Consider the following 106,738-nt stretch of genomic DNA (forward strand, 5'->3'; position numbering starts at 1 on the left):
GACCAGATCTTCTCTCCCAAGGAATAAAGCCAGGAATATGCTGTGGGGTGTTTGGAGGCATTTCTTTCCTAAATACGCATGTGCAGTTTTTCTTTTAAATTTGTGCTGTCATATAAATATGAGGAAAAACTAATTATTTCACCATCCAAGCAGACACGTCAGCCTTTTTAATGCACGTGTCTGTAGACACTGGTATTCTTCTGAAACTCACAGCTATGATTTGGTCTCTCTAGTGACATCATTGGAAAAGCAGCGCACGCTGGACAAACTTGCAAATGTTTCATTTGTGTTTTTTGTTTTGTATAATTGTGTGAGCCATTCTGCCGGGTCCCAACATGAACATGTTGGGAGTTCTGGCGTTTTCGTTTGTTTGTGGTGTGATCAGTCGCTGTGGCCAAACTGCAAGGACCTCGAGACAGTCTGTGACCTAGATGGGTTTTGCTCCCCATGCCTGGGGCCATTGCCGGGAATTTTGGGCCCCATAGAAGGATTTGACAAAGGGCTGCTATGTAACACACTTTAGTATATTTTTCATATCTTTTTTTTTTCCACAGGGCCCAGTCATGGGACCCAGCAACCTTTCTAACTTACCCCTCCCATAGGTGAACCAACTATCAATATGTTTTAAAAGGAAATCTGCAACTTCAAGTGTTGCCGTGTATCATGGTGTTAAGTAAGTTTAACCACTCATCTTCCTCCTCCAGAGTTTTGTGATTCCAAACTTCACGCCAAGCAACTCAAAGCAGTGGCGTGTAGTCGAGGGTGTCTGAACATCTCCAGCCTTTCCTGGCTCCGTGGAAAGTGCTCTGTCTCTGCGGTTGCCCCGAGGCCACTTATTGCAGGGAGCCGCTCCTGCTCGAGCCTCCAGCGCTTCAGACTCCGGTCCGCGATGATCCAGTCCTTCTTATCCCAGACTCCTGCTCTGAGTGCGGCGCTGTGATTGGTCGCTGGCTGCTCGGCAGGAAGAAAGAGCTGCTGTGTTGAGGCCGAAACTCAGACATAACCGGAACGTGGACGACAGTGAAATAGCTTCGCAGTCGGGACTGCACTCTGCACCGGACACTCCGAGCGGCACGTTTTCAGCAGCAGAAGCTCGGAGGGGGCTCCCCGGTCCTCTGCGCTTGTCAGCAGAGGCCGCCTCGGTTCTGTCCGTCCCTTCGGACTGTGTGTCGCTGCCTGCTGGACACTCTAATCCCACACCTCCGAGGATAACAGTTGGGCTCCTTGTGTGGCGCCACAAATCTTCCACTGCTTTAAGTCTGCATTTTCAAATCCGTCCGGACCAGAACATCACCGAGCAGCCGCCGCTGTTGATAGCCGGGGCTGACATCTGAGCTCCTATCCCTCCAAACTCTTCAGCGGATGATCAAGATTCGAAGAGCACTGCCATGACCGACCCTTAAAACACTCCTCTTCTCCGTCAGATGGATTTAGTTGATCAGGAGCCACCGTCCTGGAGCCTCCCCGCATCAGGTGAGTTAAATCCGCAGTTCCATCCCGAACTAGCTCGGTGACCTTACCTCACCAGCATGCGATATTTTTGGCACCACTTCTCTGTTTTTCACTTGTTATTCCGACCACACACGGTCATTGCACTGAAATTCAACCCCAAACCCTTCTAAAAACTTGGAATAATCCTTGCGAGATCGCTCAATCCGAGGCAAGCGAAGACCTCTTAAAATCCCAAAACGACACTAAATAAAGCAGCGGATTAAAAGCACGAGCCTCCTGCTCCCGAGCTCCAGCTGTCACTCTATGAATCAAGACGCAGCATGACAATTCTTTTCTTTTTTTTAATGGCGACAAAATATCAACTTTCTTCGCTAAAATGCGAATTATTGCTACTGACGTATGCATAAGCAAGCTTACCAGCAACAGTTGCCAAAAATGAGACGTCAGACGGATCGACTTAGGTACCACCATGTTTTCATGTTGACGTTCCACATTAAATGTGTTTCATAACGACAGAAACGCTGGGGTTATAATTCCCTTTAATTTGCAATACTCCGTGATTAGCATAGGTAACCTGAATTGTGGGTAAACTTCACTGACCTATTTTCAGGATCAAGGAAGTCCAGTTCAGGATTCAATTTAGGAATGCCCCAAGAAGTAGTCAACTATATGAAACCGAAATGAGCCTGTAACTATTCATTCTCTTGTGTGCTCATTGAAGTGGAGATCCATCTCTTTAGTGTTATTCCTGATGTGAGTCAGGAATGTGTGTCCCTGACTTCAAATATACAAAGATATTTTAACATCACAAGAAGCATAGCGTTCATTGTATCATAATATGTATATGGTTTTTTTTTTTTTTAAATTAGATCGCAGCATTTCTTTAGTTCTGTAAGCGCAAAAGTGACAGGTGAACAGATCAATAAAAGTATAATTTGTCTTTATTTAGTAGTCAGCACAGTTGCCGAAATATATATTGGTGCATATCACGGCTCTAGATGGATATTCAATAACTGCATTCATGATGTTGTGTTACTGGATTATTGGAAAAACAACGGCTGCTATAATGTCACTGTGAAAGCATACGACACTTGTTCAGAATTGTCAAAAAATAAAACCCAGCTTCTCAGAGGTGTGTTTTCTAGATCTGTTGACTATTATGCCTCATATTGATTAGTTAAATGCAGTTTGTATGGAGGTCTTTACACCTGAATTTACTTAGATTTTTAAGGTTGCCCTGAACCGTCAGTGACTGTGATGGCATGTCAAAGACTGAACGAGCTGCGCCTACCATTATTTTAGAGAAATGCAGAAAAAAAAATCAGATGCACTTTGGGAATGAAAATTGTTTGCTGCATTGATGGCAGACGACAAAGGCATCGGTAGATGGATAAACAAGTGGAGAATAATTTGTTCTGTGTAGCTGTTGAAATTGAAGTGGTGTTCATACTGTGTGGTCGTCATTTTCCTTTGTTGGGAAACTGTCCAAGTTCAATTGAAGGCTTTGCATGCGGAGCATTTAAAGTGGGCAGATGAGGAGATGCCCACTCAACATGTAAAGTTTGTCTCAATATTAATCACAAGGCAGCATATTAAAGCTTTTACTAGATGGGAACTGTTAGTCAAAAAGTCAAAGATTTCTTCTTTGCTTTATAACTATGAAGTTTGCTTGGCGTGTTGGTGGTTCAACAATCTAGTTGAACAAGATATTTTTGGTATTTTTTATTACCATCTGTAATTTGCACACTTGTCCATGTGTTGTCCGTCTCTGTGATATGTGGTTTGAGTGGCGATGACACATGTGATTGATCCCATCGCTGGAAAAGCAGTATAGCCAAAACAAAATTGTACTTTCATGTACCTGTCAGTCTTGTAAATGCGGTTAATAAGCTGAATCTCCTCGGGGAGTGGAACGTTTCAATGTCGACACCTCTACCCAAATGGGTCAATTACCTTAAGATAATCGAAACCATCAATCCATCCTCATCCACCCTGGTCAGTTGACGTGGTCTGGCGCGAGCTCTAGTCAGCATTATGTCTGTTCGTCTTCATTAATGAGCAAGCATGCCTGCTCTCCAGGGGATGTATGGAGGAACAGCAAACAAGCCTGTCCTGTCCGCTGCTCCATTGATTTTTGTTGTTCGAGCCCAGCAGCATTTAAAACCGCCTCATTTCAGGTGTTTCACTCATCACCATGTAATCACTGTGGATATCTCAAGTTTTGATGCTCGCTGGAGACAACCTGATACTCCTGCCTTTAGAGCGATGAAGCTGATCCAGCAGTTTGACCTTGACTCAACCTGTGCTGGTAGTCTGTTTTGGCCCAGCCTGAAATGCAGAAACTTGGTTTTGCTTGTTACCAATTAAAGTGGTGCAATGACTAACAAGGGATGAGTGTGGTGTGGTGCAGGACGAACAACAAACGCAGGGAGTGTTTTTTCTCAATGGTAACTAAAATACACACAGCAAATGTACCTTTTCCTATAAAAAGAACAATTATTCAGTATTCCTATCAATACAGAATAAGATGGCACTACATCAAATACTGGAACAAATTAGAGCAACATATGTTGAAGTAAAAATGAACGGCAAATAAATTATGGTGAAACTCCAAGTGCTTCATTTGTAATACAGGTTATAAATATAAATTTAGATCAACTAACTAGTGAGCTAATCCCCATTGTGAAACCTTTCATCATAAGCAGGTAAGCACATGTGGCAGAACTCTTTCAAATATTGATATTACAAATAGCTGTTGCTCTCAAACAAGGGAAACTTCCCACAACTCATTTTTGTATTTCTTTGAGCGGTATCCAGCGACTGTCCTGTTCAATTATATTGATATAGAAAAAGCTGTTGCTCTACTAAGGAAAACTTCCCACTACTCATTTTTGTTGTTGAACTTTTAGATAGAGGGTCTTGGGACACCCTAAACAGAAGAAAATGAGAAATTGGACGCCCCGGTTTTCTCATCAGGATTCTGTAAATTTCCCATCATTAGTGCCTTGTTATGCCCTAATCATTGTGCCATCATACTGGTTTCCATGTAAGGGGTGTAATTTAGCTGAATTTGAAATTAGCCAATTCTGCCATCCCAGGCACCAAAGTTGTTTTGGGGCTAAATGTCACGGTTAAATTAATGAAACAATATATAGCAAAAGCATCAGCGCAATTGTGACTCAACAGTTGTTGAGAAATATTAGAGTGCAAACAACAAAGCAAATTTAATAAAAAATATAGTTGCATACATAAGAACAATCCCCTCTCAGCACATTGAGTCACAGAAGGTGACGTGTCAGAATGGGCGAGCTTGGCGGCTCATGCCACTAACAGACTGTGATCCTCAGAGAAAGTTGCAAAAAACTCCAACAAACATGCATTTGAAAAGATTAGTTGAATAAATGTACTCTCATACCATGCATATGCTGTACTTTGAGCGGGTAGGTTTTCCAGTCTTCGATGTCATTAAGGAGATTCAGAACATGGCGACCTGTGTTAAATTGAAAAATAAAGGCTGGCAGCCAATAATCAAGATTGAACCGAATCATTAATTGTGATTGTATAATTGCCCAGCCCTGGCTAATGTGTGATGTCTTCTAGTTCTTCAGTGGAGTTCTTCGGTGGAAACGTCAGTCAGCTACGATCTAGACATCCTACAATCCAGAGCAGAGTAACCCTCTCCTTCCATGTGATTCTCCCATGTGGTTGACTCCCACCTGAGATTGGGTGTAAAAACCCACAAAAGAGGGTTCTCTGGAGGCTTTCGGCTCACTCATTTTACTGAAAGAGAGATATATACTCCGGGTCAGTTACTGACTCGCAACTACTAACCAGTCGTGACAAGCTTGACCATGTATGAATAGAAACTTACCAGGTCTCTCAGGCTGAGACATTCAGACTTTCTCAGTCGTTCTCAGTCCAGCAGCAACCGAATGGTTCTTCTTTTCACACTCACTTCCTTGCAATGGGTGTGACTTATTTTTTCATCTTGAAAGTTTGCAGCCATTAACCCAAACTGAGTCGGGAAAGCGTTGATGACATTTTAGGTGCTGTGAATAATGTGATGTGACCTTTTTTGTCCCTGATCTTTTAAATTACAGGCTGCGAGAATGCAGGGGCCTAATCAGTAATACTCCTCCTAGTCTGCGGCTGTTGCCCTTCATCTTGGATGCATGTCCACTGCTCAATGGAGATCAAGATGATAAACAAGTCATTTACCAGAGTTAATTGGAACTGTTTGATAGCGTGTCCCTCGCTGGATTTATGGCTCCTACCAGATTCCTATCATGGCACTGAAGAATTTAATTTAAATATGTGGGTCCAGCCGGAGGCATCCCAAAATATAAGCATACCGTCCTTAATACTTTCAGCTGTTGTGATCATTGAGGCATTTTGCAATTCACGCATCATCCAAAACATATTTGTGCTTTTGCACAAGTACATGTTATTTATTAGCAGCACATTTGCTCAACACTCTATATCTCTCTCTGTTTGTAAGCACTGGGACAGACAAGCACTCACTGGGATGAGATAGCACATCTTGTTTCCCCACTGGAATCTGTAAGGGAACACTTAAAGATGCAAACCATATGGCTCCATTTGTATTCCACTTCATCTCCTTTAGTGTCACTGGGTGTGTTGTTGGTCTAAATAGGAGGTATTATGTAATTAATGCTCTCGTTCTGGGCTTTTCTGCTCTCGCTGGACATGTTAGCATCCAAGTGTGATTCTGCATGACTGAGAATCAGTGCCCCTGAAGGACATACTTGTGTGGATTTCTATGTGAATTATTACCTATTGTCGATATTTTATTAAACATACACAAGTACGCCGTGTGGAGCAAAGTCTTCCTTAGTGCACTAGAGAAAGTGGGAATCCCTTTGCTAGATGCTCATCCTTTTCCAAATAATGTACTTTAAAAATAACAAATGTGGCACAATGTTTCATAGATTCCTTATGCCTACAGATTTAATTTCTTTAGAAGTGACGTCACAAAAGCTTTGTCAGGTAGCCCGCAATGGATCATAGGATCGATGACACAACGCGCTGGATAAATAGCACCACTTGGTGTTTTTTTTTTTTTTTTTTTTTTTAATCAAGACAGAGTCTTTTAAGATGAGAGCGAGAAAGACGTGGATTTGCCTTTCCTAAAAACCCTACTACAAAGGCTCAGTGGATTACGTTTGTTTTTCAGTACAGGCAGCAGCCAAGTGGTCTTCTTTTGCGAGAACTTTTCACAGGCAGTTTTACCAACATCGAATCTTGCAATGTACGTTGCAGTTCTAGCAAGAAAAAAACAAAACAAAACAGGGCTTTAATGTGTAATTTATAGTTGTTTCCGTTTCTCTCCGGTTTTGCGTAATGATATTCTTGATTTGTCTTCACTCTCCCTACTTAGTTTAATAAAACCCATGATAAACATGATCATTTGTCAAGCTATTTCCTTGTGATTTTGGCTATTGAACTTAAAATATCATAACTGCCTCATGGCACAATTATTTCTCACCGCGCAGTCATGTCTGCCATATGTGACAGAGTTAGCGTGTGGAAGAAATGCTTTTTAGTTTTTCATTGAGCCATATCCAGTCATTGTCCTGTTAAATCTTATTAAAATGCGTAATTTGTGACATGCCAAACAATTTCTTTTTGTCACAACACCTGCTACTTACTTGAGTCATTGCACAGTTGCATAAATAATTTCATGGAAAATAATAAATGCTGGTCCAAGAATGACCTTATTAACTTTTGGGGCAGAGTTGGACGTATGCATTAATTCCTCAAGTAATATAGAGCATGCTTTTCATAGGAACTGCACTAGATTGCCCCTCTGGTGATTAATACTGTAACAAATACTACTGCATAATAAATATATTGTGCCCTAAAGGCTTTCCCCTTTTTATTTGTTGATTTATTAGGACTTGGTGCAATCACTTAATCACCAGTGCTGGGTGATGCATTTATGCAAAGCAGCTAAAATGTGGGCTGTTCTGTTTTTGTGGCGGAATGATAACATTTGTTTTTTTATTACGATGATGACAACATATAATGTATTTTGCTGAATAATTCATACATTCTAAAACAAGATGATACTCTTGAACCAAATAGCTCCACACAGGTCACACATGCGTGCTCTGTGTATTCTCGAAACATATGGAGGTTGTCTTGCTGGATACATTCGTAATGTCACTGGGGGCGATGTAGCTTCTGCAAAATGGTGATTGAGAGAGATGTTATTATAGCTTTTACACGCCCTCACTAGAGAGCGCAGGGAGAACTTTGTGTAGGGGAAACATCTGTGTATAGGAGAAGCACTTGCGTCTTCCATGTTTTGAATTAACCATTGCTATCTGGGATATGCGTTTAAGCCTGAATGCACCAGAGAATATGCTGGTAAATTAAGCATGTGTGACGTTAACTATTGTGATACTGATAATGTCCAAATATATGTCTCTGTTGAAGTGAAGTCATCTAGTGAGTCATCTAGAGTGTAAGAAGAGACACCTTTTGTTCACCTGATCTTTCACACCTCTTCTCTGACTGAAATATGTGCTTTGCAGATTTTCATTCTAAATTGTCTTAAATAACCATTTGAAATGTAATGTTCTCTTTTATGGGCTATTTGAGATGTGTTCACCTTCTCTGATAGAAGTTAATGCAAGAGGCATGAGCGTTCTCATCTAAGATAGGGTGGCTTTCATTACAAAATGCAATATTCTGTGTTGAGTTGGTGCTTTTTTTAAGAGCCTGGAGGTTTCTCGTGCCCCTTTAGCATACAGTATTTGCAGCATTTTTCATCCTCAGTTTGTGGCACAAAGGAATTGTGAGGTGAATAAGGAACTGTTAATCTTCTGGGATCATGAGATTAGAGGAAAGACAATAACTTAGGCTGCACAACTCAGTAGAAGCAATTTTCAATCTCTAATGTGACCACTTTTCACAAATGTAAATGCTTTGTAGATGAAGGAATTCAGGAGAAATGTAGGGCTTTGCCTTTATGTGCATGAACAGCGTGCATCAAGATAAATGTTGGAGGTCGAAATAACAGGGGCAAGGAGGACAACAACCAGTGAGGTTCTTGGAGGTAAATGAGGACATGAAGATAGGTGTGACTAAGGAGTGGGTTAAGTTACTGGATGAAAAAGACAAAGCAAAAACACCACACTTTTGCAAACTACTGATAACTATCAATGTAATACTGTATGAGAAGCTTGGCACTAGTTCATGTGATTAGCTAGCAAGTCATCCCATTCCACTGGCAAGGTTTTCTTATGGCTATGAGAGTGGATAGTTCCCCGCAGCTTGAAAGCAGCTTGCAACCCACCTCCTCATCAGCACGTCCAGAGCGCAGTTGCTGCACAATGCAATTTCACAAAACCATGAGGAAGCAGTGTGGTTCTGCAAGAATCAATTCACTCTAAGAATTTCACTATCATTTTCTGAATATTTGAGCAAATTGGTTGAATAAAACAAAAGTAAGCTCAAGTATGAGTTTAGCTCTTGGTGTAGGGATTTAACTAAGCACATATATATATATATATATATATATATATATATATATATATATATATATGTAATGATTAAATAAAGGTTTAATTAAAAGTTGGTTCAGTTACATAATATACACACGTGCCTTACAAGATTATATTTCGCCCAAAAAGATCTCTACGGCTCATTGAGTCGAGTGGTGAACATAGTTTATGTAAATGACTGTCTGTGTTAAACCAACAACACAATTATTTCAGCCTCGAATGACCATTACCATAAATTTACACATCTAAAACAGTCTGCTGGCCCTTAAATAAAGGCTTTCTCACAGAGATTGTTGTGTTTGTGTTGTACAACGTTTGTGATCAATGAAGACCTCATTTGATTTCAATTGTTTTGTAATGTTTTTGGTTCCAATTGATGAGTAAATAAACAACCTTTTTCCTAGGGTCAGCATTATGGAAGATTTGCATTACTCTTCTATTTGTTTGATTGTCCATCATTGATCATCAAGTGGCGGCCTTCTTGGAAATTAATATGCAAGAATAGCCTTGGTCTTGAGACCGGGTAGTGTACTTTAGATTCATGTGTTTATGTTGTTCCTACCTGTGCTTCAAAATCTACCAGCCCAACTCTAACTCAATTGTTCATGGGTCCTATATATCTCAATAAAAGCACGTGTATTGCCTTATAGAGGTTCTGAAGACTCAATGAGTGCTTGGAAGATCGAAGGTTAGATTTTGTATTGTGTGGTCTTTGACTTGAGGCAATCCTAAGAGAAAGCCGTTATCCTTGCTAGTTGGAGCATAATAGAGGGCATGGACAGTATGGCCCTTGCATGTTGTCATTTAGTTTTGCTTTGCTTGAAAACCAATTACATTAGCGGCATATTCTCCTTCTCATCTATTACCGACTGGGGTTGGCTGCAGTCCCTTCCATCCTAATAAGGTACAGGTAATGCATCTGTGCAACCGTAGAACAATGCAGCACATATGGCAAGATGAAAAACTGATACATCAATGTCTGTCATTTCAGTTCCTTGGAATGTATTGCATCAAGAACCCAAGTCTGGCAAAATGAAGATTGTTGGCTGTAGTTGTTCAGCAAATACAAATATAGTACTTGCTTCTCCTGTGTTCTTTGAATACGAAACATTTTATTGACATGTCGTGTGTAAAATCATCCATAGCTGCCAGTGAAACTCTGGAGAAAACAGTTATTTTGGATAAATTAGTCTGTGAGAGTGAATACATTTTGGCTTTTTAGAGCAGGAGAAGTACAAGTGTAGACTTCATCATTATTAACAATAGCCCCATTACATTAACTGTCCCAGTTTTTCATGTCAGTGAGTGAGAATGTACCTCAGCTTTGTGGTCGGCTCCTCGGAATTGAACTCAGCCATCAGTGGTGTTATTCACCCCTCAGTGCTTTTCCTGCTGTGTAGCAAAACTGTGTTGGCCATGAAAAAGGGGCAATGAATGTTCACTTAATCATGCAACGTATTTGAGGCTTGCTAATGACAAACTGGTAAAAGTGTTAGTTGTGATTTGCTCTCCACTGCTATCAGTCAAAGAGGATTCCTGCTGTGTTTTTCATTTGTTAACCAAATTGCTTAACATGATGCCAACTTGTGGTTGCAACAGATTAGCATTAAATGCTTCTTATTAGACTTACGCAGAAGGTAAGTGAATGTCTCTATTTTTAGAGTTGGTGTTGCTCAAACAGCTTGTTTGCATGTCAGCGTTTTAGCGTCAACCTCAAGAAGTCTGCAGCCATTAGCGGAAAGCCAGCGGGATGACTTCGTGGGAGTGTTTCTGCAGCGTTTGTGAGTTGCATGGAGGCAGCTGGGTGACTGTGCGCTGCCCTGACAAGAGGCTGCTAAAATAACCTCTGACATTCAGACTCAATGGAACAGCTACTCTCCTTCCATTGCTATGCTGCAGTGGGCGGGCATGTGGGAGTAATTCAGCAACTGGTTTCCAGACTGATTACATGACTGGTTGCCACCAACACTCCCTTGTCTCATGAGCTCAATGTCATGAAGATGTTATAGATGGAGCAGTGTTCTTCTCTGATGAATGGAACATATAAATAATTTGACTTTTAATTACCCTATACCGGAATGAAAGGCATTCACAAAATAAAAATAAATAAAATAAATAAATAAATCTGCTAAACACGTATGTTTCAACACCAAACCAGCATTAACCTCACTGCTCACTATGAGACAGCTGCAGGTTTGTGGACTGGATTGTCTAGGGCTACTCTGGTTTATGGTGAGAGTGTGAGTGAATGGTTGTCTTTATATGCCCTGCAATGGACTGACAACCTGTCCATAATGTCACACTTAGCTGAAGTAACATGGGTTGACTTCAGTCTCCCGCGGTGACACATGGGTGTTTCAATGGAGTATAAAATTTTTCTTTCCTTGTATGATATTGTAAGCACAGGGGTTAGGACGCGTTCGGAGGAGATGAATGGAGGCTGTCTTCACTACAGCACTTGTCACTTGGTATGTATGGCAGCTTAAGGCCCAAATTTTATCTGTCCAGGAAGGAAGGGGAGCGCCAAATATTCCTCCATTTGGAAAGCAATGATTGTTTAAAGTTTCGAACTTCATGCGCTTCCATTCCGCGAGTGTCGTGACTCACAAGATTACGGCGATAAACACAATTTAATGTAAACCAGTGAGATGACACTACGAGTTGGGCATTATACAGGCACTAATAATACATTGAGGGCGTCCTGCTGAGGAAACGGGGCGTCCAGTTTTGAGTCCTGAAGGGCGTCCATTTTTTCATGTTTCGCAAAGACGCCCTCTTGCTAAAAGCCAACCAGTGAGGCATTTTAATGTCATTAAATAAACAGCAAATGATACTCCCCTTCAGGTTATTCCCAGCATGACGATGGCATTGCATTTGTGTACGTTTTAAGACACAAATAGACAGATTCTAAAATCACCTCTTCAACAACAGCCGGTACATATGACTTAAATAAGGAATGACCCTCACCTAAAGACTCAGCATAAATATACACAACAACAGCGAATAAACTCTAGCATGCTAAATACATGTCAGAGATAATTTGGGGTCAGTAGCATTTCCCATGAACCGGAAAAGAAATTGACTGTGTTTTTGTGCGTATTCACAGTCTGAAATATCACCATGCTATTAGGCCTCATTGGACATCAAACACATTAATGAGCTGCGCTGCTGCACCCAGCGACATGTTCCTTCATCATGTGCTACACAAGTTTATTTATTTATTTATCCTTTGTTCTCATTAGAAACAACTCCCGCTGATAATTAGGTTTTTTCTAACACTAAAGTGATAGAATTGTCTTAATCAAAGTCGGGTCACTTTAAATCCAGAAGGAGAGAACATTTAATCGTACATACAAAACCTTTTGTAAAATTTGGTGATCACACTGTTGTTCTTTGTTAGGTTTTTGCTCTTGAAATCATGATGTCACACTCCGAGAAGAACATAAATGCTTCCATATGGGAAGTTAACTTATTAGCACTTGGTGGATGCACATAAAAAGCTTTGTTGCTGACGAGAACATGGAACTCTCATGCCAGTGATCCATGGACTCTATCGAACTGGGGGAGTCGATAATCAAAATTTGGATCAAAGCATGTAGTGCGAAGTTTCACAGATCTCATGAGGTAAAGCCACTCAAGTTAGCTGAGTTAGCCAAGGGGGATCAGCTTGCAGGTCATTTAAATCTGTTTCCCATTTTAGACGCTGAACCAGATCAATTTTGCCCATTTATTTAGTATTTAGAGCCTTTAATTTTTTTTATTTTTTGCTTTGTTTAGCAAGTTCCTAATGAGTCACCAACAGCCGGAGACAAATTCCTTGTATGCTGCCAACATACATGGCAAATGAAGGTGCTTTTGATTCTCATTCTTGGGAAATACTGGTCTCAGTGTGTTTCAGCAACTTCTTCTTTGGTTCATTTCATTTTTCTATCCGTCTCTCACCGCACAGTGTGGACACTTGCCTGGAAAAATGGCAACCACGTCCCATGTTCAATTGCAAAATGACATGCCCTTTCGTGTGCGATCAACAAAGGCGTCAGAGGCTCCTCTGAGACTAAACTTGCGGATTATGCAGACTGTGGGCTGTGCCTTACCTGTGTCTCACACACATATTGGCAAGGGAGTTTGCCCGGGAGGTTGTCAGGTATCAGTTGTTTAATCAAACTCAATTGTTTCATCATCTGCCCAATGATGTCATCTGGTTCTGTTTGTACCTGCACTGATAGTAAGGTTGTTATACTTGATGAGTGGGGGAGCCGGTCCCCGTACGGCTCTTGGTGTTTTATACAACGTGACGGATCAGGGTAACACCAAAGAGCCACTGTCCTCACACAATGGTTGCAGCAATAAAGGCATGGTCCTTTTCATTGACTCCACAGAATCAAAATACGAAGTGTAAAGGATAACCATCATATCCAAACGTCCACTGGGGAATGAGCCCTTTTGCTATGAAATATTTAGTTTGTCCTCATTAATAGCTTGCTTACTCCCGTTTCTCAAAGAGGACACACTGCATAATACACTGCATCCCGAATATATGTCGTTATGACAAATCACAAACTAGTGGTCTTTGGGTAATTACATTGCTTGAAACTGCAGCGTGCCGTGAGTAAAGATTCACAGTAGAGAACATTACCTGTAAGGAAAATAATTTGCTTCATTGCACTGGCAATTATGTCAGCAGAGTAATGTTTCATTTGACCTTTCTTTTGCAGTCAAGTTTAATAATAAACAAATTATTTTTGCTTGAATTATCTGTTTACTTCAGTCCTGTTTGTTTTCCTCTCGTGGAAGGCCACTGACCCGACATGTCATCTCAACAAATAAGAGGGGGATTCTCATTAAATTTAGTCATTTAATCCAAAAAGGAACGGAATAAAGCCTGAGGCGCACAGCATCTCTGAGGTTGCTCCTTGTGAACTGTCTATTGAATCGAAATGATGGGAAATAGACTGATTGCGATGAGTCACGAATGTGGTGACGCAACAAATGTTTTGTACCTTAGTGGAGCAGACCAAAGAAATCCTGCAATTCTTGTAGTCTATTCAGTGATACATATTTCTAGTCATCACTGCTGATGATAAGATTGTGAAATTTCTTCTGTGCTCAAAATGATGTAAACCAATGCAAGGATTTGTGTTTGATCCACGCAATAGACAAATGTTACCAGTAGTGCTGTGTTTAAAAAATCGATTTTCCGATTCTGAATCGATTCGTACATCAATTTCATAAAATCGATTCGTAGGTCCAAAGATCGGATTAATTAATTTACATTTTAACACATATTCTCCGGGTGAAGTCCAACCCGACACAAAGTCCTGACACAGGCGCGCACCTGGGACACCAAAGTCAAAACAACATGCCTCCTCACAGTGGCAACACCAGCAACGTGCCAGGTTTGAAAACGCCTGAAACGCTCAAAGCAAGGGTCTGGCACCATTTTGGGTTCAGACGCGACCAAACCAAAAATGCGCTCGACAAAAGCATAGCAATTAGCATGTTATGCCTAATGGAGGTATTGGAAGTGTTGCAGTATTGCGTTAATATGACCCACCTCAGGAATCATGTGACGCAACATCACCCAGAGCTCCTGTCCAAGCCATCCACCGGGCCACAATAAATGAAACTCGAGCGAACTTTACCACTACCGGGTAATTCTGCGCGCTCTGTCAAAATAACTGAAGCGATTGCGGGCTTCATTTGCAAAGATATGCGCCCGTCTTCCGTCCTTGAAAACGAGGGCTTCAGGCGGCTGATGAAAGTAACAGAGCCTCACTACGCTACGGTGTCTCGCAAACGTCTGTTATCCCAAACATGCACCAGTCAGTAAAAGAAAACGTGAAAAGTAAGCTTCAGTCAGCAGTCAGGGTGGGCATTACGTGATACCTGGACATCTTCGCAATCTTACACGAGTCTGACAACTCACTATATTGATGAGGAGTGGAACCTCTTCTCGTACGTACTACAGACCACAGAGAACTGTTCACATACTGACCAATGACGGTCAGGTTGCTGTGAAGTCAGTAACCAGCACTCTGTTTACATTTTCAGTGGCTGAGAATATCTTTTTTTCATTTTGATAATAACATAAAAATGCATTAGTATTAAACAGCAGCATCTTTTGGGTGAATTTTTTATGTCATATTTCTAATAATGCACCAGTCCCATGAGCAGTCACATGTGCCGTTCTGAGTCTGGATCTTTATTGTCATTTACTATTAATCCTTCATTAATTTCCTGTTGAATGTCAATATGATACTCGTATTAATACGTTGCATAACTTGTCATGTGATTATGGCAACAGCTCAGAAAATGGTTTAAATACTAACCTGAATCGAGATTGGATTGGATCGGATCGAATCGAATTGAATGGTGATAATCGATTCTAAGTCATGAGAATCAGATTCTTGTAATTAGAATCGATACCCGGCCCTGGTTACCAGCAAGCACAAGGGCTGATACCTTACAACTAAAGGTGGACCACCTTGACTAATGGATTTTCTCACTCCTAAAGCGTCAAATACTGACTACTGTGTCACGTGAAAGCAAGTGGTAGGAGTTGGGGTTGAGTCATCCGGTTACATTCGCTCTTTCAATATTTTATTTCAAGTGGCACTGTATATGCATAGCACGAGAATACCATTTGTACCATTATCCTAGGACTTTTCAACATCTTGAATAAAACAAAAAGAAAGCACAATATTCTCCATGGGTGAAGGCGAGGCCACTAGCTCAAACGCACGACCAAGCTGTGTGGGACGAGAGAGGAGGCAAACAAAAACGCATGCATGTTCATGGCAATTTGATCTAGAAAATGATCTAGTTCATTTTTATTATGGTCCTATTAGTTGACTCATCAATTAGCATGACAGGCCTACGATCATCACTCCCCTCCACGTCCTAACACCAGCCCCTCCTTTTGAACTTCAGATGTGAGGGGAAACATTTTACTCCATTGCAAAACTTGTGTCTCAACATGCAGGAGAAAACTTCTGCTTCAGCATTGGAAGCGAAAGAAAAGTGAAAAAAACTACAGCTTGATACTTAAATATGGTTTACGTCAGTCATGGTCAACATTACTTGATATTGCGTCTTGAATGGTGGAAATGTTTTGTCAATAAATTTTTTGCCATTTCTAACATTTTTTGCATTATGACCGCCTTTGTAGGCTCAGGTTGTGCTGAGGGATATCGAGACAATGCAGCTCCATTCATCCAAAATTCCAGTGCAGTACTTTGGCATGTGTCTTTGCTGTGTTCAGTGAGCAGTGCCTTGTGAGTTGTCTGGAACTATAATGAATGTAATTGGTTATTGGTTAATTGGTTATCGGTTATTTGATTCATTCCTGTTCTTTTCAAATTCAATCATAAGGATGTATTTGTCTTCAGCAATGCGGTATGAGAATTAATATCCCATTGAAAGGCTGTGGCTTTTATTCTATGATTTTTTTTCACTGATGACCAACTTCCATTGATACCCAATACATGTTGTGCAGTGTTCTTTGATTTAGAAAAAAGAGGGGTGAGGGTAGAACACAAAAATCACAGAGCTCAGGTGACAACCCGCTGGTCGCATTCAGAGCTCACATCGGCTTCTGTGTAAAACCAAGTCAAAATGTTGTGAAGCGCTGTGATTCTCTGGCATGCTAATCCTGATATCCTCTGGTGTTTGATGTGCTATTTTAAAAAAATGTATGAGATTAGAGAAAAGAACATCTGTCAAGTTTCTGCTAAAATGTGTTGTGTAGCTTACGCTTTAAACTTAGACGCTCTTTAACCTTTTTGCAGAAGATTAATTTTATTTATGGATGACTTGGTCATCAGTGATAATGATACTTGTAGTTGCTTCTTCAATTCTAAAATAAGCAGAAACTATCGCTCGAAGTCAACAACCATGGAGCAGTATTATATCCATTCTCGACTTAGTGGTTGGTCGTGATGGACCTGGTGACATATAGCAAGAGGATATGTTGACCTGTGCTCCTACTTGTGGGGTTCTGCTCCATTCATTAGATGGTTTATTTGTTGGCCACAAAATCGGGGGGTGGGAGGCCAGATGAGCCAAATGATTTAGGATTATCCCGTGCTAACTGTCACCACACTTCTACACACTTACTACAAATATAAAAATATAGTCAATCTCTGTTGTAGTTGCCCAACGGTCAAGCTCCTGCCAAAATTTAATGAGGACTGAAACGGCAACGATGCATTGGACAGTGCGTTTTATGAGTGTAAAATCTGCAGTATCCAGTCCATATGACCAACTCTCAACTTAAGAAGACCTGTGGTAGTCATCCTGAGGTAGGTAGCCACACACTCCTACATTCACTTCTACTTGGGACCCAGTGACAAGCTATGCAAAGATCTCAGTTTCATGGCTTGCTACTCCATGCATTCTTATGTGATTGATAACGGTTTGTGCCAAAAATGTGTGAAAGCACATCAAAGCTCAGTATTACTCTTAATTCACATTTCTCTGTAAGATTTCTTTGGTTGAAGTTTTGTGGGTCCACTTTTGTTTTCTATGAAAGCTGATGCAAAATTTAGAAGCAGATCAAATATTTAAAAAGCCTATCTGTTCCCTCTCTTTGTACAGCAATATCTCCTCATCAATATCAATTTTGAGCCTGCTTGTTCACAGAATCATATCATTCCAACCATCATGCCAGGGAATTGGAGGCAATCTCTGTTTTTATTTTTGAACCAAAACATGTGCGGTGCATCTCGTGAGACAGACGAGAGTGATGGTATAGATTTGTCTTGATAAAACGGGCGCAGAGGAGAGGCCCTTGTGTGTTTGAAAGAAGCCTCTGTAATGCTTGGCTTGTTACCCACTGAGATCAGTTGTTTTTGTGTTATTTAAGAATAATTTCCCTGGAAAGGACTTGTGTGTGTGTGTGATATAATTTAAACAAGGCAATATTAGTGTAGCATAAGGGAAAAATGCCAACAACCACCTCCACATCAATCATGCTAATAGATTGTTTTTCTCACTTTATTGTCCTGTTTTTCTCTAGAGATAGAGGATTCTGTTCACCCTCTCACGCCATAAACCACTGATAGCTTTGATAAACTTCCAAACTCCATATCACTAAGGTGCCCGCTAGCAAAGTCATCTTTTTCTCTTGTTGAAATAACAAAATGCTCCCACTTTAATGCTTGGAACTTCTATGAATGGACTTTAGATTTGAAGCTTTTAACTCACAGAGGTCATTGTTTGTTTATCATGAGAAAGTGAAACATTAAATCTGGTTAAAGTCTTGTTTTCTGCCTGGCTTTATGGGCCATGAAAGGACATTCCTGCCACTCACTACAAGAAAAGCTGCGCAGAACATGTTCTCTGGGTTTTTAGATCATTTTTCTGAATTATTGATAAACAAGTCACGACAGCAGGGAGAGGAAAACAAGGACATGTTCTGAACTAAAGTTGATTCAAAGCAGGAAATATACCTGTCTCTGGCAATATGTTGGAGGAAAGCAGAGGAGAAAAGCCAATAGAATCAGGTCATCTCGGCATCATTGTGTATCTCTGGGCGGAAATCGGAAAAACCAAATGTCAACCCTCATTTACAGACACCGGATATTGCCAAAGATGTTTTCATGACTTTATTCATGTTGACAGATATTTCATGTGATGGAGCATTATGTCTGTCCCGGCTTTTACTTCTGTCGTTGCCTCAAAGATTGTTACTCTGATTTTACCGCAAAGTAATCCTCAGAAAGTAGCTATCTATATTGAAAGTTTATCTTACCACTGAGATGGTAGCAAGGGATTCTTTCTAATATGTTTGCTGCAAATGTATTAATGAACATCCAAAAATGCATCAGGGAGAGTGTTTTGGTTCTCAAGCTGCATCGCCTCCAGGCCGCTCTGAGGATCGAGGCCAAGCACCAGTTTGGTATTGTCAGTCCCTTATGATGAAGATTTTCTCTCCTTAACAGTTGAGGGTAATATGCCTTTTAGATGAAAGAAAACTTTGTTTTTATGCTGCTGTGTAGCCTGTGCTTTGCAGTGTTTCCTACCACCTAAGTCATCCTCTTTATCATACATACATATATACATACATGCATCATCAGTTAACCGCTGCTTAAAATATTATTGTAATATTGCTCATATATGTCCTTTTAAGCCTTTTGAGTACTGGTATTATGACTCAGGACTATCTTTAAACTCTTTAAAATGCAATTGCTTCTTCTGCAATCTTTCTGAATCATTCACCAAGTGGTCTGCAACTTTTGTGTGAATGTTGGTCCTTGACCTTTCTTCGTTGTAGTCTCAAACTATCTTAATAAAAATAAATTCTTAAAATATACTGCACTGCATTTTAAATAGGAAGTTGTGATCTGTTTGACTGCTGCACTCCCAGACAAATTGTTCTTTATTCAGTTTGCCAGGACGTCCTTCAGCTTATAATGTTGTTTATTAGGCACATTGGGTACCAGGTGTGATATAGAGTTCTTTATTTCAGACACTAACTTGCAAAATGCATTCTTTGCTAGCACTTCATGCGGCTGCAAAACAACCTTCCATCACCTTGCTTTTCCTATTCAGTTTGCATTACTGTAGCGGTGGGAGTTGACAATTCTGCATTGGCTATAAATTGAGTCGAACGTGGAATGATGGTGTTGTATTAGTGCTTCATTTACGATCATTCCTTCCTTAGCTTATGGGGCAGAAAATGCCTTTGTTGTGCAAAGTGTGGAAGTGCTCGTCCTTGCAGGTTATCGTTTGCATCTTCTTGTTATCTTGCCTGTATACTTGTTAAATGTCCGGCGGAGTGCTGTGACATCTAAGACTGAGCTTTTACTTCTGCTCTATTTCTCGCCCTGCACAGACTGACTGTGTCAAAAAGGGTTCAATCGTTGTTCCGTTGAGGAAGTGCGGACAATTTCTTCACACCCCCTCATAGAGTAAAATTGAGCACAAGACAGGAGAACAGATGGTGCCCTTGTTGTGTTTCTTATACATGTTTAATGCTGGTCTCTGTTGCAAGAATGGTGTTATTGCTACTGCCTTGTGTAAAATAAAGTAATATGACACAGTTTTGTCACCAATAATGTTGCAGCAACTGCTATTGTAGCTGCAGTTAGTAGATTTCTAGGATAACCATCACTACTACATTTTACGCCAGTTCCATTTGTGTACCCAATGAGAATGCACCAGGACAATAAATTACGGTACTGTAATGTAAAATTTCCTTTGAACACAATAGTCAGTGAATTGCAACCTTCAGATGCAGCCTCGTTTCTAGTGATTCTCTTACAGGCAGGTAATACTGTGTGTGCTCTACTTACTGAATACCTTTTCTATTTAAAGCATCTTAATGCATGGTCTTTTATTATTCATAAATGTACCTGAAGAGATGTCAGCATCTCAGACATTGAAGCGTCACATTTTGTTCAGCTGAGGTTTGATAAGTTAAAGTCATGAGTGACATAATGTGACTTGAGTTTTTTTTTCCTCAAAAAGCAAAAGCACATGATAAGAAATCAGTCAATATAAATATAATTCTATTACTCTACTGTTTCTCATTTGTTTGGCTTCATCAAGGATGTCTTGGTTATGACACCACGCTGTATAATGTGGTGCACCTGGTGCACTGAAAAATGTTTGCAAATGAAAACACATAAGGAAAAAACATCCCTCAGTCAGAACCTTACACCAAAAACTTAAAAAATAATATTAAATATTACTCTACACGGCGCTAATGGCATTAACGCCTTAAATAGTGACCTCTCTGTCTTCATAGCAGCAGCAAGTTTTATGGAAGTATCGGCAGTAGAAGTGCTCCGCATCTTGACAACAACAAAGAACCCGCAAGCACAGAAAGGCATAAAAGGAGGGGGAAAAAACTGAAGATGGATGTTTTACTTGTATGTGTTTCCCCTTCTGCATAGCTCCCAGCTCCACTGAGACTGTGATTAATTGCTTCATCTGAGCCACTAAAGGTCTGTGTCCTTCCTGACTAAACACAGTTTCACGAAGCTTTTGTATGAATGTATAACAGCATGTTGTACCACAAGTGTGGCTGAAACGCATTGTCTTTTGCATTGTGAAATGGTTTATCTATATTTATTTGTTTTTTTCCAATGAAATAATGTGTTCATAATTTTCTATGGTTGTTTGAAGCTATAGCCATTGTAGTTTAATTTATTTGCATAACATGAAGAAAAATCATTATGTTCTTGGTTCCAGCCACCTTCATTTTTGTAGATTCTAAGGGGGGAAATCTCAGCACTGGGGATCAAAATCATCAGAGGTCTCCATGTTGCTGAAGCACTGGGGAGACCTTGGGTGGGTAGCTCACACTGAGTGACTGCATGCTGAGAGTAGTCCGACTAAGGCAATAGCTCAAGTAAGCCAACGAGTCCAATTGTTGTGGGTTCTCCCAGTATACACAGGGATTGTACTCACTTACTAACTAGCTTGACTAAAGAGGTCCAGAATCAGTGCATCAAAGCAATGGTTTACTGTTGTCACCATCATGGAGCTGCCCTCATAGTCAACATAGTGGAGCTTTCTTCAGCAGGTTTCTGGATTAAAGTAAACTCCCAAGGTTCTGAATACTATCAAACATTCTGAGAAGACATGATTGGCACTTTCTTGTCTGTTTTCTTTTTAATGCAAGAATGGCCCAATGTATATATGCTTCTTTGCCACAGACAGAATGAGCTAATGTTGTCAGTGTTGATGTTGAACAATGCTTGATGCACAGAACGACAGAAAGACTGTCAGACATGGGGTTCGGAAACAGAACCACAGTCCAATCTGGATTTACGTTTCATCTGTTGGAAAAGACCTCAGATTCAGAGATATTGGAATTTCTGTCCCATAGTCAGAATAAGTTGTTTATATGCGTTTTTAAAGCCTTTTTTAAAGCGTTTTTAAAGGACAAATTCAATAATTTTGTTTCCTAGGCTGCCATGTACCAATTGTCAATGGTGACGTAGTTTAAAAAAGAATTGTTTGTATGAATGCTGTCCATCGAGGCTTCCAAGCAACGATATTGCTCTGTATTAATTGCCTACTACACAAATTAATTTACATCGGTGTTCTGTCGACATGTCACTCTTTCTTCACTCACCACAGTTACAGAAAAGATGAGTCAATAGGGAATCACTTTTCCTGGCGCAAAAGTTTTAGCTACCTACACTTGCGCTGAAATGACTATCAGGAGAGATAAGCACTCAAGCACTACACAGCTCTGTTTGGTTCATACGCTCGAATCATTTGTGATTCATAGAATTATTTTATGAATTTCCTCCATCTATTTCACATCCACTTTCCTACTTGCTGACAATTGGTCATCTCATTTGTTAGTTTTCCTCACCAATAATACACCTCATTTTAATGTCACCTCACTTCCAGTTTCCTCTCTCCACTTTTGTCCTTGCTTTCCAATTTCAATCTTCAAACTTTGCTGTCATATTTTGCTCACCCTCCTATTTTACTCCAACTCTATACTCTGGTGATCACATTTCTATTTTTCTCAGGCTCTCCAAATCCACTCTCTAAATGTCCTTCCCAATATCCTACTACAACTTTGTCCTTCTACCTCATCGTCGTGTTTAAATTGTTCTTTTTTTCTGAGATCGATCTACAATTGGACATCACAAATTTGCTGTTACTCTTCTCTTTTACTTTCTCTGACTCTCCTTTTTACTTTGCCAAAACTGTTTTTGTCTTATGTCTTTTTTTAACTTGGCTCTCAATTGTGCTAGCCACTCTTCACTTTCTGCAATTTCAATGTGTTGACTTTAAATTTCACTCATTACAGCCTCAACTCCTCTCACTGTCACTGCCACGCTTACCCCCTACATTCACTCCCAGTTGTCCTCCTGTCCCGTTTTCATCTCCAATTTCAATCTCACCATATTTCGGTTGCCAGTATGAGTCACCCTAAAAGGAACACACCACTACTATTCCATAATAAAGTATGTTCTTCCCTGATCTTAGACAAGTTGTTGTGTAACTCTCTTTTCATTGTGCATGCACTCAATCACGCTATTTGGTCCTTTCCTAGCGCAAAAGTTTTAGTTACCTACTCCTGTGCTGAAATGACTATCAGGAGAGATAAGCAGCCAAACGTGACGTATTCCTCACTTTAGATTGAAGTTTGCAGCAGGAGGGCGACACACTACAGAGAGAGAATAGAGAGAGAGAATGTTTGCGCAAAGAAACATCTCTCACCGCTGTGAAGCTGTTTGAGTTAAAAATCCCAGCGGGGTTGTCCTTCACTAACAGACAAACCTCTACGCAATTAGTTTGTTTTTTTTTGGTTGGTTCACAATCGCTGACAATACGCTTTACTGGCAACTTCAAATGCCTTACATTGCTGCTCATCTCAAATGCTGATGGGCGTACGTGCTTGTTTTCATGTGTGTCTGTCTTCGTAAAAGTCTAATTTATTCTCACCATACATCCTCTTCTGTTGCAACGTTTTCAGTGCAACATTGAGGCTCTTTGTTTATGTAAGTGACAACCCAAATAAAACCATTTATGACTGATTGTAAACAAACAAGGAGCAATATTTGTGACATCCAGTAATATATGGATCTCACAAAAGCACACAGGATTAATTTAGAGTTTATTGTTCACTAAAGTATCCAAAACCACTTTTGGAGTTTATATTTTCACCTTTGACTTAGCTGTAGCCCTTGGACCTTCAGGTCTGGCTGGTTGATGACTGTCAAGCCGTCGCGGTCAGTGTTTGTCGTCTCTCACGCTCAGCACCAGTCTCACAATCACGACACATAATTAAGTCAATAGATTAATTGTCGTGCTTCAGGCATGCTGATACCCTTAATCAATCTCTATCTCAAATGGCTTTTGAGCAACAATTAAAGTGAGGCGATAACGGCGCTAAATTGTGCTCACTTCCGTTTGACACATCTTGAGTTTCTCAAAAGTGCTCAGATTCGCCTTCTGAGAACACTGTTATTAATGACACCGCTAATCGTCATGACTCAAGGTGTCTTTATCTGTTGGCTGTTGGCTGACGTGAAATCTAATGACTGCATCAGGAAAGCTCCCGGATCGCCCCACTCCACGCCCTAATCTGATTTGCATGGAGAGCAGCGCGTCTGCACCTTGCTGCCGAAGATTTGTGTGAATTTTCACCTCCAAATGCCTTTTATGTGCCTCTAAGCTGCAGTGACATACATACTGTAGAGAGTTGCCTGTGCACGACACAGCGCACGTCTGTGGCTGCTCTAACGGAATACTAATGAGCGCACAGGGGCTCAGGTAACTTAATGAAATGAGGACAACTCGCTCCGCATAATCAATATATTTTCCCTCCTTTGTCAGTGTGGCAGCAGCCATTTAGTCCGCGGAACGCCCTGCGCTCCTGTCAGGAGAGTGTGGAATTGTTCTGACCTCATGGCCTCCCTTGATTATCATGTTGAGAGAGACACTCTCCTCTCCACTGGACTGAACAGGACTGAGTCTGCGCTTCATCTCTGTCTGCCCGCCTGCCAGTCTGCATGGCGCTTTCCAAATATTCTCTCATACAGTCCTGTTCGCTGATGGACAGTCCATTCCACCTCCTCGTCACATTGACTGACATGTGCAAGCACAGTGCATCATGTACAAAAATAGCTTTTTAGCCAGACTTGTGTTCGAATTTGGTACTTATTTTCGAGTTTGTGATGAATAGTGATTCCCCCAATAACTCACGAAAGACAGTTCCGCACGTATTGCTGTTGTGAAGGCAGAATTCCTTCCACCTGATTACAGCTCTGTTTGGTTCATATGCTCAAATCAGTTGTGATTCATAGAGTTATTTTAGGAATTTCCTCCATCTATTTCACACCCACTTTCCTACTTGCTGACATTTGGTCATCTCATTTGTTAGTTTTCCTCACCAATAATACACCTCATTTTAATGTCACCTCACTTCCAATTTCCTCTCTCCACTTTTGTCCTTGCTTTCCAATTTCAATCTTCAAACTTTGCTGTCATATTTTGCTCACCCTCCTATTTTACTCCAACTCTGTACTCTGATGATCACATTTCTATTTTTCTCAGGCTCTCCAAATCCACTCTCTAAATGTGCTTCCCAATATCCTACTACAACTTTGTCCTCCTACCTCATCGTCGTGTTTAAACTGTTCTTTTTTCTCTACAATTGGACATCACAAATTTGCTGTTACTCTTCTCTTGTACTTTCTCTGGCTCTCCTTTTTACTTAGCCAACACAATTTTTGTCTTATTTTTTTACTTGGCTCTCAATTGCGCTGGCCACTCTTCACGTTCTGCAATTTCAATGTGTTCACTTTAAATTTCACTCTTAACAGCCTCAACCCCTCTCACTGTCACTGTCACGCTTACCCCCTACATTCACTCCCAGTTGTCCTCCTGTCCCGTTTTCATCTCCAATTTCAATCTCACCATATTTCGGTTGCCAGTATGAGTCACCCTAAAAGGAACACACCACCACTATTCCATAATAAAGTATGTTCTTCCCTGATCTTAGACAAGTTGTTGTGTAACTGTCTTTTCTTTGTCCATGCACTCAATCACGCTATTTGGTTAGCATCATTTCATTAGGATCCAAAGTACACCTAAATTTTATTTTAAACTTCACATTATACGTATTTAAATATGGTTCCACGTGTATTTGTATGACCCAAGTGTGGTTGGACAAAATAAGAGATTTTCAAAGTGGAATTAATCTTGGGAGCACCTCAACGTCAACAAAATATCATCAGTCGCCTTCCTTTTATAGAGTGAGCAAGACAGTGTACTTCTACCTGTGGTACTGTGCTTCAAAGTTATATATGAAAACATTCACTGAGATCGGAATCAGTCAAACATTTTATGGAGGAAGACTATTGCTACTTACCAAAAAGAATGCAGCCGAACTAACAATACTGAAATCAATAAGTCAACAAAGTGCTATAAGTGTGGTTTTGCATGTTATTTGATTTGCGTGGAATCAGTAATAATGTTGCCTGCACAACTCAATTGGCGTTCAACCTGGTCAGCATGACTAATGCACCCCTGAGACTGGCGATAAAAATGACTACTTTTCTTTTCATGACAAATGTAAAAAAATGACAAATGTCAAATGAAAAGTAAAAAAAATATATGCATAAGTATATGTACAGAGTTTGCTGATGCAATCTCTTGACGGAAGTGAGAGCAAGAGGGGGCAAATGATAATATTACTGCACCTATGTTGTGTGCTCCCAAGTGTATTTCTGCTATACATTATAGTACTCCCCTTTTTCCACCTCGGTTTTATGTTGTTCAACCATATTGGGGTCATATAACTACTCATGTAACCTTATTTAAATAGGGTATAGGTAAGTATAAGTGCTTGCTCGCTTCTAACTTAGTTGTGTTTTGGAACCTAATGAAACCACCAGTAATGCCAGATATGAATGAAATAGGGCTGTTTGCCAGAGCAATTGAGTTCATGCCCAACTTTTCTCTGTATCAACTTGTCTAAGATCATGGAAGAACATATCTCATTATGGAATCATGGTCATATGGTGTTCCTTTATTATTCCCTTGTCAGTTATGCTCTCCATCTGTGCTCGCTGTCCTCCTGTTTTCCTTCGCCTCCTAAACTCATCTTCAATTTCAAACATTCTACATTCTTATCTTTGTTTGGTCAAGACCACAAGTTCACGCTTACATTTAAAAGTATTCTTGAAAAGATTTTACATGTGGTTAAGATGGTCATCTCTTTTACCTCTGCAGAGCCATCTAATCAGTTCTTAGGAGAATGAGTAGATGATAGCATGTAGTTTGTCCATGAGAGTTGTGTTGGCAGTCGCAGGATGTGTTTCTGAGGCTTCTGCTCATGATGTATGTTTGACGTGTCTTCATCTGCAGTCTACTTCTTCTCCTGACAATCCTGTCACATCCATTTATATTTCTGCCAGTATATTAACTGCAGGACTCCACAAAGAAGGATTCAATCAGCCCCTGTCAGAAGGTTTCCCCATGGCATTATTTCACACCAATAAACCACTGCTCCCATAATCATCCCTCATCACCTTTTGAGTCAACACACAACAGTTTGCTATTGAGCTGTGTGTATAACATTCCATCTTGCATGAACTCAGCATTGAGCCATGGGAGGAGGATCGCCACCGACATGCTGAGCTAGGACTATAAATGAGCATGAATATCACATCACTCCTGGTACCAGGCAAGAATTGAATGACTGAATGAGATTCATCTCTCTTTTGTGTGGTTGAGGAGCTTTTAAAGTGAGAGAGGAATTTGACCGGCCAGTTGAATGAATGAGCTCTTTTCACCCATCTGGATTGTTCATTCAAAACCTCATTCTTCTGAATAGCGCTGTCTTGACAATGACTATTTTTCCCCCCCAACAAGTACAGTAGAATTCTTGCTGCCGCCCTTTTGAAACTGGGCAAACTCTGCTGTCCTCAACATGTAGGTTCAAACTCACATCAGTCAGCTTGGCGTTTGTTGCACTACCACCGCATTTTGTAGGAGTGACTTTTGTTGTGATGCCGTCATAAAATGTACTGTTTTGTGAAAACTGTCAGTTGGGTTTTTACTAATTTGCTTTTTTAAATGACTAATTTCAGCTTTGAACCATTGGTCACTGCTGTAACATTCAACAGCCGTCTGCAGCGGAGCATGAATTTAGATTTGACTTTAGTTTCTCTGTTTCAAAAAGTCCTGGCGGAAACCCTGAGGGCACAGGTTTACTTCTTACCTGGAATTAAACCTGTGTCAGTCCTGTGTGGAGTTAACTCTGTATATTCTTAATGAATTCTCAATGAAGTTCGATGAGTGCCGATTTTGAATTCTATGAATTATTTCTTGTGATGAACTAGTAACCTGTCCCCGGCTCATCACCCAATGTATCTTTGACAGGTTACATGTTGTTGCTGCTGGTGCTATTTGCTAACAGTAATCTATTATTAAAACGTAGCAACTGTCTCCTCCGCTTCTTCAGCAGACAAAAACAAATGTGACAGAAAGTAAAAAATGTGTTCTGACTCTACGGTTTGAAATTGGATCAAAATTAAAAACAATCTTGGGGTTTCCTTCTGATGCTCATCAGCCCTTCCTCTGCATGAGTGGTCACTCACTGTTGTCTAACTTAACACCGTAATATGTAAATCACTTGCTCAGTGTGGCATTTGCATTGTAAATCACAGCATCCAGCAGCGTGCTAATATCACAGTGAGGTCAAAGGCTAAAGAGCGAGTGAAACAGTTCACAGTCGGACTATCAAAGCAGCCCCTGTCATAACTGAGAGATGTGTTTAATCTCTTCCAGCCTCTTTTAACCTCAACTCACTTTGTGCGCTTTCATTGTCTAGACCAAAAGTAAGAAATAAAATTGTGAATTGGGGTGTGCCAGGCAGAGACTTTTTCATTTCTAAAATCCCCTGCTCTACTAAATAGCAGTTGACACTATGATAACTGGCACGCTGGCTTGTGCTTTTGCCAGCTCGTACGGTGCCAGGCAGGGGTATTATGCCTCATCCCTCGACTGACTCTGGATGGAGATTAAAAATTGACTGAGGTCACACGGGTAATTGGACAAATGTGTTTGCGGCAGAAAGCGGATTTCGACTAATATCATTTAATGAGACTTCCGTACTTAACGTGCCATCGACTGGGCGAAAATGGTGTTGGTCTTCAATGTCCCATTATGCTGTCACTGTTTGATTCATATGACTGTCCAGGTTAACGCTGTAGAGGTGACACGTCAAGCTCTGATGGGAATATGCTTTTCTTTTGCCCTCACAATTAGGGATGGACGATATGGACAAAAAAAGTTATCACGATAAATTTAGTTATTTCGGCGATAACGATAATTATCACGATAAATAATTTTTCATTGTATTCCATGTGTTGCACACACTACAGTCTCTCTTGAAACTGTTTTATGATGAAACTCATTAGTGGAGTTTACCTCCAGCATCATTATTTGTTGACGTTTAAATATAATAGTTAACTAAGTGTAGAGATGAGAAATTCAATGTTTCAAGCCGCTCGTGTCTGACAGACTGCTCTGCCAGTTTTATTTAGGGGTTAAATGGAGCTGTTGCTGTATCTGGTGTCTCTTGACGGTTGACTTGAACTATGGACCCATCTGGACACATTTCCTAAATGCTATTGAAGGAATATTTGAAAAAATGTGAATAAATCGTCATTTAGTCATATTCTATTCTGGAAATCATCATACAAACTTTCAGTCCTTGGTCTTGTGTGATGAAAAACCTTAACACAATTCTCTCTCCTAAAATGTTTGTTTTCCATTGCCTTATTGAATATTTCGCTAATACTTTGACCGCTTTAGAATTTTTCTTTAGAAAGGCGCCAGCGCAGAGGGAGACCTGCATGGTTGAATGGTTGATGGTTTGAACCAGGGCGTCAGAGAACCTATGAGGAGCACTCCAACTAATAAAATAAACGCGGATCCAGAGACTCAGAGTCAACCAATGTATTTATCAAAGGTTCTCTGTATTAAAAATAAGTTTGAAACTGCGATCGTAAACCAAAGTCCACTGCACTCTCCACAACTGTCACACGCTGGTGTCGGTGGTCAAAGAGAGCGCTGCACACCGTCACAGTCGCGTCATGTTAAAGGGTGCAGGTCCAATGCAGCGAGTGAGTCGCATGTTTATCGAATTTATCGTGAGATGCAGAATTGTCATCGTGGAGACTGCGTTTTTGTCTGCGATAAGTTATCGCCCATCCCTACTCACAATTAAAGCTTCATATGTGACTTCTTTATTAGAACAAGAATTGTCGTCCATCAGACTTGGTTGCTGATGTGATGTTGAAACAGCCACATCATCCAGCTAATTTTATCGTATGCAATAAGCCAAATGTAATAAGCAAGATTTGTTCAAACATTATTTAAATTGTCCGATTAATGAGAAGCCAACACTCGACTGAGCAAAATCTGTGAGCCTTTATTGCCATCACACAAGAGAACAGGATTAGTTGTGACTCTGAGTCATCTATTCTGCATTAAAGAAATATCACACAATGTAGACTTAGCGCTGAATTTTATAAATCAATTCATATGTGAATAAAGTGTGCTGCCGGCGTCTGGCTGCCTGCGTTCTAACAGCTTTCTAGCCTGTCTTGTGGCAGCAGATCTGAGAGATGACGAGCGGTCTTTAATGATACTATATGTGCCGATTATGTAGCAAGATCAAATTATGGTCTTCTAGCAGATGCAAGGCTTGCCAAGGATGTGAATGCATTTAAGAGATGAATGAAGGTCACCAGCGTTTCCACAAGGATTTTTTTGAAACTGTTGTGGAGCAGCAACCTCCCGATGAAAAAATAGAAAATAAAAAATAAATACTTGAAGCAGACCACAGCCAATAAAGATGAGATAGAGGGGAAAGTTTTGGTGCTTACTGACTTGGAGGCAATAGAAGCATTTTTATCATGAGAAGTTGATCTCTCTCCAATCAGCAGTAGTCTGTCTCTTCATATGTCCGGCCCGGATGTGCGGCTTGAGATCTGCGAGCAATAGACTTCTGTTGATAATGATGTGTCTTTCAGGATTTTTCTCTGAAAAATATGCAGGTCCACTTCGATAATGCGCTATGTTTCGATGTTTCCACTTCATTTGAATGTGTGATCACGTGACAGTACATCATTTTTGTGTTGGCATGGTGTCTCTCATATAAGCCATGCTAGTTAATGTGGCGGAAACGCTGGACACCTATAAACTGCCAATTTTATTGCAAAGTGGCTTTTCTAGTTATATATTTAGTTGTTTTCTTGACACCAAAACAAAGCAATTTTCTTTTATTGTTCTCTCCGCATGGTGATATACAAAATTTCTCATTCTTACTGTGTAGGGTCTCAAAAGGTGAAATGAACTTGCCATTTTGCCAGCATCGATGAATTGCCATGTATGTGCGTTTTTGCTTGTGTGATTTTCTCGTCTCCTACTGGTGTCCCACTGTAGCCTATCTTTGCCTCCTAATGTCTTCATGAGCCGACCACAAATAAGGCACCTCAACCGCACATTGCCACCGAGCAGTTTTATGAAGTGCAGGGTTTGTTATAAAGGCTGACAATACTATTTTCAATGATATACCAGTCATAAAAAATATGTGTTCCTAACAAATAAAAATACTGATAATAAATGGATTGGTGCATTCTTAGTCACTACTGTTGTGTGTTGTCCTTGATTACCAATGAAATTGCAAAACCTTCTGTGTTCCAAGCAGCAATCAAGCAAAAACAAGGTCACCGACCACAATTCGCTCATTAGGGTGCGTGTCGAGAAGTGCCATTAGGAAATGTCTCCTTGTAAACATGGAGACGTAACGTTCTCACAGTGCAAATACGTGGAGCTGGAAGCGTGGGGGAAGGTGTGGGGTGACGCTGCTTTCTAGTGTGAAATAAATGTTTCAGCAGGGTGGAGTCTTCGGGAGCTGTGAAGGTGAGGGGATGCTGTGGACAATGAAATGGAGCTATGTTAATGAGAAAGGCGGATCTGAAGTGTCGCCAGACTGAGAGCTGCTGGCAGATCCGACTGACTCAGGAGCTCATGAATGTGTTGACGCTCGCACAAATGTGTTCAATTAAACAACACTTCACTGCACGTTTTCCGGAGAAAGAGCCACTCTGAACATTGCATTATGATAACACTGCTGACGGAGTTTTATGTCCTGCAATTAATCATTTATTTCTGTTTTAATTCTGCTAATCAACCAAAATGGAATGCTCCCATCTGTTTGTCATTTAACAGAGATGTGAAACTTGCTGTATATTTTTTCCCCACCTTTTCAGCTCAGTTGCTGAATGTCAGCAGTAATTGTATCTGCTTGTGAAATGTCTAACCCACTTTTCTCTTCTCTCTCTCAGTGCCATGAATCAGCCTGGACAACAGCTGCTACCCACATAGAGGTTACTTTACCTCTTTTTCCCCTATTTGCTTCGGTCCAGAGGATGCTGGGAATGTGTCGCGGGCGTAGGAAGTTCTTGGCGGCCACCCTCGCCTTACTGTTTATCCCAGCTCTAACCTGGCTTTACCTGTCCGTCGGCAGCTTTCAAGGTAAGATTTGGAGCCATACCAGTCGAGTCTCTGTTAACAGACTATACAGGGCTATTTAGGTGACATTGTGAAGGTGGAGAGAAATGGCCAAGTCCTTGTCAATATATTTATTGCCTGTATATTCATTGAATATTACTACAGTCGAACACATTGAAACAGACATCAAAACTTTTTCATTCATACTCCCTTTGGTACTTGTTCCACAGCCGTTCCACTTAAAATCTAAATTCTCCCTGAAAAGGTCAAAGCATTTTCCGAAACCACTCAGACACTTACAGTCTTTCACTGGCCGAGCCTGCTACTAACAGTCATTCTCTGTTCAAATGGAACGTCGGCCGGGGTGTTGTTACTGTGTTAAAGCATGAAGCTGCCTCCACTTCCTGCCCGCCACATGGTGATTTGGACAATCAGAGGGGAAGAAAGTTATTTAAAATGGCTGCTGTTGTTGTTTGACCTTTAAGTTTGGAGCCGTTTTCTCCCCTTCTCTTCTTTAATGGCACTTGAATGTCATTATTTCTCTCACTCACTGAGGGAGTCATCTTTTTCAGCTGTTTTAGTAATGCAGATGCTTTTCTCTCAAGCAGAATATTCACAGACTAAGCATTTAAGAATCCCAAACATGGATAGTAATTGTACCGATACAAATGTCAGAAATTGAAAAAAACAAAAAAAGGCAGAATAAAAAGTATCAGTATGTACAACAGATGCAGCTGCTGTTAATGTAATGTACAATCAAACCGTGTCTCACTTCTATCATTAGTTGCAAACATTGCAATAGGTCAAGGTTTGTTTGCCATCAACAACATCAATCCACACCTGGTCCACTTGCCTTTGTGACAAGCCACTCATAGTTTGCTGCAGTTACAGGCATGCCATTAAAGCATCATTAAAACAGCACTGTGTTGGACTTTTTTCCATACTTTCTGTGATGATTGGTTTCATTGAACAGTCACAAATCAGAGTGACTCTCTTGCAAGTATTGTAATGAACCTCTTGACAACGTAATTTTCTCTGAGCGACCCACTGGGCCTGGGAGTGTTCCGACCAAACAGCAGCCTTCAGCAGAGTGGAGTTGTGTTCACCCCCTTAAGCAAACTGTGGACCGCTAAATATGTTAAGGAGTGCAGGCGATGTGGAACTGTCATTATGAATTACACAGGGCAGAATATGGGCAGAAATGGGCAGAAACCAGCCCTACTACACAAGAAACTGGTTTATGTAGTCCTACATCACCATATGAGATCAAAATGGTTTTAGTGCCCCCTTCATTGTTAAAGCATTACCAAATAATAGAGTTTTTTAGCAATTGGAATAAACTGGTTCAGTCAAGAGCTCGTGGTTTCTTCGACCATCTGGCTCTTGTTGCAACCACTAACCGAGGAATGTGTTCAAATTACATGGAACAAAGCCCAAGTAATAGGTGGCCATCATTATATTAGTCATTTCAGAGGATGATTGCTTTCTGCAAAGAATAATGGGATATGAATGGGGAGGCGCTTTATGATTTAAAAGTTCGGTGCTGACATTACTGATGTTTAATGATGCACTTTGGTATGAAGTACCTTTTCCTCTTTGTTTCCAACTTTCTGTCTGTCTTCTAACCTTATTACCCAACTACTTAATTTAAGCTGCAGTGAAATTAAATCTCCCGCGTAGAGGATTAATAGACTTTATCTGGATCTTATCTGGAAATTAGATTTTCACATTAATTCACTAAATTGATGCTATTTCTGGTGCTCCACAGTTGCCCTACTGTACAGAAATGCATCTTCAACAATATGTTTTGTGGTCAGTTGAATTTGGAAATGTTTTGGAGTGGGTTTTTCTATTAAATTCATGAACATATTTATATTTCAGCAGGAGTGTGTTCATGGTGTTGGGTTTTGAGGCATGTGATGGTTGCAGAAAAGGGTCAAATTAAATTTTTGAGGCCTTTTTCATTGAATATGAAAATAGAATGGCAACCTTGGATATCCATCTTGAAAGTCTTCAGAAGTGAATTTCCCGCGACAAAGTCACCCTTTCCCATCGCCACTTTTCTTCTTGTGGTGGCGTATTAATGAATTACTGAGGCCTGTCCAAAGTTGATTACTTCCTCCAGACAATGTAGTCCAGGAGTTCTCTGGGCCATTTAAATGACTTGGACTCACATGATTGAAATAGTGCAGAGCCAGTGCCATTATTAATTATGATTAAATTGACAATTTTGACTCCAGGTCACAGTCACTGGAGACTGTGTGTGTGAATACGTTGCTGTAATGCAATCGTCGCCGAGCTCTGAAAAGTAATTATTCGATTTGGCAGGAAGTTCCTGGTGGTGGGGGGTGCGAGTGTGATAAGTTGTGAAAGGACCTGGCTGCAGGGAGTGTCAGTTGTAGGTGAAGCCTGAATATGTGAGACAGCAACAATGTGCTTCCTCTGGCATGTACCCACCTCTTGATGCTCACCCCCCTCGTATCTCTCACCTCTTCTATCTTACTCTCGCTTTCTGTCGACTTTGTTTATCTGTCTGAGTTTGCAAGATAGCGGGTCCCTGGGGTGCCGGGCGCTGTGTGTGGATGGAGTGCCACATACAACATGTCTGATAAGCAGATGCTGCTAAAAGCGAGAATTGTCTCTCTCCATATAGTCTGGGGCTTGCCATGTTCTCCTAGGACTCTGCTTATATTCTCTGATAAACTGTAATGTTAGGATCCGCTGCTAGTGCACATACACCTATCATTCCCTCCACCCACCATCATTCCCCGTGTCTGCCGTCACTATGTTGTCAGCCATATAAATCGGTTTTTATAATGTAGGTCTTCCAAAACAGTTTCCCCTACAAAGCTCCAGAGAGGGCACTGGCCCCTGGATGACCGCATCAATTAAATTGTATACATTGTGCAATGTAGAAGAAAGTTACCATTCCTGTAGAACAGCTCTTTAACTTGTTCATTTGTTCAATTAGGTCAAAACTTTCTCATTAATTTCCCATTTACAAGTGTCATTTATCTCTCCTCTCTGTGAGCATTCATCCTCATCTCTGTTTGGTTCGCTCTCAACACAGTCTCGAGTCAATGCACGGGCACGGAGACATGGGCAGCTGCATTACACCAGGCTCTCAAGTCTCTTGCATTCAGCGTGTGACACACTCATTTTAACCACTGCACACACCCATTCACTATATCACCGTCCGTCGAGTGACACGGGCTATAAACACGATGGAAGGTGCAGAAAAGAGCCGGATATTTAAAGAATGAGAGCTGGATTTAATATTTATTGTTTACAATTGATGGATTTATTAAAGTCTCTTTGTGTACGAGTCCATCGTAATTGGTAAGAATGTGCACATGCATGTAGCAAATAAGTGATGGAGGCATAACACATCTACGCAGTGGAGATGCGCATGCACAGGAGAGAGACAAACAAGAGAGGTGGACATTGCCGGTGGATTGAGACTACAAGCTGGAGTGTAGGAATTGAGAAAGAGCATGGTCTGCGGACAAGGATTAGGGTCAGTGAAGGAAAAATGTCAGAACTTTAAAGTGAGAATTCTGAGATTAAAGTCAACACAATGTGCTTCGTGATGCCACCTTTGAGCGCGTCTCATTCAAGCATTAACTCGGGTCAGAGGGGATGTTTAAATCACACCGGAGTGAATAACAAACGTCCAAAGGGGTGAGACAAACAACTTAATGATGTGAATCACAGTCAGAAAATTCATTGTTGATGTTTCTCCTGGGCTGCTCTCGGAATTAAAGATGAGTCAGCGAGGGCAAAGGCAGAGAAATGGTGCTGTCATGTTCATAGATCTTGCTGAATATATGAGGGACTATGAATATTTATTTGTGGAAAAGACAATAATCCGTTGATGTCTGAAATATTCAGCTGCAATGCTCTGGGTAATCTAATAGCAGACCACAAATAAATGTGCTCAGGGAGATAAAATGAATTTGACAAACGATGCTGCTGCTAAAACCTTAAAACCATCGCTCTCCCCGGTGATAAATTAAAGCTGTGGTGTCGCTGAAATTCTAATTGAATCATTGGAATATGCCAAATGCAAAGCAAATAAGTCGGACTCAGTGTTGGACTATATTTGTCCTGCCAGCTGGATGTGTGAAGGTTTAATGCTAATGCTAGCAGTTAAATCTGATAGTGAGGATGAGGCTGGATCTCACATGTAAAATTGGATTTGGACTGAAATGCTTCTGACGGCTCAAACCTTCTGTGAAAATGTTATAATTTCCGAAGAGGTGACTTGTATATGAATTAAATTACTCAGATAGAGATATTATCAAGTTGTACTTACCTTGTTAAAATAATTATTTGAATTGATTTATGAATTGAATCATTACATTATTCTATTCTCTCATTCTAAATTAAAAAAGACTGAAATTTTTGGTTTCAGAAATGTGTTTGTTGTTTGTCATAAAATTGTTAAAAGCTGTTTCATTGAATTATTAATGTTTGGTAAAAAGTAAAGTGCTGCTCAAAATGATTAACAGTACACTGTTCCTCAGTGCTGACATTCAAATATTAACCCACTTCACTAAGTTTCAAAGTGCATTCAACGAGGCAGAAAAGTAGTTTTGTATTGAGAAATTAGATTTGCATTTGACGTACAGTATTTAGGCTGGTTTGGACTTTTCAGACGATGATAAATGAGCTGTATGTTCAGACAAGACAGAAATTTGCCATGCTGTTTTTAACATCAGAGATCCTCCATTGCTTTCAGGTCATGTACTTTTCCACCGAAAAAAATACCCCAATTTAATTTACTAAGTTTTGATCTGATCAAGTTTCCTCAAATCCAGTTGTGTTAAGCTTATTCAGCAGTCTGTTTGATGCCCAAATGAGACAGATCTTCTTCTGCCTCTCAGAAATCCACAGAACTTTGTTTTTAATGTCAAGCTTGTAGTGTTGTGGAAACCAAATTATTTCCGCCGCAGGGCTTGAATCAAAGAGTTGCCAGCAACCAAAGGTCCTCCTCAAGTTAGAGAAAATGTTTGACACTATCGAACGGACACATTTGTTTTCTGCTTTCCTGCCTAATTCAGTGTTGGGATTGTCATAATGAACTTCTAGGATTTACACCTCGAACCCATTAAGCAAAATATGTAGAAATGGTGAAAGAGAATTATCATACATAATAAAAATGAGGGAAGTGGTGAAATAAAAATTTGTGGCCAAAACCGAATAAAATGTATTACAGTAGGCTGAATGCCAAATAATTCAGTATCAATTGTGGGTGTGAGTATTGCATAAGCGGTTTTGATTGTTGAATATTTTTGACATTTTTAAAAATATATTTCAGCCCTTGTTTCTAAAAAAAGCACCACAAAGTTTAGTCCTTGAAATAAACATGCATTCCTAAAATACATGAAAGTAGTAAAACCCATATCATTTATTGTCCTTACAAGATAGTTTATCCACAGAGAGTAGGTTAATAATGTAAATAGAAGGTTCCAGATAGTTTGGATGCACACTTGTTGCAAACTGCAGTTCTATTCTCGCTCTCTAAACACATAAAAATTTTGGAAAGGTTCAACACACTATGCAGACTATAAATCACACTTTGCACAGATGTGTGACGCCTTGATACTTGACACCATGGCCAACAAAGAAATGATCAAATAAAGACGAAACATATCAGAAAGTCAAAGTAATTTCAACTTGTGTTAAACTGATTTTGCTTGACAGACAGTGAGGGAGGGCTAACATTGCCAGTCATACTTCACTACATGTTGACAAATGCAGCTAAAAACGACTGCTGCTGCTAAAGTGCTGGGGAGATCCCTGCCATGCATGTGTTGAAAATCTGGTAAAATTCATCACTGTTTTCATTTGCTGGAAAACGTAGACAGAGTCATGTTGCCAAGGTAAATAATGCTCATTCATATATCTGGTTCTGGATTTGTTCAAAGAAGAATGCTTTTTAAACTTTGTTTTCAACCAACTCCATGTGCCATTACACCAACTTCTTCTCAAAGATTTAGGGAAATTGGCTTTCGTTTTTTTTTGTGAACTATAAGGGGCAATTAAAACACAATCTCACTTGGCATTAATGAGAAAAGCACAAATGAGTGCTACTCTTGTGTGAGGATCCAGAAAATCAGATCAGCGAGTTGGCAGCAGGAGACGAACTGGCAGTAGAGCGATTTCATTTCAAAATTCTCTCTAAAAATCGCACACTCCACTCTTTTCGCTGTCCCGTATGCAAATATTGTCTCTCCTCCATTAATCACAATGCCTGTTACTTCATTACTTTAACCTTCCTTGCTGAATTAATTTGCAAGCAAGTTTCCCTTCAAGGCATCGTTGAACCTTGTGAGTCCGGCATTCATTAATGGATAACAGTCTTTCATATTCATAAGAAAAGATATGTCCACTCAAGGGATCCCGTTTTAAGAGAACGCTCCCTCTGGTAGCTCAGAAGTGGAAATTAATGTTCCTGTGTCCTCGGAATGACTCGAGCCTTTGTACTCGCTATGCTGAGCTGTCTGGACAAAGAGAAGTACATGCTGAAATAATCAAAGGGGAGGATTGTATTTTTTTCATATCCACTTACTCAACCTCGCTTCAGGCTTACGACAAAACGCTCCAAGACAAAGATAAACAACAGCCTTCAGCAGGTGCACGTCAGCAGACATTCTCAGATCTTCTAACAAAGTCTAATGTGAAGTGAGTTCTCTCCATATTTAGTTTTTTACAGGCCAGGTTTGTGTGCTTTGAGAGTGTTTTTGCATAAGATTTGTTTCACTGAAATGGTGGTGGCTGCCATCAAAAGAAGAGAAGTGGATTCTTTGAGTCTGGGAATGGAAACTATTACTTGTTAAGCAGAAGATTCTTACCAATTCAATTCATTCCACATTAAACGTTGTTGTCAATGAGACAGTTAATTCAGTCTCTTTGTAAAAATACTCATACTGGTTTACTTCTTTTTCTTGTTCACAGTGTATTGTGGTTCCAAAATAATGTTTGTTTTAGTCAGGTATTTACTAAATTTCACTGTCTGTCATACTGTATCTTATTTGCTTGTATTAAGCTTGTTTCATCGGCGTTCACTTCAAATTAAGGTCAGTAAGGTTCAGTAAGTGCAAAGGTATGGTTTTAAAGTACTTCCTCGCCTGACAGAGGTTCAGCATCCTGTCAATAATACTACCTTCTGCCTTGTTAAACCTGGTCAATTAATGGAGTAGGCTACTTTGTAATGATTGTTTCCCGATTAAACTGGAGTCATATGGACTCACTTTGGCATGTGAGTCTCAGATGCCTTCATGAGAGGCACTTCCTCTGAAGCCATCCGAGTTCACTGAGAAATTGAGAAATCGAAGTCAATAACTTTTCGAGTCCAACCAGCTTTAATTCAGCGACCCTCTATGGTGTCACCGAGTCAACCATGGTTGGACTCGAGGTTATTTCTGTTGAGTCAACAAGCAAGTCCAATATGGATGTCCAGAGCTAGGTTCAGTCTACGGGTGTCCTTCTCTTGCAGCCACCTAAAATCCCTCTGATTATTATCCAGACATACGAAGAGCTCTGAACTTGGTCTCCACTCCATCACCATTTCTTCCCAAGTCGCAGCTTCTAGAAAGGCACATTTGTTCGGGATGCCTGTGACATTTGAGAGCGGTAAGGAGCCAGAAATTAACAGGAATATTGTGCAGGTTTTTGTAAAATATTTAAACACTGAGAAGTGAGAACATTGCTAAGGTTTCATAGGTGTTTGAAAGCCAAGGTTACATCTACCATATTAAATAAAAAAAATGCTTGAGCTGAATCGATTCCTGCCTTTGGACATTGTTTTGATATGGCTTGAGATTGCAGCTACTTTCATCATGTGATTCTCTGTTTCGATAATATTCTGCTGAGGATACAGAAACAGAACAAAAATGCAAATGTATTTCGATGAAAGATCTGGTTTCTCTCCAATAGCCGGAAAAAAAATGACGCAAAAGCTAAACTCAGACCCATCTGTGAGTGATGAGAAAGAAAGACAATATATCGCCTTAATTCCTACAAACTTTGCTTGTGCTCTTTAGGATTTTTCTTCATTTTCCTATGTTAACTAGCGTCTAAAATGACGCTCAGTCATTGTGAATAAATGTCTTACCTGACCAATTTAAAGAAGCATATCTACTATATATGTCTCTTATTCTCTGGAATTTGTTGAATTTAATTTTTTTTGTGGATTCAATAACCAATTTTGAAGGTGTAGTCGTCCAACACAACATGACAGTCTCGGGTCTAACATGATTTAGACATAATTCTCTGGGCAGATCTGTGTTTCTTGGCTGATTGATGCCAGAGATGAGAAACTACTGTGGGTGAAGTGAGTCACATTATCGAATGAAAGGTGGAAACCTCAGTGGATCATCCTCTCCTTCAACCCCATCAGGCATCCAAATGTGTACATGAGAGTCATAGTCGGGCTCAAGGCAACATCTTCACACTCAAGTACATATCTGTCAAGGTTTTCTCCTATGAATTATTGTGACCTGGTGTGTGTTTGCAGAAGAAAACGATGACGCAAACTATCGAACTTACAGTATAAAGGTATCAAAAATGGTTCTTCAGGGAGAATTCAGACTGTTACCCAGCCCCGACATATTTTGAAGGCAGCTCTCCCTACCCTCGCTTCTGCTTCCATTGTTGAGTGTTGAATTAAGCTGACTATGTGCAATGATACACAGGGAAGCCTTGGAATGCAATAGACTTCTGTATTGCTCTTATCAATATATATCTGATTTAAAAAATAGCTAATGTAAGCAATGTGATATGAATTATCCACAACCAGGAGCACAAGCAATGCTGGAAATTAATGCCATTGTTGTAACGTACAGAAATAAAAATGCTTTGTTGCTGTACTTTAGTATTTATTTCCCATCTCTGTACTTTATTTATCACTATTTTGACTTACTCCATGACATGACCTCCATCAAAAAAGGGCTTTTACTTTGTTACATTTCCTTTAGCCAGTGTTACTGTGTGTTGCTATAAAATAAAATTGGAGTTGTTGATGCCACACCTGTCACATTATGATCAAACATGCGCTTCTTGCTGCCGGCGATGCTGCCAAAGCTGCTCGCAGCCAATTATAACGGCGACACATTTAATTACATCAATCTCACACCCGTGGCTGTATTTGAAGGTGATGTTTTCATAGGTTGGAGTTAAAGGATTCGCCATACCATATGACGTGCCTGTTATGCTCCCCAAAAACAATGGAGAATGTGGCATTCAAAAACGTTTCCTCCAATCTGAGGAAGCATATTGAGGTAGGTTAAATTAAACGTTGTTCAATAAACGCATCATGTCAGGGTTGTTAAACGTTCATTGGTTATCATAAGCTGTTACTTGACTATTGAGGTGTCAGTTAATGAAACCAATGATGGGAATTGAGCACGAAACTCATGAAGACCTCACCATAATATTGAATGAATTTTTTATAACACTGTCTGGTTAATCCAATTCTCCTGTGAGTTTGTATTACAGTTTTGACAAACTACGACTACTACCACTAAAGTATCAGCTATTTCAGACTTTTTAAGTCATTTTCTAAAAAAAAAATCACCTGCACTTTCTTTTATGTGTCGCAAGTATCGCATTAGTACTTTATATGATGTCTGTGAAGCATGGGATGGCACTGAAGTTGTAAGTCTGAGTGAATACAGCTATGTGCGTTTTTTTTAACTTCCACACTTTGTTTAGTGTGGGGAACTGAAGCACGTGAACATCTCTAAGGAGAGTTCTCCTGAGTATGTCCCTAATTTGTGCGGCCAATTGTATCGAGTCTATAAATATGCAAGATGCACCAGAGTTGTCCCCAGGGCCTTTTTTGGATCTTCAGTTCCGCTTGCACCTTCCATCAACCAGACAATGTGTTTTGTTTCTCCTGTGTATCACAATGAAAAAATAATAATGATCGTGTGGGGTATTTAGAATTCCCTTAAGTGTGTGCCATCTGCCCTCCAGCTTTTGCACTTTGGTGAATGTGTTTGCATTGTAAAATGTATAATGGTGTGTTTAGTTCAAATACATTCACTCTCATTGAGCCGATGGCGTTGGCTGTTTTTCAATTATGGCTGTACAATTACAGTGATATGTGGTTGATGGTGTAGAAGAACCTAACAAGTGAATGCTAGGATATATTACCTGCATGGCTCTCTGAAAAGTTTCATGGTGGCATTATTATCAAAGCAGTCACAAAATGGCATCTGGCTGGCACACACGTGGCGTCTCGAGCCGTCTGCCCAGTGAACAAATGCCACTGGATGATGGATGCAGTGCCATGGCATGGCATTTATGGCTGGTAGCAGAGGAGAGAATGTGTAGTGTTACGGCTGATGACTATTAAAACTGACATACATGAACACGACCAAGCCATCCATGAAGCCGTGAATCACTCAGCTAAGTGCCGGTGAAATATTGTGTGCCATTCATAAGAGAAGGCTTTTAATTGCTGAAAGATTTGTTGTTGGTATATGTAAACCATGCTGGCAAATAACTGGGTGAAAGTCGCATTATGACCTGAATTGAGTTCCTTCGTTGATGTCTGCATTCTCCCTGTGCTTTTTCTGTCTTCCCTACTATGTCCTGTGTGTTCAAAATGTACAATGAATATAATTTGAATTCCGCCAAGGCGGTTTTGTGGCCTGGTGTTTTCTCCCACTTTCTTTCCACTCTGTCCATGCAAATTACAGGAATCTTGCTGATGCTGCCTGATGGATCTTTCCAGCTAAGGCGCATCAATATTTGAATTATTAAAGACACTTAAGTGGAAAATCAAAACATTAGCTGTGGAGATATGAGTGCGGAGCAGAACCATGTGGCATGCATGTAGCTGAAGTTCATCCTGTGTCACGGTTACATAATGCAGTTCTCTCCTCCAAATTCACGCGATCGTACTGTTGACATGCATGTTTGACCAGTGTGAAACATAAGAGAGTATTTTTTTGTTAGGGTTTCCATTTACTGTCACATTTGTTGCTTTGTCACAAAAGTTGCTGCAGCGTTGTCGGGCTCTCTGATATAATGACAGAGGTATTAATTCAATACTTCCTGCATCACATCAGTGCATACATCGGGGCAGTGGAATGTGAAACTTAATTTTCAGAGTCGTGTTATTACCTTGTCAGTATAAGAATCCTCAAACCTTATGACTTCATTCTCATGCAAATATATGAAATGTTTGGATGGAAAGCGAAATGAGTGGAGAAAGCTGTCTTCAAAATGTATTTCCAAACTCCATAGTACAACTACCATGCAAAAAATTCAATAAGACTGCATTTCAAGGTGGATTAGGTTGTTCTTTTTTATTACTTATCAAGTTATTAGATTTAGATTAGATTTAAGTTTGATTTTTTTATTCTCGCATTTGCTAACATATTTTGTCTTCATTTTTTACTTTGTAGTTGTAATTGTGTACTCATTTATTTTATGTTAAAACCTTTTTTTTCCTTTTTCTTCAAGCTTGGTAATGTGAATTTTACATGTTTAAAAATCTTTAAAAAAATAATAATCATAATGTGTAACGCTTGTATGTAAATTATTATAATACTTAGATGTCCTTTATTAGTCACACAGTGGGGAAATTCAACAAATAAATAATAATAATGATCGTGATCGTTATCTGTTATTCTGAAGTTCTGAAATGAAAAGAATCTCTGAAATGAATCTCCAAATGGCTTTGATCCTATGTTGAGGTCCATCAACTGAAAATGTGACTCGTGTGTCGCCCAGGTTTTTGTTTGTATGCCAATAATGAGCTGAATGACAAATAAGCACAAAGCCAAATGAATTGACTTGGCTGCATGAAAGACCAGGTGCATCTGCTGCCCCAAAAATGCCATATGCAATCTCTGAACTGCACAAACAAACGACCATTGAGTCCAGTTCACTGGGATTAGGCTGAGCAAATCCACTCTGCAAATGAATTGCAGCCCTGATGAAATAGAGTCCAGACTCTCTTTTTGCTTCTCTGGGCGTGTGTTCTAATCCACCACTGGTGTGGATCCTGCCTGCATGATGGGCTTGAAAATAATACAGCAAGCATTAAATGCCTCTTTATTAACCTGTTCAGCTGGTAAAGAAGTCAGAGTGGGAAGAAAATATATCTGTTAGCCGAAGTTCAATGAAGAGCTTGTGAAAGTGGAAAAAGAGGTGTGAATTTAGTAAAATTATGGATATCACATTTATGCATGTTTATTTTTGTATCGGTCTCAGACTCACTTTTTTTATCGTGAAATAATAGTAGACAGTATTAAACAATGACGTGCACCTTCTCCGCTTCTCAACTCACTGCTCCTTCAACACCTTTTTTGGGTTGAGCAAAAGACATTGATAATGAAAAGAGAAAATACATACTGAGATAATGACAGCCTGAAAGATAACCAAAAGGAACAGTTTGATGTTGTGAGATTTTTTTTCGCAACCATCCAGCATTTACCTTCTTTTTGTGTCACTAGGTTTCCCGCAAGGGGTTGCCACTACAAGTCAGCCTCTTCCCTCTCAAACTCTCTCGATCATCCTCGCTACTCACGCCTTTCCTCTCCATGTCCTCATGTACCTCTTTCATGAACCTTAATGGTTTTCTTCCTCTACTCCTTTTGCTTCTATCTCCATCATTCTTCATTCAACCTGTCCTGTATGGACTACCTATCGCTGTCTCCAACCTTCTCTTAATATATTCACTGTACGATAAATGGCTAGCCAACATTGTAACATTACCAAAAATATCAATTTGCAAGTGTTATTTTACATAGAAAAATGCTGTATCTTTTGATTTTAAAAAGGTGTTGATCATACATGCATGAGTTCCAGGTGGGGAAGTTTTTATAAAGATAAAATCTATGGCTTCAACTCATGCAGTGCACAATGGGATTCGTAGTGACATTATGAGTGTTCACCTTTTCTAGTGCTTCTTCCCTCAATCGGGTCACCAGTATTTGAGGCTCTCAGCTACTGGTGGCAACGCAGTCAACTGACCTTAGTATGTGTGCTGAAAACTAGGTGCCTGAAGAACACTCACATGAGCAGAGTCAATACAAACAACGCACCGAGAGGATTTACGTCCCCTCCAAGCACAGAGTTGCCTCAAGCTGGAATCGACCCTGTGACCATCCTGCAGTGAGGCTACAGCTCCGGTATTACCGCATGTTGAATATGAAATAATGGCCCGCACAAGGAAGCGCTAATATTTTCTGAAGTACATCTGTTTTTAAATAAAACCCGTCTGCAGTTATTGTCAGCTACCCTTATATTGGAGATTGATCGAAGGCGGTGATGCAGAGTACACAGGTATCTTTTTGTCGATACCCTCATTGCGATTAGCAGGGTGGCCCGCACTGTGTGTATCTAATCCAAGTCAACAGCAATTTCCTCTCCTCTTCTCAGACGGCTTCAAACACGAACAAGCAGCTCTGAAAAACTCAAGCGAGACAGAGAGGAGGAATCATTTGAGAGTAGATGAAGCTCCTTCTCTCTTCAGTTTATCTTAGAGCGCTCAGCTCCCTGAGGAGAGCGAGAGGCCTCGGTTGAAGATCATTAAAGATTACAATGGGTTTTTCCATTCTGAATCCCGCTGAGGAAAACCGACAGCCCGGGAGAACTGGGCGTATTGCAGCGTGGCAAAGATCCAGAAGTAGAAGAGCTTGAATTGATCTTTGTTAGAAAATATGCTTTTCCAGTATGATGCCATCTGTCACTACTTTCAGCGAGCAGATGCTTCCACCCAACTAATGCTCTTTTCACACCAGGGGCAAGTCACATGGACGATGCTCCAGCAGCTTCATTATGATATTATTGTCCCACAAAGTTTTGCGCCTTTAATTGAAAAGTGCTGAAAGAATTGAGCTGGATAAAGCCCCAAGCAATAAAAAGTTAATGTATAGCTCAGTCAGCGTGAGAGCTGTTCACACTGTGGAACCATGGGGATTCTGGTAAGAAGTCCTTCTATAGCCAGTCATGCCAACAGTATTGCAGTTTGTTTGCAAAGGCAAAATTTGGTTTGTCAAATTTCTCTTCACAGTTGATGCCAAACCTAAATATTCTGCCCACTTGCCCAGTTTTTTATTTTATTTTTTTGTGTTTGTGTGTGCGCGTGTGCACGTGCGCTGTGGTCTTTGACTGCTAGACACATGCTCTTCTCTGGGGCTGTAGCTCCTTGAGGGCCGGTGTCAAAGTCCAAGCAGACCAAGACGTGTTGTGTGGCTCACAAGAAAGAGAATGTTTGATTTAAAATATGTTTTTCATTTTGCTCCCTTTTCGTGATTCATTTTGAATTTTGTTATAAAATGGTTGCATACCAGCGTTTTTCAGGTCCCAAACATAGCCACTAAAGCTGTTTCAGTCGACTTAAACCTTCCCGAAAATCTCCCCTGTTACACTTGCCCTTGAGGAAGCCTTAAGATAAGCAGCTGATTTTCTGTCGTCTGGAATAACATGATTATTAGCTAAATTCTCCTCACAAGTGTGACGCACCTACTCGGGTGACAAATTGGAGCGACAAGCCTGTGACTATCAATTTAATTGACAAACATGCAAAAGTAACTGAGTAAGTTTACGCTCATTTATGGCTTTCCACTAAATATTTTTAACTCAATCGAGTTCCACTGAAAAAAAAAAAGTCATTCATTTGGTAAATTAACTTCTTGATCGTGAGGCAGAAAATTGGCAAGAGTGGAAAGTAATCACAGATGAGTATGTCAATTACATGTTGCATCTTAAGAGACAAGCGTGTTGGAGGGCAGACTTATGTTTGATTTGGATTTTCCAGTGTTTCATTTGGAGAACAAAACAGGCTGCATAAGTTGTTTTCTTTTTCATTCAAAATAGGTGGTCAATTAAAATAACTATGGCACCATATTATGTTGTGGTACTGTTGCGTGGGTCAACGATGGCAAAAGACAGAAACCCAGATTTTCTCTAAATATAGAAAAAGATAAGAAAATGTAAGAAATAGACATTAAAAAAAGACATTTAAAACTAGTGTATTGCTTCATTTTCTATACGTGTTGTTTTAAGATTCTCACCATTATACGCTCTCTATATTAAGGCTGATATATTATATATTATATTATATACAGGCTCATTCATATGTGTTTTCATATGTAGCCGGTAATTAATCATTATAAACTACTGATTATTGTCTTGTTAAGCCTGACCACGTTTTACCCTTGAGTTATCACAGACAGTTCTCACTAAACAACAGACTGTCAACGGTAAATAAGCAAGTAATTAGTTTGTTGTGTCATGTGTCCCTCAGTCTGTTTACAGATTTTATAAATAAATTGTAAATATCTAAGGCACTTCTTTATGAAGTATTCACATACACAAGTTACTTTTGTAATATAAACTGCAATAACTAATGCCGCGGTGCTTTTTGTTAGCCATCATCACATGACATCAGCACAAATACAAAGGGCTGCTCTTTGCCCAGATCTGAAATAGGCACTGTATTTGAATTGAATACACCATGTATTTACCATGAATTTTCAATAAAACTTGTTCTTAAAGCTGAGTAAATGTTCTTCTTGCCTGACTTTTCACGCAGGAGTGGAACCCTGACTGTTTTTCTCGTGCACCAGTGCCCTCAGCCGCTGTGCATGACAACGCATACATTAGCAAAACCCATGAAAACAATGCTCAAAAAGGCAACGTGACGAAGCCAGTCAAAGCAAAACGAGAATGAACGGTACCAGCAGTCTCCATCACAACAAATAATCACTCCCAAAGACGCAGCATCAATAAAAACAGCAGCAGCAATGAAGCGGCTTGCATTAGCAAATACTAATTAACCAGAGTCCTATTAACTACGATGACAGGAAGATTGGTAGCAAAAGCAACTACAACAAATATTTCAGCTCAGATGAGAAAACAAATCGTACATCTATCACGAATACCAATGAAATACTTGACAGATGTCGGAGCTATTACATTGGTGTAGCATCGGCCGCTATGTGTGAGCGGCAGCTAGTGGACCAATGATCCTGGAACCGACTCTCAAGATGAAAAAATGGTTTTATTTTGTGACGCTTCAATTATGAGATCTCACCTGTGTTCAACGATAATAAATGATCATCTTTTCTGTTCCCACAGTGAAGCCGCTCCCTCTGTCCCCACTGGAAACCCAGTCATCCACACCAGGAGGAGGTGCTGGTGAGCGGCAGGCTTTGGAGCTGCGTGTGCGGGCAGTGGAAGAAGAAAACCGGGCACTGCGCCGGGAGCTGAGCCGGCCACCAAAGAGCCCCTCGGCACGCCTTCCGAGCGGCGGTCACCGTGGCAACCAAAGCCGAACCCATTCAGAGGAGGGCACGGGCGACAACGAGGGCCAGAAAGCTGCAGCGGTTGGAAACAGCTCAGATTGTGTACAGCAGCCGGTGGTAGACAAGTGCGAGGTGAGATGTGACGTGCCTCCTCTGAGTTATGAAATATGACCTTAAAAGGAATCACAGAGACATTAGCTCTTTAGGAGACTGTGTTAAAGTCTGGCTCTGGGCTTCTATTAGTCTAATCCTCCAGCAGTGAAAGTGTTGTTGAGAAACGACTCACTGTCAAAAGGTGAGACACAACCACGCTGTGATTTCCACGCTTGCAGAATCCTCTCAGCTCCGCATCACCTTTTAGCTCAGTGGGAGTTTGCGCGGATGACTGGAATAAAGCTTTTACCCACAGGTAGCCCAGAACATTGGCACCAAATTGACAAAGAGGATTATAAAATCCCACATGCATTTTCAAAGGTTGTATACTTTACTCTGCATGTATTGTCAGGTGTGTTGAGGCTACTGTTTATCCAAAGAGTGGAACAATGACCATAAATGTTCACAGCGGGGATGTTGTCTTTCCATTCACGCTCTTTCATGTAATCTGCGTGCTGGTGGACCTTCAGAGGATGATGTCTGACTGAAATACTGACAATCAGGCTTTTCCATCCATATTTTTTTATTTTATTTAAGTAGTTATAATAGTGTGCCATCTTCTGTTCACGTTTTCCTTTACAATCTTCAGTTAATGTGCCCGGTCTTATCGAGACTGGAGCAGTCAGAGATCTTAGTTCCTCTTCTCATCATCCTCTCCACAGACATTCTTGTTGGTAAGTTTTTTGGTGGGAAAGCGTAGATGTTATCTCAGGATACTCCTTCCATCAGCTGTCACTCACACTCAGTCCTCAGGGCAAGCAATGCTCACCAGCCAGTCGACTGCTCAAATCAGGGGAAAAGCAAGGAATCTAAAGATTGCTGCAGTATCTTTCCGGCGGGGCATGAGCGAGACCTTTGCTCTTTCTGAGGACAGCGCTGACCCCTGCCTTACAGTGGACGCTTTGAGACGGATAAAGCATTGCTCATGGAATTTTAAGCATGTCATGTTGTCTACAGTTGTAAGCTAAGATTGAAAACTTATGTCATTTTTTTTAGGAAAGCAAAATATTTGAAATGCAGCTCTAATGCTACTTACTGTGCTGATGCACATTTTTGTATTCATGAAGCCCCTTATATCATGAATGAGATATGTATTTAATCATGTCTTAAAGGGCCACGTGTAGCCCTGAGGCAGTACTCAAGCTGCTTAATTCAACTAAGCGGAGAGCCACGCAGGAACAAAAATGCTGACACGTGGTCACTGCAGAGGTTATTTTACTTTTGAATTATGTTTGTCATTGTCAAATGTCACTGTTTTTCTCTTCAACATACTCTTATAGAAGGGTCACATGATCCTTCCCCACTACATAACCAGCCAATGACAGTTCTCCTTTGCAGTCGCCAACTCAGTAGCACCTTGACTCATGTGACCCCCACGAGCTCATATCATGCCTGGTTAGGTCAACAAAGATGTTAAATCCCTCCACTTAATTAAAACCGAAGCCCCCTTCAGGAGTCTCAAGCATGTCTAGGCATCTCCACACACAGATACACATGATCTGCATGGCTGGAGTCCTTTATAGACGCACTCTTGAGCCGTGACATTAAAATCAACTGAGAATTTATCTTATCAGGGAGCTGGAAAAGACCATATGTGGGGCTGATTCTGCTGGGAGACTAGATGAGGGCCATTGACTCACGAAATTAGGTTAACTGACACTGACTTTCTGCATCTGTCATGTCGTCAGTGCAGAGATATTTTAAACTGTGTAAAGAAATATACTTGTGAAAATGTTTCATTCTTGATATTTGTTTTGCTTTTTCTTATATTAGAAGATTTTTTTTCCTTCTAATATAAGCCTGCATTAAAAAAAAAAAGTACATACAGTTTTTAAGTCAGTGTCATATTTTCACCTTGCAAGTAGAAACTGTGTGTAGCATGGACTATTTCCATCCATTAAGTTGGTTATGATTAGATGACATTTTTTTTTGTTGAACAAGGAATTTAATTTCCCAGTGGTGAAAATGTCTGAGCCAATATACTTTTTTGTTTTTCTTCACGCTGCACAATTAACTTCCTTGTCATGTCTCCCCACAGACCATACATGTCGCCATCGTATGTGCAGGTTACAACGCCAGTCGAGATGTGGTCACATTGGTCAAGTCCGTCCTTTTCCACAGGTAAAGCAACTTAATTTGTCTTTTGTATATTTACAACATCAGAATTGCAAACCTGCTAGGCAGGGATCCAATGTCACTAAAAGCCCTGGAAATGAGGGTTGTGACGATGCTAAAATTGCAGACTTGTTATCGATACCCAGCAGGGTATTCGATCCTGGATACCATTTCTGATATTGTGGCGATAATAAGGTGGTAATAACTTCAAAAAGGCATTACAAGAAGTATTTTTTACAATGAAAAACAAAATCTCAGATAAATATTTCAGTAAAATAATTAAATAATGTGAAAAAAATGTTTTCACTGACCAATAAAAGTAGATAAGCTTCAGGAGACCCTATTTTCAAACAGTGGTGGAGTTGGCGTGAATTTCTTATTTGCAAGTGAAATTGTTGCCGCTTCATAATGCATTTTTAGCAGATAACATGCTTGGGAAAACATGCTCATGTTGAGTCATGTTTGGAAGCTGAAGACTGACTAGGGCTTTACTAGCCTGTTGGAATTCAGCAGGTATGCCACGGTGCCTCTTCGATGAGTTTCAGAGTATCACTATTTTTGACCAGGAAATGAACAGGACTGCAGTATTGCAGAACCGACAAACACCTTTATTTGCAGAGGAGTACAAAGCCCTGTAACAACCCACAATTTACAGAATCCACAAGGGAACACTGCAGTAGATATCAGGTGCTGTCATGAGCAAGTACTTGACGAGTACGAATAGCGGAATACACCAGTATCGGAGCAAGTACCGAAACATCCGTAATGAAAACACCAAAATTCTTTCTTTCCCTTTTTTATCCACGTCAGTAAACTTATTATTATTATTACAATTATGAAACAATGAAACATACAATTCATTACTTGCCGATACAGAGTACAGATACGAGTACTTAATAATACCATAACAACATTTTAAATGGTGCTTTTTTCCAGCATGTCTTCCCTGAACAAACATGACACCACTGCCACAGATTTCACTTTGAACAGTTCAAGTTTAGCCAGGGCAATCTATGAACAGTATATGTTGATATATAATACAGTGTCTAAGATCCTGGTACTGCATACTGGTTTATGTATGCAGTGTCCCCGCGGGGGTTACATTCCGGGACCACACGTGATAGTTGAAGCACTATAATGGAAGGATCGAGCAGCTCCATCATGTAACCCCAGGTTAGCGTGGTGCTACCTTTATGTGTGGGAGCGTAGACAGCCCCATAAAAACCCACGATGCACTCAATCCAAAAGGGAACACTGTAGTAAGTATTGGGTGCTGTCACGAGTGAGTACTTGAGGAGTATGAATACTGTGAAATAGGCCAGTTAGAGTATAGACACTGGCATCAGTATTGGGACATTCCTTATGAAAATCCCAAAATTCTTCTTTCCCTTTGTTATTCACATCAGTAAATATATTATTATTATAATTATTAGAAGAAACAGTGAAACTTTATTCTGAACAAGATCCATCATCTGAATGAAGTCTGGAAACATTGTTTAAAATGAGTACTTGATAAAAATAAAGCCACAATACACAAATAAAAGTGAGTGGTTATTTGTGTTTAAGTATGACAGTGTAATAAAAATAAGTAATTAGATTTTTTTTGTGCTAAAGGCAAACTATCAAAGAAAATACTGTGGCTAGTTGAAAAGAAAGCAATGAATAAATGAATTTGTTTGAATGCCAAATGTGTTCTCTCCAGTTCACGTCCTGTCCATGTACAGACGGTGACGCCCTAAACAGGTCTCCAGTCCAATAGCATATACCACATATGAAGGACTATTTGTAAATATTCGTTCATCATTCACCAAACACTGAAACACAAACACAAGTCTGCAGCTTTGCTGGATTGTGTTTACAGAGGCAGAAAAGGGCTTGAGAAAGTGTGTGCCTCTTACACAACGTAATACATTTGCAACAGTAATTGGCTTGAGCTGTTTCAAAAGGAAAGTCATTATAGGTGCAGCAGCGGCAGACAAAAGAAAATATGTGTGAGCCGTTAAACAGAACGCAGCTGGGAAATAATTTGTGCTGTGGTCACAGACATATGAAAACCTTTCAAAATGCGCACAGACGCCGCAAAAGTGACCAGTGAAAAATACACGGGGAGTAAAGTTTTAATCAGCCTGGCAAAGACTTTAATCTGCAATGATGTCGTCACCTTGTAGTTTTCTTGTTTTCCCACTGATGACATTTTCAAATCATTGTAATTGATATCCAGTGGAGCAGTGTTGAGTACAATCGACTACAAATGTAGCAGCTGTTTGTCTGGCAGAAGTGGTGCTTGTGATTCAAGCAATTGGCTGTCTGTTGCGCTCATTACGTTCTTTAATACATCGATACTCAGCTGATTGAAATAGAGTGGAGCAGATGTCCAATGAGACATTTTATTACCCATATTGTATTCCAAAGTAAAAATTAATCATGACTAATAATAAGCTTGCTGTGAGATGCGCTAGATGCTGGGATAGAACAGTGAACTGAAGGAGTTCCTTTTTATTCATTTTTTCAACCTTTGTTTTTTGGGGGGGGGTTTGTGTGTGTGTATGTACGTATGTGGGAGGAAGATGTGAAATTACGCCAGTCTAAAATTAGGTTTATCAATTTTTTCAGACTGTAGTGCTGCTGCTTAAGGTAAAAATAAGGTAATGTTTTGTATTCCACTTAATAGAAAGATGGAAATTGATGTTAGAGTTAGGTGTAGGACAGCACTCCTTCACTCTGTATACCGCAATGTGTCACTTATATAAAGCGCCTCTAATGACCATACGTTTCAGTCTTGGTGGAGATGCTGCCGAAGAGTGCGTCCAATCATCTCTCCGCGCTCATTCCATCCTCCTCCACTTGGAACATTACATTAGAAATGAACATTTTTACTCCGTGTAGCACAGAAGGCTGATATTGATGTCAACTTAGGCCACAAAAGTCACTGCAAGATAGCTGCTATTTAAGAAGATTCATCTGTTTTTCTAACATAGTATGAAAATAAATACAGGTTGAAATATTTGTGATAATTCCATGATGTTCCAGTGAGTGAAGGTTTTTGCTTGAATTCGATAGCTGGTCAGATTGCAAATTCACCTCCAGGCTTTTCACTTTCAGAGTGAAATGACAAATGAATAGTCAGAGTTGGGTTTGATGGTCTGTCAGCTGATGAGACATTGATCTTCAAACACTGCTTGACCCTGCGGTGCCAAAACATGCACTTTTTTTTATCCAATCCTTCATCCTTATGGGCTTCTTCTCAATGCTATTGATTTGTGGTCAGATATGCCATAAAGTCTGAGTAAAATAAGAATTCTATGATCAGGTTTTATTGTAAGTTATGTGCTGCTGTCAGTAGAATCTTACTCCGTTGGAGCCGTGAAATAAAATGTCGCGGCGATGATGAAGAGCCACAAGGCTCTAGAGTGAGGTAGTCTCACCTGAAAGATGGCCATGTGAGCTGGATTCAGCCTGACAGCAGGGATTCTCATCATCCTGACGTGTCCAATATATCGCCTGCTCGATAGCCTGGAGCTGCTTTCACACGTTTGCCTCAACTCTGCCGATGAGTGTGAAGTCACCAGAAGTCCTTTTATAAGGGCAGTTGGCTTTGCATATTTCTGAGAGAAATTCTGTTGATCCAGCTTTTATTTCAAGGCGAATAAAATGTAGTTTTACTCTGTTTATTTTACTGTTGGGTGCAATAGGGATTTTAGAACTCTGAAAAATCTGATTCAAAATGGATATATTTAAAGCTGATTTAACAAAGAAGGGCTGAATCATATTTCAACTTGTGGTTTTTAATTTAAGTAAAAAGAATCCATGTTTCATCATCTTCTGTCCTATTCTTTGTCATTTGGGGTTCCACTGAGGACACAATTAGAAAATAATAACTTCAGAGTGCTGGAAGCGTCGCTGCTGCTGTGCTTACATCTTCATCCTCAGAATTGTGTTCTCTGTCAGCAAATGTGTGAATGTGGACTTCAGTAAAAAATGATGGGGAAAACCAAGAATGCAAATATGCAAATGCCAAATATTAAATTTCAATTTAATGGAAACAAGAATTAACTGACAAATACCTTGAGAGACTCAAATCAAGGATAGAATGAAATGGATTTAATGTAAAAATTATATCCATCTGCTCTTGCCTCTAAATCGATGTGAGGCAGCTGGAAATTTCAGCAGCCGTTTCCCCCATCCTACTGCTACAGTTAAGGGTTTGATCTCACTCTTTCTCAGCACCGAGTTTTCGGGGATTGAAGAGCTTAGGTTTATGCCCGCTGGTGGAAAACTCTGGAGGAAAAAAATCCAACATGGACACTCAGTTCACGCTGGGGGACAGTTATTTTACAGAACAAAGACATCCCACTGGGGCCTGGTCTTAACATCTCTCCATCATGACGTTGACATCCTTGTCTACACATTCCTCAGTCCTCCTGGGCTGCTGAGGCACGGTCCCCATCATCCCTCTGACCTGCCCGTCGCTGCTCCTCTCATTCAATCTATATTAAATAGCTCAGGGGGCCTTTGTTCTTTTCTGTGATTGGAATTGTTTCGCAGATGGCCAGACCAAGTATTTAGTTAGATAGATAAACTTATCAATGTATGGAACTTCAAAGACTTATATATATATATATATATAGGCTTATTTTTCCAGTTTGTGGAGCAGCAGATTTTTTACTTCTTGGTCAGGGTTTTGTAACAGGATTTGATGACGAAACCGCTTTATCAGACAGAATTCACATGACTCACGGTATTTTCCAACCGTGAAATTGCCTCATAGGATGCCTCAAATATGTACTGCCATCTCCAGGACACCATACAACATGGTGGATAACAAAGCTGGATATCCTCTGAAGGTTGATCATTTTAAGTAGATATGTGAATATGGACACAATATAAAAGACAACATTGACTGATGACAAAGTAAGGTTGGCCATATTGGCCATAGAAGTTAAATGCAGTTAAAAGCCAGAAAAAAATTGTCTAAAACTGAATTCCCGAAAAAAATGAGTAAGAATTTGACAGTAGAAAAAATTTGAATAAAATCAAATTAATGTGTAAAACATTTTTTTTAGAGACCCACAAAAAAGAATTGCATTAGACCAGTTGAAACCATGAAAACTATCAGAAACCAGTTGAAACCATGAAAACTATCAGACTCATAAATGTTATTAAGGTGGAGGTTCAGTGCTTGACACTGACTAGATAGATATGGTAGGGGTGAGGGTGGCGGATTGTGCTTGAACAGTTGAAGTCATTGTGACGTGTCACGTGACTTCTAATTTATTTGGCTAACTGAAAAAAAAAGTTGCTCTCCACGACCTGAAAGTGAGAAAAAAAGAAAGATCATCTGGCACGTCAAAAACGTGCAACAGAAAATACTGCACATGCACCACTTTGATGCCAAATGGGAGGGATTTGTGTACTTAGCAACGCTCAGGGTTGAAACTGTACAAAATAAAACACTAGCCCACGCGATGGAGTATATGCAGGTGGTGAGACTAAGGATGAGTTGTTCTGGCAGCGTCGTCGGCTGCGGAGCTCTAATGTAGCCAGTAATTATGACAACCTACTGCTGAGCTCTAAATCCAGGAAGACGGAACGACAGAAAAGGTATTCATGAAGAATTTAAGAGAGGCAAAAGACTTTCCACCATAGAAAAAGATGCTCTTTAAGAGAAAGAATCAAGTTTGATGTTGTGAAATCAAGAAAGTTTAGCATTTTCTTGGCCTGGCCCAATGGTATTCATAAAGTAGTCCTTAATTCTGTGGAACGTTTGATCAGTTTCAAGCCAGGTGGCAGTTTTGCACAATTCTGAAATAGTCCACATTTCATTCTCGTTGAATTTTTTTGTTCCTTTTCTCACTTTCTGGTCAGCATCCTTCTTGGCGAAGAGTGTCGCTTGGATCTGATGAAGAGTCCCGGCAGCATCATCCTCACAGGAAGCTTGAAGCTCTACTTGAGATGTGTGTTTGTCCTTCAGGATGTGAGGATCTTTTCAGTGTGTGCTGCTGTTGCTGACAACTTGTATGGCGCCCGAGTTTCATTTCATTTTTGACAGCTCACTGCCCTCGGCGCTTTATTGAGCAAGTGCAGCTGACACATTTATTCCCATTCTCATTCAGCAAAGGACACCTCATGTGGCGCTCACTTCCTCGCGTCTGCGTCACCTGATTTGGGAGACCTGAATACCTATTTTTGCACGCGCTGCTGCATACGTGAGCGCATGTAAGATCTCATTTGTCTTGCGTCAGAGTTCAGGGTCGAACATTTGCTGTGATGGATCGCTGGCCAGTCTTGTACTTCTCTTGGATTAAAGTCTCCCGCGCATATATTGTCCAAATTGACCAAACAATCACGCTAATGGTCTGTGGGTCGGGTTAAGACAATTCAATAATGGAAATATGATGGGACTGTAAAATTAATTTCCTCGGGGAACTTTAAGCACCTTCCCTCTGTTTCGTCCATTTATTGACATAAATGATGTAAAATGTTCCAAAGTCATTTTCTCCCAGCCACTCAATGTTAATGTATTTATCTCATTTTCAACTGCTCATCTCTCGTCTAGAAGCTTTCTCTGCCAACTGAAGCGTAGGACTCATCGTCTAATGCTGAGTCTCTTTGTGTTCCTCAGAAACTAGCGGGCTTATGCTACTGATAGTTTATGAAAGTAGAGTGCGTATCGGTGGTCATGTTGCAATAATCTTGACCTCTCCTATCATTTATATCATCGATTTTACGCTTGCCCTTTAAACATCTCGCCCTACTGATGGGACTTTGTTTTGGAGAATTGATTATTATGTACGAGAAAGAAGCCCTTGATGGGCACGAAGGGCAAACTTTTCAAAGTTCAAGAATTCCATCTATTAGACTGGTCTGGGTTTCAAAGTATTCCGCCCAATATTGTGATTGATCTTCAAGGGCTAAATGTCCTTCAGTAGTGAGGTTTGTGAGTCAACTGAATCCCAATGACTTGATGTAAAGGTGATGTAAAGTTAGTGACTGAATTACTCTACGTTTCCAAAGAAACTAACTCCTCCTCATTTTGTAGCAGCGTGTACCAATGCACCACAAGAATGGAGTCACTCACAACTGCCTTTCTTTTATGGAAAGTAGAATAAAGTAACGTCTATACCTGGATTTTGGAAACTAGTTTTTCCTCCAAACTCTTCATGACGGCGGCTCACCACGTGTGTGAGCTGGACACACCATATTTAGTGTTAATAATCAGCAATTTATGTTTTGAATAGGGAACTTTCAGAGGCTATTCCAAGTCAATAAATAGTCCGACCAGTACTTTACTATGACTCATTACGGGCTATTGTTCTATGTGAATAAGTAGTTTATTGATGGTAATATAAATTCCCTAATCTAAAGTGTGACCAAAATTATTTATGTAAACAACACTACTTCAAGTATTATTATAGTTTGGGATTTCTTTTTTTCTTTAGCTGACTTTTTTTCTTTGTTTGTTGCTGCAGTCTGGTCAGGAAAGAGATCTGATCTCAATCCAGACAGAGACATCCATTTTTTTAAATTGCATATCCAAGATCAGGAAGCAGAAAGCATCACCGAAAGTAAAGTGGCTGTCTCGCCAGAAAACTCCGAGAGATCTCCTTGGAGGACACCTAGTAGTTCTAAAGTCAATTGAGAGATATCATCTCTCTACCTTGCAATGGGTACGCAACCACTCACTGAGGGGGTCTTGCAGTGCAATGTAACAAATCAAGTTTGAAGATTAGTTATAACATCATGAGCAATTTTTATTCCAGTCATATTTTCAGGATAAGACTGTGGTGATATTTTGGGTCTAAATCCTAGCAATAGAGAAAGCGACAAGGTCCCAGGATTAATGAAAGATAACTAAGGTTCTGCCTTTTCTGACTTGTGGGCTGTGTTAAACGTCTAAATCGAATTTAAAGCAGCAAATGTCTGTGAAGTGCATAAATCTTATCGTTGTGCTGTGTCCACAGGCGGAACCCCCTACATTTCCATTTCATCACAGACTCCATTGCTCAGCAAATCCTCTCTTCACTTTTCCACACCTGGATGGTTCCTGCCGTTCGGGTCGACTTCTATGACGCAGACGAATTGAAGGTGAGGAAACAATGTTGTCTTCTAAGAAGTCTAAGAGACGATGTCATGAAGCGGCAATTTATGGTTCTGGTGATGAGTAAATTGAGACGTGTTGCTCTCTCCTTGATTCCAGTCTGAGGTGTCATGGATACCCAACAAACACTACTCGGGAATCTATGGCCTCATGAAACTCGTCCTCACCAAGACCTTGCCGTCCAACCTTCAAAGAGTCATCGTCCTGGACACGGACATCACATTCGCCACAGACATCGCAGAACTCTGGGCTGTTTTCCACAAGTTCAAAGGTGCAAATTTCATTCTGTTCTCCTGATGATTAGAGTAACAGTCACTGTGCCCCTCTCATCATGTAGTCAGATTCACCCAACACTTTTAGACCTTCCCTCCTGCAAACTGTTTTCACACCTTATTGACCACCCCATCACCAGAGAGAGGATTTAAAATGCACATTTCATTTTACCGTAACTCTTAGAAAGTTAATCCTATCCAGTAAAGGACCCGAGCTTTTTGCTCATATAACCGTCAGTATGGTGACCCTCAGTACATCTGCTGTGCATCAAGAGTTCAGTACTCAGTACAGTAACTCCTGACCGATAACCGAGATTACAAATCAAAAGTAAAAATTTAAACACAAATGGTTTCGACATGCGCATACATCCCCCAATGCATTCAGCTGCTGCAATTTCACCGACGTGGAACAAGACCTGAGAACTTTTGTTTTGTCAAAAATATGTTACGGTTTAAAGTTCATATTCAGCGTGTCACTTAACAGTTGTTACTTCATATGATGAACATGATTTTTTTTCCATTTAAACTCTAATTATACAGTCAAAATTGCACAGTAATGTAATTAATCTTGAGAAAGAAAAGGAACAAAAGCACTCAGTCAGCACATAAGCAAGACAGCAGCCGTAGAATCAAAATAAATCCAGGCAATCTGTATGTAATTGTTGTTGTAGAAGCATAAAAATGACCATGTTGTTGTGATGGTACCATCTTTTTAAGAACAGAATAAGAGTAAAACACAATTACCAAGAAGAACGAAACAGAAAACTGACTGTGACTCACAGAATCACTCAAACAAACCTCTGGTGGATTCCCTGTTGCCTGCCACTGATCCAAGTAGTAAGGTTAATACAGAAAAATGCTTTTATTGAGAATTTTATGAGAGTGTGTTGTTTTTTCATGCCAGGCGATCTACCTACCCGCTATATCATCCTTTGGAAACACACAAGCAGCTCTTATTATCGACCGAAAGCGTCTGTTGGCTAGTTTATGCCCTTGTTTAGTGTTTGGCCGACAAATATCATGCAACTCTAAGACTAATAAAGACAGGATGTGTGTGTCAAGGCCACAGACAATGTCCTGCAAGTTTATCTCTTGGAGCGGAAGGAGTAATGATTGAGGAAGGCATGAGGCGGAGAAGAGGTGGCTGTGAGTCACTTCAAAGATTTACTGGTGCTGTTGTCCTATGGTGCTGCGTGTCCTGTTGTGCTTCGGATCAATCTTAATTAACAGCTGGCTCCAATGCGGCTCCTCTACCACCCACTCACTGGACAAACAGCCTCTGAGTTTAAAGGCGCACAAAAGTCGGCTACAGCACATTCTATAAATGTTTCTCTTACCCCTCGATCAAATAGGCAGATGTGATTAGAAGATGACGGAGACCCTGCCAGTGCAGCTCTTACTCTATCTCACCATTAACTTTATCTGCCATGTATATGAGCGGGGGTGTATGTCGGATGATAAAATTGTAATTTATCTAAAGAATGTATGCGACTTTACATCACGCAAATGGATTACTGCGCTATAAAGTCAGTCAGTATATGTACCGGTGTGGGTGCAGATTACTGCTGTGCTGTAAGTGCACCAATTAAATTCTCAAGAGGAAAACAATCCGCTTTATTGATATTGTTGACGCTGCTCTCCACTCATTGATAAAACACACTTTCAAATGAGTATTTCATTCTTGAAAGGACGGGTTTTTGCTCTTATGCGAAGGCTATTTCTCATATACAGATTGAAGTCAATTTTATTTTAAGTCCACTTTTTCACATTTCAGAATGCATATCCATATTTATTTGTATGGCTGACAGCTGCCAGCAAGTTAACCACGCTTGCAAAAAATCCTGGCAGGAACCCTCTTATGTTTTAGCCTCTAATCTAAATGTGTGCACACATTAGGTCGGCAAAATGATCGGGACAAGCATAAAACAAGAAACTAATTATGGACATTTTTGTCATAAGTGTGGCTATTTCTTTAACTTGGAAACCCGGAGGCATTATATATTGAAGTATTGTACATTTAGGGCTGTCAATCGGTTAAAAACAAATTGAGCCTCAGGTGTTGAGGTAGGACATGTCATGCAGAACGATAGGATCCATCATATTCCCTTATCAAACGCAACGTTGTTCATAGGGATCATGAAGGCACTGCTGGAATTCAACCACTATTGCAAACTGAGTCCAAAGTCAGAATTTGCAACGGTAATGGCGGATTCCTGCCTGTATAAATACTCCACGAGACTTTAAAACTACACCCGGCTGTCTGACTTTCCTCTCCACTCAAGTCACAACCACTCAGACGGAGGGTGGTTGAAAACGTGGCGAAGCGGATGGTCAAACACGTCTGCACTATCACATGAAAAACATTAGTGCCATTACGATCATCTATAATTAACAAGCTTTTCGCTAAGGATTTTATATATGTTACCATTACAATGTTTTAGAGCCAGCTCACGTCTGGTCCTTTATCATCAAACCCATCATCCTGACAAGCAAGAGTCATCGCTGAACGATGTTGTTCAAACATATGCAGATCTTCATTAGCTCGCATTTCCTCGTCTTCCTCCAAAAAATATGGACAAATCGCCCAAATCTTCGCTGATATTTCCGATATACTGCTTCTTTGCACTCAGCTGTGCACTCAGAGTTCTCTGGCTATGTCATCAGCTTCTGCCAGTGTTTGACCCAGTAAAGATATTAGTTTTGGACCAAATGTGCTTTGAATATAGTGTGTTAAAGTACATTGTTCAATATGCTCCCTGATTTTGGTCTACTTGAATCATATTCCACATTGGACATTGGGATTGACCCAAAGCAATGCAGCAACAATCCATAACAGTTCTGTTGGAACACAATGCCAAGCTAAATTCAATAGAAATATTGCTGTTGAGTCAAACAACTTTCTTCACTGCGTGCAGCTGCATATAGAAACCACGCAGTTCGATTTCACGCCTACATCTCAGTCGTTGGAGAAAATATTGACAGACCAGCACCGTGAGTCATCGTTGCGAGTGGAGGAGTTTTTGTAGTGCGCAAAGACTGCATATGCTCTACTTGATACTCCGAAGGACCCTCAATATTAAACTGACAGCTCACCATAGCGCCTTTATCGCTCTCACCTTCACACCCACACATTCAGAGTCATGTCTCCACGTTTACATTTCGAGTTCCACAGCTCTGAATCATGAACTAGAATACCTTTAACATTTTTTTTTATTTCTATCGAAGATGTAAGGTATTTGATCTTTGTACTCTACATACTATCAAGCATCAGTTAACAAGCTAATCAGTGAAGCCATCTTGCCGACTGACTTTTGTCTGCAGAATATAACAATTCAGAAAGACCTTGTTGGTGGTGACCCCCAGCTTTTTGATGCTGACATGTTCCCGAATCACAATATATTTTTGTTAGGAAATTCATTTCAGAAATGATGAAATAATAAAGCACGGTATTCTGAACGTCGTGTCTCATCCATCACCCAAGGCCGTTCTGCGTACAAAATAGAAAATGACACCTACAGGCCACGGAATCCCATGATAGAATGACAATTTGTGATGTAGTGTTGCATACTCAACCTGTGAAAAACTGTGTGATCTGGGGATGGATTTGTAATGAGTTTCTGGTTGGATAGCAATGAGGTTCCATAAAATAGCTTTAGAAAATGCTTGCTATAAAAAGTACTTTTATTGTTACTGTTCGGCTTCATCTTCAAATAATCCTATTTCTTTGCAGTTGCATTGTGATGGACTTTTCGATTCACCAGTGTTTTTATCCTCTGTCCTGCTGAAGTCTTCTGAGTCTTGTTGAGTTCCTTGAGATGTTGATGGTGGATTTCCTCGGATCATGCTCCACATCTATTTCCAATGGCGTGCAATTGTTTAGAAGAATTGACGCCATATTTCAATGAGCCTTTGTCTTTTTCATGGATTTGCCCAAAGGCTTCCCCATGACACCGCTCCTGCTTTCCATGACTCTTGAGAAGGCGGAATGGCTTTCCGTTATTTTCCTCCTCAACTGCCGATCACATGCTCTGGCCAATTCCCTCTGAGGCTCTGTTTGTGTATCTGTTTTGGGGGGACCACAGCTATGAGGGTAATTCATCAGTTAACCCTCCAATTCTAATCAGCAGGTATTCTGGGGGTTCGCTGTGAAGCCCGAGGGAAATTAGAACACCACTCAAGACCACATGTTTCATTTTACCCTCATTCCCATATACTGCCCCCTCCTGGGAGAACAGTCCATGACCCCTGCCACTTTGACAAATCTGAGAGGCCGCTGAGGTTGTGTATCAAGGCGCCGAGGGCCGGCAGGTTGAGGTCAGGTGTTGTAATGGGGAGGCATGTATGAGACGAAGCGCTGTGTTGTAATGTATTTGAACTCATTATTCTCCCCGGATCTCCAGAGCCACGCAGACCGTTTCCCATTCACAAGCCATGTTTCTATTAAATCATGTGCCAGAGGATTCCACACTGAGACTCACCTTGTTCTGGTTGCTGAATTCATCATCATGACGTGTGTATTTCACCTATTCACACGTGCTAGGACATATGTGTGGTTCTAAATGGTCAGCTCAACGGATTTAAGTTGCATACATCACAAGGGTGATGTTGAAAGATGGATATTGCAGAGTGGACTGCATTAATACTGCATGCTTCTGTATTCATTTGACCCTTCCGCTTGCTACAAACTCACATCCCATCTCCTCCCAGCCTCCTCCTGCTCCTCTTTCCCCGTCTTACGTAGCCATTACATGTAAGACCAGGTGGCTGGAAACTAAACTTAATTCAAATGAATTCAAATTTTATTGTTAAGTATTTGTTAGTACTTTTCTCAATGCTTGAACTTTCATAAAGGTTGATGACCTTGCTTTACATTACAATCAGTTTAAAGTGCCAGACCACTTTGTCTGTGCTGTACAGTGACCAGCATTATCTCAAAGATTTTCACAGCATTTCAAGCAGCTGTTTCTTTCTTAATGAGAGAAGAAACCGTTTCGTATTGTTATCGAGAGACACAATGCCGGATAATTAGAGCGTAAACGAGCCAACACGTTTGTCTTCCATGCCGAAAAGCACAGCTTGCTTCAAAATATAAAAATAAAAGTGCATGTGTCATGGTTTTCACAGCGTTGCAATAATTGCTCAGGGAATTTGCTTTGCGGGGAGCTCAGTGCGATGATGATTTTTAGAAGCTTTAGGTGCGAACATATGCTGCTTTAGCTGAGCCAAAGTTTTCCAAGCAGGATGCCAACATTATTCAATATCACAGTGTGCCTCAGAATTCAAACATGGTGACCTGCCTTGTCTGTTTGAAAACACTTTTCTTTTATAAAGCATCTTTTATTACCTGACTAATGAGCCGAGCTGCAGGTTTTTGGCCCGTGTTCTTAACTGAACAAGTTCTCTTCCCACCTCCTCTTACACCCGGTTTCACCTTTCAGACTTTTTGAATGTGAAGCGTGTGGGCGATTCAGCCATGTGGCTTTTTTTCACACAGAAACCAGTGGAGTGATAGATGCTAGAATGGAACAAGGAGGTATTCAAAAGACATTGTGGGATTCGTTCGTGAAGCACTCATAAAAACACATGCAAGAATTTGTTGAATTTATGAGAATTGTTTTGTGTTTGCTTTTTGTTTTTTTTTTTGTTTTTTTGCTAAAAGGGTTCCCCAAAATAAACAATTCTGTCTTTGCTCTAGTTTGCCTGAATAGTTAATGTATGATTCACTGACAGAATACTAGGTGGATTTGGTAGACAAGGGAGTTTTGGCTTTGAAACTACTCTAAGCTCATAAGTCAAGCTCATGCAGCTGTGAGTTCATCTGCATTTACAAGCGAATCTTGGTTGTTACGCAGTGGTAGCTGTCCACGGTGCTGAACAGATTAAACTGCAAGATTGATGTTTACTGCAAGAATAATTTATGTTAAACCAAATTTGAATGGTCTTAAAACTTACTTTTGTCATGATGCTGACTTGATAGTTAGGTTAAAAAAACTTAGTATGATAGGTGCTTTCACTTTCTGTCTCCCTCAGTACAATGGACAATACTCTACAACGCTTGAGTGGGTGGTTGAGTATCAAATTTTGCCCCAGATTCATGCATTCATGCAACATACCAACACCTTTTCAATTACACTTCAAGTAAAGAATTATTCCACAATGACTTTGGATGTGTTAACAAGTAAATTATACAGCCACTTGAGAGCAAACTAAAGCAAGCAGTGGCTTCTATTCCCTCTGTCTTCTGTTAGTGATGAACCAGAAAAAGAGATCATTTTACTGGATGCTCCACCTGCTTCTGTCTTCTAAATAGAATTCTGTGAAATTTCTCACCGCTGTTGTGGATAATTGAAAATTATAGTCTGTGTGAGCATATGTTTCCTCAGTTCATTGCTCATCATTCCGACTGAAAATTAGAGGTGTGCGAACACTTTGTTTTCCAGATGTGTTACACTGACATTTCTCTCATTTCTAAAACTTTCAAACAGTCTTCATATGAGCTTTGATTGTCTCCTGCTAATCCATGTGGGTGTGAGAGACTGCAGGAGTAGGTCCGTGGGTGGGAAGGTAACCAAGTCTTGCATCATTTTGATTGACAGCTGCAGTTCGTAGCTAGCGGCAGTTAGGTGGAGCTTTTTTGGAACAGGGCTGCCATGCACAGAGCATGTCTGTTGCTATCCAACAGGCCTAAAATATCTTTCTAGTGGACTTTTAAAACATCCCACTGATGGAGTTAATAGTGGCGCCTTGGCATCTGGAAATTCCAAGTGCTGCTGCAGTTACATCTTCTCTATTTTGAGAAGCACCTTCTAAAAGTGTATATTTAACATTTGCTGCTCAATGGTCTTTCAATGAATTTGGGAAACATATTAACATGATGTTAATGAGCGTATTTGTGATAGTCACCCTCTATGGTCATTAACACGCTTTGTCCTGCAGGACTGAAACATGGTCGATCGCCACCGACTAATGAATCATCCAACATATGCTTTTAATCATCATAACATATATAAATAACTGTTATTTCCCTGCCACTAATATGGTCGCTAATGAGGAGGCAGTTAACGTTAATGTCTTTCCTAATCTACTCATTTTAAAAGCATTAAATGATATGGAAAAGGAAGATGTGTAATAGCACAAATAAGCAAATGCATCTGTTGCCTTTTAAATGCAGCTGTTTCCCTAATATACTGTATTAAATTAAAATGCTCTAAAATGTAAGGAATTTTGGTGCCGATGGTGCTGCACAATGTTTAAACAAGGTTGACACTTGTGGACGTAGTCCTCGTCCATCTGTGGCACTCTGTTCTGGCTGTAATGAACCACATCTGTGTGGAGACGTTTGACTTTGAAGTTTAAATGATGAGTTCAAAAGTTATCCACGGGCAAACCATCCATCCTGTGACTGCTTTGATCTTTACATCATAATGTTGGCGTGCTTTTCTGTTGACTCCACGCAGAACATCCGTGGAACTGCTTGTTGTTGTTGTTGAAAAACAAACAGTTGTTTTCACAAGTGCTATAGAAACACTATTTCATTGTCTGCTGTACACAACTCAAATTTGCACTTGCACTCCAACCCTTCTGAGCGTTGAAGGTGTTCATGGTGTTTAAGAATGAGAGTCAGTTTGAACACAGATCCCAAACTTCGGTCCTCTAAACCACATTTGGGTCGCGGTATGTCTGTCATGGCCCACTGGCTGCAAGTACACCCACCACTCATTCAGTCCCACAATTGTGTTCAAGTCAGCACTAGCAAGTTAGCAATGAGGAGGAAGTCATTCATGGTCAATATTTGTTATGTTATTACCAGCAAACTATAGTCAAGAGGAGACTTAACAGAAGCCATTATCCATTCATACCTCAGTCACAGCAGTGGTGGTAAGCTACACTGGTATCCACCGCTGCTGGGGCAGGCTGTTGGCTGCCAATATGCCCCAAACAACCCCTTTGATCTCCACCATGGTCACTCATACTCATTCCCACCATTACCCAAGGTGGGAAAGGTGCTTTGACACCACGACAGCAACTGGGATGGAATGGGATTTGATCCAATCCTTTAACTGTAGGGCAACACACTCAAATACCTGAGCCACTTTCATGTAAGCCTTGCACCACGACATGTCTGACTCAAATGTGTGCAACATGACAACCTAGTTCTTTCCCATCAATAGTCAAAGAGGCATCTTTCACATTTCATTGCACAAGCTTGGACGGCCAAGAGTGACTCCTGTGTGACTCATATCTGCATTGTGGGAAACACTTTGTCAAGCGACCCACTCGTGTGTGGGATTCCAGAACTCAGTGCTTCTCTTACAAGTAGATGACTAGTTCCTAACCACGAATGAGAGTGAAATGATTCACTTGCAATATGAGAATGAAAGACACCTTAAAATTATCCAAGTGTTTATTTTGGGGGTGGAAGGATGGAAGTACAGTACATGAGATGGACCCCAGCCTCACACAACCCTCTTCAGAGAGTAAGATGAGCATACTGTTTGAGAAAGAAAAAAATGATCATTTGAGACCATAAAGAAGCAGGGTTGTAGACTAATGCACAGTTCTAAGTCAATGCTATGCATCATCTTATTTGTCCTTTTTGTATGCTTCTTTTCTGAGCTCTATATTAAATCCTGTGCCATGTTTTTAAACAGGCTAAGATCACTTCCTCCAGGACAAAATTAATGTATAATAATTAGTTTATAATCGTTTATAATCGTTCTAACGCGCCACTCTTCGGAGAGGAGGGGTTGGTATTCATAATCTTTCACTAGTGACTGTCGGGTGTTCCTTCATTTGTTGAACATAAACACGTCTATGGTGTGAAGATGAAGGCATGGAGGCAATAGTGGGACATCAGGTCTGCTGACCTTGGCACACTTCTTTGAATGTATCTGACTCAGCAGAAAAAAACTCCTGCTGATCTCCTTGGTACCTTTTTCACAGCTAATTTAAGAACTGCTGCCTTCATGCTGAGCTGTGGGAGATTTGTTGTGTGAGGACGCTAGTAAGAAATATATTACAATAACGCATCGTTCCTAATGTATATTATCGCTAAGACACACATATTAGTTCAGTCCATCAAGTCAGGACGTCAGTTAGTTAATGACAAGATCAATAGAAGCTTAACACTGAAATGAATTGGGTTTTCTTATCTCTTTGAAATAACATTCTTTAGCTGCCATCTTTTACTGAGCAGAACTGTATTGATTTCTTTCTTTTTTTTTTTTTTTTTGTCATGGCTCTCTGGTTCTGACTTTTTTTTTTTTTTTTTTTTTTTTTTTTGTCATAAAGCTGCCGGACTGCTGTGTGCAGACCGTTGCACACCACTTCTTCTCATTGTGAATGGTTAAATTCAGTTACTCTGTGAAGGTCAACGTGTTAATGTCCTTTTAAAACGCTGACATAATGTTTTATTATCACATCAATCATGCTCACCCATCCATTCTGCCCATTTTCATCACATGGGAGAGCATCGTACAATGAAGGGAGGCTGTAGTTAAACATTTTCATTATTGTCCAACATTTCAGTCTATTGCTTGAAGTCATGTTGATATGATGTAGTGTAGATTCAGTGGGGTGGAGGAAAGGCTCTTCATGATGGGGCTCAGATACCAAGGTTTTTTGATGAATCAGAAAGTGCTGATCCTACCAGCAGAAATTTCTGATCCTTGACCTGTGTCTGAGCTTCACGTTAGCTTCTGAAATTTCTTCCCTATCAGCTCCTGTGCTAGCCATTTAGCATGTGAGCATTTAGTGGCATTGGGGGTTGAAATCTACTCACTCGTCCGCTACATGGAATTACGTCACACGGGGGACGGGCAGTAAAAAAAGTGCAGGGCCATGTAAAGAAACAGAGCAGCTAGATATCATGTTAGAAGTTTTCACTTCTCGAACGCAGCATCGTGTCATTGAATCCAACCAATCAAATATATGTGGTTGGACTTAAGTCGTCTGTCCCATGTCATTCACAGTTTTTGCATTTCTATTTCTCATAAATGCCTGTCGGGAAAGCGGGGCCCTGAAGTTCTGATCTCAGTTCATAGTGTGCGATTCTAAGGTTTGCAACTGGGTGCAGACATTTCAACAATGGTGTCTGTAGCGACCGCTGTACCAATGTGAAAGACTTTGTTTGTAAATTGAATTTGTTTGACAATTGTGTCATGAGACAGATTTCCATGATGAAGAGAGCATCAACGCAGCTGTCTTCTCTCACTAATGTACGTCAGCGGTCCACTGTCTGTGCAAACGTGTACTCTGATGATGGTTCCCGGGCAAAAAGGCTCATGCATAGAGGCAAACAGTGCGTACCATGCAAGTCTAATGTTACAAATGCACAGCCCTTGTGTTTATCAAATTACTCAGGAATTCTCGTCATGGGCATTATTTTGACTTGTCATCGCCTATTCCAAGTCTGGTTTATTCAAGTCAGCACCTGGGACCCCCCCAAAATTTTACAAATCATGTGTGTATCCCTAGTACAGTGTGGTATACCGTTAGTCTTTGGTTGCCAAATTCTATGTACTTTTACTACCCCCTTCATGGCTCCCCGATATCCAAGAGCACGTCCCAAATAGATGAATCTGTACTGACTCCAAATTCGAAGGAGGTTTGCTGGCGTCGCTGCGAGCTGGATGGAGAATGAACTTTCATTGCCGTTTATGTTTTGGCAATACGGTGTGTGTGATTTGTCCAACGAATAGGCATGTTTGCAATTAGATTAAGCTGGAATCCCTAGAGTAGTCCCTCTAATTTTAAGTTTTACACACTTACTTTTAGAGAGCCGCTGCTCTCTGACAGTAAGAAGGTGGAAAAGCAGATCCTTAAACCCAGTGGAGGGCAAATACATTTTTAAAGGAGCCACTAGTATCTAGTGACTAGACATTCGCGCTGCTGTGGGATTGCTTAAAGACAGAAGAAGGAGGAAGTAAAAGACATTCAAATCTTGAAGCATACATATTAGATAAGATAGAACTGTGAATAAAAGTGTTAGTACTTGTGATTATGCTCTAACCTTGTTATAATTTTCCTTCTTAGGAAATAGGGGTTGGTCTCTTTAAAAAAAAAATTCATGATCTGTTCTCTGGAGAGTGTGATTTTCTTCTGAAAAAAGATGTGAAAACCAATGAAGGCATTCCTGCTCAGATAATAAAGGTAAATTCCAATTACTGCGTACGTCATTCAGAGATACAGAATGCAGGTAGCTTGAATGCAGGTAGCTTGTTTTGCGTCTGTGATGTGTTACTGGAGTAGCTTTTGACTTCGAGTGTGTTTCATCACACTAAGTCTGCCGGTTGTGCACCACCAGCTCTGATCATGCAAGAAGAAGACGGAATCCAAAGGCTTTTTCCAACTCAGAAATATGTTACACTGCTTCAGTTGGACAGATGCTCCTGTAAACACATGGGTGTGGGACCACCATGGTTGAGAATGAGTATAAACACCCAGTCTGTGGACTCTGTGGAGAAGCATTCATGTTAAGTTCCCAGTGAGGAGAGGCAAGGAACATATGGCGGTGTGGCCTGCAGGCTGATGTAAAGTCCACTGGATACACTTGGGACCAGTGTAAAGATGGCAGGTGGAATCTGCTACTGTATGTAGGATTTACTGTGGTTGCATGCATTGGTATTGATGTTCCTGGACAGAAATAGTGTGTGAAGTAGAAGCTGCGGTTATGTGTCAGTCATTGTTAAACAAGCCTATTTGGAGTTGACGGCTAATCTGGCGTTGGTCGTTCCTTCTCATTTCTCAAGGATAACAAGAATAGTTATCTTGAAATTAACCAATTATTGGCAAGTCACACTTTCGGCGGATGCCACTACGCGCCAAGTTACACTCTCCTTTCTAGCTTCAAGCATTGGAAAGTGTTGCACTCACTGTGTCTTGGATTAAATGTTTTTAAAGATATTTGTGTCTGTCTTATGCAGGTATCAGTGAATGAGGGACTTTTTTAAGCTTCAGAAAGAGTGTCTGCTGTGAAAATGGGTGCGATAAGCATTCAGGTGAAAGAGTGTGATGGCTGCAGTGTAATGAAAACTCTGTCGGCTTAAGCACAACACTGTCGACAAAACATTTGTTTGTAATGTTTGCAGTGGGAGCACAGCTGCATATTTAGTTTCCTCTCCTGCACTGAAGATGTAAATGCTTTTCTCTCAATGTATTTATGACTCCAGGCTGTATTCCAGTTTTAATTCTCACAGCAATTTCTCTTATTTGCCATCATGTATATCGCAGAGTCCCCATTGTGCTGTGTGCATTGTGAATGGGAATAACAAAAGTTTTGTGCATCTTAATTCTTGCAACGTTAAAGAATGTATGGTTGCTGGTTGAATATGTATCAATGTTTAGGTGCTCTGCGAACACTCAGCAGTTCCAAGTTGGAAACATCTGAACACAAATACTGAAGCAGGTTATTATAGTAACACCGCGATTTTATTTGGCCATTTTCTATGGAAAGCGAACCGGTGATGGCTCTGTTGATGGTCTGACCTGTCACTTTCCTCTGGGGGTTCCCCACGACCCTGGCACTGCAGCTGTTCTGGATTCATTGTTAACTACTTGCCTTCTTTTGAAGCCTGTCTAGAAGCAGTAGTGAGTACGGCAGAAGAGAGACATGGTATTATGACAGAGGAATTTGTGTTATGCTTTTCAAAGGAGCCCTATCGTGCTCATTTCAAGGGCTTCCAGAATAACATTGGCACCCAAAGTTTCTTTACTATAATACACCTTTGTTAATTGCTCCCAGCCACTATAGACCTCTGGAGTCATCACATATCTGACACAGAAACTGCAATATTACTCTGAAGAAGAAACCTAAAAGATCCAGAGTAACTGAAGGCTACTGAAGAAAAAAAAAATACATGCATGCGCAAGTCCGCACACAAACACACACACATACACACACCTCAAAGTAGGATAAGCAAGCCCACACGCATGCGCACACATGCATGCGAAACGTACTGAAACGCGCAAATGAGCATCAAAATAAGCAAAAAATACCGGTGCCACACAACCAACTGACTGTAATAAAACTGACAATAGAGACAGTAACTCACAACCATGTAATGGACAGGGCGACCACTACTGATCCCCCCTAAGAGGGAGGGGATACCCCCATGCCTAGAGTTGTAGCACTCAAGACCAGTCTTCGTCTCAAGACCGCATTTCCCAGGTCTTGGTCTTGTCTTAGCATTGACTGCAAGTCTACTTTGCAAGTCTTAGTCTTGGCTGAGCTGGATTTCTTTGTCCACACCAGCCAAGACCACAGCTGCTGCATTTTTTTTTTGTTAAGCATTTGAAATTCCAGGTTTAAAATGCAACCAAGTTGCTTTCCTCCCAAATCCAGCCAACACAGCTATGAATACTGTGTGCCTCTTCCCTTAATGTACCTCATCTGTGTCTTGATATGCTCTGGTCTACATTTTGACTCAATCGCAGGTCAGGTTGTCCCGACTGCAAATCCATCCTAGTCACTTAGGGGATGTGACGACCGAGGCAATGTCTGTGGAAACATTCCAGGAATGACTTTTTGAGAATGTTTCCTTACAACTGAGTGAATATCTCCTCGCCACTTAGGAAATGCTTGCAAAGCACTCAGGCAAAGTCTACAATGCACTTAGGAAATGCCTAGTGGAATGTTCTTTCACGCAGTTGTTGGTTGAAGTCGAGAGAAAATACCCAGGGTTCCCCTCCAAATATTGCAGGCTCTGCCATATTAACCTCCTGGTAGTCATTGATTGAAATGTTGCTCTGTAAAATAATAATACAGCTCTACTCTGGCCAATAATAATAGTCAAACAGCCCTAACTAGCCACAGATTTGCACCTATTATTTGTATTTGTTTGTGACACTCATTTGCATCAGCTTGTAATAAATTAGAATTAAAAACATAAAAGTCGGAAACAAATCACGCTAAGTACTTATGAGGCTTTCCAGTCCTTCCTCAAAGTGCACATGGAGCTATTTAAAGTCAGACAGAACGATTTCATGAATTACCGCGTAATTAAAGTGGCGTTAAATTCATCCGATCATGAAGCTTTATCGGTGTAATAGGAATAATTAACCTTCATAGAGGGAAATAAGCGGAATGTAAAGATGAAGGATGTGCATTGGAAAATGAGATTAAGGCAACTGGCGTGCCCCAAAACAAAGATGAATGACTGTGGAAGGAAAGTTCTCGCGAAAGAAGCTGTGTTATTTGTCTAATTGTTCCCTTCAGTCGTCACCTTGATGGCGGATCTTTGCTTTGCAGTCTTTTTCCGAAAGGTTCCGCCTGCTCCAATGGTCTCTCATTAATCTTCCTTACAGCCTTCATTAAAGCTGCCACCTCCCTGCCTGCTCTCCGGGCTTCTATCTCCTCTCAAAAGCCCATCTCCTCGACCTTTAGATCGGCCCGGCTCACCGTCCATAATCTCTCGCCCTACAGCTCCGTCCATCCATCCTGACTTGCACCCACCCTCCCTTTTATCTCCTAGATCTCCACTTTATTTCTTTCCACCTCCCTCCTCTTTGTTCGCCTTCAAAACTTCGTATGGAGACTGAATTCAATTTATAGCCTTTGTGGTGCCATTTCTGTTTAACTTCGCGCTCGGTTTGCCGTCGACTCGGACATAAAAGCTGACTTTATGGCGGGATTATGTTTCTGCGGCTGTCGCTTGAACTACTTGACCCTGAAGTGTCCGTCTCTGAGCCTTTTTCAACTTCTTTATCTCAGCAGACGATCCAGAGAGCCGGGAAGATCATGGCTCAATTATCTTTTTATCAACTGAGACAATATAAATCTCACACTCATCTAAACATCTTCTGTTTTGATTTGTTTTTGAACAAAGAGGGCAACCAACCACCAAACTGAAGTGAAATTAGAATTAAAATACCAACCTTCCTCAACCTTTAACTCACCTTTTCATGACAAATTATTATTTACATGAAAGCATCACAGCATGTCGCTACAAACACCGGTCAGTAACAAAACAATACTATAAATACTAAGCAATATTTTTCTAAATATTAGCGTTCAATTATCTGTTCTTCAGTTGTGAACATGTCTTTGATGTACAGTAAGAACTATTTCAACAATGGCATTATCCCTCTTGTATTTTAAGTTCTTTCAAGCGCCTTCTGCCGAGGCACTAACCTTTATGTTTATTTTAATGTCCTTTTTTCAGGTCAGCAGGTTCTGGGTCTGGTGGAGAACCAAAGCGACTGGTACCTCGGGAACCTGTGGAAGAATCATCGACCGTGGCCTGCACTGGGTCGAGGCTTCAACACTGGTGAGAAGTCTTTCAGAGCAGCGTTTAAATAAAACCCGTAGAGACACTGAGGGTCTACTTATTCAGTTTAATGCGCAGGACTTCAACAAGGTCCACTTAACTCAAGGCTTACGGGTAGTCCCACGTGGTTCTAATGTGATTTGGTCTTGTCTTTGAGTGAACTGACGAAGGCAACAGCTGCGGCATGTAAATTTAAATAATTAGCTTCTCAGGTGGGAACACAAACAGCTGAAGTCGTTCCATTCTCCACTGCTTGTCCAAGGTCGGATTGCTTAGGCTGCAGTTGAAGTAAGAGGGTCCTGATTTACTGTACCTGAGCACCTTGTCTTCACTGGAAATACTGAGGAACTTTGAGACTGAGTCTCTTCAGAATATCCGCCCCTGGACTCCATTCCTGTTGGACATACCTGTAGTTGTTAGTCAACACACATGCTTCATTCTTAATGTTCTTGGTTTGTTTTATGTGACAATTGTTGCCTGTATTTTGATATTCTAAGGTGACAGTTGCACAGTCCTACATGGTCGTCTCCTGCAGTAGACAGTGGTGTCAAGGTTCTGTGTGAACACGTTCTATTGTCTGGAAAGAATTATATATGCAACGTTTATCTGCTTTTGTCTACACAAAGGCTCAGCTCACGCCACAGACCTTGGATGGGCATTTAATTTCCTCAATGGCTACACGATGAAAGATGACTGTTCTTGAGGGGCCAAAATTAAAAGCTGAAGAAAAAGGGTCTTATATGGAACTTTGATTTTGTTACTTAAATATTGCGTAATAAGGGGAAAAGTACTGTTTGACACGGTATTGTATGCCTAAAATGTTATTTGACTTTATATTATTTAACTTTCAGTATATTTTTTTAAATGCTCTCTATATAAATCCCAAGAATTGGTAGACATTTTTTATTGAAATAGTAACACTGTGTGTTCACCATCTAACTATGCACTTCACTAGGTTTTAGTGGTATTATTTTCCCTCTGTCTTTTATTTGTTTTGGGATACAATAAATACTGTCAAAACGATGACACCATTAATATTACTAATATACCAGGTCTTTATTTTCTTTTAGCCCCCATTTAATCAAATTAAACGTGGGAGGAAAAGAAAATAAAGACCTATAAATAACTCATGAGTTATACCTGGAATTCAAATAGTAATGATGGAAAATTATTTTGACTTGGTGAGGGCCTGAGGCTGGGCATCTGTGGAGATGCATTTGGATGGTTGTGAATCTCTGATCTCTGATGAGTCAACAGAAAAGGTTCTGACGCTTGACTTTTGTTGGACACATATGAGTTCTTGTTTTTACATCAGAGAAATAAAACAAACCATGAACAAATCAGCCCAGTTACACTCCTATACTAGTGATATTCACCAGCTCAAATAAAAGGAGAAAATAGTTTTGATTTCTTTACATTATATGACAGAATAATGGCAGCTTTTAATTCTAATTGTAATAACAATCTTAATAATAATCTTCCATGTATATTGTACTTCAAAATGTGCTTCAACATCCAAGACCAGAATCTGAAAGGTTAGAGTTACTACCAATCCTTTCTGGTCTTCTGAGTTAATGTGTTTGGTTTATCTTCTCAGAGCACTCTGTGTTTTCTCCTCTGGGCCCCCCTTTGCCTCTCGCTGGATGCTTTTTCTTTTTCTTTTTCGGACCATTCCCTGTGAACATTAAAGGTGGTTATGTGTGAAAATCCCAGTAGATCAGCAGATCCTGAAATACTCACACCAGCCTGTCAGACTGCAACTTTTCCAGTCTCTGATGTTCAGTTTAAACTTCAGCAGTTGGTCTTGACCAGCTGTACGTGCCGAAATATGGCTGCTCACCATGTTAATGAGAAAAGAGGCAACCTGATGGAGAGGCTGGTGAGTTTACACCAAATATCTCTGAGGAGATTTCAGCTTTTTTCTTTGCACAGAATGCTGTTCATGAACCCTACAAGCTGTTTGGCATTAATCCATGGTTCCCAAATTATGTCTTTTATGAGGATGTATTTTAAATATCTGTAACACAAACAGCGATTTTCCTGTCTATTTTTAAACAATCTCTGTTAGCTTTGTGACAATTGTTGAATATTAACCACAAAAACACTGTCAACCTTACGCTGTCAGCTGCAAAAGTTACCGTTTGTTGCCTGCACTTGGATGTGTTGCGTCAGTTCCCTCCGCTTCAAACAGTCACGGGCCCGACAAGAATATCAACTTGTGAGTTATTTTTCTGCTGTTGTGCAAAACTAATTGTATCCCAAAAGGCAGGTTCTGCTTCTCTTGGCTCCTTTTATGAATATAATTACATGGAGCTTGGAAAACAGATACTCCACATTTGGTGAAAATGTTTCAGTAGCCGAGGAAATGAGGCATTTGATTTTGGCAAAATTGGTGGTTATTGAGCCAACAATGAATTGCTGAAAGAAAAAGGCAGTGTGAGTAGTGAGTAGAGTAGAAGTTCATTTCAGTCTCACATCAAACATACAATAACAATTCTTTGATATCACTGTAAAGTCCTCTTTGGGTAGATTTGCGTAGAGTCCAATTGTCTTTGTTCTTGTTGAGTTTACTTTGTTAGGGGCGACACTGGTGGCAGTCGGGCAACGGTTTCCAACTTGCGTCACATAGAAACGCTTAATTCACCTACTGAAGTTTGAATAGTCTCCTATTCTTTAGATTTTAAATGAAGTGAGGGTGATACAATGAAGAGCAAACTTTTGCGCTCTGATTAAAAGACAAGTCTGGTGAGATCCCTGCCTGGGAGGCCCAGCAACTGTAACAACCGTGTCTTCATTTACTCACTTCAATCGTCAAAGCTGACCTTGGAAACAGTTCAGACTGGTGTTCCGTGGTGGCGTCAGCCACCATGACCTCCAGGCACCTTTTCATGCTGCTTCCCATTGGCTTCCCGCCACACCCCTCTGCAGCCACCAAGCCTCTTCCACCGGCCATTCTCATTCACTTTCTCTATTGCCTGATCTGGATTGCACTCGGTTGTGAGAGTTGCGCTGAGACACTCTTCTACTCTGTACTGGGGTGGTCTCTCGACATTGGGGTTCAGAAACAGTAAGCACAGATTCATTATATATTTTGTGGTCTACATGATTTGAGTTTCCAGTATTACTTTTGATAAAAGTTGCTTTAGGTTACGAGCATTTTTGGATCTATTGAGAAATGATAAGGCTTGGAAACCGAGTCACCACAACCACCTTGCAGATTCTGGATTCAGATAAGCCTTTCTGAGATGGTGCAAGTTGCTGCCTTGCCTGTGTGACAGCTCTCCCAAGCATTAGTCAATGACCTTATATGGTTTGCCTTCTTATTAATGAGTTAGGTACACGACTCATGATCCTTGTGCAATGGCAAAGATTTGTCTTCTCACTCTTGGCCAAGATCATTGAACAAATTTCTACTCTGCTTTCGGTCTCAGGTTATGGCTGACAGTACTGTGTTTTCCTCACCATGTGATGTCACTCACTCTTCAGCGACAAAACTAGAATCTGGCCTCACAGTTAAGATGATATTTGATTATGTGAAACAGCAGATGCGTTGTGGGATAAATTTGCCAATTTCTTCATCTCTCTGCTATATTGCAAGATTCTTTCTTTCTGCTGCATTTCAGGCCAAAAACTGTCGCAATCGTGCCTTCCAACTACAGCATTGGCATCTCTTGCCACACAATATGTGTTGGCAAAACCACCTGCTTCCTCCTCATATTGAGTGTTAAGTTGATGTCTAGCTTTTAATTTGTAAACCTTACCGAGAACATGATATCTATATAAACTTAATATATCTTAACTAAACTTTTTCTGAGAACGTGAGCTCATCCTGAGGAAGAGCTTGAATGAAACTGTAGGTCCTGCTGAGGAAATCATTTGGAAGTGCTGACCTGGCCTCTAAATTTGATGTCCATATCATAAAGAACTGTAAAAAAATTTTTTTGAGGTATTACAGCCACTGCCAGGGCTTTTCACTGTGCAGAGAGAAACATTTTGACTGCAGTTTCACACAGCGGTGCTGAAAGTGAAATTGATTTGATTCTATTACAGTTTGTAGTGTTATTTCCGCACTGAAACCCAGCAAGTGTGTTCCTCCAGGAAACAGAACGACTCTCCCATTGCTAATAACTAGTACAGTAAACAAGGCGCACACCTCCGCTTTGTGAACTTCCGCACAAATTCCTCGGCTTGCAAAACTTACGGTGTCCTGTCGTGCATTTCAAAACTTCCCGTCTCTGTGAGTGAGCAGCGCAAACACAAAGGCGACGCATTGACAACAAACAGCAATTTGACACAAAGCCTTTCGGTTCGGCCGCGGTTGGGCGGCTTTGTGGCGCTGACCGTGGAGGCAGATGGAGCACAGCGGGGTGGCAGTCATGGCTTGTTTGCGCTGATCCTGAAATACAAAATAATTCACCGTGTCTTTGCCTCTGAAAATTGGCTGCCTAATTTTATTTGTGGCAGCGAGGATATATCGAGGGAGCCAATGTGGTTTTCTTATGTTTGAGAAGTTTTAGCAGAGTGAAGCTTCTAAGAATGGGTCCTGGAGGATTTTTCAACACGTTTTCCACCTCCGATGCCAGTCGGTGCAAAAGCCTAAGGTCTACTGCTCTATCTCGAAACACAAGACTGCAATTCAAATCCTCATGATGGAACTTTATCACCTTAACCAGCCGCCATGATACGAATCTCTGTTTCTTAAGCTACCATATCTGTCTCTCCCTCTCTCTCCCACTCCCAGGGGTGATTCTGCTTCTCCTGGACCGACTGCGAAAACTCAGATGGGAGCAGATGTGGCGCCTGACTGCTGAGAGAGAATTAATGGCCATGCTGTCCACCTCTCTGGCTGACCAGGTGAAAGGAAAACACACATTGTTACGCCTCCAAAACTGGTTTTTGTTGTGATTACATCTGAGAGAATTCTTACGTTGTCATGTGTGTTTAAACCGTTTGAAAGCTTTGTTTTCTTTAGTTTCCTTTTTATCATGTCTGTGCTGGTACCAGCTGACATTGTTGAAGAGAAACTCTGTGCTGGCTTAGTGATGAAGACTGGGTCATACTGACAAGGGCATGTACTACAAGACTGGTTTGACAAACCAAAGCAGTCATTTCCAAACTTAAAAGTGACTCTCGCTGACCATCATCTGAATATTCTGTTATTTTTGCTGGACAGATCACATTACAGATGAACAATCTATAGGTCTTTTAGGGATGTTTATTGGGGATAGACATGTAAAGCTGGACACTTTATGAAACTGGAAACTACATAGATACGCACAAATCATTAAATGAACTTTCATTTGTTCATTTAACGATTCATTTTCTTTGCAATATGGTTTCTTGAATCCGATTGGGTTGTCTTCTTCCATATTTATGAATTTTGCTGAAAGATCTGTGACATAGGAACACCAGAGAGAAACCTTGTGAAACTTGAATCTCAAGCTCAGAGATGAATGAATGAGCCATAGGAAAAGAATTTCAGATGTAACTAGCATTTTAGGAGTTCAACCTTGTTTCGAATGGTTTCAGATAAAAGCATATATCCCTGAGGCTAAATGTTCTTCCTAAAGTCCAGCGCACGAGAGAGTTCTGAAATATTGTTGAGCTTGTCATAAGCCTCAGCTTCTTCTGAATCATTCTGATTATTGTTTAAGCAATGGTGTGACTGATGGCCACACAAATCTGAATTATAATCCTATTAACCAGGCATTTTCTAATTTCTGAGCAATTTCTAAACTAAAGACATACAGTCTTATACGTCTGCTTAAGTCATTACAACCTGGCAGCCTTATAGGTCTGTAGTGGGCGCTGACATCATCTATTTAGAGACTCTGACACAAAGACAGGCAGCAGAATGAGAAGTGTCAGAGATGAAGATACTGAGGTTTTCTGTGGGAGTGTCGAAAAAGAAAAAGGCCAGAAATGCGTCTATGAGAGGTACATTCTGGAGACAAAGTTCAGGAGGCCAGATTTATATGGTTTGGACACGTAGAGAGGAGAGACAGTGGACATGTGGAACAATGAATGTTGATCAAGATGCAAAAAAAAGGAGTATTGGGGAAACAGCCAGTGATGGATTTGGCGGATATTGGGCAAGGAGAGGGTTAAGGTGGAAGATCCAGACTCTCTGTGGACGTTTCTCATGACACACGACCAAAGTACAAATTGGGCGGTATTTTATGATATCATAGCAAACATTGAAAAAGGTGTGGAAACCTAGATAAAATATATGTCATAATATCTGGTTTAAACAAAACTATGTTTGGAGATGAGTGTCTGGGTGGAGGTCTGCACTCCAACTGTGTTTTGCACTTTCACTCCACCTCAAGACTGCTAAACATTTTCAAGCATTCTGTTGCTGCCGAAGAGTCATTAATTATTGACCATGTATTAAAGGTGTGAACATAAAGCTTCAAGCGCCTCAATCTCCCACATGATCTACATGTTGAAGGTCAGAGTTATGTGGCGTCTTATCTCACGCTGAGCTCTGTTCAATACATTGAGGTTATTTGGTGAGACCTTGGTGAAGGATCTCTCCATTATCTTGGGCTCATCCAGACGAGGTGCGTTTATGAGCTTTTAATTAAACCTTCATTATGTAAAGTCCCGCAAGGTATGCAGTTTGGAAAATGAACAGAGCGTTGGCAATTGTTTCAGCGTTCCATCTGGCTTCAGCTGCACGGGACCCTCCCAAGGATTGTCTGCCGTCTTTATCACACCATTCATTATCTGGCTGTAGAGGCTTTATGTCTCCCATTAGGACGGCGGTGTCTGTCTTCAGGATTATTGGTCCTCTGCAAAGATTTTAAACCCACAGATAAAACAGATGCACGGTTGCACCGATCGGAGTGTGATTCTGCATTCATTTAAAGAAGCATCTCACCTCGAGACAAACAAAAACAAGCCGGATCATTACATTGTTTCCAAAGTTCTTGAATACTTTTGTAGTTGTCGCTGTCTGGCATCTCTCCTGCTTCCCTCTCTCTGAGGTTGAGATGTAATTACTCATGCAGCCAAAAGTTGCGTTCAAATCTTAATCCCCACACGGCGTCCAATGACTCATTTAGTCAATATTCATGAGGCGCAGCAACAATTTTAAAGTTCTCAGAGTCTCAACTCCCTTCAGAGAGGTTTCTCCAGGGCAGCATCATGCCATGCATGTCTCTTATCTTCAAATAACTCTCTTCAAAATAGAGATTAATTTCTCAGACCTGCAAATCTTTGAGTATTCCGTCATCCATCCAGATGGAGGCTTTATTAAATATGATCATTTATTGATGGACATCAAATGAATACAAGTGTGGTTAAGTCTTCGAGATTGATTTCAGAGTGGGAGTCTGTCTATACGGGACTGGTGTCCTGCCTCACATTCCAAGTAGCTAGCATTAATTCCACCCCCTTCATCTTTACAAACCACCAATGCATGACCAAAACTGACGGTTACATTATAGCCAATATTGTTTTGTGTGATGCCGTTTCTACATTATCATTCAGTACAGTTCTGGTTTTTATTTGTGCAGCAGTTATGGGGCTGCCTGATGAGGTTCATTTTCACAAAGTCCGGAATCACTGATGCCAAGAAAATTGCACAAAAGAAACCGGAGTCTGGTTTCAGCACCACGGACAGCTCCAATTTCCTCCCCTCCTTTCTCACTAAATATTTCAGAGCTATTCACCTGTTTCGCCATTCACAGTTCATAATTAAGGATGCTTCACTGTAATGTTTTTTTTTATTATGATTATGTAATTACAGAGAAAGTCTTTGAGATAGCTGTAAATAATGAAACAACATAATAATTACAAGTATAAACATGGCAAAATATTTTAATGTTGTGTTTTTGTTTTGTTTTTCTGTGTTCTGAATGAACATATATTTTTTTATAGTTTCATTTCTGTTCTTGTCTTCGGTTTAAATTCTTTGGGCAAATATCACAAACACCTTCTGTCCAAACCTAATTGTCCAAACTTTGTTGGTCCAGATGTACAAATGGTTCTTTTATGACCAAACCATCTCATATTTGTGCTAAAATCATGACAATCCGTGAGTCCTTCTTGTGTTTTCTGACCAATGAAAGTGAGAAGGTGAAACGGGTGGACGTTTTGCAGGCTGCCGGATAATAAAGCAAGCGTCAGAGCATATGTCTCATTGTGTGTTTGCTGTTTCTGTGTGTGTGTCCACAGGATATCTTCAATGCAGTGATCAAACAAAATCCCTTCTTGGTTCACCAGCTGCCCTGCTTCTGGAACGTCCAGCTGTCTGACCACACCCGATCTGAGAAGTGTTACAAAGATGTGTCGGACCTCAAGGTGAGACCTGCTGTCTGCTCCGCTGTGCCGCCACTCAATCAGAACACACACACAAACTCACACACACACACACACAAACCATTTCTCAGATCAGAGAAATCAAACTGACAGAATTTCAGGTTTCTCTTTTATGAACTTGAAAACCCCACTTTTTGTTTCAGCCTCCAACTTGCCTCAAAAATGCTTTTATTATCAGATGACAGATAGCACGTGAGAAGACTGCGAACAAATGTTACAGCAAAGAAAAATAATTTATTAAATCAACTAAAAGAACCAGGCAGAAGAACCTCTGTCATGCCACAAGCTCATTTTCTTTTTCACCTTGTGTTAACTATCTGGATTGTTGTAATTAAAGTGTCTTCATTTACGAAAGTGGAGGATCAACAACAGCAATATTGTTGCTGAAAAAAACTTCTATCCCTTAACAGCCTCCCTAACCGTCCATTATGATAAATTGATTTCTGAGCTGTGGCTCTGTCCTGATGAACAACACAATAGGTGCTTTACAGAGAGAAAATACATTGAAAAGTCTAGAAAATTAAAGGCTATATAAATCAGCATAGCAAGACAAGCGATCCAATATTGTTTAACAATGTTTACGTCACAGATACATAATATTGTGTATGATAGGGTGTTGTAGTTGAGACCACAAAAGAGTCCAAGCACAAACTGAACACATATCAAACTAACTGTTTTTCCCAATGAATGGATTTCACTTGTTAATTTATTTTGAAAAGAAATGTCTATTGTGTTTTTTAGCAGTCAGAAATAAATGTGCGTCTGTATGGCTAATGGACTTGTGCTTCTGCCCTCGAAGTCCTGGTCCTCCTCTCTGTATGCTCTGGTCTCAACCTAAAACCTCATACAAATGTTTCAAGTGTTGTTTGGATTGAGTGAAAGAAACCAGTTAATGAATCCAGGTTTGGAGACATGACTGTTAACCATCAAGCATCATGCCCATAAATATGTCTCTTAAAATAGGTCTCAAGGTTGTTATTTTCTCTCACTATCCACTGCTTAGCCCAACATGTCCTGGAACACACCTTCGGACCCGCCCACTTTTGCATTTTGTTACCTCTTTGCTCTTATTAGAGTACTGATCAACGTGTAGTGTTTTATTATCCAACCATGAAAATAGCCGTCTGCTTCTTATATGTGTTGTTAGGGGGTTGTCGGGACTTCATTCCTCAATTGAGGTCAGTTGCTTTTTGTACTTGTGGCTGTATAACTACTGACGATACTCTCAGGAAGATGCTCATTGTAGAGCTAATTATTAGACTCATAATGTATCTTTCCAAGCACCTTGCATTAAGACTCGCTGTGGATAATACCTGTGACTTTCATATGACAGTGCCTCTCCGGTGACAACATGAGAGACAGTCGAGCTCATAACAAACCTCTGTGGATCTGTGTTGAAAACTGTCATTAATAGTCTTTAATGTCACTCAGAGTCAAGCTTATGTTTGGATCCAGAATGAGGCAGGCTGTGGATCTAATATTGACAGTCCTGGTGAGACTTACCCTTAATGAAAGTACCCATGGAACAAGACATTTGTGTTTACTGTAGTGCAAGGTTGTCAACAGTAAATAGGCAGAACGACATGCAACAGTATGTCATCCTCCTCCACCTGAACCTACCCTGACTGTGAGTTTTTACTCTGCTTCCTGTTATTTTCATTTTCACTCTTGCTAATACTCTTCTGTTACCGATCACCCCTATCAGTTGCCTCTATGTGTTCCACACTTCCACACTCCACCTTCCATCTCTTCGTTGCCTCCCTAGATCTCTGTCCATTACTCCAGATGATCAACCCCACATTTACCCTTATTTCAAACATGACAAAAGTCGATATAGAAGTAATAAGTACACTTGTGTCACAATGAATCTCCCAAAGTGCCTGTTAGAATTGGCTTTAAAAACGGTGTGAATGTACTATACAAACAAAATTCATTGCAACTTGAGGGTGACTTTAGAATGACACCCGGTGGATGACATTGGAAATGAAATTGTTTTGCTGGAAGCACCTAGGTCGTCTTGACTGCCTCTTCTCAGATAAAGTGTTAAAAACACTAAATTGTTTCCCCCTTTTACCCTCTAGTTTCAGTTCAATTCTTTCCTGGCACCTTAAAATAATGTACCTTAAAAGTGAGCGATAGCGGAGCTCCTGCGCTTGATCCTTTTTCTTACTTTTGTCAATGGCCCTAACTCGATCCTCCGCATCCTCTGACACCACAATCTAAACTCTATAGGGTTATTGAAACGCTCTCTTCAGGCTACAGCTCATAAACTTTGACTTCACCTGCTGCACTTCTTAGAAGTAAAGTGAGAAGGATGACTCACTTCGAGAGCTATTTTCATTATCACCAGGTAGCTTTCACTTCATTTTCTACCCAATTTGGTAATTGTTTTCAGATTTCTTATCTCTTTTCACAGACTTGCTTTTCATTTGGCTCCTTTAAGTGCTGTGTTTATTGAGCTTTTCTGTTAGGTTGGGAAATTAGGGGAAAAAAGACTAAACTGTAGATGAATTCCTAGCGTATCTAGAAGTACACCACTGTAGTTTACATTTTTAAACCACTGATCAGCTCAGTATTAATTTGGTAAATGTCATTCTATTTATGCTGTAGTTAGTTCAAATCGCTATCTCAGGATGACCCCACTAACTCACCATTGTTCACTGTAGTCTGCATATGAGAATACTTACCAAGGACTATTTGAGTTTTTTGAGTTGGAATGAATAAGTTCAATTGAAATTAACTGGGTCAAAGTCGGCTGAACTCATTTAACGCTCGACTGCTTCCTGAAGACACTTGAACAAAGTGGCACCAGTTTAACTTTTGTCTCGGTGATGTACTCCTGAATAACCATTGTGTCTGTTGTTCCAGGTCATCCACTGGAACTCTCCGAAAAAACTTCGGGTGAAGAACAAGCATGTGGAGTTTTTCAGAAACCTCTACCTGACCTTCCTGGAGTACGACGGCAACTTGCTACGACGAGAGCTGTTTGGATGCCCCAGCGAGGCCGACCACAACAGCGAGAATGTAGGTGTTCCTTATTTGACAAGTTATGGCAGCTACAATATTGTGACCTCAGTCAGTCAATGAATACTCCCGAGTCTTCATGGTGGGATGTGTGTGTATATATATATATATATATATATCGAGAGAAATAAGCTGGTTGTCTGTCCTTATAGATTTTCCTTCGTGTCACTCATGGTGGTCGTGTAAAACCAATAGCATCACTCTTCAGAATTTGCACAGAAGCAAGTTTCATGTGATTAGTCAATAAGAAATGTGTTATTAAATAACTACCTGCTTCAGTGCTTCATGTACAGCCTATCAAAAAAAAATACCATCCTTAAAGACCACAAATCCTTAGGAAATCCTTGATTTATTTATATTTATTTTAACATTTTGCTCAAAATGGTTTTCAGTAATTGGGTTGATCTTCTGATAATAAGTGTAAATACTTAAAAATAAACAAGTCTCATCTTCTTACAGTCTTTGGTTGTCTATTAAATGTGTCCTCAACTTACCAGTTATTATTCGTCCTTTTTCAGTAGCTTTCTGAATTTGGGAACTATTGGTCCTCATGTGTGAAAAAACACAAAACACAATTTTACAGCTTCACCAATGGTTTAGCTTTCTGCATTTTTTTCTCTTAAACAAAGCAAGCAACTTTATCAGGACAAAACAATGAACTAAGAAGTGGTGTCATCACTCCCCACTGCCTACAACATCCATGTCTAAACTGTGGCGGCCATTGAATTATTGGTTGGCACATTTACTTAAATTTTCAGGGCATCTTCAAAAGTCTTCTTCGCAAAAGTGACCGCTGATGTACAATGAATATAAGGGTCCACATACAGTATCAGAGTCTGTAATAATGGGGTCAGTGGGCATTTGAGGAATTTGTTGGGTGATGGTTTTCAAGCAAATCAACAAACTGTCCAGCTTGAAGTGTGTTTGTACCTCATTCCATTTAAAAGCGGCATGGTAGCTGAGTTTTATTTTCCATGGTGGGGGTGATCCGTCAGGCTTGGGTTGGTAGGAATGGGGGTCTGAAGTAGTTCAGCAGTTTCAACATTTAGGCGAGAGATGATAAACGTGTTACGGGTGATTCTTCTTGACTGTTGTTGCACTTAATGGTGGCCGTCTGTGCTTGTGGATTTGTTGCCCTAGATTGCTGTTACTAGTGAGGGTATTTCATCTTACGCCAGCAGCGCCCCCGTGTGATGTCTTCTCAGCAACCAGTCTGGAAACAAAAATGTCTTGTGTCTGTGATGTACAGGTAGATGTCTTAAGCTCTTATTTCGTCCTGATGATCACTTAAAGCGAAAAGAGACACCACATACGCATCACGTTGAGTCACAGAGAGCAGGTCCAGAGTTTTGGACTCTGCCGGAGCTCTGCTGTGCCCCCATTAAACACCAGCGCTGACACAACCAGCAGAGAGGAAAGAGCGCAGCCCTCTGTACTCCCATAAATTACATTGTTTTCCACTCCGATACGCCCGTGCTCCTTCCTGGCCGACAGGAGATTTGACCTTTAAAATGTTCTAAATGAACCCATCCACAGTCAAAAGTGTGTTTACAGTGATGAATGTTCTCTCTCGCTGCTGTGGAGGGAGAGGAGTCACCACCCAAATCTGGAAGTCGGAAACCAGAATGACTACGTGACCTTTCTGGACAGACCCTCATGCAAAGTCACCTTGAGTACTGTTAGAACCTAAACAATCTACATGCACCACTGGACAAATTAGAATTATTGGCCTCCATGTTTGTGGACTGTGAGAGGAAACCAGGGTGCAAGAGGAAACCCACACACGATTCTTTCTAGAGTGAAGCTTCTGCAGTGATGCCACATCACTGTACCTCCATGCCTGTTATTCTAGCAGTACTAGTGGTATTGCACTATTGTTACAAAACATCAGCCTGGTGTGTGTGTGTTTTCATATGTCTACATGTTGAGTTCATTTGATCATCAGCTGAACATTCAGAAAAAAGGCAGGACACAGAATAGAATCACTGAACAGCATTTCAGTTTTGGACGAAAACCCTCCAACATCTTAACAGGCTTCTCAGGAGCTCCAACTGGCTGCTTCCTACAGCGTCTGTCATTTACATAAGACAAACAGTTCCATAAAAAAACTGTCATTTTCTGTCAAGACAAGAATGCAGATTGGCTTCTTGGCTGCTGAGAATGAGACCCATCATTCTGAAGAGGTCTTCGACGAAAATGCCACAGCTGCTGGAATGGAGCTGATCAGGACTGCAAGTGGAGCCTGGTTGGAAGCAGTTTGGTCGGACCGCTGCTAGCTTGTTTAGATTCAAACAAATTGCTCCTTGAAGCGAAAATGAGCATGCTGGAGTTGCTTGGCTGCATATTCGCTTTTTCCTGAAGCCAAAAGTTCTCAGATGGTAAACAACATGAACTACTTTGGGAAAATGTGATGCATTTTTGTTAATGTTTGAAAATGTCCTGAGAGTGGAGCACATCTGATCCTATTTGCTGATGTTCCCTCCAATATGTATGGTAATACCCCCCTCTTTATGACGGTAAGAGACAGACATTAACATGTAATTCACCACATTCTGAAACCCCTGCTTTTTGCTACCTATGGCAGATCTGATAAAATGCACCTTCCTTGTGAAGGTACGCCTAAATTAGCATGTTTTATTGCCTTTGAGATCCAGAGCCTTAATACCTATTTATTACTTAAAACTTATGTAGGAGTTTCAAGAGTAAATCTAAGTCAAACTCTGGGGACAAAAATGTATATTCAACTAAACTGCTGAATCTTTTTTCCCCCTTTGAAACAGTTGGGTTTGAAATAGGAACTATGAAAGGCAACCTCACGAGGGTTTCCATCTGTCCAAATAACCTTCATACCCAGGGACACTCCACCTTTTCAAAGACGGAATTGTCCATTATTTGACGTGAAAATGACAAATCTACCTATTGTTTTAATGTCTGGTAGAAAAAGAGCCAGAGAAAGAGGAGGGAAGGAGCTCATGTTGTGCATCTATGTTGCACTAGATTTATTTTATTTATTATTTATTTAGTTTTCCCATCATGTCAAGATTTTTACATAACTTACCCCTTGGATGAGTACAGAAGTATTGATCTTTTTAGGCCAGACAATTCAAAAATAGGAATTCTTTCTCTTGCACCCTGCATCACACTTTCAAAATAAAAGTAAATCAATTATGTATAGCAAATTTAATTAGATAAATGCTTCTCTCTTCTGATATGCCTCATGGAAAAAATAGTGTTGTCCACGGCAAGAAAACAAACCGACAATCGCCGCAGTCATTTTGTTTCTCGTGTGTGAATGGTGTGTGTGTGCCCCGCGATGGACTGGCGACCTGTCCAGGCCAGGACTATGCTCTGGTTAACTGACAATGGATGAATGCATTCTGAAGTAGCTGGTTCCTTACCACCAGAAAACTATTCATTTTCCCCAAAGCCATCACAATTGTTTACTCACAGAAGTAGATTCATTTCATTTATTTACTTTTAATGGCCACTGGATGAGCTGTCTTAGTGCCTTTCCGGTAGTTGTCGTCTGTCCTGTTGGAGGAAGAAACTTGAGGAAGACCCGATAAAAGTTAGCGCCAGTTTAATAATCTTGGAAGTCATGTTTACTCACACTAGGTTGGATGACAAAAAGACTCTTTTGAGCGGTGGAATGGCATGCTCTGACCTTTGCAGTTGTATTTCCCTCATGTTGAAGGGTGAAGCATCCCAGCAGGCTTCTGCAGATCTGAGTGGCCCCTGAGACTTGCTGCAGAAGCCGCACAGTGACTTCACTAAGCATGAACCTGCTTTGAGGCTTTCAAAGCAGGTTAAACTAAGAAATACTGACAGCGTCGGATGTGTGGCTGCAGCAGCAGGTGTGGTGAACTTCCTGTGGTGAGCTGCAAACCAATAACCAGCGGGAAACTGGCTTCACAGTCTCTCTCTTGGTCCAAAGGAAACTGAAGTTTTGGCGTTAGTTGTGCGGTTCGAGAATTTTAATTCATACTTTGGCACCCCAGTGTAGGATTTAGACGCTCTACCCAATTTTTTTGCTGAACTTGTCTGAGTTTAAAAGAGATCCAAACCACAGAGGGACAGTGATTAGACTAATGAAGTGACTGCGGGTTTGGCCACTAAGGAGATCTGCAAACTGGGTTGTCCAGGGTCACTGAAGTCCAACCCCTCATGCTCTTCAAAGGAGCAGTCGCTTTAGCCAGACCCATTTGGCTGTTTTCTGTCAATTATCATTCAAGAGATGCTGCTGTAAATTTACGCATTGAGTGCTGAATATCTCACTATTTTCCTCATGGAGTGAATATTTAATTTTGTTGTCATATTAGCTGGTGAAAAGTTCAGAAGGTAACTAGTGCTCTGGGGGTCTGCTTTAATAAGACTCAAATCTCTACATACCCACAATGGGAGCTTAGGTTCTTAAGGCAAACCAGTTCTTAATAAGGAGTGGGAGCTGCATTTCACTGATCCTCAATGTGCCTGTAAAATGAGGATCAGCACCTCCAAATTCATGGACAGAAATATATAACACCGTACAGCGACCATGAAAATGACAAGCGGAAAATGCAATGCTGAGATCTTAACAGCCTTATCACAAGCAAACAAAACCTGGCCCAAAATAACCAGAATCAAAAGTTGAGTCTTGTCACCGTAGCAACAGTCTCAGAAGCAGCCCAGTCAGAAGTGACCATCAGATCTGTGTCATGTGACTACAAAGGGAAATGTTGTTACATCCCAGAAACAACAGAACTAATATTAGACTGAAACAATACTTGGCTTCGGGCCTTGCGGGAGATTTTGGGCGGCTCACAGATGGCAGGCGTTCGTCCTTGATAAATATTTGTGTCAGGTGATTTTTGGCAGACGAGGAAACAACACAAAGTTGTGGGTGGAATCACACACACAGAAGTTCGATCTGCTTTGTTCTCGATTTACACGGCGGTCAAGTTTTAGATGTTCTGTCATAACCTGAGGTTTCTTAAACTTTCTACTTCTTCATCTGTTTATTATGTATGTTACGTAGTACAAGCAACATAGGGCTGTGTCTCTATCATTGTTGTGCAGGTTTGTTAACACATCAGCTACCACTAATAAGCCCAGCATTTTCTCGACTGAAGAACAGCGGTACACATGAGCACTGATAAATACCCTGTGCTCTTGAAACAGTTTGATAAATGCACACTTGTCCTTGGGTTGGGTTAAGCTAAAATACTATGGATTGTTCCTGTCCAAGTGAAAGGTTTGGTTATATACCTTTATACGTTCCCAGATGTAGCATATACACAGTATTTTTTTCCCAATAGCTGCACCATTTTATGAGGGTTTTTTTCTTTCAGGTATCAGCTATATGTCCTGAAATCGCACTGCTAATTTATCAAATTATGTTCAATTTGCGGTTGAGCCTGGTGCATTATGGGCAGACATCTTTTATTCAGTCATGTGCTACACTCCTAAATCGTCACCACATTATGGCATTACTTTCCCATCCGCTACATCTGCAGCAGTAAGACAAGAGGTCGGTTGTTCCATCACCTACATTAGCCAATTATGGTTAGCTGTTCAGCTATATCAAGTCATCAACATCATCTTACTTATTAAACACCAAAGCTGTTGGAACATCAGTCATGTGGGCGCATCATTTAAATTAGCAGGCTATCTAAGTGGCTGAATAAACAAATAGTTCAGCTAGATTACCATGTGATTTCTGTTTTCTAGGCCTCACTTGCGTTTGCTTCTTAACCTTTTTGATCTTGGGGCCCATTTGAATATTAGGATTGAATTGGTAGTGTCAGTCTTGATCTATTAAATAACTAAGTAAAATGAAATAAATAAAAAATAAATAGATAATCTGACATATCTAGCATGAAACTATGTGCTTATCACTCAGATTTTCTTTTGTCCATCCTCAAAACCAGCACAAGAACAAGACTCAAGTTGTGTTGAGATTTTTTTTAACTCTGTCAAAGACAATAGACATAGTTGTGTATTTCATACTTGACAAACACGGTGTTTTTAATGAAAAAATCCCCAAAGAAACATCATTGTAATAAGGTGAGTGCTGCAGGATTATCAGTTCGCCGAGGACGGCTCTAGATGAGGCTGAGATTTAGTCCTCAGAACTGAAAACTAGCATTTCTTATTGTCACCAGTTCAGTGGCTGGCAAAACAGCCCCCTTTGCTTCCTTGTTTCTCTGGCAGCCCAATGTTTTGATTCGCTCACACTTCAGTCTGGAGCAGTGGAGCACACAAAGATTTATGGACATAAATATTGAACAACTAACAACTAAATAACAGGCATTAAGTATTAATATTAGTACTGTGTGTTTTGCAGCCCACAGGCGTTAGACATCTTTTATTTGCCCCCCACCCCCTCTATAGGCGGCTCCATGGTTCAGAATCACTGCTTTAGAACGCTCATAAATGCAGTCATCGCCTTGGCTAAATACAATATTAATGACAACATCAATTTACTGCGTTGGCACGGACATGCTTTAAATAAATGTAGGGTTTTCATCCAGCTTTCTGGTCTCTTCTGCCTCCTCAGCTCCAAAAGACTCTCTCGGAGCTGGACGAAGACGATCCTTGCTACGAGTTCCGCCGTGAGCGCTTCACCGTCCACAGAACGCACCTGTACTTCCTCCACTACGAGTACCAGCCCAGTTCCGACAACAGCGACGTCACCCTGGTGGCCCAGCTCTCCATGGACAGGTACCGCGCAGTCCTCGTTGTGGGAGCTCTGGTAAACAACAATAATAATGTTGTATTTGGGGCTCGGTCAAGTGGAGTGTGTTAGATTCTCCAGCGACGGCGTCATAATGAGGGTAATTAGAGAACTCGAAAAGCTTGAGCGGTCAAAAGATGGATTTTTACTAATGAAGGTCGAGCAAGGATTTTTCCGAGCAACGTTCAGAGACACACAAACACAGACGGCTGGCAAGAATTAAGACAGTAACTTCAGTGTCTCTTGTTTTTGGTGAAGGTTCATTCAAGAGTTGTGAAAGGATGGATGGATTATTTGGGTGGATGGGTTACAAGTTAGAAGGTGGACGGATGGACAAATGATGGGTTGATGGATGGTTGCACACTCTGATGGTTGAACTTTAAGGCTGGTGGATGACTGGGTGGATTGGTTGCTGTACATGGACTAATGGATTTGGTTTTGGAATGGGTTATTAATGAACAATGCACGAATGTAAGTACTGAGATCATAGTTTAAAGGAGGGATAAAAATACTGTGGGGGTATGTATGGAATAATTGCGAATGAACGGGTGCACCGGCAGATGGATGGATGGATTTATTCAATACGTATGAAAGCATGAATGGGTTATGACTGAATGAGTTGGTTTAAAGATTGAAAAGCATAAAGCTACTAAGTGACATTTAAAGGCAGAACAAGAGAAGTCAGTGTTTAATAAAAAGACATCTGAAGGTATTAACTGGGAGGAAGATGTAGTTTGTGTTCATTGAAACTTGAAGTATGAATTATTTGAAACATCATCATTTTATTCTCCCCTCAGCAATGTCTATATTGATTTGCTCTGAAAGCTGATGTGAAGAAGTATTATATCACTCTTCTTAAATCCTTTATTCCTCCCTCCATTGTCGTCGTACATGGCAATGCAGCCACTGAGTGGAAAGAGAGAAGGAATTCTTTTATTACCCTATTTTCTCCTCGTCTTTCCACTATCAGCTGAGAGGAAGCAGAGCTGAATTCGAGCCAATTTACTTTCCTCCATAGTTTCCTCCACTGTGGTCATCCTGTCTTTCTCTCGAGGGTTTGTTGAGCCCGTCATGGATAGTCATAGCGTACATATGTGCGACTACCATTGTTTTTGATTTACAACACTCTCGGACCATTCAGTCACCACACGACTAACAAACCCAACAGACACACACCTCGCACAGAGAACACCACAGCCAAGATCCTACAACAATGACTTCAACAACACAAAAAACACCACAAAAACACAACACAACTGGAATGACCATAACCCCAGGTATACTGTAGTAACTACATAATAGTACAGAACACAACTATTACAGTATAGCTGCTACTAATGCAGCGATTATCGCTGAAGCTGACACTATGAGTGAACAATATATTGTTATCGTGTCTATGTCTATACGATAACAAAATGTTGTTCTATAAAAAAAGTTCTAAATGGAAAAAACAAGGACAGAGAGCAGAGCGAGGTGCATAATAACAGCCCACACAACAAGTAGAAGTACTACACACCAGGACGCTTGTAGAATAGCGTGGGTTTATTGACCCCTAGCCTGTACTGCTAGTGTGCTAGCATCGACATGTGATGTCAATGTCCATAGCTTCAGCGTTGGCTGGGTGCAGATTTACTCCGCTGGGAATAGCGTCGCGTAAAATCACTCTGACAGCTTCATTTGATGCTGTTTACACACTGGCTGCGCCTCCACCGCAGTGGAATGAATAAACACATTTGTGGGCCGCCGCCGTCGTCATTTCACTCAAGGCTCCTGGTGAATGCAGGGAAGCTCGTCCATTAAATCTTCATCATGTAGTCACCGTTTGGAATCAACAGCGAGCCCCAAATATGATTACTGACTCCCCAGCTCCGCTTGCTGCGGCCCAGATTGAATTTGGGCGTGTTAGAGTTGCTGTCTGACATCGATGAGGATATAACGGAACTCTTTCATCAGACTGGACACCAGCTTCTCTTAGCTGTCCAGAGATCAGACCTGCCTCAGCGGTTGTGCCGTTTGTAGCTCATCTCACACAGCACACATGGTGTATGCTCGTGATGCATGTGTTCCTGGGTGACTAGAAATCTACAACCCTAATAAGTTATCAATGGTGTCATATGTTCCCTTCTCAGTCATTTAAAAAAAAAAAAAAAAAGATTTTATATATACCCTGTGATTATTTAACATTAGTGGGATTTCCCACGAATTAAAGGAACTACAAATATTTTTATTTATATTCAGTTTATTATTCATTTAATTGTGAATTATGTTGATTCATATTTGATATATTTACTTTGCTGACCATGAGGCACGCTCCATATAAACAACCATATTTTCAGGGCTTTGTACCACTTTCAGGGTGTACACTTGATCTCAGAAAGTCTCACCTGAAATTTACGCATCAGCCCTCGACGTAGTATTCTACATGTATTTAGTACTAGCATTGTGGAAGCTTGGTAACAGCCGCTTAGAGTTGTGTTCTAATCCAGGGGTGACCAACCAGTCAGATGCTAAGAGTCACATTGTTTTGATGTGTTGCTGAAAAGAGCCACATCCTACAAATATGTAAGGCTCACCTGAACAGCTGGTCACGTGACTTAGCGGCATTATAGCGGTTAAAGCACATCCCAGAGTTGCTGGTTCGCGTCTGGTCTCTTGTTCGTGGATCTGATGATGGTCCAAATCTTAGGACTGTGACTCACATCAGCATTGAACGTCCGTTGAAAACGTATTGTTTATGTTTCACGCAAGTCTTTGAATCATATTTTAACATTTTGCCGGACGAGCTGTTACTTTTTCGTCTTATTTCCTGTACAAATGATCATCTCAACAGCAACTTGACCAAAATGGCAGCCAGTTCGTCAGCTCATTTGGTGAAGAGCTGCATGAAACTGGGGACAGAGCCGCGGGTTTCTGAGCTACACATTCTGTAAATCCATTCCATCCAAGTTTCTTGTTGTCTTTTTAGGTTGTTTAGTTTTCCTATATTAAAATTGAGTTCATTCTCATTGATATACATTGTTTTGTTGTTGTTTCTGTACTTATTTCATTGGCTTTTTCGATTTACTCTGCATCGGCTCGCGATACAATGAGAGTGAATGTGGAAGCATCTTTGGGTAAATATTTAAACAGGTGCGCTCAGGGAACTTTTGGGCTGCCTCTTACAACTTCTGCCACTAATGAGGCCCATTGTGGCATTATGGATAAAAGCGTTGGCATTTCCGATCCCAAACCTTGTCAGAAGCGGAGAAAATAACTCAGGAAAACCTCTGGAATACAAATGAACTGCACAGTCGCTGAAGGAGGAAGCGTCCGGCGTAATTGGACACAGACGTGATTGACAGCGTGAGCACATGTGACAGACTGAAACATTCTCGCCTCGCTGCTGCGGCTGAACTCTCAATTTTTAAAATGTTGTGCCACTTAAACTGGATCTGGATCAGACTGCTCATCTTCTTTTCCGTAGCATCACGTAGTCTGAAAAACAACATGTTTTATTTATTTTTCATTTTTTTTAAACCGATCCAGAGCACAGACTGGAACCTTACTCTGTCCTTGACTTCAAGCTGAGCATCTGCCCGCTTGGCTCCTTGTCAGGTTGCTCTGAAATAAGAGGTCTTCGACTGGTGAACGTGTTTTGAAAGTAGAACACAGATTTCAGCGCAAAAGTTCTTCTACAGTGTGTGAAAAGCATCCCCTGCTTGTCTCTCCTCCAGAGTCTGGTTTCCATTTTGTTGTCTCTGTCCACCTTCCCTCCACAGGCTCCAGATGCTGGAGGCCATCTGCAAACACTGGGAAGGTCCCATCAGCTTGGCCCTCTACTTGTCGGACGCAGAGGCCCAGCAGTTCCTGCGCTATGCTCAGGGCTCCGAAGTGCTCATGAGCCGCGGGAACGTGGGCTACCACATCGTGTACAAGGAGGGACAGTTCTACCCGGTGAACCTGCTGAGGAACGTGGCCATGCGGCAGGTCAACACCCCGTACATGTTCCTGTCCGACATCGACTTTCTGCCAATGTACGGCCTCTATGAGTACCTCAGGTGAGTCCCCCTGTAGCACGAGCATGTCTTGGATCCACCACTGAGGGGGGGGTTGTTTATTCAACACCTCCACCATTTGGCATACAGGAAGTCGGTGGTGCAGCTGGACATGGCCAACACTAAAAAGGCTCTGGTGGTCCCGGCATTTGAGACTCTGCGTTACCGTCTGTCCTACCCCAAATCTAAAGCAGAGCTGCTGTCCCAGCTGGACATGGGGACGCTCTTCACCTTCAGGTGAGGCGCTCATGACTCCTGAACGATGCAAGGATGCCAGCGGCCGCCACATTAGCACGTGCCATCGATCCTTCCATGGTTGAAGTTGTGAAGATCAATACTATCGAGTCAGCAATTGTTTCATTCATTGCCCCGCATCTTTGTTGAATCCCCGAGGACACACAAACGCCTTGTTGTAGCTCATTTACGCTTCTGCTGAGTTGGCAATAGAAACGCAAACAATCCAATTAAAGAACGATGTAAATAACTCTATCAGTTATAAATAGTTTCTGTGGAAAACGGACTCAAAGATACCACCAAAATGATGATAGAAATGTGTCGCATGATCTTGGACTTGTTATGGGAAAGTTAACACTGTGTTCATCACGGTCAGGCTCAAGGCCCGTCAACCAAATCTGGTCCTCTCAGTCACTTTATGTGGACCACACACACTTGAAATAGGTCTCGCTAAAAACTGAACTCAATAGGAATTTGCTGTGCAGCAGACTCATCGTCACTGACTGTTTACCAAATGCACATTTTCTTCTGCCCGTTTTTAATGGTGCCTCTCGCCATCAGGTACCACGTGTGGACCAAAGGTCACGCGCCCACTAACTTTGCCAAATGGCGGACGGCCACCACGCCGTACAGGGTGCAGTGGGAGGCCGACTTTGAGCCGTATGTGATGGTGAGGAGAGACTGTCCCGAGTACGACCGGCGCTTCGTGGGCTTTGGCTGGAACAAGGTGGCCCACATCATGGAGCTGGACGCGCAGGTAAGAGAAACCCCGAGGCAGAAATCCGGTGGGTCCTGGTAACAGCAGTTTTCAGCTGACACCTGTTGTACTTGTCCCTCTGCAGGAGTACGAGTTTGTGGTTCTTCCCAACGCATACATGATCCACATGCCTCACGCGCCGAGCTTTGACATCACAAAGTTCCGCTCCAACAAGCAGTACCGCGTCTGCCTGAAGACCCTGAAGGAGGAGTTCCAGCAGAACATGTCACGGCGCTACGGCTTTGCGGCGCTCAAATACATGACGGCTGAGAACAACAGCTAACCAGCGATTTTTGCTCGGACGCTTGCACAGACCCGCTGCGGGGGCGCCATGAGGAACACTGAAAGACTTCTGAGAACCCTGGACTCACTCAAGGTCATTCTTGGTTCTCCGAACTCGAGCACCTCGCCATATTGTTCAGAAGCAGCGGAGGCGTATGTCTTTGTGTGTCTGAGTGAATGTACCTGAGGAGAGTGAAGCTTGGTGGGGATTAAGTGCCATGGCCAGACAAACCAAGAGGCTCACTTGACAGCCCCGCTGAGGACCCCAAAATCAAATCATGAAGAGTCGGCCAGTCAGGACGCCATGGTGAACACATCCACAGAGTTTTCAAAAGTCTCTTCTGGAGAAGCGACAGCTCTCAGATCTGCCGAGTCACGGTAGTGCGACAGCAGAAGGGAGCGCTCGGTCGTCCAGTCGTGATATTCAGGGTTTCTTCTCATCGGGACGACCACAGAGGCTTTGTTTTGTTTGGTTCAGACCGCAGCTTGACAGGCAGGTTGTTTGAAGAGACACAACTGACTTCAGTTTTCAATGCAGCTATCAGTTTTATTATTTATCAGCGTCTGCAAATGCGGACCACAAGATCTCTTCCCTATGTGGTCTCTGGCTTCACAGCAGGTTGATGACGGTGCAGGTCTTGAGGCAGCTTTCACACCAGCCCTGGTTCAGTCAATCAAACACCTTTTCAACTCACTCTCGTTTTTACCCGACTTGTTTTATGTTTAGTCGTATTTTTATTCTATTTTTAAACACAGTAACAAATTGTTGAAAGATTGTTTTAGACAAAAGAAAAAGTTTGCTGTTGTGCTGCCAGTTTTTTTTTAAGTTGTCATGTGTTAACACATCATAAAGAGGTGGAAAGATTTTTTTGCGTTTTTCATCGTCTCTTCTGTGCTGTGGCGCTATGAATCTTACAACGTCAAGTATTTTTTAGCATCAAAGTCTATCGTCTTTTCTCCCACCATAGCTACACTCTTATGACTGCTGGCTTGCCCACCTCCTGTTCAGTTTTAGCAATATAACATGTCAAAATCCATTCATGAAACTGATCATTAGTAGTAGAAGAAAAGACCTCTCTATGTCCAATAGCAGCCAACCTTAATAAAAAATTTCTTCATAATTACAGGATGTTTTGCGGGTTCAGAAAAGATTCAATGGACATGTTTTCATATTTATCCTGTGTTTGCTGTTGAAATAGCTTATTTACCGAGTTTAAACCGTGGCTCATTGATGATTGTAACAATCAAAATCATAAAATAAGAAATCAAAACGATCATTATTTTTGAGAGAAAAGCTGCTTTCAAGACCGCAGGTGTGGATTAAGTGTGAAACTAGAGGCCGCTCTCCATCCCTCCGTCTTTATCTTGGTCTGTCCATCTCTTTGTTCCTGCAAAACGACTCGGCCCAGTGACAGATTGTACTTCTATGTTCGTGTGTGTGTGTGTGTGTGTGTGTGTGTGTGTGGATACGTGTGTCTGCTGTGGAAGAGTGTGTAAGTAGGACAGTGCTGATTGATGCTGCTACCCTGAATAAAAGCAAAGACTTGAACGTTCAGTCTCCTTCATGGTTTCACTCTGCTGGAATTTCTCTTTAACCTGTTGAACCCAGGGAGGAGAAACTCTCTCCCTCTCTCTCTCTCTTTCTCACTCACACTCAAACATGCTCACTTCAGAAATTAATTAAAGTCTGCCACTGGCATCAACACACACTTCACCTGTGTCTATTTACACTTTTCATGTTCCCTGAAGCTGCTGCAGCGGAACCTGAGATTAACTCAACATATTGATTCTATGCTGCTCTCCAATTTCTTATTTGCTTAGAACTTTATCATGACAGATGCGCACTTCAGATGAGGGTTGGCGAGCACCGCCCCTCCCCTGAACCCTTCTCCCCCACCCCCATCACCAACACCACTGTCTCATCCAGAAAGTCTGAGGTGTCTACGTTTGCTCACTTATCTGTTGCCGGGTAACTGATCCCTCCGGAGTTTCAACCTCAAGGACTCCTCAGGTGTGTTCTCCACCTCAAGTCCCCCTGGTGATGTAGGAATGATACTGTTCCTGTCATGAAAGGTGTGCTCCATCGTCACCTTCGAGTTCGTCCGGGAGAGCATCTCAGCTGGGTTTTTGATCAGTGTGGAAACTCAACCTATTTATTAAGGTTGGGGTGTCAAGAGGGCCTCTCCGTGGAGGCGGGGAATTGTTGAGGAACTGAAGGAGATGAGCTGAAGTCTGTAAATTTGCTGGGAAGTGAATGGAGAAGAAGATGGTGGTGGTGATGAGCTTTCAGAATCAGAAAACTTTATTAATCCCAAGGGTAATTGTGTTCGTAACATGCTCAGTAAAAAGAAATAATATAATGAAGTGCAAAAAGCAATACAAAAGAGCTTAAAAACGATGTGCAATACAATGCAGATTCAAGGACAGAGTGAACAGAAAAACATGTCATAGAATCCTTCATTGTCACTTTTTCAGGGATGAAATGTACGTTTTTATTGCCACAGGAAGAAAGGACCTCTGTGGCCCTCAGTCTTCGAGATCAGTCTGTTGCTCCATGTGCTTCTGTATTGGACCAGGAGCGGATGGAGGGGGTGGGTGATGTTCAGGATGCTCCTTAGTTTCAGGAGCATCCTTCTCTCCATAACCGCCTCCAGTTTCACCCCCACCACATCACCATGAGTCTGTTAGTGTCCGCCACCATTAATTTGATCAGAATTGCACTGGACACCTCGTAGTCATAAAACATCCTCAGCATCGTCCTGCAGACGCTGAAGGACCAGAGCCTCCGCGAGAAGTAGAGACGACTGTCCTTTTTTTGTAAAGGGCCTCAGTGTTCCTTTAGTTACCTGTGTGTGTGCTGAGTGCCCACAACAGCACTGAGCCTCCTGTTACTTGCCGTCCATGCGAGTGGGTCTCCTGTTGTCACGGTTGGACTCTTGAGGAGCGAGGGGGCGGAGGGCGGACTTGACTGGTTAATGAAATGAGAGCAGAGCACCCAGTTTATCAGCTCCCCGGTGTCTGAACTGTCCCCGCCAGAGCGCCAGCCATAATTTCACTTTAATGAAGCTCCCACGACATCATTGCTCTTATCAGGAAGGCTATTAAAAGTTGGAGACCACAAGCCTCTTCAGTCCGCTTCAGAAGTGGAATGAATGAATCGCGGCGGACGAAGGAGGAGGTCTGAAGGAAGTTGGCGTCGAGGGGGTTCCGCTGAAAACACACGCATATTTCAGCAGCTTGGATCTACCGTTCTTGTTAGCATTGAAGTTTTGAGAGCCATTAAAACAGGACCTTCCTCCACTTGGATTTGTGGACTTGTTGTGGAGTTGGGTTTGATCTCATTCAGTCAACAATGAGCAATAAAGGAGGTCGGGACACATTAGATATAGTGGTCTCATTGTTTGCAACCAAAAAAAAAAAGTCATATTTTACACCATTGACTTTTGTATTTCTTGAAAGTATGTAAGCAGCCAGCATAACAGCAGGGGGCTCGGGCGTATGGTTTTGGCCAATGATAAACAAACAAACAAAAAAAAAACGTATTCACAAGAGTTTCTATTTTCGTCTTCATCTTCTTCTTTAGAACCACGTCGGTTGCGGTCCTTACAACAGTGGTGGTGCAGCTCGCTTGAATCTTAGACCCACACTGACCCTAAGTGGCGACTTATATTACTGCAACCTATTAACTTAAATGGAGCAATAAATGGCTGTTAGTTTTGTTTGTTACCAAATGCATTTCGGTCGTCAGGATTGCTCCATTACTTTAAATTATCGCTGACTGTCTCTTCCACTTTCTTGTGTGATGACACAACCGTTACGTTTTCGTATGATTGACAAAAAAAACAATATAATTCAAGCCAACTGACATGAAACTAGGACACATGGCAAATCTAAGATCAGTAAATAAGGGAAACACCATCTTGACTTATTTAACACAAAACGTGTTATATATAAAATAATGACAGCAATATTTTGAGCATTTTTTTTTCACATTTGGTCTCAAACTGTAGGAAGAACTGTGTTTTGTAAGGCAAGGAAGTGATAACCTCAGTGCAGGCCCATTATAAGACTGTAAGAATGGCAGAACAATCTAAACCTGGCTTTGCCTCACTTGCTGCAGGGTGTTTTTTTTTTCTTCACTAAAAACATTCTGAAGCTTGTTTCTATGTAAGGAAAGGGCTTTTCCATTTTGACTGCCACATTTTATTGTTAAAATAACATGAAATTCACGACGCCTCCAGATCACTGCCGCATTTTCAAGGTCAAGGTCAGAAAAATCTTATTTTGAACATTTGAGCGCGTTTAAACCAGGGCTCCATCCCATTATTGTATCTGCCGAGGAGCCAGAGTCACCTCAGTCATCACTGACTGTAGTGTGAGGTCTCCAAGCTTCAGGCCTCAGGTCAGAACATCTCCACTTGAGAGGTGAACAAGGGATCGTCCACAAATGTTGACAAATAAAAATAATCATAAAAGAGCAAATGTGGAGAGAAAAAACATGCATAAGCATTAAATGATCATATAAATGTAAAGCAAATATGTATGAAACAATAGTAATTCTATAATCAAGGCGGAGCAGAAGCAGCGCAGCCCTGTGTAGGTGTGTCAAGAAGTGATGCACATGATTTTTGATGCAATAAGGTTTTGACCCATAAACTAATCCAGGAACTCACACACGGTTCTATGGCACAGCATGCAAAGGCTGAGTGAAGGTGGTAAGGACTCTGTGGAGAAGGCTCATGGTTTCAGACACTGGGTAGAAGGAGAGGGGATCTGCAGAGTGATCCAGGCACACCCCCAGTTTGGGGGAAGGGCATCCCGAGACAGCTGACAAAACAAGCAGCTCATGTAGTTTGAATAAAGAGACCAAGATTGGCTGTGGTCTCCAAACCCACTTTCCTCCCCTGCACTTGTGACACTGTTGGATGCAACCGCTGCATACACCCCTTCTCCGATCCATTTCACCTCCCAGTGACAATGTCCAGTTAGCGTCTCTTTACTCAAGACCTGAGAGTATGTGGTGCATCTGTCTTTGTGTAAGGGATTAAACTGATCCTCTTCCATTGTCCTCACTCTCCTGCTTCCTTGAGATGAAGACAGCTTGGACTCAGCAGTGTTTTTTCATCCAAGATGGTCTCACGTGAATATCTAAGGGTGGAACTCTTCTCTGGTTTGAAGCTCAACCTCCAGCACGCTACGCTCCTGTTGCGTCAGAGTCTGAAAGAAATTAGTCCAGGTGTCCCTAACAAAGTCCTGGAGTTGATCTCTGCTGTGAGGGTGAATGTTGGTGACTGCTGAGATAATGTCTTCTGGAGGTGCTGAGACAGAGGAGAGGTTCTAGAGAAAAAGAGTGTGGTTTTCAGTTTGACACAGCTTCTCCAGCTCAGCACAAAGTCCCAGGACGTGCACCAGGTTGTTCTCTTCCTGGGATCTGATCTGCTGCTCAACAGAGGACATCCTTGTCTGGATGTTCATGATCAGTTGGTTGAAAAAGTCTGGACTGTCCTTCATCGCTTCATGAGCAGAGAGGGTGAGGTTCTGTTCCTGCTGCTGAAGCAGCTTCACATCCTTCTCTTTGATCTGGATACTCTGCTGGAGCTTGTTCCGTCTCTGTCCTACCTCAGTCTCTCGCTCACCTCTGGCTGCTGCAGCTGAGACCGTGTCGTGACCTTTGTGCTGGTCCATGGTGCAGAGAGAGCAGATGAGCCATGTCACCACTCTGATGACTGGTGGACCTGAAGTTCAAAATACGGTGTCTCCGAGGACGCTGCTGATGATGTACTTCCGGTGGCAGAAGACTTAAAACTATCGCTGTTGAGCGTAAACTGAATTTGATTCAATGTTTCACATTCATTTAGTGTTAGTTACATTTTGGACACTCGATTTCGTTTTGTTTTTCTCATGACCGTAACAGTTTAGTCCCAGACGGAGGACACTAGGATCAACATGTCTGAGGCTGCGCTCCCTACAGCGCATAAGTTGAATTGCAGCTTTGAAAATGGAATTCTTTTCAACAATTATTTTTAAAAAATGACAACTTAATCGACATGTGCCTTTATTATGACCTCTCTGTTTAGTTGTGAGAGATAAAAGACATAGAAAATCACTGAGCACAAAATTTTCAGTCAAATTTCAGTGATCAACAACAGCAGACAACAAACAATAAATATCGTCTCAGCCAGAGGGTCGACTCCAAATGTAGCTTTTAACAATCGATCTGAGAGTCCTTGAACTAGACAAGACCCTTTTCAGTAAATTTGACTCCATCAAAAATGTTCAACTATTTAGGAAAATATTTTAAATAACCCTACCCATAAAGACTCGCTTTTAAATTGAGAATTTGTTATTTGGAGATTCGGGAGGTTATAGCAAATCAAATCCCAAAGTCATCAAGCAAAGTGCTGCAAGTGCATTTTGAACCACTCTCCGAACACCCCCTGGGGTGCAAGAGCGTCATTTTTAAAATCTCTCTTCTCTCCCTGCAGCCTGCTGTTTTGCACCCCTGACCTCAATAAGAGAAGAGTGGTCATAATGTCTTTACAGCTCTGAATAATGTCGACTCCATTTACTGATCAACGATGACAGAGGCTTTCCACTCCAACTGCACATCGGAGGGTCTCAACTGTGAACGGAGCGGAAGTCACCTCCGGAACTCAGACGTGCTGTGGGACAAGAGGAAGCTGTAACTGTGGTGTTGAGCACCAGCGGGCGTGGCGGCCGCCTGCAGAGCCCCCGGGCTGCTTCCTTCCACAGTCGCCTCACGTAACCGGATAATGGACATTGTCTGGAGCTGGACGATTGAAGCAATCAATCATTGAGGCCTGACACCAGCGTCAACAGCCTGCCACACTCTCTCACAACCCCACACTGTTTGCTCCTGTATTCTTGCTTAAATTTACCCTTTATTTAGAAAACAAATCCACAAATTTTTGGGGTTGAACCTTCGGCCCTCTATCGCCTCTTAGTGGACTGATAAGTGATGGATTCAGAGTTGTGCAGGTGCCACCTCTTCAGGACCTGTATGTCTCCAGGACCCAGAGACGAGCAGGTCGGATCAGACTGTTTGTTCCTCTTCCCTCTGGCAGGAGGCTACGGTCCATCCAGACCAGAACCTCCCGTCACAGGAACAGCTTCTTCTGTATATATATATATAATTTTTATTATTTCTTTTTTATTTTTGTCAGCACTTTCCTAGTTGGTGGGATCCCTACTGACCATGGCAATAAAGATGATTCGGATTCGGATTTGGATGGAGAATTTATGCAGCTGAGAACACACTTGTGAAATAACATAACAAATGTTAAGCGTGATAAATGATATTCCTACCACATTGGTGACACCCGGTTTAGATGTCCAGTGGTGCCATGGCTGATGCTTCTTGAGAAGAGAAGAGTCATCCAAGTCTGCTCATGCCACTCCGAAAAAGCAGTTGGTTTGTGAGAGGGTTTGTTGACTTGATGTTCAGCACACCACGCTGCTGTCCTGCTCTCAGAGTTCGGATTCGCTATGTAGATTTTCTTTTGTTTCTCTTCCAAATAATTATCTGCTGACCAGGCACTCACGGCTCCCGCTTTTGTTAAGATTTGGGACCAAAGAAGAAGCAACTTCCCGCTTCACACAGACGAAAGAAATACGATTCAGCTCCATGAAATCATGTTCATTCATGCAAATGTCAGTGGAATCCATTTGTAGGGCAAAGATTACATTCATGACATGAATTATTCATTCAACATTCGCCCGGTAACTAGAGTCACTCTGTTACCATGGCAACCAGCCATCTTAACAATAACACACCTCCGTCTGGTGACACTGCTGCGAACTAGGAATGTGTGAACCGTCATCTCTTGATGTTTGAGGACAAACATGCTGATACTTACTTTTATAAACTCAAGTGATGTTGGTGTTGTGGAAGCGTTGTTACCTAGAACATCTGTTGGAGACGGTAGTCATTATACCTCTCGCTCCTGCGGTGCTGTTAGAGGTCAAATAAAAGAGCAATAGAATGTACTTGTATGAGGGGTCAGTCATCCAGATTTCTCAGTGGAGAGAACAAGATCATCAGAAGGACAGTTCATGTGGAGAAGTTTGGGCACAAAGTTAATGATACCAGATGGTGAGATGAAGAATGCTGGAGATGGAGAAACCAGATAGAAGGAGAAGAAGAAGACAACTAATCCGATTCACGGATGTGGTGAAGGAGAACATGGGGAGGATGATCAAGATCAGCTGGTTAGTTTGATGCCATTCCAAACCATGTGACCTCAAGTACAACACATCGACACTGGCCAAGATCTGGATAAAGATCCACCTCTCTGATGCTACAGATCTGTTTCCATCTAAAATAGGAGGAAAAGACCAACAGGTTCTTCTAGAATACTCAGGACTTCCGCAGATAAAAGCAAGAAAACTAGCTAGAGTGGACTAGTCTGGATGAATCACTCCTGATACTGATAAAGGCATTTGCATCATTAGTCATCATGTCTTTAAGTTCTCGGCTGGACGAACAAGTCTCCTGCATAAGAGAACAGACAGGGATGAGGCCCAGCCCTGCATCTCTAATCACCCGACACACACACACACACACACTGCCGTGATGCCGCATGTCTGACGCCCCAGCATGATGAAACAACCATTGACAAGCAGCGAGGTTTCCCAGCAGGATAGTGAGAAGTTTGTGAAGAGTCAAATTATCTATTTGGACTTCACAGCCGGACACTATGTCCTGCTCTCTGGAATATGAATTACTGTTTACTTCCTCTCCCGCGACATGGCTTGAATGCAGATGTGGAGGATTCAATCATCATATGGGTGGCTTCATGTCTAGTTTTATTTTCCTTGTGGGTTTTTTCTCAGTGTCCATCGTGTCCATGACGCCTAATGCTGGAGGATTCTGCATCACGTGGGACTCAATAATAACTAATAAATTGTCAACAATGTTGACTGCTCTCTTGTATGACTCTCCCATTCAGTGACACTTGAGTTAAAACACAGCTCTGAGTCAAACAAAATTCAGTCTATAGCACGGGCCCAGAGTTAAGTAAAGATGACAACACCAGCAGAAGCACTTGACTGTAAAAACTATAATTCAATTGGGGTTGTTTCATTTTTAAAACAATAGCAATACTTCAGCAATACTTACAGCAATACTACTCATATTTCTAAATCAAAGTTCAACTCTGTTCAACCGATGGCGCTCTCGCTCTCTCTTGT

General features: G+C 41.1%; 1 protein-coding gene across 1 annotated transcript; it reads left to right on the forward strand.

Annotated features, from left to right (window-relative positions):
* The first annotated feature begins 945 nt into the window (after positions 1-945).
* On the forward strand, positions 946-99,077 carry large1 (LARGE xylosyl- and glucuronyltransferase 1). Its single transcript, XM_053862493.1, has 15 exons — positions 946-1,473; positions 31,820-32,009; positions 48,090-48,388; positions 50,448-50,530; positions 58,486-58,609; positions 58,722-58,893; positions 74,056-74,160; positions 78,902-79,014; positions 82,342-82,467; positions 85,354-85,509; positions 92,045-92,208; positions 95,980-96,258; positions 96,346-96,492; positions 97,051-97,246; positions 97,332-99,077. The coding sequence occupies exons 2-15, from the start codon at positions 31,904-31,906 to the stop codon at positions 97,527-97,529; spliced, it is 2,268 nt and encodes a 755-aa protein (XP_053718468.1). The 5' UTR covers positions 946-1,473; positions 31,820-31,903; the 3' UTR covers positions 97,530-99,077.
* Positions 99,078-106,738: the final 7,661 nt, after the last annotated feature.

This window comes from Synchiropus splendidus, chromosome 4, assembly GCF_027744825.2.
Source record: "Synchiropus splendidus isolate RoL2022-P1 chromosome 4, RoL_Sspl_1.0, whole genome shotgun sequence".
Lineage (NCBI taxonomy): Eukaryota > Metazoa > Chordata > Actinopteri > Syngnathiformes > Callionymidae > Synchiropus > Synchiropus splendidus.

Coding starts and splice junctions, on each gene's coding strand:
- large1 (XM_053862493.1), top strand. CDS start 31,904: ATGCTGGGAATGTGTCGCGGGCGTAGGAAGTTCTTGGCGGCCACCCTC. Junction 58,610..58,721: donor ATGACGCAGACGAATTGAAG/GTGAGGAAACAA, acceptor CCTTGATTCCAG/TCTGAGGTGTCATGGATACC. Junction 79,015..82,341: donor CCACCTCTCTGGCTGACCAG/GTGAAAGGAAAA, acceptor GTGTGTCCACAG/GATATCTTCAATGCAGTGAT.